General features: G+C 42.6%; 2 protein-coding genes and 1 long non-coding RNA gene across 9 annotated transcripts; 2 read left to right on the top strand and 1 right to left on the bottom strand.

Annotated features, from left to right (window-relative positions):
- Positions 1 to 20,401: 20,401 nt before the first annotated feature.
- On the top strand, positions 20,402 to 72,725 carry CUL3 (cullin 3). 2 transcript variants are annotated; one of them, XM_035132752.3, is made up of 17 exons: positions 20,402 to 20,698; positions 42,888 to 43,085; positions 51,641 to 51,754; positions 53,826 to 53,986; positions 56,035 to 56,149; positions 57,407 to 57,635; positions 59,005 to 59,150; positions 60,439 to 60,615; positions 61,372 to 61,542; positions 62,839 to 62,946; positions 67,394 to 67,518; positions 67,775 to 67,871; positions 68,611 to 68,745; positions 69,516 to 69,584; positions 70,406 to 70,592; positions 71,773 to 71,918; positions 72,246 to 72,725. In XM_035132752.3, the coding sequence occupies exons 1-17, from the start codon at positions 20,633 to 20,635 to the stop codon at positions 72,375 to 72,377; spliced, it is 2,376 nt and encodes a 791-aa protein (XP_034988643.1). In that variant the 5' UTR covers positions 20,402 to 20,632; the 3' UTR covers positions 72,378 to 72,725. The 2 variants fall into 2 exon arrangements, with proteins under 2 accessions (XP_034988643.1, XP_034988644.1); XM_035132753.3 differs by lacking the exon at positions 69,516 to 69,584.
- A 7,910-nt stretch (positions 72,726 to 80,635) lies between these two features.
- Positions 80,636 to 96,797, top strand: FAM124B (family with sequence similarity 124 member B). Of its 5 annotated transcripts, none has more exons than XM_088670833.1 (6): positions 80,653 to 80,802; positions 85,040 to 85,074; positions 88,051 to 88,160; positions 89,010 to 89,326; positions 90,574 to 91,316; positions 94,200 to 96,797. In XM_088670833.1, exons 5-6 carry the CDS (start codon positions 90,585 to 90,587, stop codon positions 94,854 to 94,856), a joined length of 1,389 nt encoding a protein of 462 aa, XP_088526959.1. In that variant the 5' UTR covers positions 80,653 to 80,802; positions 85,040 to 85,074; positions 88,051 to 88,160; positions 89,010 to 89,326; positions 90,574 to 90,584; the 3' UTR covers positions 94,857 to 96,797. The 5 variants fall into 5 exon arrangements, with proteins under 5 accessions (XP_088526957.1, XP_034989389.3, XP_034989390.3 ...); XM_088670834.1 differs by having other exon boundaries at positions 80,701 to 80,802; positions 89,010 to 89,365; XM_035133499.3 differs by lacking the exon at positions 89,010 to 89,326 and having other exon boundaries at positions 80,648 to 80,802.
- On the bottom strand, positions 93,918 to 102,715 carry LOC118093786 (uncharacterized). 2 transcript variants are annotated; one of them, XR_015950284.1, is made up of 4 exons: positions 102,200 to 102,628; positions 100,023 to 100,493; positions 96,896 to 96,995; positions 93,918 to 94,713 (listed from the first exon to the last, which is right to left on the bottom strand). It is a non-coding gene; the product is annotated as an uncharacterized LOC118093786 (long non-coding RNA). The 2 variants fall into 2 exon arrangements; XR_004693690.3 differs by lacking the exon at positions 100,023 to 100,493 and having other exon boundaries at positions 102,200 to 102,715.
- Positions 102,716 to 107,406: the final 4,691 nt, after the last annotated feature.

Below are 107,406 nucleotides of genomic sequence, written 5' to 3'. Positions count from 1 at the left end.
GGGTGGCTCTGCCATGCTGGAGAAATAGTAGCACATTTTCCCACAGGGGCTGAGCCTCCCATGAACCTCAGAAATGCTCTTCAGTGGTCATCTTGAATGCTTTCAATAAGATGGGGGGAAATGGGAGGGCTGCTTATCCTTCTCCCTAATCTAGATGCATTTGCAAAGAGACTTCATGATGAAAATGTGCAAAACCTATTTGCATTTTGTTTTTGTCATGAGATTTCAGTGGTCTCAAAGGAATGTACATGCATGTGGAACTAGACTGTCTCAACAGCAGAAAGTAAACAACGACAACAAAAGCCAAACCTGCTGAGGTATTTCTTGTACTTTTCTGCTGTGATAATAGGACCCAAGTCTTCTCAGATCCAGACACTAACCAGATCTGTATCTGCTTAGCTTCAGGCAAGGTTGCATCATGGTCCTTCAGACTTTGCCAACAAACCCCAGGAAAAAAATATTTGCAGATCAACATCAATGGCTCCTGTTCTACCTCCACTGTCAGAGTTAGTATGCCTCTCCATCCCAGTTGCTGGGAATTGCAGGTGGGCAGAGTGCTGTTGTGCTCATTTCCAGCTAACATGCTTCACCCAGGCATCTGACGGGCCAGTGTGAGAACAGGTTGCTGGACTAGATGGGACATTGGTCTGATCCAGCACCCTTGCCTTATGTTCTTAGGTAAGAATCACAATGATTCTCATGGTTCAAATTTGCTGTAAAATGAATGCTAGCTAACCTTGACCATGAACAGATATGGCTAGGTCCTTCTTAATCCATATTTTGCCAAGCGGCTTATGTTTCTTCCTCATGCTCCTTGTCTTTTGTAGATAATATAAAATGCATCATCCTAAATGAGCAGATCAGTCAGCTGTGAAACTAATACTGAACTTGAAAGATGCATTCCCTTTAAACCCTTAATGAAAAATCTAGTAGAGGAAATTCAGTTGCTACTTTGGAAAATGCACATAATTATTATTCAGATTCTACAATTCTTACAGTGCAAGCCCTGCCATGTCAACTCAGAAGTAAGTCCTACTTAATTCAATAGGGCTTACTTCCAGGCAAGTGGGGCTAGTATTTTAGCCTTGAGCCCATTGAACTCAGTGGGATTTACTTCAAAGTAAACATGTTATTACACTACACATTTTTTTAAAAAGATACTAATGATAATTTGTCCCTAGACACTCTCTTTAGATCCAAAATATGTAATTGCACTACAACTCACCATTTTCAGCCACAGTTAACAATGAAGACAGGGATATTTCACATTCCATTTATTCCTATATTCATATTCTGAAGAATTTATTAGACATCAATGTGTTGTTGTTTTTTAAGTGCTGTTTGCTTTCTGTTGCAGGTACTCCTCATTATTTCAGTAACAAAATACGTAACAGTTTCTTTTTAAAAGAGAGAATATCCAGATTTGGCATGAGCAGCATTTGCAGAAGGGACATTGGCATATCCAAGTAGTGCTGAATTTTGGAGTAATTTCATGCCTGGCATCTGAGGATTTTATTTTTGGAAAAGGCTGCTGTGTTCCCTGAATTGAAGACGGACTGTGTAATTTGTAAGCGTCTGAGCCATGATAAAGTGCAGCTCCACATGGTTCCCCATTATGGTTTGAAGCATAGAAAATAGAGTGATGCATTTGGCTGTTTAAGAAAAGAGGTTCTTAGTTCATTAGCAAGGCAGCAATCAATCTGGCAAGAGTGTGCAATGAAACCTGCATGCCAAGCAAAACACTTTCCCTGTGGACAATGTGGATATGCACACAAGACCTCTCTGCATGTAAGATCTGGAGGTAAGCTAACCCATGCAGTCCATAGTCTGCTCTCAAAACATCCATTCATTTGGTAAGTGTTTCATTCTCGTTATATCACACAATTCCCTCCCACCAATATTTTTCGTGGTTCCACTTATTCATCTCAGGCTATGTTGATGTTAGTACACTGTACAGGTATGGGTACATGTAGCAGTCCCAACTAATGCACACAATATGTGCTGTAGACAGATGCAGTTATGGCTATGGTGGCAGCACGGGAGTCTGCAGAGCTGGATCTTCCCCACATGATGATGCTCCCGACTGAGGAAGACGAGGGGTTAAAACAGGGCTGCCATATGTCCAGATTTTCCCGGACATTACCGGGATTTCGAAGGCAGAATTGAAGTCTAGGTGAAATATCTGAGAGGTGGAGCTTCTTCCTGGAGCTCAGGCAAGTCAATCGAAAAACTGACTTTGGGGTTTGTCAACAACTTTCCTTCAAAAAAAGGCTTTCGGGGTGTCCTGGTTTTTACTTTTTGAAATATAGCAACCCTAGTTAAGGCCTCCTGAATCCCAGGCTGGCAAGGACACTAAAGAGGCAACTGCAAAATGAGGCCCTTTGTGTTCATTTGTTTTTTATCCAGGAGACCTGCATATCTTTCTGAGACATTGAATATAATTGGTAAGAGACAAAACATGTCCAAAAGGATGGATATGGTTACTTCCTTCGGGAAAGTCTTCTGGAAATGTTTCGATTCCTGAATAGCTCTACTTCAAGAAGCTAAAACCAAACACTTAAAACAATCATTTTAGCCTATTCGTGTGTGGGAGGGAGGGAGGGAGGGAGGGAGGGAGGGAGGGAGGGAGAGGGAGAGAGAGAATGGGTCTTTCTGATACAGCAGATCCATATTGATAGTGTAATATCTTCAGTTTTACCACTAGAGGGCATTCCTTCCAAGTGTACATTTAGATGTGTAGCATGAGTAGAAAATAGAATGCCTATTTCTAAATATTTAGGTTCCAAATACAGTGGTACCTCGGTTTACAAACTTAATCCGTTCCAGAAGTCCATTCTTAAACCAAAACCCAAGGTGCGCTTTCCCTAATGAGGCTTCCCACCGCCAGCGCCCTTCCACCGTTTGGATTCCGTTCTTAGATTTCCAGTTTTGCAGAGTTTGTAAACCATATCATTCTTAAACCAGCCTGTTCTTAAAACAAGGTACCACTGTACTAAGAACCAAAGCAAGAAGCAGGGAGAGATACGGTTTTAAATGCAATAATCTAAACTGATTATAGAGTCATAAGATACTTTTGCATATACATACAAACACACACACATTAATTAAGACAGTGAAAGTTTCAGCTCTAAAACCAAGGCAAGAGTGCCAACATCTTTAACTGCCTGCCTCTACTAGGGCCAGGGCCTTTTCAGTATTGGCCCCAACTTGGTGGAACGCTCTTTCACAGGAGACCAGGGCCCTGCGGGATTTGTCATCTTTCCGCAGGGCCTGCAAGACAGAGCTATTCCGCCTGGCCTTTGGGTTGGACTTAGTCTGACCCCTGTGTTTTCCTCACTCATGGCTTGGATTTATGGACTACTTAAAATGAGGCTGCATTTTAAATTTTTATACTGTATTTTAATTAATTGATTTTTATGTTTTATTGTAATTTTATTGGTGTGAGCCGCCCTGAGCCCGGTTTTGACTGGGGAGGGCGGGGTATAAATATAAATTTTTTATTATTATTATTATTATTATTATTATTATTATTATTATTATTATCCAGATTAGGTTTGGATCCTTAATTTCGACTCTCAACACAAAGTCCTCCCATGAGTGCAATTCTCTCATTCCATTCATAGAGTGAAAACATAGGATCCTGGCCAGAATATATCCCTGGTCCATTAAATAAATGCCAGCCCTTAATTTCCACTAGCCCGCTTGAACCATAAGGGCGCACAGAAAGAGTGGTAAAAACCCCTTCTCCCTTCCTTTAACCTTATATAGCCTTTTATTATTATTATTATTATTATTATTATTATTATTATTATTATTATTATTTATACCCCGCCCTCCCTGGCCAAGACCAGGCTCAGGGTGGCTAACACCAAATATATAATACATTAAAAACACAGAATCAAACGATTGATTAAAATACAGTTCAAAATCACATTTAAAATCAAAATAAAATTAGGTGGGAACCCATGAATCACAACTGTAGGGGTAAGGAATATTAAATGTTCACCAGGCCCGGCCACCCGTGCTGGTCCCATGTGGGCCGATAGAAGGAGCCAAGAGGCCAATTACATACAGGGTCCCATAGAAAGAAGGAAGAAGGAAGGGGGGCGGTCTGGGCCCGGACCAAAGGCCTGGCGGAACAGCTCTGTCTTGCAGGCCCTGCGGAAAGATGTCAGATCCCGCAGGTCCCTGGTCTCTTGCAACAGAGCGTTCCACCAGGCCGGGCCCAGGGCTGAGAAGACTCTGGCCCTGGCCGAGGCCAGTCTAACCTCCTTGAGGCCCGGGACCTCCAAAGTGTTATTGTTTGTGGACCATGAGGTCCTCCTCAAGACATACCAGGAGAGGCCCTTTCCCCCATGAATTTGACCAATCACCTTTTAAACCACCAAAGTTGGTGGCCATCACTGCCTCCTGCACATCTTCTGAAACACAAGATGAACCATGCATATCTGCCTAACAGAATTCAACGAAGCAGCTGGGCACAACAGGAGAAGGCTACTCAGGTCTGTCTCAGAATAAGGCAGTTCCTGTGTTCTTATATCCCTCATTTGAATGCAGGCTTTATCTTTCTCTCTCACCCACCCACACCCCCCTTGCATTTATGTTGCAGTGATAGAAACATTTCTGTTAGACAAAGCCATCCGTAAAGCCATAATAGTTACTCCCGATAGTCCAACTATCTCAGCAGTACACCTTCTAAACATTTCAGTCTGCAGGCCTGAACACCAGAGCTGTAAGGAAATATTTCCTCCAAACAATTTCTAGCAAAGCACCTCAATTGGAATTCTGACAGCCACTCTGCCTTTATTTGACACATTTCACTTCCAGGGCAATACAAAGCAATTCTGTGACAATACCTATACTCACCTTCGCATGAAACTGCTATTCACTGCTGACACATAGAGAGAGAAAGTATTCATCTCACTATAGTTTAATCATATAGCAGGTACTGGATGTTGTTGGGTTTGTTTTTTAAAAAATGCTTCATATGGAGGAATCTTCCTGGTTGGCCGTGCTACTCAAATATACATATAAAGTACATCTCAATATGAGAAAATAAGTTCTGAAGGTATACTGCTCTGTATAGTTTAAAGAACTGTACAGTGGTGTGTAATTTAAAGCGGTATGTAATTTTAAAAAGATTAATATTGACACACTATTCTAAAGATAGTAGGGGAAATTGACAGGGGTTCCATATAAGATTTCTGTAGCAGATCTAGAGAAGAGACAGAAGAAAATTCTTAACACATGCTAAAGGCTCTCTTTTGGATACATGAAATTGCTAAAAATGGTGCATTTTAGGAGGCCTTGTATTTAATGTTAAGGACAGATCGTGAAGCTGAGGCTCCAATACTTTGGCCACCTCATGAGAAGAGAAGACTCCCTGGAAAAGACCCTGATGTTGGGAAAGATTGAGGGCACGAGGAGAAGGGGACGACAGAGGACGAGATGGTTGGACAGTGTTCTCGAAGCTACGAACATGAGTTTGACCAAGCTGCGGGAGGCAGTGGAAGACAGGAGTGCCTGGCGTGCTCTGGTCCATGGGGTCACGAAGAGTCGGACACGACTAAACGACTAAACAACTACTACTACTACTACTACTACTACTACTACTACTACTACTACAGAAATATTATAAAACACACATCAAACGGGTATCTTTTTTAAAAGCAAAGGATTCTATTCTTTTGACATGCAAATCTAGTACATAGACCCATTTTATTATTTTATATAGCCACACAGGTGGCCAAGCAGAATTCTGAGGGCTATTATTCCTTGGATTAATTTCATGCAGGTGGCAAGGAGGGGGGAGTGGAAATATGGGGTACCAGAAACACAAAGGGAGGTGAGAAGAAAGGGATAAAGGCATTGGAAAGAGAAAGGTAAAACAATGGGATGGCTTCACCTACCTTTCGCTCTGGTCCCACCTCTCGTCGAGGAGCACCCCAGACGGCGTATCTGCTTCTTCAGTGGGAGTGCAACCCCATCCAGGCCAGGCAATTGACCAATTTCTCAAACAGTGCCTCCATCTTGCCAGGATTCAAGCTCAGCTTATTTTCCCTCATCCATCCCACCACCACATCCAGGGCCCACACAGCCTCTCCTGATTCAGATGTTATCAAGAAACAGAGCTGAGTGTCACCAGCGTGCAGATGGCACCTTGTCCCCAAACTCTTAATAACCTAATGTTTCTACCGAATAAGGCCAAGAAAGGTGAACCTGAAACAGTTCATTGGCATGATTAAATCGTCTGACATATTTTGAGTACCTTCCTTGGGCAAGTAATGGCAAGTTCTTCTATATAAAAAAGAAATGTGCTTCTCAAACATTGACACAGCAATGCACTCCTTTGTCTGAGTTTCCTGGCTTAAAAAGAAGTGGAATCATCATTATTCCCTCTAGTAACTCCCCACTCTCTAGACCCCCGCTCCCTGCTATACCAATAAAGTACTCTGTTCTTGAGGCTGGGTACTCTGGCATTGTTTGGCACGGGGAGGGGAAAGATCCTTTATCCTTTCCCACCTTCTGAAACCTTCCATGCAAACCCTGAACAGCATTCCAAAGCTACTGTTCCAGCCCAGCTGGAGCCCTGCACAAGACAATTCCGGTTTGGGGCTGGGGTTATTTGTCTTGCTGGTTTCCCCTTGTATATTCATGCTCTTAAAAGGTTCGTGAACAGTATAGAAGGAAAGCTGTGTCCCCCTTGCTCATCTTCTACAGAAATAACTAATGGGTGTCTGCACGCATTGATGTGAGCACAGCTATAAAAGCAACCAACAGCTGGAGTTGGTTTGGCGAGTTTGTATTCCACCCCCCACCCCATGTTAGAAAGATTCATGTGTTAGATTCCTTCAGTACCCCCTGGGGTTCCTTCTCTGCTCTGGGTTAAAGACTACAGAAGAATCACTCTCAGTTAAAGCTGACTCAGCAGCCCTCTGATCATTCCTTGGGCAAGACTCCACAAACACAACTCAGAACCATTTCCTTCAGGGTCTCTTTTAGTGTTACTTCACTTAAAGGCTGCCCCACAACAGCGGTTCAGTTTCCCCACAATTCTTTCCGCTAGAATCTTACTCAATGTTGCTCAGGTTTACATTCTGCAATAATATTACCTGTGACAACCAGACTGGGGCTACTATCCCTAAACCTCTTAACTGTGGCGTTGTTAAGTAAATTGGATTACTCCAGAAACAGAATGACTGAGGACTGTAAAATGCAGGCACTATAGCATATCTGTATGTGGTCTTGAAACATCTTGCAGACATGAGTGGAATTAAAAAGAAGACTACTGTCACCACTTAAAAGAGAGATGATTAGTATGCTGTGTTAAGGGATTTGCCTGAAATCGTGTGATCAAGCTGAAGGTCTGAAGAGGGCTTTTAAGTGTGTTTTATTAGGCACACTTAGAAACCTCCCCTCCAGCAGGAACCGTGGCTTATTGGGATTTCCCATTTGGGGGAGAGTTCAGTAGAAAATGGAACACACTTTTTCCTTGAAGAAAAAGTGTGATATAAATGTAACAGATAAGCAAACAAATGAAGAGCACATACAGGGGGGGGCATATGGAGATCAGTAGTATAAATGATAACACTGATAAAAATGTCAACATAGTAAAAAGGGAGAATAAAACAAGGCTTATCCCAGCACTAAAAATGATTACTATAGGTTCCAGATGAGCTTCTTGAATGACAGCATTCCCCCACTGAGAGACCACCACTGAAAAAGGCCTCTCCCTCATAGACCATCGCTGTTGTGTCAAGAGTAAAGGAACACTCATAGAATGGCCTGTGTTGATGATCTTAAGGCCTGAGTAGATAGATATGGGAAGAGTTGATCCTTCAGATACAGGAGATCTGAAGCTGCATAAAGATTTATAGATCAAAACCAGCACTTTGAATAGGCTCTCCCTGAGAAGGTCAGAAAAGGCTAAACAACAAACCCCTAACAAGCCAGTCTAACCTGATGCACTGAGGAACAGCTTGAGTTTCCACTACATATAAATAAAACAGAGCCTTAGCTTATTACATCTAATGGATACCAACACAGAGCTTAAATAAAGGTAAAGGGGCCCCTCACCGTTAGGTCCAGTCGCGGACGACTCTGGGGTTGCGGCGCTCATCTCGCTTTACTGGCCGAGGGAGCCGCCGTACAGCTTCCAGGTCATGTGGCCAATATGACTAAGCCGCTTCTGGCAAACCAGAGCAGCACATGGAAAGGCTGTTTACCTTCCTGCTGTAGTGGTACCTATTTATCTACTTGCACTTTGACGTGCTTTCAAACTGCTAGGTTGGCAGGAGCTGGGACAGAGCAACAGGAGCTCACCCCGTAGCGAGGATTCGAACCGCTGACCTTCTGATCAGCAAGCCCTAGGCTCTGTGGTTTAGACCACAGCGCCACCCGTGCCCTTAACACAGAGCTTAGAGGAGCTTAAAGAGGAACAAGTCTAAAAAGATTTTAAATGGAACGTAAATTGAACCACAGCTTCCTTTCTGTTCAGGCCCGGCTCTAGGGGTAGTCTCGGTGGCGCCAGGACGGTAGGACGGTGCTGCGTGGCGAAGCCACAGTGCCAGGGCGCCCGGCCTGCTTGAGAGGGCCCTGTTTCTGTTTCAGAGTTAGTTCCTGGGAATTCTTAAAGGGATTGGCAAACAACCTCCCTTGATTCCACTGCATTATGGGAAATATTAAGTCCTTAAAGTAGGCTGGCAATTCAAAGAGGGAAATAAAAGGACTGGCAGGAGGTGTATAATATTCCTAATTAACATGGAGAGCTAAATTAAATGATATTTGTGAGTGAGAGATTATTTATGAATAGGGAAGGCACCCGTTCATCCTGTTTCAGCATCTACTGGTAAAGAGATCACATCACCTGACTAACCAGGCTAACCAAACTTTATATACTCAGGTATATTGAGATGTCCAATCTCAATGTTATGTATTGGACTTTTTTTCATTTGTTTATAGGTTTTTATTGAACTTTTAATAGAAACAAGGAACACCATCAAACAAGACATAACAAACCATAATAAAACAAAACAATATTTACTTTATAGGAATTTGGGGAGTGGAAGCAGGCGGTGGAATGTGTGGCTGGCAGGGCAGACCAACCCAGTGTGTTCATTCATTTATGAAAACAGATCTGTACATGGAGTCCCCATGTCTGAAAGTTTTCTATCTTTCTTGTACTTTTGCTTCTCACAGTCATGTTTGTAATTAATGATCACACCTTCTGTGCATTGTACAATCAAAGTTAAATATGCATACCTTAATTCAGGTCAAGGTGTGCATGTACAAATGTAATTGTACAATGGCCAGAAGACGTAACAATTAATTTTAAACATGTATGCCTTGACCTGAATTACTACATACGAGTGATTTTTGGTGGGAGCTGTTAACTTGGACTTCAAGCAACAGTTTTCTCTGTCGTATACTAGTCATACCTCAAGAAACAGCCATGGGGGCTCCCAATCTGGGAGTTCATTGGAGAAAAAGGTGGGATATAAATGGAATAAATCAAATAAAATAAAGTTGAAGAAGTAGACTTCTCTGTAGGAAAACAGAATCTATGTATTAAATTTCCTCCTTTGTTCAGCCTATGTATTTGGAAATAAACACAAACATTAAAATACTTGAGACACTCAGATATACCTTGCCAGGTATGTCTCTTTAAGACACACCTCTCTGCAACCCCTCAACCCAGGCATAGGCAACCTTGGCTCTCCAGATGTTCTGGAACTACAACTCCCATCATCCCTAGCTAACAGGGCCAGTGGTCAGGGATCATGGGAGTTGTAGTTCCAAAACATCTGGAGAGCCAAGATTGCCTATGCCTGGTTAGAGAATTGTGGTGCACTGAGCACTATTGATATCACCAGAAACCATTCATTCATTGTACAAAACGACCCTCTTACGGCACAATCCTACACATGTCTACCTAGAAGTGCCACGATATTCTATGAAGCTTACTCCCAGGTCATAGGTTTGTAGCTTTAGTTATCAGCCAAGCAATCAATAGATTCATAAATCCTTCTATGGCACATTGCCCTCACAGTTGTACTCCATGATAGGCAATGCCTTTGCAAATAGCCTTCCAGTTCATCCAGGTTTCTAATTAACCATGTGCATTGGATCTTTAGAATATATAAATGATGCAGCATTCACTTCATGTAGGCTCTAGCAGCGATGTGTTTTCATGTGTAGGTGTGTCATTAAAAGGCTTCCTTGAAGGACAACTTTGTGATGTAAACATAGGATGGGCGAGTCCTTAAATGAGCAGTGGCACCAATGCATTATGATAAGCTAGTTGTTTGTTTACAGTTCTCTGTCCTGGCAAACTGATGTCTTCAACTGCACTAGATAGAAGCTTGAAATAATTCTGCACAGGCAGAAACAACACTCGGAAGTAGAACACAAGCCAGCAAACGGCACAATAAACCTAGCAACAAAAAGTGGTCCTGGAGACAGCCCCAAGTGGTGTCAAAAATTCCCCGCTCTTGTATCCCAATATTCCTACACTATTTGGGGAGTGAAGTCCTTGATTGGGCTACCCTGCTGAAGTCAAGAAGTATATTTTCTTCCTTCTCTGTGGTTGGGAGATGTCCACCGCTGACGGTTCAGCCACCTGTCCAGCAGAAATATCTGTTGCTTGGCTTTTGCTGCGATATTTGGCATGGGCATAGTAAACCATGTATAAAAGGCTGCTGAGGCTAAGCTAGGAAGTAGGAAGGGAATAGAAACACCTGTGTGAGGAAGTTGTAGAACATGGCATGCTGACACCAAGAGGCAAACTCCACCCATCTGTTTCAGTGCTACAGATTTTTCTCCGGCTAGACTTGTTTTAAAAGTGTGTCATTGTGTAATTATAACATCCTTGTGATCGTAAGCCTTTCCTTTCAAGGTATACTAAATGGCAGCAGGCCACCAGGGATTATTCAGGATGTGGTAGACACCTAGTAGAACAAGATCTGGTAGAACAAGGAGGATGTTGTTTTCCTTCAGCTTGGCTTGTTGAATTAAGGCAATAAAACCAGGGCATGAGGTACCAATAAAGATTATATAGACCATCTAGCACAGATTTGTGCATACATATATATATCCAACTGGATCTAAGAGAGTTGGAGCATCGTCTATATATGCTTTCTTGGATGTAAGTCCCACTGTGTTTGATGCAACATTTTCAATTGCCCAGGGGACTGAAACTAGAAGTGAATTGCACATTTACTGCTATTTTGCGATTTAATATATATTATGCTGAAAAACAGGTAAAGAGATTTTTATAGTGTCTCTTTTCAAAGTGACATTTATGCACAAAAATATCTACAATCTGTAAAGGGGGGAAATCATAGTTACTGTCAAAGTGTCCCCAAGTGTACATGCATAATGGTAACAACATTTCTTGAGAAACTAACAGTGCAATTCTATGCATTTTTGAGAACAATAACTTTTATTGCATGGTCACAGAACTGATGAAAACAAATTGAAACTCAAAAGTCATAAAACTCCAACAATCATACAGAAACAAATTAATATACAATTAACCTAAGAAAACAGGGCTGTCGCAAGCCAGTCGGGCGCCCTGGCGCGGAGATCGCTCCGGCGCCCCTGCCCTAGTGGGTGGGCGCAGTGCCCTCCTGCTGGCTCGGCACCCCGTGCCACCAAGACTACCCCTAGAGCCGGGCCTGTAAGAAAATCCCTTGCAGCAGAAAAAAGAAATCTAGCAACTGTTACTGTTATTATTTTATTTGTGTCAGCCAATAAGTAGGCCAATTTATAATTCGTAAGTCCTTCCTGGGTACAGTATTTTAGTAGAATGGGAGTGAAAAATTTGCTTCACCCATCTCTGGAAAAGTACCATTTCAAAACAACATGGCTTAATGTTTCTATTGTTCTATGCTAGGCATAAGCAAACTCGGCCCGCCAGATGTTTTGGAACTACAACTCCCATCATCCCTAGCTAATAGGACCAGTGGTCAGGGATGATGGGAGCTGTAGTCCCAAAACATCTGGAGGGCTGAGTTTGCCTATGCCTGCATGGGGTCAGAGCCATTCGTTATATGGACGGAAGGAAGCCAATTAAACCATATACATGTTGACTCAAAAGTAAGCTCTACAATGTTCAAGGGATCCTGCTTCCAGGTAGGTATGTACAGGACTGCAGTCTAAATGTATTTGTTAAACAATATATACAGTACAGTACTTATATACCATTTTCTTAAAACAATTGTAAGACAGCAAAAAATGGAGAAAATGAAAATAATTAATGTGATAGGGCAGAACTGCTTAACATACTGCTGGGATCACCAATGCGGCATTCACAGGCACCATTACCTCCTATGGTACCTATGAAAGGTCTTAGTAAATATCCACTCAAAAATATTTTGCTCTTCCTGTTTAGTTCCTGTTTGCACTGAGTCAGTCTCTCCTCCATTGAACATGTCCCTTAAACATGTACACACTTTATTGGAGGCCAGAATTGGACACCCACCCTCCCATCTCTTCTGAACTGAGGAGATGTGCAAAGAGCTTCTCTTTGTGATTGTGTGTGGTGGCGGCTGCCTTTTCCTTCATTGATGGGGCAGCTGGTGGGGGGCATGCCCACACAATTCTGTAGTCCTATCTTTTTGCTTGATTTAGTCATATGCCACTTTTCCACAATGAGCTGTGGGTTACTGCAAATGTTCAAAGCATCAACATACAGAGCACTTGGAAACATGCAAAATACAGAAGATGATGGTTAAATTAAAAGATGACAAAAATCAACAATGTGGCAAAAACAGTATAAATTCCATATTACAAAAAAACCCTTAACAATCTAGTCTTAAGTACATAAATACAAAGCAAAACAAGTCAACCAACAATTAAGTTTCTGGTACTAGTCTTGCAGTACTCCAAGTAGCCTGGCTTAAATACAGTTCAGAGGGTAGATGGCATCTGCTTAAGATAGGGCAGGTATTATGCCATAACTCCATGACCCCCTGGTGCCCACAGGACATTATCAAAAATTCCAGTGTGGAGGCAAGCTGTCTAACAGCTTGTTATGTTGATGCCTTTTTTGATGGCAGTAATAAGAGCATGATATGCAATCTCTGCAAAATAATACTTAGTTCTATTGCATGGCATACAGAGCAGTTTCAGTTGAGGTGTGCCAGCTTGGTGTGACCTGTTGGTTGCAATATACTGTTTGTTTACTTTCTGCAACTGTGATTTTTTTATTTGTGTGTATTTAGGTTATGAGATTTGGATCATTGTTCTTCCACTGGTGGGTCAGGAGTTTGAAACAGATTGTGTAGGATATCCTGGCAATTGGGGGGTTGTGCATCCACACCTGCCCAATGATGCTGTGGGTGGGTGTATACCAAGATCACAATCACCACTTCATTCTTCATTCACCTGGGGCATGTGTAGGGAGGAAGAGGCATGGGCAACCTAATCAAGGGGAGAGTTATAAAATGTGTCCCAAGTAACCACACCTTCGTGGACCACAGAATCTAGAATATATCTAGGTTGAAAGCAGCACGCTGAGGACAAGCATGAACAATTCTGGAATGAAAATAAAATATATTGTTGTGCTAGAAACGGGTCAGTATGTACACAGCCAAAAAGAATGTGCAAGGTCACACAAATTGTAGAGTCATGTTCCCTTAACATAGTTCAGCTAGACCTTTGCATCTATAACCCATCAACCAGAGTAATTGAAGGGTGGTAAAGGGCTGGAATTCCTCCTGCTCTTCCAATGTATGCTTATAAGTTATGAGGAGATTCTGATTCACATTTGTGATAACAAACAGGAAACCAGGCAGAGGTGGTTAGTTATTATGAGTTATTTAAAGCAGACATCGGAGGTGTGATCTTGAATATGCACCCTCAGATTCAAATAACAGGAAGCCAGACTTTGTATATGTGTAATGAACAATGCTGAGTACTGTATACATTTAACTTCAGGCAAAATAATGTTTTCACTGCAATCAATGCTGCACGTGTGAATAATATGATGCATACCTATCCATCTTCACAAGCCTGAAGGCTGCTTATTTACAAAGTTCTTAGTGTCTAAAATAATTGGTACTGGAGCTTGAATCCTGACAAGACAGAAGTACTGTTTGTGGGAGACAGGAGGCAGGCAGGTGTGGGGGACTCCCTGGTCCTGAATGGGGTAACTGTGCCCCTGAAGGACCAGGTGCGCAGCCTGGGAGTCATTTTGGACTCACAGCTGTCCATGGAGGCTCAGGTCAATTCTGTATCCAGGGCAGCTGTCTATCAGCTCCATCTGGTACGCAGGCTGAGACCCTACTTGCCTGCAGACTGTCTTGTCAGAGTGGTGCATGCTCTAGTTATCTCTCGCTTGGACTACTGCAATGCGCTCTATGTGGAGCTACCTTTGAAGGTGACCCAGAAACTGCAACTAATCCAGAATGGGCAGCTAGACTGGTGACTGGGAGCAGCCGCCGAGACCACATAACACCGGTCTTGAAAGACCTGTATTGGCTCCCAATACATTTCCGAGCACAATTCAAAGTGTTGGCGCTGACCTTTAAAGCTCTAAACGGCCTCAGTGCAGTATACCTGAAGGAGCGTCTCCACCCCCATCGCTCTGCCCGGACACTGCGGTTCAGTGCCGAGGGCCTTCTGGCGGTTCCCTCGCTGCGAGAAGCCAAGTTACAGGGGACCAGGCAGAGGGCCTTCTCGGTAGTGGCACCCGCCTTGTGGAACGCCCTCCCACCAGATGTCAAAAACAGGCAGCCCTGTTTAGGGAAGCTTTTAATCTTTAAGAAATTAGTGTATTTTAATATTTCTGTTGGAAGCCGCCCAGAGTGGCTGGGGAAACCCAGCCAGATGGGCGGGGTATAAATAAATAAATAAATAAATAAATAAATAAATAAATAAATAAATCTGCTGGATGTCACTCTCTTTGCCTTGTACAAAAAGCTGGCCTTATCATCTAACTCTAGTTTAGCTTTCCACAACATGGTACCCTCCAGATATTTTGAACTATGGTGGGGGGAGTTGATCACTGGTGTGTTCTTGACAGCCTACTGACTGTCACAGAAGTGATTTCCACATAATAGGTTATATGGCTACAGTGCATTGTATCAAATGTTACTCCTACTCTGAGTAGACACATTGAAAATAATGGATAGGACTCACATACAGTAGTTGGATACAACTGGTATAAACATGTGACTTCAGAGGTTATATCCATTAGTGGACTTTGGGCTCTGAAATTTTTGGTAGCAATGCTAAAATTTGGTGCTCCCCCCCACGTCTCATGCTCCATTCTACAGCATTGTTGTGGTGCCCCCTGCAGCCCAGCACCCAGCATAGCTGCCAAGTTACCCCTTTTTTAGGGGATTTTCCCTTATGCTGAATAGGCTTCCTCGCGAGAAAAGGGAAAACTTGGCAGCTATGGCACCCAGTGCTGCTGCACTGATTGAACTAAAACAGCCTCTGTTGTATCAGTTGCTAAAAACCCTCTTGAAACCTATTTGCTATAATCATGACGAACTGTATTTTTTGAAAAAGGACCTTCATATATCAATTTCATCATTTCAAATTTCATACCACCCCCAAAGTGTCTTAGCACTGATATATATCTAAAACAGGCCTACAATCCTTTCTTATCATTTCATTTCATGAAATTATCCAACTCCCAAAATATGTATTTGTTGTTGCCCTTAGCGACACCATTCAAAACATTTATGAGAGTCTTCTTTCAATACTGCAAAGTATTAATGTGCATATGGAATAATACTGTTGACTTCCAACAATTTTCAGATTCTGAATTTCAATGCAAATTTCAGCCCTCTAAGTTCCCAGTCACTGGGGGGGAAAACATATGCAGCCATGTTGGTCTATTAGGGGGGGGGGAATCCAAAATAGTACAGCTATTTTCTGACATTTTGTTTTAATAAATGTATTACTATATTGTGGATTTCATTTTGCACCTGGCACTCAGTAAACACTTCACTAGTCTTTAGACATAGCTGCCAAGTTTTCCCTTTTCTCGCGAGGAAGCCTATTCAGCATAATGGAAAATCCCTTAAAAAAAGGGATAACTTGGCAGCTATGTCTTTAGACCTGAACTTTTTAGCTCTACACTTTCATGTTGAAATGAATAACAACCTGTTTTTTCAATCTCCGTATAAAGCCTATTGCAAGCATCATAAATGAATGCAAGCTAACCTGTATGTATGCTATATGTGGTTTCTACTTACACTGGATGAAATTTTGGTACTTTATGAACTTGACATCTGTGCAAAGACTAATGTTCTATGGGTGTGATCATTTAAATTTTGTGCAAAAACAGGAGAAGTTTGAAAAATAATTTGGGGAATGTGCATGAACAAATACCGTGTTTCCCCTTTTTTAATACGTAGTCAGAAAGTAAGCCATGGCAGGGTTTTTAACCATTTGAGAGCTATAAGACATACCCCGAAAATAAGCCATACTTCCGCACCAGCTAGCAGGACCCAGTATGCCGGCCGCGACAGGAGGAGGAAGCCTGCCGGGTCGGGTCAGTGCCCGGAAGCGGCGGTGGCTGCTTTAGTGCCAATAAAGCGTGCAGCAGTGCCGCACGGAGCACCAGCCAGCAGGACCCAGCTCCTGCAATGCCGGCCGCGGCAGGAGGAGGAAGCCTGCGGGGTCGGGTGGGTGCCCAGAAGCGGTGGCGGCTGCAGCGCTGACAAAGCGTGAAGCAGCGCCGCACGAAGCACCAAGGGCACGAGCGGCAGGAGGAAAGAGAGAGAGGCTCGTTACTTGCGGCACTTTAAGAGAAGCAGCCAGAACCGATCTCCACATTCCGAGCCTCCCTTTTGCGCGTGCGGGCATGTTAAAGCCCCGATCACTTCACTCCCCACTTCTTCCTCGCCATCCCTCCCTTTCACGCGTTGCCTTGACCCCGCAGCCCCCCTCCCTGGCCATCTTCCCCTAAGTGCAGCGCTGCTTCGTGAGCGCTGCAGCCGCACGCTCTCTGTGTGTGCTGCAGCCGCACGCTCTCTGTGTGTGCGCGCGTCTCTTTCTCTCCCTGTGCGTCCGTCTCTCTCTGTGTGTGCGTGTGCGCGCGCGTCTCTCTCTCTCTCCCCCGTGCGTCTCTCTCTCTGTGTGTGTGTTTGTGCGCGTCTCTTTCTTTCTCTCCCCGTGCATCCGTCTCTGTGTGTGTGTGTGCGCGCGCGCGTCTCTTTCTCTCTCTCCCCCGTGCGTCTCTCTGTGTGTGTGTGCGCGCGCGCGTCTCTTTCTTTCTCTCCCTGTGCGTCCGTCTCTCTCTGTGTGTGTGTTTGTGCGCGTCTCTTTCTTTCTCTCCCTGTGCGTCCGTCTCTCTCTGTGTGTGTGTGTGCGCACGTCTCTTTCTCTCTCTCCCCCGTGCGTCTCTCTCTCTGTGTGCGCGCGTCTCTTTCTTTCTCTTCCTGTGCGTCCGTCTCTGTGTGTGTGTGTGCGCGCGTCTCTCTCTCTCTCCCCCCCGTGCGTCTCTCTGTGTGTGTGTTTGTGCGCGTCTCTTTCTCTCTCTCCCCCGTGCGTCTCTGTGTGTGTGTGTGTGTGTGCGCGCGTCTCTTTCTCTCCCTGTGCGTGTCTCTCTCTCAGTGTGTGTGTGTGTGTGTGTGTGTGTGCGCGCGCGTCTCTCTCTCTCCCCCCCGTCCGTCTCTCTCTGTGTGTGTGTGCGCGCGTCTCTTTCTCTCTCTCCCCCGTGCGTCTCTGTGTGTGTGTGTGTGTGTGCGCGCGTCTCTTTCTCTCCCTGTGCGTGTCTCTCTCTCAGTGTGTGTGTGTGTGTGTGTGTGTGTGTGTGTGTGTGCGCGCGCGTCTCTCTCTCTCCCCCCCGTCCGTCTCTCTCTGTGTGTGTGTGCGCGCGTCTCTTTCTCTCTCTCCCCCGTGCGTCTCTGTGTGTGTGTGTGTGTGTGTGTGTGCGCGCGTCTCTTTCTCTCCCTGTGCGTGTCTCTCTCTCAGTGTGTGTGTGTGTGTTTGCGCGCGCGCGTCTCCCCCCCCCCACAGAGAAAAGGTTCCGCTTCGGCTCGTCATTCAGCCGCGCGCGCGCGCCAGGGGCATGGGCCCAAGCCTCGTCCCCCTCGCGCTTCCCTCACAAGCATCTCAGAGCGGGACGGGTCACGGCCTCCCTCCTCATTCCTCGGCCGGCGTGAGAGAGCCCGGGGAGCAGAAGGATCCCAGGTTTAACCCCCAGGTACCCCCAAGTTTGAAATTCTGGAGAGCTGCTGCCAGCCTGGTTGACAGTAAAACCTGGATAGCACAGTAGGCTAGAGTGTGGTGTTTATAATGTGCGCGGAAGAGAGCACCGAGTGTCCTGAGCCAGTGGGACCCAGTTGTACCAGCACTTAAAAAAAAAGACACCCCCTGAAAATAAGCCACCGTGTGTTTTTTTGAGGAAAAAAAGTTATAAGACGGTGTCTTAAAAAAGGGGAAACACGGTAGCAGTAGGCAGAAGGTTCAAGCAGACACGATGAGAGGGAAGACAAAGTCCTGTTGCATCCATGGAAGCTGCCAATCAGAGTTTACAATTAAGATTTATACCCCTCCCTTCAAGCACGCTATCCGGATGGCTTATCATAAAATACTAAAAACACTGTAAGATAACTCATAAATAAAAATAAGCTAAACATGGAAAATTGGTAAAAAGTAGCATTAAAAATACTACCAAAACAATCAGAATAAAACAAAACGAACACAAGTTCACTTGAAGCTGGAAAAATCAGTATGGGCACCAGGTGTGCCTCTAAAATTAGGGTGGCACAACTGATAAAGTCCCTCTCCCTGGTGGGCTCCCACAACATCTTTAGATGGTGGGAAAACCTGGAGAAGGGCTTTTGATGATGACCTCAAACTATGGAGAAGTGCATTTGAAGCAGATGAGGTCCTCCTCATTGTCCCTGTGCAGGATGAAGTACATGGTGTGGGGCCACGTGGGTCTTTTCAGTGGTAGCCCCCTGCAAATGGAGGTTCCTACTACTGTACGGAGGACCCCTTCTATTTAGTTTCAGGCAGCTGTTTAAGGTACACCTTTTTAGGCAAGCCACGGGTTAAAAGCGGGTTTAACCGAAACATTTACCTGATCTGATAAATCGATTGGTTGCTGCTGCTTTTGGTAGATTCCTATTTAGTAAATTGTTATGCAGCTGTTGTTTATTTTAAATGTTGTGTTAATTTATTGATTTTATGCATATATGTATGTGTACACACACACTGCCCAATAAAACATCTTGCCTTTCCTTTTCTTGGGATTAATTCACCCAATCACCTACATGGGCTCTGTTTGCAGCTCCTACATCTGGTTTGTATTATTCTGTTTTCTGTAATGACCTTATGGTAGACAAGCTATTCTCAAGTATTTTCAACAGCTAAAATAAAATATATTTTCCTAAGTGTTGTGTATTGAATTTGCAGGCACAGCACTGTAGCAGAGCAGCCAGGAACTAGTTAAGGAAGGTAGTGATTGCTTTTAATTAACTTCACCTGGTTAGGTAGGCTAGCCCAAGTGCCTATATATAGCAGCAGGGCTGGGGGTTTTGCGTGTCTTGTTACTTGCTTGCTGCCATGAATAAAGATGCTACTGGCTGGACTCACTATTTAACGCTAAGTATGCCTGGTTGGGGAAAGTTTTGTTTTCTATTTGGTTATGCAACACAGCTGTATCATAACTAATAAAAGTAGTGATGCCTTGTGGGAGACATGGGGTAGGCGGGCAAGGTATGAACCTCCAGGTGTTGAGACATCCCTCAGCATCCCTGACTACCATCGATGCTGACTGGGGCTCCTGAGAATAAGGACTCTGGAGTAGGCTAACCCACGAGCCACAAACACCCATTCCTGGTTCTACGGGGGAAATAGCAGCAGCAGCCACGAATGTGTGTGTGTTGTACATGAGGGCCCAGCAGAAGATGTGCCAGCCAAACGCCCTTGGCCAGGTACTCGAGGCGAATTGGGGGGGGGGCGTCCAAAGAGAGGCCTCCAAGCAAGCAACGGGTTAAAAGCGGGTTTAACCGAAACAAACGACCAACCGCACTACGTGCAAACCCGAATCGCCGCCTCCAGCCGCCTGCGTACCACGTGACAGCTAAATCCACCCACTCGCCTCCGCCGCCTCCTCGCCACCACCCGCCAATCACCAGCACCGCCCGCCTCCTCCAGCTTCCCTAGGGTCAGTGGGAAGAAAGACAACACTCCTTCCCTCTCTCCCCCCCCCCCGCACGCCTCCTATTATCGCGGGAGCCGTTTGGAGCTCTCGCGAGACTTGGCGGCCCCACTCTGCTCCCCCTTCCTCCCTCCTCCCCGCCAGCTGCGCTCCTCCCCTTTCCTCCTCCCTCCTCCTCCTCTCTCTCTCTCTCTCTTGCGCCGCCGCCGCCCCCGCCGGATCTGTCTGTGTCTCTGCGTGAGGGGAGGGGGGGCCTGTTCGGCCCTGCGCACTGAGCGATGTTTGGCCGCCATCGCGGCGGAGAAGGAGGAGGAGGCGCAGGAGGCTGAGGGAGCCGCCGCTGCCGCGTATAGACGGCCACTTGGGCCTGCCTCGCCTCAACCTCGCCTCTCCGTCCGCCCTCGGAGTGAAGGTCGCCGCCGCCTGAGGGGGGCTTCTCCCCGGTCCCGTTTCCCTCTCCCCGCCCCTCAGGAAAGGGGGGCTCCGCTCCCGCCGGGCCCGAAGATGTCGAACCTGAGCAAGGGGACCGGCAGCCGGAAGGACACCAAGATGCGGATCCGAGCCTTCCCGGTGAGTGAGGGAGTGAGAGGGACGTCGCGGCGCCGGGCCGGGACCGGGGCCTGGCGACGAAACGAGCCGCCGGCCGCGGCCTTGCGTGCAAGGGAGCCCCGTCTCTTCGTCGCCCGACCTGGCTTGTCACAGGGGCGTCTGTGGGGCGGCGGAGGGAGCGGGCCGCGGGCACTGAGGGGAGGCCCTCCGGGGAGCCCCTCAGGAGAGGCTGTCAGCGGGCAGGGAGCCCAAGTTCCCGTCCCAGGAAAGGGAGAGGCAGGTTAGAGGTCCCGGCGCCCCCCCTCCCCTCGCCCCAGCAAAGGGGCTCTAGGGAGATCTCGGCTTTTCCCTCGGGCCCTTGACAATGGCCTGCCTAGTACAACGCCTGTTATTTAAATAATAATAATGACAATAAATTGCGTGAAGATCCTAACACACACACACACTCGCCCGAAGAGTCCAGCGTCATATTTGTTCTGTATCAACTTCAAACTTGTGTGTGTGTGTGTTTTTGTCTCGCAGTATCAATAAATGAAGCTGAATATTGTAAGGATTTTGACACCGGAGACGACAGTTTTTATGACATTCCCCCCCCCCCCTCTGTGGGGTTGTCATATGGGGAGGGAGCATTTTCGAGGTGATTTGTACCGTAAATTACCTCATATCTTTCCTGACCGATAGTTGATTCAACTGAAGATTGAAAGCCAATGGACACCCAAGATCAAGGCCTGAGTTTTTTTGTTTTTTTGTAACGTAAAGTTGTTGTTTTTTTAGGATATCTGACTTGCTGATTGCCAAAGTACTGGAGTGTTTATACACATACATACATGCTTAAAAGGAGATGTTTCATTGTATGTTTTTTTAGACTTCAGCAAAAGTTCTTGTTGCGTTTGAGTCAGGAAACTAGTGGCAAATAATTGTTGCCTTACACAAAGAAACTGGCTCTACCTGTTTATGTGAATGAACTAACAACTGTCACTGTCAGCATTTGATCAACCTGCAGTTCCATTCTCAAAATTAAACTTGTATTTATATCTTTTAAGTTATTACTGCCCAATCCTATTTACTCAGAAGGCCAATTGAAACTATTAGTGTTTTCTTCCAAGTCAGCATCATAAGATTAGGAAAATCAACTATGACAAACAGCAACAAAACTTGCTTATTATATATTTACCCTGTTTTTCAGCTAAGATTGACTCCCTGAATGATAATGTAATAGATTCTGAAGATAAAGAGATCTGTGTTTTTAAATAAAGTGCTGTGTTCTTAGGAGCTATTGGAAGTACAACATGTTAGTCAAGTTAATTTTGAAATGTCTTAAAGTTGGTTTTGGCTGCCTGAATAGCAGTGGGAGATGCTATCATGATAATCAACAAGGACAGTTGCTTACAGTGTTTTACAATTATTCTCTAAGTAAAACATATATTACAAGTGTTTCTTAAAGCCTTTTAAATTTGGATAATGAGATTTATGCATCAAACACTTGGTTGTATATGGAAGTTGAACAGATTGAGAGAAACAAAGTTTGCAGTCAGGGTAAACAATGTTCATTTTCCTTTCTTGCAGATGAGCCTATAAATTATTAGTGGGTGAAGAATGTTCACACAGCCTTCTCACACAAAATAGAACATTGTTTTCCCTGTAAAAGTGGTTTTTGTTAGCAGTTGTCATAATTGTGGCTCATTTTAGAAATACATTTTAAAATAGCTGTATTTAATGCCTACTTAGTGGGGAGGGTACATAGACATCATGAGCTGAAGATAATTAAAATAACCATTGTTAAAGCAAGCTAACAATAGTCTTCAACATTTTTGGACCTGGAACTGGCCTTTAACTCAAAGATGTATTTGGGGACCCAGTTTCTTTGTATTTTCCCCCTTACTATATATTTGTGTTTGTGCGTGCATGTATGTATGTATGTATGTATTATGGTAGTGCTGCAGTTGCATCCTACCTTGGATCAGACTGATCTGGAACTGAGTCCAATCCACCAGCTGGAGCTTATTTCTAGACAGGTTTATATACAGTGGTACCTTGGTTTAAGAACAGCTTAGTTTATGAACAACTTGGATTAAGAACGCTGCAAACCTGAAAGTAGCCGAACATGTTCTGCTTCCTGTTGAATGTGTTCCATTTGTAAATTGAGCCCCCCACTTCTATGGGAAAGCACACCTTGGTTTAAGAACACTTTGGTTTAAGAACAGACTTCTGGAATGAATTAAGTTCGTAAACTGAGGTACCACTGTATATATAAACTGCCATTCTTTACCATCCAACTTCCAGCAGCAGCAAAACAAAGCAAAAACAACATTTTTCCCTTGAGGCATACCTTTTCATTTTTGGGGATGGGGATGGGGAGCATATTTTTAACTCAGCTCCTTAGAATATCATGGGGAAGGGTTGTGTCTAAGTAATTTGACTGAAAGCTGTCAGTAGGCAAGAAGTTGTCACTGAGCTACCGATGGAAGCAAAGATCTTAAGTACATGGGTACCAAGCATGGTGCAACTTATTCAGCAAAAAAGCAGCATTAGAAAATCAAGAGGAATGACAAAAAGATAGATGCCCACAATTCAAAGGTGAATTATGGGGATATTTAACCACGATCTACACTAGTTTATACATAAAGTATGTACAATGTAGTATTGATCACATGCTGAGACAGCCTTACTTAGTCCATATATTGACCTTGGATTGGGTTGATGAAAGTTTTGAATTTGTGCTAGTGGGTTGTAAAATTTTGTGGACAGAATTAATTGTTACGTAAGTAGACTTGCATTTGTGCCTTAACCTTCCTTTCCCTCAAATAACACCCCCCAACCTGCTCCCCAAATCCGCTCCAGAAGGCCTTCTAGCCTTCTGTTCTACTTGTGCACGAACAGCATACAACCCTGTGAGAGACCCCTAATAAAATCTGATGGGTTACACTTAATGACCTATAAAGTGCCTTCTAACCGACTTTATCATTCATAGGGGAACACACTGAGAGAAAGCATATTTTTCTTTGGGAGTTAAGGGATCAACTGACCTAAGTTCAGTATAGTAATTGAACAGGTCATTATATTGATCACAATATCTGCTTTTTAATTCAGTGCCTGTTATGTGATCTTAATGTCTGTTAAATGTCAAATGAAGTAAAGCAGGATATAGATGTAATAAATAAAAGTTCTTTTGCTCCAACAGAAATTTGGACAGATTCTGAAAACCTCTCCATCCCCTATAGCAAAGCAATGCAGTCTCAGAAAGTTTAGGAAATGGTTGGGGCAACATCCAACTGTGCTTCTACCAAGAGTGATCTTAGAAGTCCATGGTGTCCTAGCTCAGTTTCCCACCCTTTTTATGACCATGGCCCTCTTCTGACCTTGTTTCCTTCCTGTGGCCCCCCATGGGTGTAGCCAGTGGGGGCAGGGAGCAGTTGCCTCCTCCAGTAAGTAAAAATCAACCTAAATATGATGTTCTGCCCCCCCCCCCCAAAGCCTGCCCCCCAACAAAATCCTGGCTACTCCCATGCCCCCTCATCCTACTGGTAGAAAGGTAGCTATTTAAATGTTTTGTTTGTAAATAGAACATGTTTTATTTATAATCTTTATTATTTATACAAAATACAATTACATAAAATGATAGGATAATGAAATATTGTTGAAGCAGAAAAACCTAGAATCATGGAGCTGGAAGGGGCCGCAAGGGTCATCTTTCTCGTACAACACCATGCAATGTAGGAAACTCAGCTAAAGCATCCATTACAGATGACCATCCAACCTGTGCTTAGAAACCTCCAAGGAAGGAGAGTGCAGAACCTCCTGAGGAAGATCCACTTATTTGACCTCAATTATTTGACACAGAGGAGAAAACCTACAGATAAAGTCCAAAAGGCGTGCAGGAAGTTTTGTATAGGAGAATTTTAAAAGATCTTGTCATCTGGAGTAGTCCTGGCTGCCTAGATAAAACACTATCCCCTCCACACCTTTACCTGGGAATAAGGCCCACTGAATTCAGTGCAACTTTCTTCTGAGTAGACACTTAGTTATTTACTAGATGCAAGTCAGCAGCACCAGATGACTCCACTTGGCTAGGCACTGGAGTGGATTGCACACTGCATCTTGCAGAGTCAGGCCCAGGCTGTCACCAGGCCCAGCACTGGCAGCAGCAACAAGCAGCTCTGGCTCACTCATTGCCACACCACCACCACACTTACCTGACCTGGGGATTTTGGATTGCGGGCTCTACTGGTCAAAATTGGAGCCTCAGTGATCGCCCCCTCTCGCCGGAAACAATCCAGGATTTATCCAAGAACACATACATGGCAAAAAGGAGCTCTAGGTCCTGGTGGGCCGACCCCTTACCCGCTTGTGATTGGCCAAGCAGATAGCCAGCCGATCAGAACTTTTTTCTTTCTCTTTTAAAAAAGATCTCCCCCTTTCACTTCTCACATTCCTTTGTGCCCTAGCCTCTGTTACACGATTTTCACCTGTGGGCCCCTTGGACTACCCTGGCCCCCCCAGGGGGCCATGTGACCCCTGGTTGGGAAACACTGCCCTAGGTGATGATTAAACCTAGCCATACTTGTTTGTTTACCCCTTGCCTGCCTCTGCATAGACTCCTTACATGGTGCTTTTCTACAAGCTTTCCTTCTGCACCCACCTCAGGCAGCGACTTTAGTGACAGTGGTAACTTTTCCCTGTAGGGCAGGGATTGTTAGCCTGGTGCCTGGTGCTAACAAATGCTTTTACCAGTGCTCTAGGGCAGATGCCTCAGACTCTGTGAAATGGGAGTCAGTGTGAGGTGGCCACCTTGTATTTTTTTTCCTGGTGCTGAGGAATGCTTCCTGTTGCTATTGGACAGAGACAGCATCAGTCTGTTTGTAAAAAGTTAATATTGTGTAATCTCCACAGTAAGGACCAGCAGGACATAGATTGCTTCCCATAGTAAACATAAGGATGTCATGGGTGGTGATCTCCTATTGTGCGTTATGCCATGCTCCCCGTGGCAGCCATTTTGTGTTCTACCACAACCTCACCCCAGCAGTTGATTTGTAATGAGAACCCTCATCACTCTTTCAAAATTCAAAAGTTGTCCTCTGGTCCAAAAAGGTTGGTGATTCCTGCTATAGGGAGTGGCCAAGTCAGACAGCAATAGATTTGGTATATTGTTTAAGTTGAAGACTTTGTGTCTTACTTAAATATTTTGTGAACAAGGACACTGCAAAATATTGCAGATTGGTGTAAACACTTTTTATGCAGCAGTCCTACTAGAAGGTGACAATTCTGTTTTTGAGCCCATTGTTCACTGCCTAATCCCTTTCAGCCTCTTTCTTTGTGAGGTACCCAATAGCCTACTTTAGGAGATACATTTGTAGTTGTTTCACATTTTCAGTTTGAATAATGATGCGTTTTCTGTTTGATAGAGGTGGTGGCCAATTCATCTAAGTGAAATTTCAGCAAGTGTTTGTTGAGTTTCCCAGTTTGGTAAGTCATGCAGCCTTGCAATTCTGAACCCCACATCTGGCTGGAGGGAGTTAGAAAGAAATAGCAGTGGCTCTCCGTAGGGAAGCGCTTCACCAGCAGAGACACATACAGTCATACCTTGACATCCGAACGACTCGACTTCCGAAGTTGACAACCCTGGAAGTCTTTTCGCCGTGCGCGGCCCGCGAATGCGCAGAAGCGCAAAATCGCGCTTCGCACATGCGCATAACGGGCGCTTCGACTTCCGAAGACTTCGACTTCTGAAGACGGCTGCAGAATAGATCGTTTTCGTAAGTCGAGGTACCACTGTAATCTGCCATTGAGGGACCCTGCTATGCCTTCATATACTTAGATCTACCACTGGCGGTCTTTCTCCCAGTGGTAGCAGGCATTAGGCCTCAAAATGGGAGTTTCTGGGCCAGGACATAGGCAGCCTTGGATCCAAGGTTCTTTCATTCATTCGAAAGGCCCTAAATTGGATCCTGTATGTCTGGTATTGGTGTAACTATTTAACACACACAGATCAAAAGGAGAGGTAAGTCCACCCCCCCACCCCCTTCTGTTCTGGCTGGTGTGTTTGTTGGCAGGATTTTAGAAGTGCTGATAGATTCTGGAACTTTGCACACATCCCAATCACATTTAAGGTTGAACTAGTTACAAACTAATCACAGGCCTTTTCTTTTACTTGCTTGTTATGGTGGTGGGGGCAAGACTTCAGTGTGCAGTAGGAGGGTATTTTTATTGCAATTATTTTTATGCTGTCTCAGGGTGCATTACAACAATCAAAAAATACAAGATTAAAATCTGTTAAAGCAAATTGCTGTTGAGAGAATAGGAGGGTCTTAAAAATAGAGTTCTGTTTGAAGCATATTGTCACTATAACACTCAATCCTGTGCTCAGTCTGGCATTTTGTCCAATTAGATAATGCATCTGTAATAAGGGTTGACAAAAGGTGCTTTCAGCTGCTTTCAAAAATCTCCATACTAAAAAAATCACTTATTTTATTTCAGAGTTGTCTGTTTTTCAAGAACTTTTCCCATTTGTTATAATTGAGACTATAAAATTGTGCTAAGCTATATGTGGTGAGGCAGCCAAGTATGTTTGTTTGCATACCTGCCCCATTCACAAGAAGGTCTACTTTTTACCCCCGCAAAGTGTGGATGCTAGAAATTGAGCTTCCTCCACACTTGCTGTTTGGAGAAAAGAGCCTGAAGGGATGCAGGGTTCAGGATGTAAGGTATGGGAGGAGGTAGAGTTCAGCTGCTCTCAGCTATAAACTTTTTGCTGGAAAATGTAGATTCTTATCACCATACATTACGGCAATGGATGTAAAGATTTTTTTCTTCCTGCCATGTCTTGTGTGGCCCTTAACAGGAGCCCACAAATCCTAGTTTACCTTAGTAGGTCACATGTGTGGAGGTGTAATCCTTGACATTGCACTGTACCCTGAGGACCAGAAAAAATATCTGCTGCCCTTTCCATTTTCAAACCTGCCACAGTGGAGGAAATAATTGTTCCCACTTCAGGCCCCTTGCACAATCTAATAAGCACAAGTTCTAGCCCTCCTCTTGGGCTTGGAGTTGGAGCCGAATAGGGGATTGTCCTTTCAATTGCATTGTTTTTTGGAGGGCCTCTGGTATAACACAGATGTAGAGATAACTTCTCCCCTCCCCACATCCCCAGCTTTAAACTCAAGAGAGTTTAAACTCAAGGGGTTTGTGTATGTTGCATTGTGCTTACAAGAACTCATCATGGTAATTGGAATTGTGGACCCTTGGCAAGCCTCAAATGTAAATATATAAAATTCATTTTCATTACCATTATTACTCAGTTATCAATAAACCTAAAACATTGATAATGAAATTATGGCTTTGGGGTTGAAGAAGTCTTAACAAGTATAACTTTGCTCATCTGCGTGTCCAGAGATCTATACCCAAACACACACTTCCTGATTCCTGTTATAGAAGTACATGTACTTTATTTGTATCTTAGTGTTTGGTTTATATCCATTTCTGTGGTGGGAAGCAAGAAAATACTTCACATGTATTACTTTTATTTAGAAAAGCCAATAGTAGTCTCTATGCAAAGCCAAAATGCAAACTTTGCTTCCTTGAAATATTTCTTCTTGCTATGAATTTTTGATAACTTAGGGGGCTATATTTGGAAGTATAAAGCTAGAATGTAGGTGCTGAAGTTATCAAACTTATTTTAAAGATTCCTAAATTTAAAGTCCTGAATCCTAAATTTAATGAAGAATAACGGAACAATGAAGAACACAAAAATTGAAGAATGACACCTTGAGAGTCTTATGATCCTCATAATTTGGAATTCTAATAGTGAAGACAAACATAAGTATGATGGAACTCGTTGAAATGTATATTTAATGCCATGAAGAGAAATGTGCTTTTACAGCAGTAAATGTGTGTTCAAACAATTTACAGCACAATCCAAATATTACATCTGTTTTTACTGTAAGAACACGGTGAACAGTAAATACAATGTTGCACTTGATCTTAGCCAAAAGGCCGAGAAGCGATGTTTTTTGACAAATTCAGAGTTTATTAAGCAGTTGGAAAAGAAAGAGAAATTTTAAAATGGAGTTTAGTTTTGAAAAGGTATAAATATATTTATTTAATATGAACATATTAACACAGGAGAGAAACAGATGCACAGCTTCTGGCTTATGTGTTACCTTTATCACACTTGACAGTTTCTCCATGCTCCACCACAACATGTAGCAGTGGCTATCATATGATTTTTTTCACATTTAAAAAAGAGTTTCTACATGAGCTCCACCTGTTCCTAATAATAGCAGGTGTTGGCAGTGGCATGGAAAGACTTCATACCAGAAAACCATATGATTAGTCATACTGCATGTTACAGCAGCAACATGCAAGAGCTGATAATTGGTGATAATTTACAACTTTCCTCTTCATGAAAAATGTAATGTCTGGACTGGCTCCAGAATGTAACTAATAACTAATGAAAAACCACAGTAAGGTTTTATAAGTATATCTGATCTGAAGAAACTCAAAGCATATTGAATTGACAGTTACCTTCAACAGGAAAAATGACAGAATTTATGGAGATTGAGGTACTTGATATTTACAGAGAATGGAGCCTTGCTTAGATATAGAACACCAATGAAGGCAAGGCCAAAAATCATTGTCAGGGTAACAGGAAAGTGTGTTTAAGAATTCTTGGATAATCTACAGTCATTCAAATGATGACAGTCTGATTACATTAGTTAATCAGTATTGGACTCTAGAATTCATGGGACAGTGGTACATTCATAGGAGACTAAAGAGCAAATGGTTAAAAAGGTAAAGGGACCCCTGACCATTAGGTCCAGTCGTGACCGACTCTGGGGTTGCGGCGCTCATCTCGCGTTATTGGCCGAGGGAGCCGGCGTACAGCTTCCAGGTCATGTGGCCAGCATGACAAAGCTGCTTCTGGCGAACCAGAGCAGCACATGGAAACGCCATTTACCTTCCCGCTATTTATCTACTTGCACTTTGTTGTGCTTTTGAACTGTTAGGTTGGCAGGAGCTGGGACCGAGCAACGGGAGCTCACCCCGTTGCGGGGATTTGAACCACCAACCTTCTGATCGACAAGGCTCTGTGGTTTAACCCACAGCGCCACCCACAAAGATAGTACTAATGTCTTAAAAACAAAAAAACTTGGTTTAGTGTCTGTGCTTGAAAAGTGATGAAACACATAAACTTGTAAGTTCTCATGAGAATATGGAATATTACTTGTCAGCGTGGCATTATTGATGAAGAAATTTGCATACTAACCTAAGATATACTACACTAGTTTCCTTCTTGGGTAACCAACTGGTTTAATAGACCAGAGCTGGATTTTCCAAACTTGGTTCTCCAGCTGTTTTTGGACTACAACTACAACTGAGCTAGTAGGATTAGTGGTCAGGGATGATGTAAACAGTAGTCCAAAAATAGCTGGAGACCCAAGTTTGGGAAACCCTGGACTAGAGGAAAACAGCAAAGTTTGGAATGTGGTCTCATGTGATAGTTTGATTCAGGAGCAGTTGTTGAGCAAGGTGCTGCTGAAGAGCATGTCTCCAGAGCCAGTTGGGCACTTTTGATTCAGTGGAGAGAATAGGTGATATTTTTTTCCTGATTCCTGTCTGCAGCCAGCTGAATCAGCTTTAGAGAGCTGAGGAACCCTTTAGAGCAGCATGCAAGGTGTATTGGGGTGAGAGGTGGGAACTGGTGAAAATCATCTCCCCCTCTTCTGTTAGTGGATGTATCTGCGGGTTCAAAACTAGCTCTTTGGGATCTCAGCTAGAGGACTTTCTTGTTAGCCTGCTATAAGATCCCTTTTAACTGAAGGCATCAGGGATTGAATCTGGGTCCTTCTGCATGCAAAGCATGTCCTACTGATATAGGTTCCTCTTCAACATGCTGAATCTGTTCTCTTGGAGTTTTGATTTTTTTAATATCCTTACAATGCCATATAAAGTTTTCACATACACTATAAGCTAAAACATTTGATTGATGGTGACACTTTGATTTTTATAATAGTAGTGTGTCTTCACTTCAAGATTTGTTAGAGATTTCCTCTAAATACAAGCACTGAAATGCTCAGACATTTAAGAAAGTTGCCGATATATGCTAAGTTTCGGATGGAAGCTTGTGTGCTCCCTTCCTCTTTCTTATTTGCCAAGTATTGAAGTCTCTTATTTATAGACTTCTTTTTAAAGTGTCAGAAATGTCTTTGGGGTTCTGAGCTTCTTTGAATACATTGATTAAGATTAAATATTGCTAAACAAATGGTAAAACGATTAGTTTGACTGTAGGCCTTTACTCATCTGGGATTAAGCCCCACTGAACTTACTGGTACTTACTTCTGAGAGGTATGTGTAAAATTGCAGTGTTAAAGCAACATCTAAAATATTGATAAGGATAACATACATAATTCTCATTGAAATAAACATATAGGGTCGTTTCAAACACTGCTGTTCCACTAGTGCAGCAGATTTGTATTTCCACAATGGACCTTTATTGTTCTTTTCCCTGCAGTGCCCCCATGAACCCTCAAAATTTGATCCAGAGGGCTGAAGAAGCCTCCAGAGCTGATTTTTGGGTGTACAGGAAGAGGATGTGCACAGTCCTGGATGCAAGCTTATGTATATGTTCTTTCATTTTACAGTGAAGAAATTTTGAAGAAAGACAATATAAATGGTAGACACTTGCATTTCTAAGCAGTTACACCATTTGCAGTGTTTTGTGGCTCAGTCGGCGTACCTGAATCTTCCATGTACATCACTGAAAATAATATTGTCTGCACTGAACTTGGGTGGTGGTGGTGGAGGATGGAGAAACCTTGTGGCGGAATCTGGTTGCAAGAAATCTTTGAATTTCTTTAAGAGATAGCTCAACATTCTAATGACATCACAGACTATTCTTGTGCCCCTTGGTAACCACATTAGAACATTGAGTTGGTGTTTGTGTGTGTGGTGAATAAATGTTTAATGAAGGCAGTTTTTGTAAAACTATTTAAAATACTTGAAAATAATCCTTTCAAAGGATTCTTAGAAAAGCTTTATAAAGAAAACACTTCAGAGGTAACAGCGTATTACAAATCCTTCACTTGAGAAAGAAACTTGTAGTCAATGTGAGGTATTGCATATTGCCTACAAAGCTAAACAGAATTTTGCAGAAGTGTTCCATGACCTGTCCACTGGTGTGATGTGTTGCCAATTGATTCAGAGGCCTCTGAACTTCGTTTTTGTGGTAGTACAGTTTCTCCAAGTTACTTGCATGTATTTCAGCAGTGGTGGTGTTAGGATGTCCTGTACGTAGCTGCTGGGCTTCTGAAGGTAATGCATGGCTATGGGGAAAATAAAACTTAAAATCCATCTTTTCCAGGGTTTGATACCCCTATTATTTGGCCAGGAATATACTGGCTTTCTATAGTGATGTTGATAAAGCTTAACATAAGTGAATGACCATACCTTATACAGTAGTGCTTTGGCTAATACTTTTTTTATAAATGTGTCTGATATAATTACCTACCATAGGGATTTTTGAAAGTGTTGGTTAGACAACCAGGGTGCATGTTTCCCAACTCATTGAGAGAAAGTGGCATACTTTCAGTTATAATTTTAACTAAGTACCAGCCTCGTTTTATTCAGAAATGCTTTATTGAAGCAGATGATAAAATCAATGTTGAGTACTGATAAAAGGAGAAACTTTAGACTGATTGCCTGTAATGTTACCATTTCTGTTTACATTGGTCAATGCTGGTGATTTTAGAAGAGGTGAGAATGGTGAAATGTGAACTGACTTGACATGTAGCGGGCGGTGAGTGCATGTGCTACAGCGGTAAAAGTTTAGGGAAAGGATATTTTCAGAATCTTTTTTAAAAATGCAATTCTCTCTCTCTCTCTTAAAGCACTCTTCACATTTTGGAGGTTGCTTCTTATTTTAGCAACATAAAATGTGTTATGTGTAACTTGATACACCCTAGAATCATAGAATCATAGAGTTGGAAGAGACCACAAGGGCCATCTAGTCCAACCCCCTGCCAAGCAGGAAACACCATCAAAGCATTCTTGACATATGCCTGTCAAGCCTCTGCTTAAAGACCTCCAAAGAAGGAGACTCCACCACACTCCTTGGTAGCAAATCCCACTGCCGAACAGCTCTTACTATCAGGAAGTTCTTCCTAATGTTCAGGTGGAATCTTCTTTCTTGTAGTTTGAATCCATTGCTTCGTGTCCGCTTCTCTGGAGCAGCAGAAAACAACCTTTCTCCCTCCTCTATATGACATCATTTTATATATTTGAACATGGCTATCATATCACCCCTTAACCTTCTCTTCTCCAGGCTAAACATACCCAGCTCCCTAAGCCGTTCCTCATAAGGCATCGTTTCCAGGCCTTTGACCATTTTGGTTGCCCTCTTCTGGACACGTTCCAGCTTGTCAGTATCCTTCTTGAACTGTAGTGCCCAGAACTGGACACAGTACTCCAGGTGAGATCTGACCAGAGCAGAATACAGTGGTACTATTACTTCCCTTGATCTAGATCAGACATCCCCAGACTTCGGCCCTCCAGATGTTTTGGATTACAATTCCCATCATCCCTGACAACTGGTCCTCTTAGCTAGGAATCATGGGAGTTGTAGGCCAAAACATCTGGAGGGCCGCAGTTTGGGGATGCCTGATCTAGATGCTATACTCCTATTGATGCAGGCCAGAATTGCATTGGCTTTTTTAGCTGCTGCATCACACTGTTGACTCATGTCAAGTTTGTGGTCTACCAAGACTCCTAAATCCTTTTCACATGTACTGCTCTCAAGCCAGGTGTCTCCCATCCTGTATTTGTGCCTTTCATTTTTTTTGCCCAAGTGTAGTACCTTACATTTCTCCTTGTTAAAATTCATCTTGTTTGCTTTGGCCCAGTTGTCTAATCTGTTAAGGTCATTTAGAAGTGTTATCCTGTCCTCTGGGATATTAGCCACCCCTCCCAATTTGGTGTTGTCTGCAAACTTGCTCAGGATGCCCTCAAGCCCATCATCCAAGTCATTGATAAAGATGTTGAATAAGACTGGGCCCAAGACAGAACCCTGTAGCACCCCACTAGTCACCACTCTCCAGGATGAGGAGGAGCCATTGATGAGCACCCTTTGGGATCGGTCAGTCAGCCAGTTTCAAATCCACTGAATGGTAGCATTGTCTAGCCCACATTTTACCAGCTTTACAAGAATATCATGGGGCACCTTGTCAAAGGCCTTGCTGAAATCAAGATATGCTACATCCACAGCATTCCCTTCATCTACCAGGCTTGTAATTCTGTCAAAAAAAAAATGAGATCAGATTAGTCTGACATGACTTATTTTTCAGAAACCCATGCTGACTTTTAGTGATCACAGCGTTTCTTTCTAGCTGCTCACAGACCGTTTGCTTAATGATCTGCTCTAGAATCTTTCCTGGTATTGATGTCAGGCTGACTGGGCGGTAATTGCTTTGGTCCTCTCATTTCCCCTTTTTGAAAATAGGAACAACATTTGCCCTCCTCCAGTCTGCTGGAACTTCACCTGTTCTCCAGGAATTTTCAAAGATTATTCCGCCAGTTCTTTTAATACTCTTGGATGTAGTTCATCTGGCCCTGGAGACTTGAATACAGTACATCTAAACTAGCCAAGTATTCTTGTACTACCTCCTTCCTTATTCTGGGCTGTGTTTCCCCTGCTGAATCATCTGCTCCATATTCTTCAGGTCGGGCATTGTTTTCTTTTTTGGAGAAGACTGAGGCAAAGAAGGCATTGAGGAGTTCTGCCCTTTCTCTGTCCCCTGCTCGTATTTCACCATCTTCTCCTCTAAGTGACCCCACTGTTTCCTTGTTCTTCCTTTTGCTACGGACATACCCATAAAAGCCCTTTTTGTTGCTTTTAACCTCTCTAGCAAGTTATCAGTTTTTGTATATTGAAAGTTCAGTTTATGGGACAATAGTTACAAATTTGTTTTTAAAAGTATTTGATACAAATGGAGCTACAAGCTGTTGAACTCTTAAGAAACCTAGCATCTCTTTGGTTTTTCTGCTTTATGAGAAGCAGGCAAAAAACAATAAAAACAAACTATTTGCATTATAGTAAAATAAACTATTATTTTTGGGAAATTATTATGACTCTCATTATTAAGCAGCCATAAGGCATTTGTTTATATAAACAGGACTGAGAAAAAGAGGAGAAAGGGAACAAAACTCAGTAAATACATCATGATATTTAGTTAGTCTCTGTGCTATTGCTATCACTTTCTGTTCTTCATAGTTGTCTTCCTATTTATCATGGACTTCTAAAGACTGAAGGTTATCTCAGATTGAAACAAGCTTTTATCCTTGCACATGTCAGTTTATTTCTCGATTTAATGTTTATCCAAACATAGACCATTTTCTTCAACATGCTGTGGAAGATGGAGGAATCTGATGTAGGTGAGAAGCAAGAGAAGTCAGAGGCTGTGTTGTGCAAAAGGCCTTGCCACCATGTTACATGTGGGATATGTTTGGCAGAATCCCAGAGTGCATTCCTTGGCCAAATACTTGAAGATGTTCTGTGCTTTGCAACATTTGAAAGTACCTATCCGTAAATCTGCAGCCTGTTTTGTAATCCAGTCAAATGCAGAAGCAGTGCTATATCATTTACATTTCTACCTTTGACTCTTGGATCTGACAGTTTTGCAACAATATGAACTTGATGGCAACAAAATTATGTTGCTCTGTACTTTCTCCCACTCCTTTGAGACATAGTGAAGACGACAGAAACAGATCCACCAGCTATGCCAACAAGAGGAAAGCACAATCAAATAATGCATTGACTCCTTTCTTTCCTTGTGACAATGGCATTGCCCTTCAAGAATTGGAATGCACCTTGCTCTTGCATTTGAAAATTATACTCTCAGTATACTACTCAGGACTTGCTTGTCCTCCAGTGTACAGGAATTGTGATGATCTAATTCTGTACATAAAACTTTTTGTTATACGGTTTTAGAAATAATTTTAGATTAGTGAAGTATGAATGCCTTGTCTTAAACATTTTGTTCATTATTTTAAAGCAAAATATTTTACAAGCCAAAAGAAATTAATTCTTTTGGGAACCTACCCCCAAAGGTTTCAGGGGTTCAGGCTTTCCTCTTTAATTTTTCTGTTTTTTCTTGGGCTTTCACAAATATAGCATGTGCTCATATACATAGCAGAAAATAATGTCTGTTCAACATTTGTTTTATTTATACTCTGTATCGGAAAATGTGCATGCGCACAGCCTGATTCATGCCCATGTCTGGTTAAAAAGCCTATTTTCTTAGTCTGTGTGGTAATGTCAAATTTTTGCCATAATCCAGCTTTCTAGGGTACGGTTACCAGATTTTTTTTTCAATGAATCCTGGGACACATTTCAACTTCCTACTAAATAGATGGATTTTATCAGGGACTGATTTGTAAATCCGGGAACTGTCTCCGGGAAACAGGTACGTCTGGTAACCTTATTCTAGGGTTAACACTTGACTTCACCCCCGGAGGCACACTGCTGTCTCTCAAGACAGATGGATGCCAACAACAACTAAAGAGGCTCTGATCACTTTAATATATGGTAGCTGAACTCATTGATTTATAATAAAATAATAATTTTATGTTACATCCATGTGGTTGCTATCCCTCATTTCTCTTCCTCTGGCATGGTCATGCAGAGGTTATAAGAAGCATTTGTTTCTGTTTCAACTAACCATGGTTTGTTATGTCTGAATAGGGAGCTACAATCCAAGCCAGGATCTATTATTTTAAGTCTTTCTGCACAAATAAACTATGATTTAAATTAGCCACAGTTCATTCCAGTACTGACCTAGACAAATTGTGGTTGGTTAGGTGAAAACAGAAGCAGTTGCTTCCATTCTCCTTTTAGTTTCTCCAGGTGAGGAAACGGGAGAATAATGCATGCACTCATGGCTCACCCAAGCACATGGACTTCTGTTTCAGTGTATCTGAAGAAGTGTGCATGCACACAAAAGCTCATACCAATAACAAACTTAGTTGGTCTCTAAGGTGCCATTGGAAGGAATTTTTTTATTTTGTTTCGACTACGGCAGACCAACACGGCTACCTACCTTTAACCAAGCACATTACTGTAGTATGAAACTTAGCATTGTGTCAGAACCCAAGCTATCGTGTGCAGGGTTTTGATTTTTACAACAAACAGTATGACTCATTTAGCACATTAAGATTAAAAGTATTTGGTTTCTTCACTTAGATAAGATATCTATCTGTCTATCTATCATCTATCTATCTATCATCATCTGTAGCATAGTGTTTGTACCTTGTTTGAGCTAGAGGTGGTATTTTCTTTTTTACATATAAGCAGAAATAATAAAATAATATAATAAAAATACAGAAAGTGTAGACTTAGTCATGATATACAAGTGTTTCTGTCAAATTGATCACTAGCTCCACTTGTAAGTGGAGTAAGCCTCTGCGTCTTTTTTCATCCTCCCCAATTCATCCAACACAGCATTAGTAGCCAGGAAATTTGTAACTGGAAGTTCTATCATACCTGCTTAAATACTACTTCAGGGCAGTCTTGCTGCTTTCTTTGGACTTCAAAACATTTGTTTTGTAAAAGGAATGGTGGTTCCTGGAAAAACAATGTCATGAAAGCTTTTCCTATCTGCATGTTTTAACAGTGAGTAGCTTATTGCTATGCAGTTTTGGTCCCACTTAATACAAGCACCCGTCCTCCCTTTCTGCTATATCATATTGTCTGATTCAAAACAGCTGTATACAAATGGGAATTTGTAAGTTAAACATTTGACCGGTCAAAACGGTCTTTGAGTTGACTAGTTAAATATTGACCCAAGCCATTTCCTTGGCATATATTTTTGGATAAACATGTTTGCCACTGCTGAATTCTGAAGTAGTTTCTATTTGGCTCTGATCATTATACAAAACTAGAATGAAAACGGGTTCAAATTAATTGGTGGAAATGCAACAGGTAATGTGTCCAATATGAGATAGAGCAGGCAGTCTTTCACTAGATGGAATTTCCTTCAAATTGAGGTTGCATCTTTCTGCCTTAAAATGCTTTTAAGAGGATGGGGGGGAAAGTGTAGTATAGAGTTTCTCCCAAATTTCTAAGTTCAAATTTAGTGTACTGTAGGGTAGTGTTTCCCAACCTTGTGCCTCCAGATGTTTTGGGACTACAACTCCCATCATCCCTAGCTAGCAAGACCAGTGGTCAGGAATGATGGGAATTGTAGTCCGAAAACAGCTGGAGGCACAAGGTTGGGAAACACTGCTGTAGGGAATGCTTTTTGATTATAACTTTCCTGTCTGTTAAGATTAGCCAGTAAAATTCTGTTGGGCCCTCATATCTTCCAGAAGTTGAACTGTGGATAGATAGGATAGGGCCTCTTCTGTAGTGGTATTGCAATTCTGGAGCCAATTCCTGACAGAGACCAGCTTCGATCCTTCATTGTGTACTTTTAGCCAATCAGTGAAAATAATTTTATTCTGACACGTTTGGAAGCTAGTATGATGTGCTTCTTTAGCTATTCATAGAATCCTAGAACTGTAGAGTTGGAAGGGACTCCATGGGTCATCTAGTTGAACCCCCTGCTATGCAGGAATCTCAGCTAAAGCATCAATAGCAGATGGCCATCCAACCTCTGCTTAAACACCTCCAATGAGAGAGAGTCCACCACATCCGTTCCGCTGTCAAACTGCTCTTATCATGAGAAAGTTAACAGAATCTAATTTCTTGTAATTAGAGCCATTGGCTCGTGTCCTTCCCTCTGGAGCAGGAGAAAACAAGCTTGCTCCATCTTCTATGTGATAGCCCTTTAGAAATTTGATAGCTACTATATCTCTGCTGTTTGTTTTGTCAAGATACATTGGTTGCATAAAAGTATTTGTATTCATTTCACTGTACAATTTTGATTTTGTTATCATTTTATCTTGACTTCCTTGAATTGGAGATACTGAACAAATAATTTAAAAAGTGAAGGGACTCAAATCTGTTCAGAAGTGATGCAGTGGCCCAGTTCAAATGATGGTGTTACTGATTTATAAGGTGAGATACAAACAAGCCGGTTCAAACAGTCCATTTGTTCCTCCCTTTTCAGCACACCTGAATGCAATGCAGAAGTTTCTATAGTTTTCTGTTTTGCATAAACTGGGCACCATGGTTATCAGTTTTAGGACAAGCCAGAATCCTAAAACATGATCAAATCCTGTCTTAATGCATTGCCTTTTGATTTTTGCCTTTTTGGAAAGCTACTACGTACATAGTTCCCAGTTTGCACATAACTGCTCCGTTCTTTCACCGGTTTTGCACATGGAAGAGCAGCAAGGTTATGAGTAGGTGTATGAATCTCTTACATCTTATGGCTTATTAAAGCCAGGGTTTGATTGTGTGTACTGGGTTCATTGGTTCAAGTTAGACTTTTGGCTGCTTCTGAAACTGAAAATGATAGCTTCCTATTTGTATGAAATTGTGATTTGTGGTTAACTAGGGACTTCTTGGTTCACTTGCTGCTTGGGCAGAAAGCTTGATTATGTATATTGGCTTAGTAAGATGAGAGATGGTTCTCTCTCCCAACGGCTAAACTTAAAAAAAATATTATTATAACCTGCATTGTTCATGTTTTAATTTTTTTTGCCAACTTTGCAGTCCTAACACATAATTGAGAATAGCATCAGTATTGCAAAATGATCAGTGATTTAGAATCATTTTGGAGATTGAACTGTTAGGCTACTTGATAGTATAGTGATGAGACAGCCATTTCAATATAGTTTTGAAGAGTAATGTTATGAGAATTGTGTATTATTGAAATAATTGGAAATATGCCTAAATCAGCAGTGAAGGATTTCCTAAAAACATCAAGCTATACCTGAAAGTCATTGTAGCTGGTTATGCTTATTATTAACATATTTATGTATTACTGGAGTATGAATGATGACTCTGTTAACTGAGGTGGCTGAGGATTTTTGCTTTAATCTATGATTTATCATTAAACAATTGGATTTCATACGTAAATAAAAATCCCTCCTATTAATTTCACTTACTAAAGCATTTGTAAAGGATTACATTAATGATTTGTCCAGATTACAGGTAGGTAGCCGTGTTGGTCTGAGTCGAAGCAAAATAAAAAAATTCCTTCAGTAGCACCTTAAAGACCAACTAAGTTTTTATTTTGGTATGAGCTTTCGTGTGCATGTGTATCTGAAGAAGTGTGCATGCACACGAAAGCTCATACCAAAATAAAAACTTAGTTGGTCTTTAAGATGCTACTGAAGGAATTTTTTTATTTTGATTTGTCCAGAGTTAAACCTTTATCAAGGTATAACAAGGTTTACTACGTTACTAATTTTGCTTGTGTAAATTATCTAATATGTCTTGCTTTTCTTACTTTGTTACCCTACTTTTCAGCCAAGGTTGTTTCCCAGATAAATAGAGTAGTTGATAATGTGAAAGTATAAAAACATTTAGCTTCCCTTTAAGTGTATTTGAGACATTTATATTGCCAGAGGCATGTTTCGGTAAGCAAAAAACAAATGATTCAGCAATGACTCAGATCAGTAGCTTTTGTTACACATTGCACTGGTAATTCACAGTAAGCTAAACACCTGATAGCACCAGCAGTGCAAGGCTCACTGGTACAGTAATATGCATGATAGTGTGGGGGAGGGAAAATTGCAGTGATACTTAAATATATTTCCGGTGAGATCCTATAGTCTAGTGAAACTGAGATGGTTACTTTGGCATCATAATTACTCAGTGATTGGTAGTTTGTAGCTGAATTTGTGAACTGATTCCTCTGGAAAAGGTTGTACAGTCGTACTTCTACTTACGTATCCCTCTGGATATGGAATCCTCGGGTTACAGCCACGACAAACCTGGAACTGTATACTTCCGGGTTTCGCCTCGCGCACATGTGCAGGAGCGCTCAATTGTGCCACACGTGTGCACAGAAGCGCGCCTCTATTCATGTTTTTTTTTGGGGGGGTGAACGGACCCCCGGAACGAATTAAGTTCAAGTTCATATCCGGAGGGTCCACTGTATTTGAAGTGATATAAAAGTTCTGTTTTTGTGCTGGCTTACTTATGTTTGCAAGACAACAGCAGTCATCAAGTGATAATAAAATGTGTGAATCAGTGATGTGTGTTGCAAAGAAGAAATGTCTGATATCTTACAGATGATGATGATAATAATAATAATAATAATAATAATAATAATAATAATAAATTTATTATTTATACCTCGCCCATCTGTCTGGGTTTCCCCAGCCATTCTGGGTGGCTTCCAACAGAAAAATAAAATAAAATAATTGATTAAACATTAAAAACCTCCCTAAACAGGGCTGCCTTCAGATGTCCTCTAGAAGTCTGGTAGTTATTTTTCTTTTTAACATCTGGTGGGAGGGCATTCCACAGGGTGGGTGCCACTACCGAGAAGGCCCTCTGCCTGGTTCCCTGTAACCTCACCTTGCATTAAGGGAACCGCCAAAAGGCCCTCGGCACTGGACCTCCGGGTCCGGGCTGAATGATGGAGGTGAAGACGCTTCTTCAGGTATACTGGGCCAAAGCCATTTAGGGCTTTAAAAGTCAGCACCAACACTTTGATTTGTGCTCAGAAATGTACTGGGAGCCAATGTTGGTGTTTCAGGACCGGTGTAATATTGTCTTGGCCACTCCCAGTCACCAGTCTAGCTGCTGCATTCTGGATTAGTTGTCGTTTCCGGGTCACCTTCAAAGGTAGCCCCACGTAGAGCGCATTGCAGTAGTCCAAGCGAGAGATAACTAGAGCATGCACCACTCTGGCGAGACAGTCTGCCAGGCAGGTAGGGTCTCAGCCTGCATACCAGATGGAGCTGATAAACAGCTGCCCTGGATACAGAATTAACCTGTGCCTCCATGGACAGCTGTGAGTCCAAAATGACTCCCAGGCTGCGCACCTGGTCCTTCAGGGGCACAGTTACCCCATTCAGGACCAGGGAGTCCCCCACACCTGCCTGCCTCCTGTCCCCCCACAAACAGTACTTCTGTCTTGTCAGGATTCAACCTCAATCTGTTAGCCGCCATCCAACCTCCAACTGTCTCCAGACACTCACACAGGACCTTCACTGGTTCTGATTTGAAAGAGAGGTAGAGCTGGGTATCATCCGCATACTGATGAACACCCAGCCCAAACCCCCTGATGATCTCTCCCAACGGCTGCATATAGATGTTAAAAAGCATGGGGGAGAGGACAGAACCCTGAGGCACCCCACAAGTGAGAGCCCAGGGGTCTGAGCACTCATCCCCCACCACCACTTTCTGAACACGGCCCAGGAGGAAGGAGCAGAACCACTGTATGACAGTGCCCCCAGCTCCCAACCCCTCTACACGGTCCAGAAGGATCTTATGGTTGATGGTGTCAAAAGCCGCTGAGAGATCCAGCAGAACTAGGAAACAGCTCTTACCTTTGTCCCTAGCCCACTGGAGATCATCAACCAGTGCGACCAAGGCAGTTTCAGTCCCATGATGAAGCCTGAATCCCGACTGGAAGGGATCCAAATGATCAGCTTCTTCCAGGCGTGCCTGGAGTTGTTCAGCAACCACTCGCTCAATCACCTTGCCCAAGAATGGAAGATTTGAGACTGGGCGATAGTTGGCCATATTGGCTGCATCTAAAGATGTTTTTTTAAGAAGCGGTTTAATAACCGCCTCTTTCAGCGGGTGTGGGAAGATTCCATCACAAAGAGAAGCATTCACCACCCTGCAAAGTCCATCACCCAGCCCTTCCCGGCTAGCTTTTATAAGCCATGATGGGCAAGGATCAAGGAGACAGGTGGTTGGTTTCACTCGTCCAAGCAGCCTGTCTACATCCTCAGAGGTAACAGATTGAAATTGATCCCACGCAATTTGACTAGACAGGACTCTAGCACTCCCTCGCCCCAGCCCTGCTCCCACGGTAGAGTCTACCTCTTCCCGAATCTGAGCGACTTTATCTGCAAAAAACTTTGCAAAATCATTGCAGGAGATTTTTGTGCAGTGTGAAGATACGTTAATACAAAGTGCTGGAAAATTAGTCATGTATCTGGTATCAGGCTTGACTCACCTGTCAGCTTGGAACAGATCTTCTGCTAATCACATATATTGGGGGTTATGAATGTGCAACAGTTTTGAAAGGGAAATAATTTTGAAACTTCCTAATCAGAGTAGTTTCTGAATTACTGTTTTTCTTTGCCTTTACAGATGACTATGGATGAAAAATATGTAAACAGCATTTGGGATCTTCTGAAAAACGCAATTCAAGAGATTCAGCGTAAGAACAACAGTGGTCTCAGCTTTGAGGAACTCTATAGGAATGCATATACTATGGTATTACATAAACACGGCGAGAAACTATACACTGGACTACGAGAAGTGGTTACTGAGCATCTCATAAACAAGGTATCTACATGCAATCAACTCCATATGCAAATTGGAAGCAAATGGCTAAGGTTATAGAAGAAACTCATTTCTACTTAAGGCATATGGTCGTCCTTAGAGAATCATACACAATATTCTGGTTACCTTATTATTGTTTTCCGCATGTTAGCAAATGCTAACGTTCTCTTCACACACAGTGAAACTGTTACTAGTAAAAACTGTTACTAGTAAAAACTATACACCTTTAATTTGTAGAATGTTCTTACAGTCTTTCTTGTTTTTACATTCACAGCTATGTTATTCTTAAAGTAAGCCATACTAATTTAACAGGTGAGACTGAGACTAAAAATTATTATTCGCCAGAAAACAGAAGCTTCTAATTTCTTGTGCATGGAGGAAGAAGTATGGGAATCAGAACAGAGGCCACTTGTTTTTATAATGTCAAATCATTTTGGTGTTTCATCTGAATGAAATCATATTTCATTCAAACCCAGAAAAATGTAGTTTTCCCACAAACAAGTCGGGATTTGCTCCTGGTTTGTGGGCAAACTCTGGTTTTCCAAATTTGTATAAAATGATGAATGATTGTTTATTGCAAACCAGAAATGAAAGCTTCTAATTTTGTTCTTCACATGGAGCAACGGGAAAAGGGAGGATGAATGCTTGAGCCCAAGACTTGCAACACCAAACCTGGTTTGGCATATTGTTTGAATGGAACTATTGCCGTGGCTTGTTGTCATGAAGGTGAGCAGTGTGAGCCAGCGGCTAGGCACTCCCCTTTCACTTCACATGCATATGCATATTTTTTCAACATATTTTTTGTAATTTCTGAATACAAGAAACAGTGATTCATTCAAAACACAATTAGTGCAGCAGCTCAGGCTCTGAAACCTTGTTTAGTTTTACATTTGAATTGGATGATTGACTTGCTCAAGACCACATACTTCTTCATTCCTGGCTAGCAGGTCCAGTGGTCAGAGATGATGGGAGTTGTAGCCCAACAAACAACTGGAGACCCAAGTTTGAGAAACCCTGGTTTAGTGAAACCTTTCATCTTTCACAGATGTTGGCTAACGCTTCATGGTTGGTGATGGAATAAAGCAGAGAACTCTTTCCTTTGGGGACCTAGGGCACATTTGGAATCAAAAAATGACTTCTAAAAGAGCAAAATAGAGACAGAACCACAAAATGCTGTAGGCACCCTCCCCCCCACACACACCACAAAAAAATCTGTGAGGTTCAAGGCACCTACCACAGCAAATGCCATGCTTGTTCACAGATAGAAAACTTTTCACACTGTTCTGAACAGGTAGCAAAGTGGGTGTCTAATTGTGGCATGTAATTAAATGTGGACATGTTTAAGGGGACATGCTGAATGTTGGAGGGGCCAGGCCAGTGCAACCTGTTTCATGCATTATGGATTTTTAAAGGGGATATTTGTTGAGACCTATTATGGGCACCATGTAAGGTATACTGGCTGTCATACTAGTGTCCATGTTGGTGCCCTGACATAAAGACAGTGTCACAGAAGTAGCTGTGGTGAAAAAAAAGTGGTTGTCTGCTATTGGGTCTGGAAAGTGTCATCTACTAAAGTTGATTTTGGTGGTCAATAGCCTAGTGAATTAGAGCTGTCTTTGCCCATGGTGGTGACTGTGCCACCTATTGATATTGACTCGCTTTGGGACTGCTGTAACTAGTGTGAATGTAGCATTTTGGGTAATGGGAGTTTCAGGGCCTATTGCTGCAGAAGTATGGTTGGCTCAGCTCCATGTCTGGATCGCATTCTGCTGTGACAGTACTGGTGATAGGAAGCAATCACAAGGAATGGATTGCTGACACAGCTACTTCCTGTGTTAACATTGCAGCCATCTGGAAGTGACAGGCACACTTGTGATAGTCTTTGGTCATCAGTCTCGACTTGTTTGAATCTGTTTCATTTAGACTAAATGAAAGTCAGCAAACCTTTTTCAGACGTTGTGGGGGGCCGGACTATGTTTTGAAAAATAAATAAATGAATGAATTCCTGTGCCCCACAAATGACCCAGAGATGCATTTTAAAGAAAAGCACACATTCTACTCATGTAAAAACACCAGGCAGGCCCCACAAATAACCCACAGATGCATTTTAAAGAAAATGACACATTCTACTCATGTAAAAATGTGCTGATTCCCGGACTGTCTGCGGGCCGAATTTAGAAGGCAGTTGAGCCAGATCCGGCCCCCGGGCCTTAGTTTGCCTGCCCATGATTTAGTCTTTCCTGAAAATGACAAAATATATTTGAGAATTCAAGGACAGATTTTGCACCTGTATATAAAACACACTCAGCCTCAGATATGAATGATTTATATGTGTTTAGGTTGCTTCCATTGTCAGGAAAAAAAGATAGAAGCAGGAACCAGACAATTCAGAAGCACACCTGGCCAACTTTTAGAAGCATTTCAAAATCTTTATTGTTTAGGCCTACTGTCAGAGATCAGGGCTAAACTGACAGAGAATTGGAGAATTTTTTAAAATAGAGTTTTTTCTAGTTCTTAACTTTTGTATTGTTTCATTAATTTAGATGGGGGAAGGTTGTTGGGGGGGGGAAAATAAACTTCGGGGTCCTCTGTTAGAGAAGGGCACTGCTGCAGCTTTGGGATTTGGGGAGGCCTTGTGTGTTTTCCTAATGCTGTCTTGGGCATTACAATACAAACCACCTTGATGCAGCCTTATGCATTTAATATTTGCTGCTTATATTGGGACAGGTCTGCCATATCCCTTTAGCATATCCCTTTAGCTCCACTCGTGTATACCTGTAAGTAATTGGTATACACATCACCCATGGAAAATCATAACTACATTGGTATAAAACCTTTAGGAACGATACTTTTAAAATGTTCCAAATGTGCTAACAATATCCTGTAAAGCAAGAGTTCAGTTAAGGGTCAGTTCAGGATACAGTAATCGTCTGGGAAGATTAGTAAACTGCTACTTGCTAATCACTGTACTGTATACAATTTTAAATGCATGCATTCATGTTTGGAATACAAAGTTGTTACTGTTTGGAGTGGGATTTTTTTTTTTTAACTGTGGCACATACAGGAAGTATTCCTTTCAATTTGTTCTAATTTGTTTGCTGAATATCTTGACTCAGACACTGGTACTTTAAACGAAAATTATATAACCTAGTAAGAAAGTGAGCAATTATTGTTAAAAATCTATTCATGATTGTACTTGCTGGTTGTCATTATCTGCAAGCAGTGAATGCAAAACTTAAATGAGCAAATGAAAGAAAGCATGCAATTTTTGCATGAAGTATGAAATAAGGGACATGGGTGGCGCTGTGGTCTAAACCACAGAGCCTAGGGCTTGCCGATCAGAAGGTTGGTGGTTCAGATCCCTGCGGCGGGGTGAAATCCCGTTGCTCAGTCCCAGCTCCTGCCAACCTAGCAGTTCAAAAGCACATCAAAGTGCAAGTAGATAAATAGGTACCACTCTGGCGGGAAGGTAAACCGCATTTCTGTGCGCTGCTCTGGTTCGCCAGAAGCGGCTTAGTCATGCTGGCCACATGATCCGGAAGCTGTCTGTAGACAAACGCCAGCTCCCTCAGCCTATAGAGCGAGATGAGCGTCGCAACCCCAGAGTCGTCCGCGACTAGACCTAAGGGTCAGGGGTACCTTTACCTGTTGTTGTTGTTTAGTCGTTTAGTCGTGTCCGACTCTTCGTGACCCCATGGACCAGAGCACGCCAGGCACTCCTGTCTTGCACTGCCTCCCGCAGTTTGGTCAAACTCATGTTCGTAGCTTCGAGAACACTGTCCAACCATCTTGTCCTCTGACGTCCCCTTCTCCTAGTGCCCTCAATCTTTCCCAACATCAGGTTCTTTTCCAAGGATTCTTCTCTTCTCATGAGGTGGCCAAAGTATTGGAGCCTCAGCTTCACGATCTGTCCTTCCAGGGAGCACTCAGGGCTGATTTCCTTAAGAATGGATAGGTTTGATCTTCTTGCAGTCCATAGGACTCTCAAGAGTCTCCTCCAGCACCACAATTCAAAAGCATCAATTCTTCAGCGATCAGCCTTCTTTATGGTCCAGCTCTCACTTCCATACATCACTACTGGGAAAACCATAGCTTTAACTATACGGACCTTTGTCGGCAAGGTGATGTCTCTGCTTTTTAAGATGCTGTCTAGGTTTGTCATTGCTTTTCTCCCAAGAAGCAGGCGTCTTTTAATTTCGTGACTGCTGTCACCATCTGCAGTGATCAAGGAGCCCAAGAAGGTGAAATCTCTCACTGCCTCCATTTCTTCCCCTTCTATTTGCCAGGAGGTGATGGGACCAGTGGCCATGATCTTGGTTTTTTTGATGTTGAGCTTCAGACCATATTTTGCGCTCTCCTCTTTCACCCTCATTAAAAGGTTCTTTAATTCCTCCTCACTTTCTGCCATCAAGGTTGTGTCATCTGCATATCTGAGGTTGTTGATGTTTCTTCCGGCAATCTTAATTCCGGCTAGGGATTCATCTAGTCCAGCCTTTCGCATGATGAATTCTGCATATAAGTTAAATAAGCAGGGAGATAATATACAACCTTGTCGTACTCCTTTCCCAATTTTGAACCACTCAGTTGCTCCATATCCAGTTCTAACTGTAGCTTCTTGTCCCACATAGAGATTTCTCAGGAGACAGATGAGGTGATCAGGCACTCCCATTTCTTTAAGAACTTGCCATAGTTTGCTGTGGTCAAAACCTTTACCTATGAAATATTAAAACACATATTTTTATTCTTGAGCAGTCCAATTATATGTACATAGAAGATCTCTAACATGTCTAGCATCTAGTAAGTACTGTACTAAAAATAGGAGTCTTTTTTCTATTTTGTATAATTTGCTGTATAATCTATAGAGTGTTGTCTTAAGCACTTGACTTTCATGAAGCTTCTTTGCCTTGGAAAGAGGAGCTGTATAGATGATAAATGTGAAGTAACTTTAGTGAACAGACAACCACTACATACTCCATACCTGTTCTTCCTCAAAGAAACAGGTTGCAATTAGTGTTAGAAACTCAGCTATATAAGCTAGGGGCCAAAGGTTATAGTTGGCAAAACAAAATATTGAGTTGCCATTTTGGGGCAAGAGAGCTCTAAAATCTTTTTTTTTCAAATGATGTACTGACTGTGATTGATTATCAGTTAACCATCTGGGTAGTTCAGATTATAATCTTGAGCTAGATTAAAAACTTTGAGAACTTAAGCAAGAAAAGCCACTTTATCCAGGGATAGTCCACATTTACATTGGCCTATTCCTACCGCTTTTTCTTAATGGTGACACAGACCATTCATAACATAAAAATATTCTTCACAACTGTGAGCAGGGCTGTAGGGTGGGATAAGTGAAGACAAGCTACAACATTGCTCACTGCTCCTGCTCAGGCTGCACAGAAAAAGTATTTTGGTTCCTGAAATCCATTGTGATTGTGCAGATAAAATATAACTGATAGAATTCTACAGGATGTGGTATTAGTGTGTGAAAACAATCAAGATCCAATGATCCCCAGATAGTGATGTCAGGCGCTATCCTGGCACCCAGGGATCTTCACTTCGTTGTAAGTGGCTGACAATCAGGTGCAAAATGTGCCAGGTAACAGGCTAATTTCAAACACTGGTTGCAATATATGTATAGGGAGTGATACAGATCAAATGCACTATCAGTAACAACTACATCAAGTCTCTGTGTGCTATCCACGAGAACCTAGACTTTACAGATGAAAAGAGAATGAAACATAAGGCATCTTTCATATGACTGACTGACAGACTTCATATTTTTTTCTCCCAAAGAGTGCTTTTGTGACTTGGGAGCAGAAAGAACTCTTAGCTGGTCCTTCTGAGTAGTACTACAAGATATCCAGAACTGTTTGTTCAAGTGAATGTTACAAGAAAGACTTGAACACCTCCTTCTCAAGGACCCGGTGTTCATCACAGAGACTATAGCTGTTTGTATAGCAGGAAACAGAGCCAAGACTTCCTCTGGGATATTGCTATGTGACTTCACTAAATAATGAACCTTTTTGTGGAAAAGCAATGTCAAAGGCTGCTATTCTTAAAACACATGTAAATAGTCCTGAAATCTATATGTTTATTTTTGTGTGCCTGCTACCACCTGAGAATTTTGAAGTTAAAAGGCTACAGGAGCCAATTTTATCCTCCATTCCCAATATGCCTGTATATTGTATAAACATTGAACTCAACAGCTGGTTGAAGTGTAGTGACTAAGAATTTTAGTTGTGAACTAGCAAGTGCTACTTTTTTTTGTTGAGGCAAGAACTGAAAGGAAAACACAGATTAAAACTTCATACCTTTTACCCCTCAGCTAGAAATGTTTTACTTTGTTCCAAATTTGGCAAAACCCAGAAAGAGTTGATATTTCAGAAGATAGAGTGTGGCCACTAAAGAGTATGAGCTGAGTACCAGTTTTCCAAAATTGGAACCTCCCCAACGTGCTAAATCTTATTTGGCAATCACTCGTAGCTGAGTAAGATTGCCTTCCATGAACATGGTCTTAACAGTGAGTCCATAAGTGACTATGGAGGCCAATTCTGGATCCACACACCCTTCCACAGTGGTAGTTGATCACAGTGAGGGTTTGCCAAGCATGCCGTCCTCTTAACACATTTCTCCCTTTCGTCCTGAGTTCAAGCGTCTTCAAAGTCCATGACACCTTTGGTAAATATGGATGTAGACATCGACATTTAGGAACATAGGAAAAACCTACTGAATCAGGCCATTGGCCCATCTAGTCCAGCATCCTGTTCTCACAGTGGCTGACCAGGTGCTCATGGGAAGCCTGGAACAAATGCTTCAGCCCCCCCCCCCCCCGGCATGGCTTTAGGATAAGAATATATAGCCTCTGACCCTTACTTGCAGCTGCTGCTAAATGACAGTCTCCTCCCCAAATTTATCCCTGAAACTGCAGGACCTTCCACGGACTACTGTAGGAATCAAAACAGTTACATACTTATATCACAAAAAGTAAGCTGCAATGGGGATTTAAAGAACAGCAAACAACTTTCAAATATTTTGAGATGAATACCTGTTAGCCTCAGATGGGATCTTTTCTTTCTATCCAAAAAGGACCATTCTTAACCTTGTAAATAAAGGCACAAAAGTTAGTACTTGCCTGCAGAGTGTTTTTGCTAGTGTGTTGGTGGCTAGCTGAGGAGGGATAAGAGAGCTTGGTCCCACCTCCAGCAGCCTACAGTACTACATTTCTATCATAGTTATCATTTTATTTGTAAGGCTTCCATACTTGTCTTTTATTCCTGGGACATTGTGCAACATTAAGAAGATGAATGAAAGTGTCTTTAATCATATGTATAGTGCATTGCTTTCTGTCCCTCACCCCTAGCTATAATGCTTTTATAAGGGCACCTCACCCTCTTATTCAAAGAAATCCCCCCTCCAATAAAACCCACAAACATTTTAATTAGTTCAAGGAAAGTGTTTGAGCTAGGGCTCAGTGAATGCTTAGTCATAGAAATTTGGCCCAAAAACAACAATTGTAGTTTAGTGATTAGAAAAAGAGTGGTAGTGGTAGATCAGAGCCATCAGAAATTGTGAGGCATTACAGAGGAAGACACTACATTATTTCCTCCCATTACAGTTTTATGATAAAATTTAAGAGTTATATTTTAAACAACATTGAATACTAACAATTCCAGGCAGAGGTTGGGTGCCAGTACATGGGAATGTAGGAAGCTGCCTCATACCATCTCAGACTATCTAGCTCAGTATTGTTTCCTGTGACTGGCCATAGTTCTCTAGTATTCCATACCTGCATCTTTCCCAGCCCTGCCTGGAAATGGCAATGATTGAACTTGGTATCCTATGCATGCAAAACATTTGCTCTACTACTCACCTGCTGAGTTAAAAATGAACAAAGGCAGGCTTCGTCAAATGTATCCAGAAGACAAGGTCAGCAATTGCGACAGAAAGAGGAGGGAGAAATCCAGAAGAGGCAGGCATCAAAAAATAAACAAGCAGGCTCCAAGAACCAACCAAGAAGGTTGCTACTCAAAATCCATTTTCCATATGCCATTGTAGCAAAGAGCTGATGGCATGGTCAGTCAGCTCTTGATAAGTAAGCGTGATTACTCTTCCTTTCGCATTTTGCACACATTACAAGACGAGTCCCAGTAGCACAGCAATGCACATGACTGACTAGGGCTGTTTCCTGTCCTTCCAGTAAGAAAGAATTGTAAATGTTTGTGAGTAATATTTGCTTCTAAGAGCTTCAGGGCTAAATGTATCATTTATCCTATATGGTAAAGCTGCCTACACTGCTAACAAAACATGATAAATTAACAAGTTTCATCTATATATTTCATTTATATGCTCATGAGTCAGACTGTCTGCAGACAATACTTGCTTTTTAAATGCAAAGAGCTTCCTAATAGTGGTGCAGTTTGAAACGGTAGTGTGGTTATTTGGCATGTCTTTTTGTTCATTCCTGTGACAGTAGCATAGCAGTACATATGTAGTAGCTTTCAATAACTTGTATTAAAGAAGTTGCCTTGGTTATTTTGAAACATTCTGTTTGGTTGCAGGTGCGAGAAGATGTGCTAAATTCATTAAATAACAACTTCCTTCAAACATTAAACCAAGCATGGAATGACCATCAAACAGCAATGGTGATGATTAGAGACATTCTGATGTATATGGTAGGTAATGTCTGATTTCTCTCTCTCTCTGGAGCTAGAAGTATTTAGTCATAAGAACAAACTTGTAGAGCTTCATACTGATGGAAGAATTGGACATGATAAGTTGAAATCTTTAACTGATATGAATGTGGAGCATACACACACTGGAGTCCACTTTTCCTCCTCAATAGTTTCATTGTGAATGGTTCTTTTGGGAAGCTGAGATTGGAATAGAGGTTAACAAGATGTACTTACATAATGAAAGAGAAAGGCTCATATATCGGCCTCTATGTGGGGCACCTGCATAATATATTGTTCTAGGTATGTGGTGGAGTATCTACACCCATGCCTCCATGCAAAATCTGTTGCTATCATCTCTCTTGAACTAGGTTAAAGCCTGCTAATGAAATGTCAAAAGATCAGGATCGATTTTTGTTGTTGTCATTTATCTAGTGTGCTCATTCAGATTTCCACTTTATTCAAATACTGTTTTGAACTGAACACAGTTTTAGATGTTTTACCCTTTACATATCATGTCTTATTCTGTATGTGGACCATATTGTCACTGGAAATTTTAATTTTTAAATGGAAAGAGCAGCTACCCTTTACCTTTACAAGGAATCTTGCAAAGCACAATTTAGGATTGGGTTTTTAGATCTGATATTTCCAGTGCCTTATGAAAACACTCTTCTACCGAGAGTGTTTGTATTACATTGTATTACATTTTTATGTCTGCTTTCATCCAAAGAGCTCTGAGGCTTTCCAAATAGTCTCTCTTCCAGGTTTTAACCAGGACCATTCCTGCTTAGGATTAGGTACCCTGAGACCATTTTATGATGCTCTCCTCTTCCTTGCAGTCAGTGTTCTCTATTATACATGTGTACATCTGTCATAACTGACAGGACAGATTTCTTTTTTCTTTGTATGTAGTCTGAGCTGTACTGTATTGGTCAGCTTTATCGTCTTTCAAATGCCAAAGTTTTGATTGCATTGATTTAGGGGTATGTGTATGTTTTTGTTGTTTAGTCGTTTAGTGTGTCCGACTCTTCGTGACCCCATGGACCAGAGCACGCCAGGCACTCCTGTCTTGCACTGCCTCCCGCAGTTTGGTCAAACTCATGTTCGTAGCTTCGAGAACACTGTCCAACCATCTTGTCCTCTGTCGTCCCCTTCTCCTAGTGCCCTCAATCTTTCCCAACATCAGGGTCTTTTCCAAGGATTCTTCTCTTCTCATGAGGTGGCCAAAGTATTGGAGCCTCAGCTTCACGATCTGTCCTTCCAGGGTGCACTCAGGGCTGATTTCCTTAAGAATTGATAGGTTTGATCTTCTTGCAGTCCATGGGACTCTCAAGAGTCTCCTCCAGCACCATAATTCAAAAGCATCAATTCTTCGGCGATCAGCCTTCTTTATGGCCCAGCTCTCACTTCCATACATCACTACTGGGAAAACCATAGCTTTAACTATACGGACCTTTGTCGGCAAGGTGATGTCTCTGCTTTTTAAGATGCTGTCTAGGTTTGTCATTGCTTTTCTCCCAAGAAGCAGGCGTCTTTTAATTTCATGACTGCTGTCACCATCTGCAGTGATCAAGGAGCCCAAGAAGGTGAAATCTCTCACTGCCTCCATTTCTTCCCCTTCTATTTGCCAGGAGGTGATGGGACCAGTGGCCATGATCTTGTTTTTTTTGATGTTGAGCTTCAGACCATATTTTGCGCTCTCCTCTTTCACCCTCATTAAAAGGTTCTTTAATTCCTCCTCGCTTTCTGCCATCAAGGTTGTGTCATCTGCATATCTGAGGTTGTTGATATTTCTTCCGACAATGTGTATGTTACATGGTGATAAACACACACATGAATTGAGAGAACTTAAATGATAGTGTGTTCCAGTTCATTTATTTTGCCCTGAAAATTGTAAGACAGTTGTTTTCTGCAATATAAACAATAATCATTTATCTTGGTATCAGTTTTCAGGACAAAGTGCATTGGAAGTTATTTTGGGGAGGGGGTGACTGAGGTATGCTCATGTAAGCAGTCTCTGGATAAACTGCATAAGAGTTGTATGCAAGCCTTATTATTTATATTTTAATTTTAGGACCGTGTATATGTACAACAAAATAATGTGGAAAATGTCTACAACTTGGGATTAATTATCTTTCGAGATCAAGTTGTACGTTACGGGTGTATTAGGGATCATCTACGACAGACATTGTTGGACATGATTGCAAGGGAACGGAAAGGAGAAGTTGTGGACAGGTACAACTGCAAAAAAACATCTACCTTTGATATCATTCTTGCAAGATCTTTGTTTTGTGTGCATGAGTTAATCTTGCTGCTATTGTGCTTTCGTTTCCATTTTTTAATTTCATTTTTAATTATTAATAATGGGATATATTTTATGAGGCCATCAATAAAAAATTCCCTGGGTGGCTAATAGTACACTATATTATCAGTAAAATAAAAAAATTCCTTCAGTAGCACCTTAAAGACCAACTAAGTTTTTATTTTGGTATGAGCTTTCGTGTGCATGCACACTTCTTCAGATACAGTGAAATGGAAGTTCTATATTATCAGAATCAAGATGATAACAAACATTTTTTAAAAAAATACATGCCATCAATATATTCAGTATCCATTTCTTACCATCTGTGCCACTGCAGTAGCTATTTGCCTTTTTTTCCATTCCTTACCATTTTAAAAAGAATTTGAAACCTGATTCTATTTTGGCTGCAGGTTGCCTATTGGCATTTTATGAATATAAGGCTGTATGCACCAGTTGCACTACATTCTCCTCTTTTGGAGTGTTTAGGGAGCTTCATTCTCAACACATCTTTGCTTGTAAACAGATGGTTATTCTGACACATTTACAGAGCATTACAATGGTGGAGCTCTAGTAGCTATTAACACTTCGTTAGTAATTTAAAATGTGTACACAGTACAAAGGTACCTCAGGTTAAGTACTTAATTGGTTCCAGGAGTCCGTTCTTAACCTGAAGCGTTCTTAACCTGAAGCACACTTTCCCATTGAAAGTAATGGAAAAGTGGATTGATCCGTTCCAGACGATGAAAAACACCCCCTAAAACAGCAATTTGACATGAATTTTACTGTCTAACGAGTCCATTGATCCATAAAATGAAGGCAATAATCAATGTACTATACTATAAAATAAATAAGACCGTATTGTAGATGAAATAATTAACATTTATTTTTTTCTTACATGCACTGATGGTAGTCATTGTTTGGATGGGGTGCTTTTATCCATTTCTGCAGACACACAAACACCCAGTAGCTGAACACGATCCCCAAAACAATGACAGAAGACAGAGTCCCCCAGAAGTCCCCCAAATGAAGGAGCAAAGCAGAGACAAAGGCACAGGGCAGACTCACATAAACAAATCCCAAAATCCCTTGCAGAATCCCGGGAAGGTAAACGGGTGTTTCGGTGTGCTGCTCTGGTTTGTCAGAAGCGGCTTAGTCATGCTGGCCACATGACCTGGAAGCTGTACGCTGGCTCCCTCAGCCAATAAAGCGAGATGAGCGCTGGACCTAATGGTCAGGGGTCCCTTTACCTTGTGTGTGTTTTTGCCACTTGAGAACACTGAATAAGATCAGTGACTTAAAGATTAAGTACCTAATTTTTTTCAGAAGAGCCAGTAAAAGAACTCTTAAAATCTTGTCTAAAATAATTGGTTCTAAACAATCACCTTACTCAGAATAATACATAACATTTGCTTATTGTTCATAGCATTTTGCATACACTCTCAGTGATCCTCTTCTGTAAAACAGGCCATTGCCCGCATATTGCAGATGGCGGTAAGGATAAGGGAAGGTCTCTAATGCCACCTATTGAATTCATGGCAGCTGGAATGATAGAATTTATGACTTCATGGTTCACGGTTCAGTCTCTTCAAAAACTAATTATACCAGATCTAAATGGAGACAACCAGAAATCATTATAGCTAGGAAGTCAAGTTGAGCAGCCTATCAGTTCTGAGTAAACCTGGTGTCACTATAGTCTCCAAAGAGCCCACCAAAGGACGGATTCCTTAAACTGCCTCTTGAAGTTCAGCAGCAATACACATTTTTGTTATCTCTGCATGGGATTAACTACTATAATCTCAGGGTAAGAGTGGAGAAGTCTGTTCTTTGTTCTCTTCTACTTCTTACATCCTTGATGAGAGGGACTTGCATTGATCATGGGGGGGGGGTGGAATTTATATGAGGATGTCTTTTGAATGACTTTGAAAATTCTACTTCTGCTAAAATATATCTAATCTCTACATCTGATTTAATATTTTAACAGAGGAGCAATCAGAAATGCTTGTCAGATGTTAATGATTCTAGGCCTTGAAGGAAGATCTGTCTATGAAGAAGATTTTGAAGCCCCATTTTTAGAGATGTCAGCAGAATTCTTTCAGGTACAAAATATGTTTCAAGTGTATGTGATGATAACTGTTTACTATTGTTAATTTGCTTAATGAATTTGTTTGGAATTACTTGCAAGTAATCTCCCCCCCCCCCATATAAGGTTTTTAATTGTAGATATTGACTGCTATGCTGCTTAAAGATTCACTGTCTCAAACATCCAGCAAAAATAAAATGTTATTTGGAAAATAGGAAAACTCTTGGTTGTATCCAACGCTGGTTATGCATAAGCAGAATGGACTTCCACTTATGCAGTGCAACTTTGTCTTCCTCTCCTCCTCCCTAAAACACTTTTTGTGCCCTCAAAATCTGCTCTGGCAGGTAGGGTGGGGACCCTCCAGAGCATAATTTGGGCTGCAGGAAGAAGAAGGCGATGTCTCACTCTCTCTCTATATCATATAGATGATGATCTTCTCGCACCTGGCATCTTTTCATCTCTGCCGCTTTTCAGTGGGAGCCCCCTTCCATGCATGCACTCAGATTCAGGGGGTCCTTTGGAGTGGAATCCCATAAAGTACAAGATACTCCAATTCCAAAGAAAGATAAATATTGCTTCATCCACAGTCCACATAGACACTGGTGCGCATATGGTGGTGGGAGTGAATCCCAACCAATATCCACGAGGCTGTATTACTGGATTCTAAATTAGCAAGTATTATTATAATTAGGGGGCATATTCAGAGCTGATGTAGCCGAGCTGAGTTAAAAGCTGGGACATTCTTACTTCAAATCCTGCCTGTGTCATGGACATGAGGCCAAGCCCCATCCTTTCATCCTCATCACATACTGTAATATATGATTAATAATACAGGGGGTGGCACTGTGGGTTAAACCACAGAGCCTAGGGCTTGCTGATCAGAAGGTCAGCGGTTCATATCCCTGCGACGGGGTGAGCTCCCGTTGCTTGATCCCTGCTCCTGTCAATCTAGCAGTTCGAAAGCACGTCAAAGTGTAAGTAGATACATAGGTACTGCTCCGGCAGGAAGGTAAATGCCGTTTCCGTGTGCTGCTCTGGTTTGCCAGAAAGCGGCTTAGTCATGCTGGCCACATGACCCGGCCAGTAAAGCGAGATGAGTGCCGCAACCCCAGAGTCGTGCGTGACTGGACCTAATGGTCAGGGGGCCCTTTACCTTAATAGGTATGAAGTCTTATTTCGATTAAGAATGTTTATGGTGGGGGAGTGCATCTGTAGCAATTCTTTCAGAATATTATAGTATCACATGGTGTGCCTCTGCTTTGTTCCAATACAGATGGAGAGCCAGAAGTTTTTAGCAGAAAATAGTGCTTCAGTTTATATCAAGAAAGTAGAAGCTAGAATTAATGAAGAAATAGAACGTGTGATGCACTGCCTTGATAAATCAACTGAAGAGCCAATTGTAAAAGTGGTTGAGAGAGAGCTTATTTCCAAACATATGAAGACTATAGTGGAAATGGAGAATTCTGGTCTAGTTCACATGCTAAAAAATGGGAAAACAGAAGGTAAATCCAGATTATGCTGCTTACAGGGACTGAAGTAGCTTATAAACATGAAGTATACTGAATATTTCTTAATATTTCTTCCTTTTTGTTAGAATATCTATATTGCTTAGAGATTTCTGTTGAAATATGAAGTGATATACAGTGGTACCTCGGGTTACAAACGCTTCAGGTTACAAACTCCGCTAACCCTGAAATAGTACCTCAGGTTAAGAATTTTGCTTCAGGATGAGAACAGAAATTGTGCTCCGGCGGCGCAGCAGCAGGAGGCCCCATTAGCTAAAGTGGTGCTTCAGGTTAAGAACAGTTTCAGGTTAAGAATGGACCTCCGGAACTAATTTAGTTCTTAACCAGAGGTACCACTGTATATACTAAAAAACAACTGTGTTTTCCATTCCCTCAGTAGCGTTATTCTATCTAAAGCTGCCTAAAGAATAATTATTGTTACTAATCTATAGATCAGGCATCCCCAAACTTCGGCCCTCCAGATGTTTTGGACTACAATTCCCATCTTCCCTGACCCACTGGTCCTGCTAGCTAGGGATCATGGGAGTTGTAGGCCAAAACATCTGGAGGGCCGCAGTTTGGGGGTGCCTGCTATAGATACTTCCTTACATGTCCAAAGATTTTGTAAGAAATGTCATTTTATTTTAGAAAACTATAATGTCTGGCCCTTCATCAATGTTTACTAATGTAAACTTTTTGCTTTACATAGTTCCATTAGCAGATTTGTGCTCTGTTTGCTTGTGATAGTAACTAATGAGTGAGATGGTAGCTCACCTGAAATGAGTTTCAGCTCTGTTCATTTCTTGCAACAGCAATAAAATGTTATGTATCTCCAAGAAACTTTTTAATAGTTTATGTGGTATTCATGCTTGCTTATTGTGATCAACCAAATTCTAGTTAAATATAATTACATTTACCAATCCTAGTTTAAAAGCCAATGGTCACTTAGCATAACATAGCATTAGGATTCATTAGGGTTTTTAATTTGTAATCTGGCATCAGTTTTATTATATTTTGTTGTTGAAGTGGACACTGTGCTGATAATTTTTTTTAATTTAAATTTTAAACATTTATATCTCTTATATTAAAAGACACTCAATGTGCCATACTGCTGCAGCAAATCACCATAATGATTTTATTTTTTAAAATAATATAGCATCCAAAAGGTGAAGAACAAAAATCAAGGTAACATTTAGGACAGGTCTGTTGTGTCTGCTATTCCAGGACAGAAGGGAGAGCCTCACAATGAGATTTCATGTTAAAATATGAGTTGACAAAAATTTGAGAACACTTATTCTGTTCATCTGCTGTCTTGTGATGGAAATACCGTGTTGATGGTAGTTAATATACTTTTCCCCCTTTGCAGATCTTGCTTGTATGTACAAGCTGTTTAGCCGTGTGCCGAATGGTCTTAAGACAATGTGTGAGTGCATGAGCTCCTACCTCCGAGAGCAAGGTAAAGCTCTTGTATCTGAAGAAGGAGAAGGAAAGAACCCAGTTGACTATATTCAGGTAGTTAAACCTTACATTTCTCATTTGCCCATCTTAATTGAACTTCAGATCTGGCTGCTCTTCTGCCACTGGTGGACTTGCCACAAGAAAGGGCAACTTTGCTTGACTCCTTTCTCATCCCTGTAGAGCTGACAAGAGTCACAAGACCCAAACCTTCAACATTTCTCAGGACAGACCAAAAAAATCACCTGCAACAGCTAAAGCAGCTAGGATAGAAGCAAAGGAAACCCCACACAGGAGAGTCCATTTGTAAAGATCACACCTCTTAGCAGACAGGTGGTCATCATCCTTTTAAAGCAAGTGGGGCAAGTCCCAAGAGATCGCTTGTTGACAAATGGCTACACCAGCCCACTAAAATGCCACCTTGGCAATTTCAGCACTGATCTTCTTTAAGCCGTCTGAAGTACCTTGGAATCCTGGGGCCCTGCCTACATACTCCTAGGCAGCATCCTCACCCAAGTCACCTTGGTCTTAGGGAAGATATTCAGGATTTCATTGAAATCGCCCAGTGATCATTGAAATGGACTGCACTCCCAGAACCTTCCCCAAATCATTCTTTCCCAAGCGTAGATCCAAAATACAGAGAGATGAAGGGCACTTTGCTATGCCCTAGAAACCATGGCACCAAGACCCAAACTGTTGAATGTTTGAATTCTAGGAAGAGCCAGGACATGCAGCTGCCATTCACTTCACAGTCCAGTATGTGAAGCTGTTGCCTGTGACTTGGACGCCCAGGAGCAAATACAACCATAATGAAAAAGAGTTGGTCGGGGTAGTTGCAAGATGGTGCTTGAGGTTATACAGGATGCATGTGAACCCTGGTAACATCCTCTTGCTAGCTGTCCTCTGCACTTGAGAAAGAAATCTTTACTTAACAATGGATTTTCTTTTCCATTTAAAATACCAGGTTTTTCTAAGCTTAACCTAATATCAAGTAAAATGTTCTAGAAACTTTGAAGCAATGAGATTCTTTTTTAACAAGCAAATAGTTTTCAGCCCTATAACCTCACAATGGATGTGATTTCCATACAACATATAGTAGAAATCTGTAACATAAAAATATTCAAGGTAAATAAAAAAATTGTCCAGTAGCACCTTAGAGACCAACTAAGTTTGTTCTGGGTATAAGCTTTTGTGTGCATGCACACTTCTTCAGATACCTGAAAGCTTATACCCAGAACAAACTTAGTTGGTCTCTAAGGTGCTACTGGACAATTTTTTTATTTCGACTGTGTCGGACCAAAACGGCTACCTACCTGAAAATAAAAATATTCTTTATTTTTCTAAGGGTTTACTGGATTTGAAGAGTAGGTTTGATCGCTTCCTTCAAGAATCTTTCAATAACGACAGGCTCTTCAAACAAACCATTGCGGGTGACTTTGAGTATTTCCTCAACCTTAACTCTAGGTCTCCAGAGTACCTCTCATTATTTATTGATGACAAGTTAAAAAAAGGAGTCAAGGGAGTAAGTATATTTTCAGTTACAACTATGCAAATTTGTGTCAAAACAGCAACATATATTTATGCAAACTTCTGTTCTCTTACAGTCCTGAAAGTGTACTGTTTTAACTTTCAAAATGCAATAAGCAGTGCAGTTGAGTGAACAAATTATATGTGCTTGTCAAAATCTTTTGCAGCTGCATGAACTACATATATGTTTAACTAGAGAGAGAACTGAATAATTCTTGATTGACTTAACCACTGTTAGTCGTAGTTGTTTTTAGAATGATAATGCTGATAATTAGTGACATTTAAAAATGACCTAGTATGTTAAAATGAAAATGTTACTGGTGGCAGTGTCAGAAGTACTAATGTATGTGTTCTGGTGAGTCTTGCACAGCAATACATCTTCAGTTTACAGTATGATGCCTTCAAGTTCTTTGTAGCTTAGCATGCTGACCATGTAATCAGATTGCTGCCCCCCCCCCGCCCCAGCAAAATATGTTCCCATTTAGTACTTGAACTTTTGTCCCCTAACAAGTTACTGTTGCACCAAAAACTTGAAGCCCATGCCTTCACACATTATTTTCGTGAAGTGTGAAGCCTGAGAAGGCTGTGGCTGCCATGCTACACGCCAACTGAGCAGAGCAGGATTTATTTCTGAGTAAAAATGCATTGATTGTGCTATCAGTGTTTCTGAATCATAGGATTTTGTGGGCACGATCTCTAGCGATGGAGATTGGTAGCATTTGGTTGAAAAATAATATTTTTGTCTTTACAGCTAACTGAGCAAGAAGTAGAGACTATATTGGACAAGGCAATGGTTTTGTTTAGGTTTATGCAAGAGAAGGATGTTTTTGAACGATACTATAAACAGCACTTGGCAAGGAGGCTTCTAACAAACAAAAGTGTTTCAGATGACTCTGAGAAAAACATGATATCTAAGCTAAAGGTAAAGTTAGTCCCTGCAATCTTTTACTTAGTGATTGTTTCCCTTTGTTTCTGGTTTCAGTCCAACATTCAGTTGTCATAATTTTAGCTAATGTGGGATCATTGCAGTATGCTATCTAAATACTAAAGGTAGGGCAATAAAAATATTTCATTGCCAGCAAAAGTTGTTTGGTAGGTTTATTCATACTGTTTTTAAAACTTAAAACTGCAGTATTTGGAACTGCAGTCGATTTCCTGCCAGAAAGCTTGAAAAGCAGGGAGGAGTTGAAGAGGGTAGAATAAAGCAGGTAATGTCAATTTTCCCTGTTCACAGATTTTCTGGAATCCCTGCTGCATGGCAAAAGGCTCCTTCCCATTCTCCATCTAAGCTATAGTCCTCTTCCTTATTTACACAACAAAGTGAATACTTACCTGCTATTCCTTCTTGGAGAAGGATTGAAAAACACCCCACCCTAACCTTCCAATCCATCCTTTCCTCTTCTTTACCCTGCTAAAAAAAGCACTTCATATAATGTGCTTCTTTGGATAGTACAGCTGGAACTAAACTGGGATTTTATGAATGCACATGGGAATAAATTACATTTGAAATCATTTATATCCTGCTTTTCCTCTTAAGACTTACACAAATAGAAAAAAACAGGGGTTCAAGCCAGTATACAAAGACATGTGACTTTGTATGCTGACCTGACCCCCTGTTTTTTTCTATTTGTGTATGTTCCTATACAGTGGGTTCCTTATTTTTGTGTTTCCTCTTAAGACAGAGTGGTATTTAATAAAACACAACCCAACAATATAAAACAATAGGAGATAGCATGTCATTCAGAATACCTTGGAAGGCTTTAAAGCCTGATTCAAAAGTTTTAACTTTCCTCCTAAACATAAAAAATAAGGAAGACGTATTTTGTTGTATTTTTAAAAAGATTGGGACAGCAGATTCTTCTGTTCATTTACAGAACAACTTTTGATCTCCCCAAACTGGTGTAGTAGTAGTAGTGGTAATTAATAATAATAATAATAATAATAATAATAATAATTGTACCCTGCCCATCAACCATTAAAATCATGGCATACTTTTGCATTAATAGCACAACATTTTGTGGTAAACATTTTGGGATGTTTTCTACTGTTGGAACTGATGTTTGGAATCAAGCAGAATGTGTTATGCTTTTTCATAGCTTTAACAAGTTCAAACATATTCTCTATATTTTGTAATGTTCTGGTTCCAAGTACCTGGTCTGAAAAAATATATATAATGGCATATATAATTTTAAAAGAATTGTTCTCTTCTTTTTTATAGACTGAATGTGGATGTCAATTCACATCAAAACTGGAAGGAATGTTCAGGGATATGAGCATCTCAAATACAACAATGGATGAATTTAGGCAACATCTACAGGCAACAGGGGTAAGAAACTAACTGCTGGCTTGATCTGAACACTAATTTCAGTTACTCTAACAAAGTTTTTGAGTGCAAGCTAGCAGCCAAAGCAGTTTAACAATTAAAGAAAACCAGTAAAGTATTCAGCACTGTAAAATACAAAGCAGCAGCAAGATAAAACAGCAACATGTGAACTCAAATAAAGAGAGCAGCCAGTAAATAAATTAGTATTTTTTCTGCCAGAAAACTAACTCTGCTACCCAAAAAACCGCTGATTCTTAAATAGGTCAACTACTGAAAGCCCAGAAAAATAGTACAGTCTTTGTTGGGTTCCTAAAATATGCAATAAAGGTTGCAGGTGGGTCTTCTTGGGAAATGTGTTCCAAAATTGGAGTGCAACCAGAAAAAATGTCATCTTCCTGGGATCACCTTGCGCAGGCAGAGGTGACAAGAGAATGGCTTCCAGATTATAGTAGTTGGCTATATTCACAGGGCAGCAAACAATCTTTCTGATAACCAGAGTATTAGGACAGGAGTGGGGAACTATTTTTCTATTAAGGGCTGTTGACCTACAAAAAAAAGTATGGTGGAGCACATACCAGAGTGAATTCTTGTACAATTGCTAAGTGGGTTGTTTTACAGGTTCTTAATTATACAGTATTATACACTAAGATAGATAGATAGATAGATAGATAGATAGATAGATAGATAGATAGATAGATAGTACTGCCTAGGAAGATGGTTCTGGGATATTACCCTCTTGAGAAGCTCTGGCTACTCAGGTTGGGATCCATTGCTTAACAGGAACAGTATAACCATCCCTGCAGAGAGAAGCAGGTAAAAGCTGTTTGACACTGGAACAAATTCCCTCGGGAGATTGTGGACTCTCCTTCCTTGGAGGTTTTTCAGCAGAGGTTGGATGGCCATATGTCCTGGATGCTTTAATTGAGATTCCTGCATTGCAAGGGGTTAAACTAGATGACTCTCGGGGTCCCTTACAACTCTACAATTCTATGAGGACACCTGCTCCTTTCAAGGAATGGATGAATGGAGATAGATATTTCCAACATTTCATAAAGTAGGTGACACCAGTCACTGGGCTCTGTGTGAGCAGCTTTTTCCAGGTAAAAACTGGGTTAGCATGTTTACTCTGAAGTAACTCCTCCCAAATATTGCTAGCGGGTGGGAGTGTCTTCTCTTTCATGCTATTCTCAGCACAGAGCAGCAGTGCTACCCATTACCTTGGTGGTAAAGAGTCCTTAGAAATGTTGGGTGACTGATAAAATCAAGTAGGGGGCTGTAGGTTTCCTGCCTTTAGTTTAGGGCTTGGAAGGTTAAAACCAACACATTGAGCTGTATCTAGAAACAAACTAGGAATCACTGGAGTTAAGAAGTTGTGCAATATTCTCAGAGTGCCAAGCTCCTGTCAGCAGCATTACTGCTGTCTTCCAAACCAGCCGAAGTTTCTAATCACTTTTCATAGGCAACCCCAAATATAACACAGTATTTGATTCAAAAGTCACACACTTCTGTAGGAAAAAATATATCCAAACTTCCAGTCAGGACTCCACTACCACTTCCTGAGGCAATGAATTAATCATTGGTGTCTTTGCACCTTGTTCTGCCTGCAATAAAGTCTCCTTGGGAAATGAGTACATTCTGTAAATAAATTCTTACTCTGTCTAAATCCTCTTTATTCCAATTACAGGCAATTAGAAGAATATTCCTCATTACCTCCCCGGTTTGGGAGTGAGTCATTTTGTGTCCCTGCTGTTTTTCTTGGATATAGTAGCCATTTCTCAGGTTTCCTCTGGGGAATTGTAGATCTCTTTGGGCTCTTTCAACAAGCACAGAAAGTACCATCAAAAATTGGATGCCCATATAAATAATTTCATCATTCTTTTGAGGGCCTGCAATTGGAACACAACTTAAATTCCTTAGCAAATCAGATAGAACAACAATTTTATATTGTTCCTGGGTAATTATCCAGCATTTGTTAAAATCATTGTATACTTTTGCATTTATAAACTGACATTGATTCAGATTTCAGTGTAGACAGAGTTATGAAAGTATATGAACTGGCTTTACCTTGATTGTTTGTTTTATCAGCATATCATTTCGTATTCAGTTTACAGTGGTACCTCCGTTTACGACCACAATTGGTTCCGGGGAGCCAATCGCTCCCCGAGCAGGTCGTAAATAGAGCGTTTCTGCACATGCACGAGCTGCGCAGATCACTTCTGTGCATCTGCCGCTGCACATATCGCTTCTGCATATCCATGCGCTGCGGAACCCGGATGTAAGCACTTCCGGGTCCGTGGCGGTCGTAAACCGATCAATCGCAAACCGCAGCGATCGTAAACCGAGGTATGTCTATACTGACTTTAAATACATATGTGAATAGAATTGAACTGATGTTGTGTTGGTTCTTTGCTTTTTGTATGCAATTTCAGCTATTCCTCTTCCACCCCTCTCTGTTTATAGTTTTGGATCATTGTTTTTTCTTTCTTTCCCATTTGTTCTCTAGTAATTAGACACGACTGATTTCCCTCCTGCCACTTGCTCCCCAAGGGAAGCAGCAGCAGAGAGAAAGCTGTGCTGGGCATTATTATGACAAGCTGCATATATAATTCTTTAGTTCTCTTTTGTACTTGGGCCTAAAAAGTTATTTGTCCATTTGTTCTGAATTCCACAAGAAAAGTCATTATTTGTAGCATTGCACTGTGGAAATTATAATATTTGTGAGGCAGTAAATTGATGGCCAGTTAGAGCCCTTTCTAGAATGTGTGCTACTTTTTGATTGAAGAAACATTTTGAATCTTAAAAACAAAATCTGTTAACTGAACTGCTTCACCAGCAGGTGGCACACACCTGCTTTTTGTTATTAAAAATAATGAAATATAATAAAACTTCTGGCAGTATTTTCATGAGTGCTGTGACCTTTTGTAGTTCGTGCATTAAGAAAATAAAAGCATCTGTGTCATCAGAGTTTAATTTTCAGAACTCTGTAACAGCTTAGCTCATTGGATCAAACTGACATTTTAAGCATCTGTTACCTGATATTAGGGCCCATTGCTAACATCATTTCAAAGGCTGTTTGGTTAAAGGCCAAAATGAATCACCTGTAGAATCGGGCTAATAGCTGAGAAGGCATATTTAAATTGGGGAAGTGGTGCAAGGAAAGGGTTGAATCTCCCCCTCCCTCCAACCTCAGGATCATATTGCAGTTGTCCCCCCCACCTCCACCCCCATATCATTTCTAAACAAATTAGAGATTGCTTACATCTCCCATCTTTCAATGTCTCATCTACATAGGCTTTCAAATTATAATTTTGTAGCATGTCAAAACAAATACTGGAATTATAATTAGATCAGAATATTGACTGTTAAACCTAAGCTTGTTTATATTAACAAAAGTATTATATGAAGGGATGCGGGTGGCGCTGTGGTCTAAACCGCAGAGCCTAGGGCTTGCCGATCAGAAGGTTGGTGGTTCGAATCCCCGCAATGGGGTGAGCTTCCGTTGTTTGCTCCCTGCTCCTGCCAACCTAGCAGTTCGAAAGCACGTCAAAGTGCAAGTAGATAAATAGGTACCACTCTGGCGGGAAGGTAAACGGCATTTCTGTGCACTGCTCTGGTTCACCAGAAGCGGCTTTGTCATGCTGGCCACATGACCCGGAAGCTGTCTGCGGACAAACGCCGGCTCCCTCGGCCTATAGAGCGAGATGAGCGCCACAACCCCAGAGTCGTCCACAACTGGACCTAATGGTCAGGGGTACATTTACCTTTACCTTTTATTAAGAATACAAAGAGCCCTGCTGGAGCAAACCAAGGACGCAACTGCTTCCAATAGAACGCCCCCCCTCCCCCGATGCTCCCAAGGGGCCCTCAGCATGAAGGTATTAGGCTTCCTCTATTTTTTGTCCTCAGCTTTTTGAACTCAAAGCTATGCAGCCTCAATATGGAGGCCTCTGAATATGTTTAACTATCCTGGCATATGAAACAACTAACAATTAATTTCAATAACTATTTAAAGAATATTTAATTTCAGTAACATGCCAAATATTAAGCAATTGTCAGACGATCAAAGCACCTGCAGAATGAGTGCACAGATAGATGTAAACAATAAATAAGTCTTCAAAAGTGGCAGCAGTAATATGAAACAGATAAAGTGCTGACACTCTCCTCCCACCAGAAAACCTCTCTATTATCTCCATGTGTCTGGGTTGCCCTTCTATGCCCTTCTGCATTTCATGGAAAGTGTAAATTCTCCTGCTTCCACCTAAGGCTCACTTTGCACATACAAGTTTTTCTGCTGTACCCCAAACCCTTGAACACCAGCTTCTAATGATTTTGCTTGATGAAATTAAGGCAGCCACGTCTGTCTTGAATAGCAAGCTATGTTATTTCCTGCTATGTGGAAGACAAAAAACAAACAAAAAACAACCAAATATTTGTCTTTGTATTCATGCAGGTCTCATTAGGTGGTGTTGATCTGACAGTGCGGGTTCTCACAACAGGCTACTGGCCTACTCAGTCGGCAACACCAAAGTGCAACATTCCCCCAGCCCCCAGACATGCTTTTGAAATATTTAGGAGGTAAGGAATGGTTAAGATTATTTGTGTGAATGGTTAGTGGAATGTGTGTGTGTGATTTTTTAAGAAAAAATATACAGCTAATGGCCAGATAATCTGCATGCATTAAATCCTTCTTTATATGCATGCAGTTGAAGCTTGCTTGCCATGTTATCAGTCACAAAATAGTAAACTTCTATATTGATATAGAAGAAGCTCTTGCTTCCATAGTTAAAAGTATAGATGATCAAATGGCCATTCAACTTCTTGAATTTTGTAGATTTTATTTAGCCAAACATAGTGGAAGGCAGCTGACACTCCAGCATCACATGGGCTCTGCAGATCTCAATGCCACCTTCTATGGTCCTGTTAAAAAGGTAAGTGCTGTGTCTGTAAACATATTATTGCTTTGAATTGTGCCTCCAGCTATTGTGAACTTAGAAATAAAATTCTGTTCCACATACATTTCAGTCTTTCATATATACTTACCACTTTTAATATATATATATTCAGGGTGTGTGGGTGCGTGTACGCGCGTGCACACACACACACACACACACACACACACACACACACACACCGTCTAGTACTGCAAATTTCCCAGAATAGCACTCTCTGAATATATATATATATATATATATATATATATATATATATATATTCATCTTTCTGGCAGGCTTCCTTTGCTTCTGGCTCTCAGTGGAACTACAGTTCACTTTGAGAAGCTGTGGGGTATCAGAAGCTGTGGTTGTCATAATGTGTAAAGTTTGACATTAAAAAACTTATCCAATTTACGTATGTTGAGAAACTGCAGAATCTTGACTCAGTTTTGTGAAAGCCTATTTGTCAGATGCTATGGTGACTTGGATCTTCCGCTGGCTTATTACAAAGCAAACAGCTCTATAAGCTGTTTTGCTTTTTAATGGCAAAACTAATTATATAAACTCTGGGATAAAATGGAATAAGTATCTCAAAATAAAAATCTTTGTTTTGTATTTACAAGCAGATGAGTCAGATCATGACTTATACCTTATAGTAAGTACATAGAAAGCTGAAAGAAGGAGCATAACATAATGTTCCCAGAATGATTTTTGACTTTTTTGAAAATTAAAACAGGAAGATGGCTCAGAGGTTGGTGTAGGAGGCGCCCAAGTAACTGGCTCTAACACTCGGAAGCACATATTGCAAGTCTCCACTTTCCAGATGACGATACTAATGCTCTTTAACAACAGAGAAAAATACACTTTTGAGGTATGAGCTGTGACTTTCTCTGCTAGCTGTAAAAATTTTAACTTATCTTCCAAACATGCATTCATCTTCCTCTACTGTATGGAGAAGAGGGATTATTCATCCCTTTGAGCCATTTGTAAAGGAAGTTCTTGAACTATTGGTATATGAGGCTGCTAGCACTTTAGAGTATTTTGGAATCTTATTGGTCCTCATCCAGGAATACCTTCACTTGTTAGTGAAAGTCTGAGATTGGATCATTCATTATATACTTATATACTTAAATACTTCTTGGGTTCAGCTCTAAAAATAATTTATATGTTTCAAAGCCCTTTGATTCAAGGAAGATTTTAAAATTCCTTTGAATTGTGTTGGGTGAAATTCAAGTGTTGGAAGCCCAAACAAATATATTTATTTACAGTATTTACTGGTAGTAACCACATCTTTTTCATGGTGTGTATTTTTCCTAATGGATACTCATTTTTTTACATGCCATGTAATGATGTGGAAAACAAATCCTTAGTTGTCATCTTGCCACCATGTGTGTGTGACAGTAATACTTAAGTGAAAGTACTCTTTAAGTGTCACCACAACAAGGTGAATTGATACATTGTGAAATTAAACAATATCAAGCAGCCTGAATGTTAACAGTTTGTGGACAGGAAGTCTAGTTGCTACTTCCCCTTAAAACTATATTTAAATCAAAGGAAATGCAATCCTGTAATCAAGCAATTACCATTATTTTCTAGTTTGATGTTTTAATATATTTTGTAAAAAATCTTGTTCTTATATAGACACTAATTGCTGAGCACCATGTTCAAGTGACAAGAGTATTTCCTGGACGGGAACGCTTAAGTCTGCAGGTGCAGGAATTGCATTTTTGAATGCTCCCCCCACATTTAAAAAGAAAAATCCTTACATGTAGAAAATGAGGGGATCTGGGAAGGGTTTCTAGCAGCCTTCTTTCAGTGCTTCTTTATAATAAGGAAGCCTTTTACAAGGAACTCTCTACTTCCTACCTCCTACCTGGAGTCTGAAGTGGTATAGTTCAGAGGGACTCTTCAGCACACCTGTGCCAAGAGGGAAAGGCCATGGCTCAGTGGTAGAACACATTCCTGTAATGCAAAAGGTCCCAGGTTCAATCCCCAGTATCTCCAGGTAGGGCTGGGAGTGACCTTTGTCCTGAACCATAGAGAGCCACTGTCAGTTAGAATAGACAGTACTAAGCTAGATGGACCACTAGTTTCACTTGGTATATGTAAAACTTCCTATGTTCCTAAATGCTGAACATATAGATCATCCAACTCCTCTACAGATTTGTGAACAAGGTGTCCTGTGCTACAGTAACTTGCACAGTTGAAGTTTATATAGATTACTGTATTAAGTGATAAAATTTAAGTGCTGAAACACACTGCTGTCAACTTATACAGTCTAGAGTAACTTTCACTTTTTCTCTAAATAGCCTTTTCAGCTATGAATTATATATAGATTTACTGCCAGATGTTTTCTGAATTTGTCAAAATAACCATTGATAGTCTTGAACTAGTTTGATTAGAGGGGGGAGACATCTTCAAAACTGTTTTTGAAGAATTTTGTTTTCTTCATAACTACCTTTTGCCACAATAAGAGTAATAATAATTTTATTATTTATACCCCACCCATCTGGCTGTTAAATTTAATGTAGGAAATACAACAGGAGACAGATATCCCCGAAAGAGAGCTTGTACGAGCGCTACAGTCCCTTGCGTGTGGAAAGCCAACACAACGGGTTCTCACAAAAGAGCCGAAATCAAAAGAAATAGAAAATGGACACATATTTACAGTGAATGACCAGTTCACATCCAAACTGCACAGAGTCAAGATTCAAACAGGTATGCTCACTTTCATTTCAGCTACCACGTCTAGACTCTGTCCAACTCCTGTATTTACAATATTGGAATCATACATTCTAGTACAGAAACTAAACTGATCACCCATTCTTAGGGGTGCCTTCAAGGTATATTCTTGAACCAATGCTTGCCTCAGTGCAAGCTGGATAAGATTCTGTTATGTATCTTCTATTTGTGATCATTTCATGTACTGTGGATAATATAAATATTCATAAAGCCATGGCCTTATAATTCCAGGTGGGTGTTTAACTTAATAAACCAGGCATATATTTTGTGAGCCCTGCTGTATCAGGCAAAAGACCCATCTGGTCCCGCATCCTTTTTTTACAATAGCCAACCAGATGCCTATAGGAAGACTGCAAACAGGACCTGAATGCAACAGCACTCTCTCTGCTTGTAATTCCCAGCAACTGGTATTCCAAGGCATACTGCCTCCGACAGTGGAGGGAGAACATAAACCATCATAGCTAATAATCCTTGGTAGCCTTATCCTTTCTTTTTGACTAGTATATTGTTAAATTGATTACCAGTGATACACAGGATACCGATACAAAATGAAAATGGAGATGGATCCAAATTGGAAGGGAAATGGAAGCCTAAAATGAAGAAGTAGGATAAGGTCCACTGACAGCAGCTACAGATGTAGGGATATGCAGATAGAAAAAGCATGTTATGACAGAAAATGCTGCTCTTTTAGACTTTGTGAACTACTTATGCTAGGAAAGCTTCATGATTATAGCAAATGCAAAGACTCAGTTCTCTTACTATCTCAGTAGAAACTGGCACTTCAACAAAGCAAGCTAAACTAGCCCCAAAGGTTGTATTATATAACTTATTTCCATGTGTGACTGAATATATGAAACCCAGTGTTATCCAGAATTGCAGTTTAACAAATGTGAAGGAACCTTTTAAATGCATTCAGTTGTGGTCTAAAAATATCAAATCCCTCAGGAAGCATTTGACCTGTTTTAAAACTTGTTGCTTTAACGGATAATCATTTCTTAATCTTAAATATGTTCCATTTTTGCACTTTGGTTGGTTGTCCTTTTGCATCATATTCTGTTTCAAGTATTTATTGACACTGCTAAGAAAAATACTTAGTATCTTTAGAATTAAATAGCTACAGTATTTCTAAATTGAGATATTTCTTCTGTTCTTCCAGTTGCTGCCAAACAAGGAGAATCGGACCCAGAAAGAAAAGAAACAAGACAGAAAGTAGATGATGACAGAAAACATGAGATAGAGGCTGCAATAGTCCGGATAATGAAATCTAGGAAGAAGATGCAGCATAATGTTCTAGTAGCAGAGGTAATCTCACTCACTGAATGGGGTTAGTCAAGGGTGGATGTGGCCCGCAGACCAAAAGGGTTAGCCACCTCTGCTTTAGAGCAGTGTCAACTGTGTAATAAAAATAAATTGCTGCTGAACTCTTGAGGCTACTAACTACATCTTTTGGTACAAATGATTGGTTGCTTTATAGAATGTTGATTAAAATGCAGTGGCCTTTTGTGAAACACAGCTTACTGAGGTGGCTCAAGTTCCCTCTTGTTTTAAAGTCAGTGTTAAGTCTAGTGTGTGCACTCTTGCTGTGCCAGTATCATTAACAATATTAAAATAATTTTTATTATATTCCAGGTAACTCAACAACTGAAGGCACGATTCCTACCAAGTCCAGTTGTTATTAAAAAGCGTATTGAAGGACTTATTGAGCGTGAATATTTGGCACGAACACCTGAGGACCGCAAAGTATACACTTACGTAGCATAAAATGTGTTCCGCAAATATGATTTATTCTTGGACTATACTCTTCGCATGAACTGGGAAGTTCTTTTAAATCATTAAATATTAAGACGACCATCTCTTCTATTAAATTACAATACATGTTCTAGATCATTCAGATCAAGCCTTTTCTCCTTCGGAGAGTTTTTCAACATCAAAATGATTGAGCTTCAAGCTTCTCAGCGTTTATCCCAGTAGAAATCATCCTTACAGTTCCTCGGGAAAATGTGAATGTGCCGCGTTTTGTTTTCAATACTGTATGAAAACAGGAAAAAATAAAATAAAAACAAATTTAGAAAATACAGCTCATTAAAAAATAAAATTGTTGGAATTTCATTTCCCCGGATCTTCAGTGTTGATGTAAATGTGTTTTCTGTAGTGTTGCTTAGCACTTTGCGCATTGTATACGTTGGGTTACAAGAAAAACACAGGTGGTAAGACTGAATTTCCAAAAATACTGCTCTGCTTTGGACATTTCTTTAAAGAGCCATGTTTAATTTAAATATTTGGTGAATTTATAAAGACCTGATAACACAGTTTTGGCATGCTTTACTTCTCCACCTGCATTCATTCATGTTCCAGCTAATATGATCGGGAACCTTTTTTCTGGGCACAGTTATGGGCTGTAATATTTGGCCTTCCCTTTTGTAGTTTGAGTTCTTCCAAATTAAGTTACATACTGATTAGGTTTGATCTGGTTCCTTTATAGGAGAAATGGGAAGAAATGTAGTGTGTATAAACTGTATGATACTTTTTGCTGTTGTACTCACTGCTCATAGTGGACTGTACAGAGCGATGTTTTTATTTCACTCAATGTAGACAAAACAAATTTAAAATAAATGGATTTAGTGTACAAGGAGCACTAATTCAAGTGTATTTAGAGCACAGGGATGACAATTTATTAAACTAAATATTGCCCCTTGGAGAAGCACATTAGCCTGCACTCTATTCACAAAGTAGAGAGGGGGTTATGGCTTTTGATTTCCCACTTTTCAGAAGGTTCGAGTGAAGCCATTGTGCACTATTAATTTACTGTTTTAAAATGCAATCTAAAAATGCAATAAATATTGTTACTTTGATCTTAATGAAATCTCCAGTTCTTACAGCAAATATTTTCTCCCTCTCCTCAGGGTGGTTCAGCATAACATTTGCTCCAGTACTTTCAAAACCAGGGTATTTCTTAGAGGATGTTCGTAAATGTTAACTTTATGTTGTCCTTGTACCATATAACATACTTGCTTTTGCACCAAATAACTAACTTCTTTAGAGATCACCCTAAAGTTGCCACTGGTGAATTAAATCTAGCTTTATTTTATACATAGTAATAGATAACCTCTCAGATGTAACAGGTCTGATTGTTTTCTCTGTAACATTGTGAACTTAAAAAACAAAACTGGTGCATCATGAAAAAAATGAGGGGTTTTTTTTGGGGGGGGAGATGCAAATTCCCTAATGTCTGTTATGTGTTGGCCCCTTGTAAAGGGGTCTGTATTTGAGCAATATTCACCTAGCAATCCATGTTGGTCTCTGTCACGGTGAACTGTACAGCTAGTGCGAGTGAGAAGGGAAAACTTCAAAGAACTCTGTTGAGCATTTTGCTGCAGTATATTTGTATGCTTAGTTGAATATATAACAAATACCTTTTTTGTAGAATAGCTGCTACTTAGCAGGTGTTTAGCACATTTGTATTGTTTCTCATATATTGTCAGTTATCCTTATGATGTTGTAGTAAGGTAAGTCAAAAGAATGATGGAAAAGAGAAATTGTAAAGTGTAGGGGGGGGCAGAAGCTGAAAGACAAAGGTAAAGGGTAAAGGGACACCTCAGCGTTAGCTGATAAAGAAATAAAAGTGGTTCTGTGACACAAGCTGTTTGAAGCAAACACAGATAAATTGCATAGGCTTCAGTAGCAATGAACTGGATATGTTTATACCTCTCCAAGATTTCCCAGCCATTTTTTAAAAAGTAACTTAAGATTGTAACCTATACTTGAACACGCAGATGATTGCTCTTAATATTTCTCATCGTTTCTTATTGAGGCTACTACTATTTGCTGGTCATGTTCACTACATGAATTAGGCAAGTTTGCTTTAACATTCCTTTTTTGTAGTATTGTTGGCATGCCATATCCTTGCATTCATTTCTTTTCGTAAGCTTGAGGGGCGTGGATTTGCTAGGGAATTTATAACAAAGTCGGCAACAAGCATGCTAATTTAATTAACTGTAAATTTAAGAACTATATCTGGCAGTCTTCTCACTGTGACTGAAGTTTAGCTGCTGCAAGATAAACTTTACCTTGCTCTATAGGGACCCAGGTGGCGCTGTGGGTTAATCCACAGAGTCTAGGGCTTGCTGATCAGAAGGTCGGCGGTTCGAATCCCTGCAACGGGGTGAGCTCCCGTTGCTTGGTCCCAGCTCCTGCCCACCTAGCAGTTTGAAAGCACTTCAAAGTGCAAGTAGATAAATAGGGACCGCTCTGGCAGGAAGGTAAACGGCGTTTCTGTGTGCTGCTCTGGTTCGCCAGAAGCAGCTTTGTCATGCTGGCCACATGACCTGGAAGCTGTCTGCGGACAAACGCTGGCTCCCTCGGCCTATAGAGCGAGATGAGCGCCGCAACCCCAGAGTCGGACACGACTGGACCTGATGGTCAGGGGCCCCTTTACCTTTACCTTTTTATAAAGCCACATCCTGTCTGCCCTATCTTTCAGTAGCCATTTGCTGATAGGAAGGAAGCAGTGTTGTCTTATTGCACTGTTTCAGGCTCTAGGGCTGATAAATAGCCAGTAGGATGCCACTTAAGGGACTGTTATGTCGTGTCCTATTGAATAAGGTATTCACAAGATACATCTGCAGGTGAGGAATGCTGGCATGCAGGACTGGGATAAGGCTGCCTGCTGGTGCAAGTATATAATGGGGACCTATATACTTGATCCTGTGATCTAGTGTCTGAATGCAAATAGGGCCAGAAGCTTATACATTTGGAAAAAATAACTATTTTAAGTAGCATCAACTCTGGAAAGAAAATTTGTTTTTGCTGAGGAGGGTTGCTTAGCCCTTTCTGCCATTTCTCTCACTAAAATTCCACCCACCCCATCAGCTATTTGCCCTGCTGAGGAAAATGTATTGAGTTCAACCTCCCGCCCTAGTACGCTGTTTTAAAAGGTATATGTGGAATGGGGATCTGCTTCTAGATTTCCTGCATATCATCTAGTTTAACCTTTAGATTGTTGCTAATGTATATTAAGGCTGAATAATACTCTTATGATGAACACTGTTTCTAGAGGTTTTGGGAGGTGGGTGAAGGAGTTTTCCTTGTTCAACTCGTTTGCTTTTACTCCTGTTTACAGCCTTTTGGCAGCGTTTGAAAATCCTACTACTTCTTGACTCCATTTCCCCATTATTCTGTGTCAATTACGGCAGAAGGCATTGTGTCCACTCCAGATACACTTCATGATGATGCCACATAGATTCATTGATAGTTGGAAAGGATCTCGCAGGTCATCTAGTCCAACCCCCTGCTGTGCAGGGATCTCAACTAAAGCATTCATGATAGATGGCCATCCAACCTCTGCTTTAAAACCTCCAAGGAAGGAGAATCCACCACCTCCTGAGGGAGTCCGCTCCACTGTCAGACAGCTTTTACTGACAAGAAGTTCTTCCTGGTGTTTAGTCAGAATCTCCCTTCTTGTAACTTGAAGATTCCACCCTCCGAAGCAGGAGAATACAAGCTTGTTTCAACCTCCATGTGACAGCCCTTTAGATATTTGAAGATGCTTATCAAATATCTACCATTTTAGATTTTAGCACTGTGTAGCAGAAGTGATGGAGGGGCGCAGGTGGCTCTGTGGGTTAAACCACCTAGGGCCAACCTAGCAGTTCGAAAGCACATCAAAGTGCAAGTAGATAAATAGGTACCGCTACAGCGGGAAGGTAAACACAATTTCTGTGTGCTGCTCTGGTTCGCCAGAAGCGGCTTTATCATGCTGGCCACATGACCTGGAAGCTGTACACTGGCTCCCTCGGCCAATGACGCGAGATGACTGCGGCAACCCCAGAATCGGTCACGACTGGACCTAATGGTCAGGGGTCCCTTTATCTTTACTTAGAAGTGAGCATTGTTACACCATCACTGCTGCTAACATGAGTAAGCAGTTTGTACCAATTATATGGGTGTGGGGAACATTTGGCCCTCCAGATATTGCTGAACTATGGCTCCCTTAAATCCCAGCAAGCTGTACCAATAAATATGGCCAATGGGAGATGTAGTTCAGCAACATCTGAAGGGCCAAAGTTTTCCCACACCTGCTATTACAGGTGTTAACAGATTTGCCAAAAGGTTGGGGGGGGGTCCTTCTTCCATCAAGTAGACAAGTTGGGACATGTTTTGACTCAGCCTCTGTGAACATGTTTATTTTCTACCATTAGACGATGCTATAGTGCTGTTTGCTGGCACAGAGTCAGCAAAGGGTATCCACTATCTATCAGGAGGCGTAGACAGCCATTCTGGATAGAACTACAGAAAACAGACCCTCAAATCTATAATGTGTTAAGGCAAAGTTTTTCAATCCTGCTAAGATCAAATTACACTTCCTAAAAGCAAACTCTTAACCATATGAAAGAACCTTCCTTGGAAAAGGATCCCTCTTCAGCATGGGAGGAAAATCGTTAAAATCACATTTGTTTGAATCCAGCACAGTAAATATGAAAACTGAATACTGTAAAGATTGTGATTGTGCTAAAGTGCAACTTTAGAGTAAATTAATGCAGTTTCCCCCTGTTTTCTGTACTTAGTATTTTTTTTATGCTTACTGTAAACCTTATTCTGCTTTGTTTCTGAGCTCCATACAGCTTTTCCCTTAAAATGGTTGCTGCACTTTTATATTATTAAAGCAGTGATTGACATGTTCTGCTTAAAAGTGGTATGTTTTAGAACGCAATGATACCATAACTTTCCACAGAATTCCAATTTCTATGAAGCTACTTGACAATAACATTTGAAGCCTCTAAATGACAGAGCAGCCCTCTCCCATCATAGTATTGTGACAAGAACCCACTATCATTTGGTGATGGAGGCTGGTTTATTGGAGAAGTAATCTACTGAGACACCTAAAATTATACTGCCAAGGCAGCTTTGCAATTATGTCACAAAACCTTTTGTAGAGCATTACGGGAGGAAATGCAGGGTTACCTTCAATGTACTGTATATTAAATTGTGGCTTTACCCTTTGTCGTGGAGCTGATACGCAGAGCTACATAGAATATTAACATACATTGGATGAAAGTTACAGATGAGATGGAAGGTAACATGATCCCCAAGACTTTGTTTGAAACTAGGGTTGACTGAAATTTAGTTGATTATTTGCTTTAATGGGTTATCCAGTTTATTGGTTAAATCTGCAAACATTTGCATAATATAGTTCTGAAGGCGGAAAGGTTTACTTTGAGCCAGAATCAATGAAGCAGGTGTGCTAGCGGGAGCCAGAGCAACAGAACTTATTCCACTCCCATGCTGCCAAAATTAGCATTTGTAGAATTTCTACACATTTTATCAGGTGGGGCACATTGTATTCTTTGAAATGGGCACATCTTCATTTTAATTATTGCCATGTCTATGGATGGAATGTAGACATGCATAATGCTCAAGAATTCTGCACCTGATGACAGGTCTGCATATCTTTGACCATATCTCAAAGATGATAGCTTCCATCATTTAAATGGATCAATAGATCATTCACAATACTTGCAACTTGAGCTATATCCAATCAATAACAAGCATCCAGACAAAATTGAACAACTTGTCCTGTATTTTGCGGATTTATTTACAGCCTGCACTTAGTGCTGTCCTGTAAATGCTTTCTTAATTGCTGTTGGAAGATATTTTACTGTCCCTCAGCCCAGTTTTACTACTTTATGTAAACTAAAACACTTTCCTCCAGTGGAGGCTATGTTAGGTCATATTATGAAACTTTAACTTCTAACAGCATCAACGTGTTTGAGAATTTCAGAATCTAGTGAATGCATCATCTGAGCAGGTTTGCACATGCATGGCATCATGAAGTGATTATGGTATCAAGTGATGGCTGGCATAAAAACAAGCAAAGGGTGGATAAGACACTTTTGTAATAACATCTTTGGTGGAGACAATTCACCTATTGAGCTACAAGTAATTCATTGTCAAGACAGAGCTTGGGTGGCACCTTGTTGGATGATAGGTACATAAATAGATGGATAAGTAAGGCATTCGATGTGAGAATGTGTAGCATGAATTGTGCAAATGGTCTCAGAAACTTTGGGGCCAGACTAACCTATAATATGGGGTGGGGAACCTCAGGCCCCACAACCAAATACAGCCCGCCCCCGGCTTCTTTCTCTGGTTCTTAGGGTGCTTCCAAGAATATACTGTACCTCCTCCTCAGATCAAAAATCTCAAACACCTTTCTTGAGTGATTTTGACTGGCCGAGATGTGACAATGTCCCTTTCTTTCTTAGATGGATAACAGTGGAGCAGTAGGGAGCAGGTGATTCTTGTATTGCTGAAACAGAGCCTTCTCTATAAAAGTCATCCACTTTTTTTTTTTTGCCTTTGGCCCCTGCCACTACTGGCATGTGTAGGGGAGCAGGTGGCGCTATGGTCTAAACCACTGAGCCTCTTGGGCTTGCCGATCGGAAGGTCAGTGGTTCAAATTTGCACGACGAGATAAGCTCCCCTTGCTCTGTCCCAGCTTCTGCCAACCTACCGGTAGCAGTTCAAAAGCACACCAGTGCAAGCAGATAAATAGGTACCGCTGCGGCAGGAAGGTAAATGGTGTTTCCGTGCGCTCTGGCACTCATCACGGTGTCCCGTTGCGACAGAAGCGGTTAAGTCATGCTGGCCACATGACCTGGAAATCTGTCTGCAGACAAACACCAGCTCTGTCAGCCTGAAACAAGATAAGCACCGCACCCCATAGACACCTTTGACTGGACTTAAGCAAGCAGCTGCAGGGGTGTTTTGCCTTTACCTTTTACTGGCATGTGGCCCCTGGGAGGCCCTTTGGCTGTAAATGCTTCCTTTCCCCTGCTATGATATGTGTGCCACTGTATCTGTGCCTGGGTATCCTTGTAGAATAGCAATGCCTGCAGAACAGGCGAGTTGCAAGGTTAAAGAGAAGCGTGTAAACATTGCCTTGGTTGCTCTGCCCACCACCGGCGTGTGGCCCTCAGGAGCTTTGGCCCAAAAGGGCCTGACTCAAGTTCCCCACCCTGTGGCAAGGATTTGGCCTAGCACTGCCTGGTGCACCATGCAGGTGCTCCAAGACCCCCAGCGACCTACAGGTGAAACTCGGAAAATTAGAGTATCGTCAAAAAGTGCATTTATTTCCGTAATGCAACTTATTCTTTTTTTCTTTTTCTTTTAATTTTTACAAATGCTTTCTTTTGGAAATTCCACAGTAATAAAACAAATACAGTAGATACAATAATACAAAAATAAACATTGCTATTACATTTCATTAATTACATTCCATTTATAATTGACCCGCCTAATGACAAATAGGGACCCAGGTGGCGCTGTGGGTTAAACCACATAGTCTAGGGCTTGCTGATCAGAAGGTCGGCGGTTCGAATCCCTGCAACGGGGTGAGCTCCCATTGCTCGGTCCCAGCTCCTGCCAACCTAGCAGTTCGAAAGCATGTTAAAGTGCAAGTAGATAAATAGGGACCGTCACCGCTCCGGCGGGAAGGTAAACGGCGTTTCCGTGCGCTGCTCTGGTTCACCAGAAGCAGCTTTGTCATGCTGGCCACATGACCCGGAAGCTGTCTGCGGACAAACGCCGGCTCCCTCGGCCTATAGAGCGAGATGAGCGCCGCAACCCCAGAGTCGGACACGACTGGACCTGATGGTCAGGGGGCCCTTTACCTTTACCTTTTAATGACAAATAATTACAATGACAACAAATAAAGGCTTGACATATCTTGCTTTTTGCATGTCATGCATCTATCTCATATACAGTATTGGTTTCACCTTTTAAGTCGCATTACTGAAATAAATGCACTTTTCGACGATATTCTAATTTTCCAAGTTTCACCTGTATGCCTGGCCCTTTCCCTATCCTGTTTAAGTAAAAGGGGATTTAGGACTGGCTGGGGGGCGCAGCTTCGCTCGTCAGACGACTGCGTTCCCGCCCCCCTCCTGCGAGCAGCTGCTAAAACCCGACGCACGCGCGCGGGTGGAGGGAGCGCGGCGGTCCCGCCTCCGTGTGGCGCGCGGAGAGGGCGGGCCGTGGCGGGAGAGCGCAGCTTAGGCAGAGGCGAAGCCGGCGTCCCGGCTCACTTGTTGCAGGATGGGCTGCAGGCGCGGTTGGCTGAGGAGGCGCAGAAGGCTCCGGTGCGCCTTCCCGGCGCAGGCACCATGGAGCCGGGCGCTGGCTCTGTCAGGTAGGTGCGGGGCTGCCGGGGTAAGCGCTGGAGCCGCTGGCCCGAGCGTTTGTTGTTTGGTATCCAGGCTGCGGCGCGTCTCTTCGGACTCCGGCGTTGCGCCTCCTTCCATTATCTCGAGTCCCTTTCCTGCCTTTTCTCCAGCGAGGATGGCTGGTGGGTGCTTTTCCCAAGGAAACGGGAACGATAGGCGTCGCCTGTTGGGTTTTCCTCCCGGTTGGGGGGTTGCTCTTTTAACCCCCCACCCCCCACCCCAAGGGTCACGTTGCCAACTTTGTTGCCCAGACTTGCCAAAAACTTAAAATGCAGGCTCCTCCAGCCCAGCCCTTCCTAGTCTCTCAGGGAACTGAAGAGCGCTATGGTTATTGTTTTTTTACCGGATGGAAGTTGGGAGCAGGAGAGAAATGCAGCTTTAAATATTTTACCTTGTAAAAGTGGCGTGAGTCTGTTTTTAAAGTTTTTTTCAGGGTCGTTTTTCATAGGATTCCTTGTTTAATTGCCCCCCCCCCCCAATATTTTTGTTTATTGTGTATTTTTTTTAGTCAATCTTGTTTAAATTTAGGCTGCCTTGGGTCCTGCAGTGCAAAAAGGTCGGCTGGGCTAAGCAAAATCAGTCAATCAATTAATCCATTAATAAAATCCAGCTTTTTCAGACCCAGAGCCCACCTTTAACCCATTGGCAGTGCTGCTGTTGTGATCCACCTTCGATCAGGCTGTGTGAGCTGGCAGTGGGTCGCTTCCCACCAGCCAAAGGCAGCTGGTGCAAGTAGTCTCATGGGGCTGAGAAATGGGTAGGGTGGAAGAAGCTGCCTCAAACCAAAGGTCTTATCTAGTCTGGCATCCTTTCCATCCTCAAAACAGCCACCTAGATGCCTTTGGGGAGCCCGAAAACAAGAGCATGAGGTCTGTAATCTTCTTCCTCTTCTGTTTTCCTCCAGCGACTGGTATTCAGAGGCAGGCAGCCTGGGCTCCTAACATGTATTATTCGGATTGTAAATGGTTACTGTATTTATAATTACATGTATTTATAGAAGTATTTCTGTGCTTTCGTATCGTAAAATAGGGTGGTGAGTACAGAACACCATTAAAAGCAATACAAAGAATAATTAAAGTGACTGCAGAGCTTGTCTGCATAGAAAGGTCTTCAAGAGACTCCTGAAACTTTGCAGGACTAACGCAGCATGGGACCAACCACCAACTTCTAGTTGAGGCCAGTAAGGTGTCTTTGACACAGGGATGATGCTGTAAATTTTACATTGTTGTGACCCACTCAGAGACTTTATGGTGAAGAGTGGGTAAGTAGTAGTAGTAGTAATAGTAGTAATAATAATAATAATAATGCTGTCATGACTTGTATCTATAGCCTTATTCCCATAGCGTTTGTCTGTAAGAGTCCTTTGCGGATCAAGTTTTAGCTGCAAATAACAACTTCCCCTTTTCCTTTCACCACTTTAAGGAGAAGCGCAGTGCGATCCTCTGTTATGTTTGTTCAGAAGTTCAGGGAGACTTGCTTATACAAGAATGTGAGGGATTGTAGCATTAGGCTTACTTTGTAATACCTAGGAGCCTCTGAGTAAGTTTCATTGGGGCTAGTTTGAGTAGACATGTGTAGGATTGTGTTGTTAAGCTTGCAACACAATGCACCAGGCATTATTGGTACTGTCCCCAAAACGGTTTTTTTTCAAATGACTGCTAGATATACAGTTTATTCTCTCTTCCCATCACACACACACACACACACACACACACACACACACACACACACCAAAAACCCGTTTGTCTTCCACTTATGTACACATCCTTCACTCTCCCAAAATCTGGATGTGTACTTATTACAAAGAAACCACGACCCTCGCTGCCTGCTTACTGTTTGGTGCAAAGTGGGTTTGCCATGCTGTTCTGTTGTTGAATGAGGAGCAGATAAAAGGCCATATGATGAAACCTTTGCAGTATCAGTTTTTATATACACATATATTTGTATTTGGCTAAATCTGTTGTGTGCTTTTTTAAAAAAGAATATTCACAAAATGATGTACATAAAAGCAAAAGTAAAAATGCAAAGAAGTAATATATCAAGAGGTTACCAGGGTAGCTTCTCCTTATTCATCCTCTTGAATAGGTTATTTGAGAAATGTGACCTTTTGACTTGTGTTAACTTTGGTCTCTGGCTTCCCTGCCTGCAGCTCCCTAAGAACTGCTATGGGAACAGTTGTGCAGCCTCCAAGAAAATGAGGTGGTGAAGGGCAGGGAGGATGGAAAGAGAAGGGAGATTATACGGCTATTAATCAATTGTTTTGGCATTGTGATGGTAAAAAGTGACCTATCTGTGGGAACAGTCATTATTAACGTAGCACAACTTGGGTGTGTGGCACTTTAAAAAGCAACATAAGCAAAATATACGGTAGGTACCTCCTGCCAAGCCTCTTACAATCTCTTAATTTAGATCAAGGAGTTGGAGACAGGCAAGAAAATGTTGTTACTCAAGTAAAGCAGAATCTTATACATACTTAACCTTGAAGTGATTATTAATGGCACTTCTGAGTAGAGGTGTTTAGGATTGCTCCATTAGTCTTCATCCCCAACTAGGGGTGGGGTGGGGTGGGGGAAACTAATGGTGCAATCCCTTATCCCATTTACTTGGGAGTAAGCTCCAGTGAATTCCATTAAATTGACTTCTGAGTAGACATGGGTGGGGTTGCACAGTAAGGGGTTAAACCGGTGGCCTCAAAGAAGTGCATTTTGAGTTGGGATCTGGAGGAAGAGAATGAGGTAGCAACATTGCTGTGATCTTTAGAAGGTGGGTCACAAATCAGAAGTTCTCAGTTTTCGGTGCAAACTATTATCAGCATTGAATTTGCTTCTCTTTATAAGCAAAGGGAAATCTGCCTTTAAAGCTTCTTATTTTGGATATTTGAACGGTTGAGACGCAACTGATCTAACTAAATTGGAGTATCTTCTCTTGCTTAATAACGTAACTATTATGCTAACTTGGACCATGTTTAACACAGACCATCATTCTTTGCAAGAACCCCACAGGCTTTTGGCGTTTGCCTTGGGCTGCCATCTCCTTTGTGTCCATCCCTGATACAAAGAACCAGCTTCTGCTCAGGAATATGAAAAGTGTGAACCCCTCTACCATAACAGCACGAAACTGGGGTACAAGTACTACCCAAAGCTCTCACAGCTTTGTCTTTTTTGTTGTTGTTCACAAAGATTTTGAAGCATAGAATTTTGGCAGGTGGGAAGAGTCAGGGAAGACGTTCATCCTTATGAGATAACTACTGACTCTCTTGCACGTTTTTCTGTGCACAAGAATGTTAAGAGGGTACAGGCCAGGGGCCTTGCATGGATGGGGCAGGCTACACAGTGACAGTATCATAGAATCATATAGTTGGAAGAGACCACAAGGGTCATCCAGTCCAACCCCTTGCCAAGCAGGAAACACCATCAAAGCATTCTGACATATGGCTCTTGGCATATTGGCTGTGTTTGTTTAGTGGTGGATCAAGTTTTAAGTGTTAGAATCATAGAATTTTTGGAAGGGATTTTGAAAGTTGAAGTAAATTTTATCTGTTTTAGTATGTTAACTTTTGTATGTTTCAAAGTACTTTGCCATTTTTTTCTTGATTCCGCTGTTTCATCTTTTGGTAAACTGGGTGAGGTTTTTGTTGCTGTTTTACACAATCAAGTGGTGTATAAATTTTATAAAATATGTAATTTATTCATTGATCCAGATCAATGTGCATAGTAGTCCTGGGCTGAGCTTCATCTAGAGCAGTTTGCCAAACTTGGGTCTCCAGCTGTTTTTGGACTACAACTCCCACCATCCCTAGCTAGCAGGACCGGTGAAAAGGGATGGTGGGAATTGTAGTCCACAAACAGCTGTTTGGGAAACTCTGATCTAGAGTAGCTCAAGGCACCTCCAACAGCTAGGTTAATTCTTCCCTCCCCAGCAGCACTCTGCAGGAAGATTTCCCCACCTCCCTGGGAACAGTGATTGAAGTATGCTCCCCGCCAAGCCTTATTGTAGTGTGAGGGGCACTTTGGGGTAGGGCATCATGTACCTGGCCCATATGACTTGCTTAAAGCAGTCCTAGCACCAGTTGGCAACCTCACCACAAAGGAACTGTGCCATTTGAAAGCACCCGTGTTAAGTAAAATCAATATGGTATGGCTGGACTAGATTATCCAATGTACCCCATATGTACCAATGTACCAATAACTTCTGTTTTTTCAGGTTCCAATGCAGTGGATTGACAGCATTTGCTACAAGTAAGTAATCCTTTCCTTGCAGTATATATGCTTTGATTAAGGAAGGGATGCTAGAGATTAGATGCTGAAGTCCTGAAAACTAGTCCAGAAACTTTAGTTGGTTGGGTTATTTCCATTCTCCTTGCAGTCTGCAAAGTATAAAAGCCTTAAAGGTAAAGGTAAGGGACCCCTGACCATTAGGTCCAGTCGTGACTGACTCTGGGGTTGCGGCGCTCATCTCACATTATTGGCCAAGGGAGCCGGCGTACAGCTTCCAGGTCATGTGGCCAGCATGACAAAGCTGCTTCTGGCAAACCAGAGCAGCACACGGAAACGCCGTTTACCTTCCCACTGTAGGTATCTACCTATTTATCTACTTGCACTTTGACGTGCTTTTGAACTGCTAGGTAGCAGGAGCTGGGACCGAGGAACGGGAGCTTACCCCATCGCAGGGATTCGAACCGCCGACCTTCTGATTGGCAATTCTAGCAGCTGTCTGAATACCGATAAGGTGTTCTGCTTTATGGGATCTGGTACCACACATCATCCCCAAGTGCAGTTCTTATTGAAAATGCTAAGAACTCCAAATGACTCAGACTGGCATGAATTAGCGTTGGACTTCCTTCCCGATGGACATATATTAGTATATACACATCAGCAAATCAAACTGGTGCCAAGAGGACAGATGCCTCCACTCATTCCAAGCTCCCCACAGTCCAATGTAAGGCAGTTTGGTGTGCTCCGCCCATTTCAAATATACTTTTTATTATGTCCATACAATAGGAATATATTTTTCTATTGACGTTAGGGAGACACCCCAGGAATTCCAAATGGCCTTCGTTTGACATAGCATTGGGAAGTTTCATCCTTTGGGAACGCTACTCCCAGCTATTGTGTTTACCATCCCAGTGAAATTTACTTGATTTTCTCTTTCATTCTGATTTTCTTTATTTTTTTGCCAGGGTTATAATTTGAAAAGGGACCAGCTTTTTGAGGCTCCACGAACAGCTCAAAAAGCCGCCCAGAGAGGCGGAAGGAACAATGTCATGCCAGCTGCAGTATAAATTACCAATTAGAAAAGCTGTCATGGGTGTGTTTCATGTGAGGACAAAGCATGGGCTGTTTACGACCAGAAGGCCAGAGGGATGTGCGTATGCACGCCTGCTGCTCCCATAAAGATACCCTTTATCTTTCTACTCTAAAGTGGAGAAAGCTACAAACTTTTATTAAGAATTTAAACTTTTTATTTTCGAATAGAAAGGATGACACTATTAACACAAGCCAAATGGTGTTTTCTCAAAGGGACTTTGTAAAAAATACAAAAAATACAGTTTATAGTTATTTGGGGTCTGTTGAATTGCACCTCCTAAAAAGTATTGCATTACCTGTTTGGTGTGCTCAATATTGTGATCTATCTTAATTGTACAAGGGAGCAATCCTTGCTCCTGTCCAGGAGAGGGGACATCACAGCTGCATTCAAAGCCCTGCTGTGAAAGCCAATCAGGCTGCAAGGTAGAGGTGGGTGGTTTCTTCCCCATTTTGCAGAAAGAATCAGTAGATGATAGATGTACTTGCTGAACTTGGGCCACATTGGGTCTCAGCTCCACCCCTCCCTTCCACAGAAATACCTCTATTGTGTGGATCTTCTGTGGTAGGGACACGGGTGGCGCCGTGGTCTAAACCACTGAGCCTCTTGGGCTTGCCGATCAGAAGATCGGTGGTTTGAATCCCCACGATGGAGTGAGCTCCCGTTGCTCTGTCCCAGCTCCTGCCAACCTTGCAGTTCAAAAGCATGCCAGTGCAAGTAGATAGATAGGTACCACTGCGGCGGGAAGGTAAACAGCGTTTCCGTGCGCTCTGGTTTCCATCACCGTGTTCCAATGCGCCAGAAGCAGTTTAGTCATGCTGGCCACATGACCCGGAAATCTGTCTTTGGACAAACGCCAGCTCCCTCAGCCTGAAAGTGAGATGAGCGCCACAACTCCATAGTTGCCTTTGACTGGACTTAACCATCCAGAGGTCATTTACCATTTTACCATTCTGTGGATTTACACTAGCTGTTGTCAGTGGAGATCTCATTGAGGGCAGTTTCTACCCACCTCCAATTTTGATAGGTGTAGATAGAATATATACAGCAGTGAAGGACCCATATTGATGGATCCCAGAAAATGGACACAATCGCTGCTTCCTAACCCCTTCCAAGATGGTGGATTGTGGGTTAGGATTGCTTTATGAGGCTGCAGCCGTGTGCATACCGGTACTCATCCGGGAGTAAGCCCTGTTGAATATAGTGAGCTCTGTTGAACAGGATGGGACTTACCATCTGAGTAAATAGGCATAGCGTCACATTGTAAAGCAAGCAGGGATGAACGGCAGTTTATTTCCAGTGCATATCAATTGTGTGTGCTAATTCATAAGTCAGTTCTGTCCCATTTTTGCATTCTGCACCTTTTTGTCATCTGCAAATTTCTTATTTAAATACCGTATGTGTTTTATACTGGTTATCCTAAAGTATTTGTTTATCCAAGTATTTATATATGTCTCTCTTGCAGAACATCAGGGCAGCATATAGCAATACAAAGACCTTTGAAAGCAACACAGAGCAATCATTAAAATTTGCTTAGGTTGCTAGTAATTTTAAACCACTGCATAGGACTATTAGCAACCCCCTCCCCTCTCCCCTGCACAGAGAACATTGGACTGTTTGGAACCTAATTATTTTCATGGTAGACCTATTGAGATTAATAGACCCAAGTTAGTCATGTCAGTTATTGTGAATGGGTGTCTTCTGAGTAGGACTAACATTAGATGAAATGACATTTGGAGAAATACGAAATCTAAATGAAAACCTCATTCCAATCACACAGTATTTTGGAAGGTTGGGATCAGGTATGTTCGCATTCCTTAAAGCAAGTACCTGGGAAATTAGATGAGCGAAACAAATGTAGTGATATGGAATTGGTGAAAGTTTTAATAGGTACTGTTTCTTCTCTCCAGCTCCTCTCCTCTCAATGGAAGTAGTCAGTGACTACATTGATTGGGATATTGATCATCTGGGCTTTGTCCACAAAAATTACTTTGGACTCGCAGACTCAAAGAGCAATATGGTAATTTTTTTAAAAAAAATGCATCAAGATAGAGAATAGTGAGCTATGTCATGACTCAAGCTCATTAGCCTTACATTTCTTATCCCGATGCTGCAATATTTTAAACAAGAGATGCCTGGAATTGAATCTCTTGTGTGCAAAACCATGCGATTTAAACCTTGGGCTATGGCCCTTCTTACCTCGAAAACATCTTTTAAAATATACACTCCCCCTTTTCCCCCTAGCTCAGTGTGGGTGTCACAAAAACCTTCACACAAAGAAGCAAAAAAAAAAAAAAAGAGGGCGGGGGGGGGGGGTGGCGAGAGAAGAATACAGCTGCGTCCGCCAAAGGATGAGGTATTGTTGGTGAAACCCATCTGAGTAATAGCTAGGGAAACAGGGCAAGTTGCTTTGCTGCATTCACACTTAGGGAAATTAGGGTTTTCAGTAAGATAGAATATTAGCATCCCCCCCCTCCCACAGGAAGGTTGTACAGGAAAACAGGAAGCAGGTGGTAATTACTGATAATGGGATAATTGTTGTATTGTGTGATCTCTACCCCCCTCCTGCCATTTTGCTTTAGGAGCTCCCCAGAAAGATAGTTTTAAGCATGTTGTATCTAAGCAACACTACAAGCAGGGCCATCTTTTGTTTGCCTTTTGCAATGACATGGGAATGGGATTCTTGCTATCATTTGGCGTTTGCTTTACGTGCATCTAGGACATCCCCAGAATGGGAAACAATGATCCTATCACTTTTATTCTTGCCTTCTTTAAACAAAACATAGTTTGCAATATAGCTGTTCTAGTTTGCATCTGACACTTCTAATTTGCATAGAATTTGCATGACACTACTGTACCTATTTTACAGATGGGGATCAGAATCATTTCAGAAAGCAGCCACAGATTTCCAGCCTGGGGAAATCGCATGAATCTTTCCCCTGGGATTGGAGCTTCCCAGGGCTGCTCATTCTGTGGTTAGACATCACTCAACTGGCCCTGACCGTCCTACTGAATCATTTAAATGTTAACATAGCTACGTGGAAGCTATTCCTGCATGGCTAGGGCTGTAGCTGGCAGAAATCGAGGCTTACGACTGGGGAGAGCCTGGTTCAAATCTCCGCTCAGCTATGAAGCTCGCTGGGTGACCTTGAGCCAGTTACATTCTTTCTCTCCCTACCTCACAGGGTAGTTGTGAAAATAAAGTGTGTGTGTGTGTAAGAATTTGTAAGTCACCCTGGGGTCCTTGGAGATGTGGGATAAAACAATAAAACTTGCTTAAATACTCTAAAGCAGGCATCCCCAAACTCAGCCCTCCAGATGTTTTGGGACTACAACTCCCATCATCCCTAGCTAAGGGGACCAGGGGTCAGAGATGATGGGAATTGTAGTCCCAAAACATCTGGAGGGCCGAGTTTGGGGATGCCTGTTCTAAAGCAACCACGTCCAACCTGGTGCCTTCCAGATATTTTGAACTACAACAACTACCCAGCTGAGGCTGATGGGAGTTGTAGTCCAAAACTGTTGGAAGGCACCAGGTGGGGGGGGGGGAGGCTGCTCTAAAGGATTGAACCAAAAGTGTTTTACACTTTCAGGATTGATCTCAAATCCATGACATTGGTAGCTAGGCAACAAATAAACAGCTTACATTTCTAGGAAACTCCCTCTGACACACGCGTATACACTCACACTTTGCTTTGAGATTGCTGTGAGGAAATGAGGCCTCTGGAATAATTGGTGCAGTGCCATATGGCAGGATGTGCAATAGCCTTGCATAAAGGCAGCATTTAGAAACAGTTTCCCTGAAGTCTTGCCTCTCTTGAAATTGCTTCTTGGGAGATAGACATCTGTTATCTGCAGCACCCACATTGGATTCCCTTTAGTTGTCCTATGTCTTTTTAGCCTTTTTTTAAAAAAAAGGTTTATCAGCACAGGACAGAAGGGTGTTGTCTCAGGAAGAGTGCTACCGTAGCTTTGTAAACACAGACCCCAACACTTGGCATAGAGATTTGAAGGAGAAAACAACACTGAGTCTTTGAAAACATTAGCATCACCTTGCATTTGCACAGAGATGGTGGTTTACGAGGGTTGTGTTAAGATCTTGAAAGAAAATCTGGTCTGGATTTTAGGGATTTGCAAATGTAAGGTAGTCGTCCTAAGTATAGAGCTCTGGCTTGGGAGCTAGGAGATGCGAGATTTCCCCCACCCTTGTCTTATCATCACATTTCTAACACCCAATATGCAGGTAATAAAAAGATTAATCTCTTGTGTTAGTGCCATTCTGAGGTCTGCAGAGCATATAGAGGAGCTTAAGTGGGAATCGGTTCGGAAGTGCAGAGTTGATTGTTTTACTTTGGTGTTTGTTGCTGTGTGTGATATCCCTTAATCCGTAAGCACTGAGGCAGCTCTTGTATTATTCCTTGTGTACTTTCAAGGTCACTATACAATGGATGGAAGGGCAGACTCGTTGGTGATGACTGTGCACTTGCTTGCCAAATGTGGACATGCGTTGCCCTTGCAGCAAGCCCTCAATCAGCTTCAAGAATGGATCTGCCTGGACGTTCGCCTCTTCCTTGTGTCGGAACGCACTTCTCCCATAAAGTATTATGAGACGTACCGCCAGAGGAGCTCCAGGTTCCCTGGGACATCTGTGTTACTTTTCCTGCATGAGGACTTGGGGGAAGAGCGGATTTTCCAAGTCCACGACTTTTTCCAGCACCCGCCGTGGCAGCGAGTCCACCTGGAGATTGCCAGCAGGAAGCTGTCGCCCCATACCCTTGAGGACCAGGACTTCTACGGGCTGGACGAGCACATGCCCGTGTGGGGACTGAGGCAAGTTCATTACGGCACGGAAATCTTGCGCGTTACGCTCTACTGTAGCTTTGATAACTACGCCGATGCAGTGAGGCTCTACGAGACAATCCTGCAGAAGGAAGCGACTGTGCAGAAAAGCAGCTTCTGTGCCTTCATGCTGCACGTGACGGAGAGCATTGTGGTCCAGCTCTGCTTGAAGCAGCTGCCTCTGGGAATATGCGTGGACTCGAAGGAGTCTTCGGTGTTGCAGTTCAAGGTGCATGAAATCGGACAGCTGGTACCGCTTCTGCCTAATCCCTGCATTCCTATTAGCAGCACTAGGTGGCAAACCGAAGACTACGAAGGGAACAAGATCCTGTTTCAGGTATTGCTCGGTTTATAAATGGTGGGCAGAATCTGCAAGGGAAGGGGGAATGGCCATGGCTCAGGGGGCAGAGCATTCACTTTGCATGCAGAAGGTCCCCGGTTCAATTCCCAGCATCTCCATGTAGGGCTGGGAAATACTTCTGTCTGAAACCCTAGAGACCCAGTGCCAGTTGATATAGACCATACTGAGCTAAATGGACCCAAAGGTCTTGACTCAGCATAAGGCAGATCCCTATGTCCACCCGGTGAACCTCTCTTTACTGCATTGGATATTGCATTAACACAGCAGTAGACACTGTGTAAGACTGCTTGGTGTTGATGGTTTATTGAATTATGATCGTAATAATCATAATCATAATTAATAATAATAATTTTATTTATGCCCCGCCCATCTGGCCGGGTTCCCCCAGCCACTCTGGGCGGCTTCCAACAAAACATTAAAATACAGAAATCCATCAAACATTAAAAGCTTCCCTAAACAGGGCTGCCTTGAGATGCCTTCTAAAGGTCTGGTAGTTGCTGTTCTCTTTGACCTCTGGTGGTAGGGCATTCCACAGGGTAGGTGCCACTACCGAGAAGGCCCTCTGCTTGGTTCCCTGTAACTTGGCTTCTCATAGCGAGGGAACCGCCAGAAGGCCCTTGGCGCTGGACCTCAGTGTCCGGGCAGAACGTAATGCTCTCTAAATCTATTCATAACCCTTTCCCCCCTTTTGCGTTTATTTCTTTTAAGAAGGGGGGTGCCCATGCTCCTGTACCCCAGTTGAAGCTGAATATTTATGTTGGGATTTCTCTCCTGCCTTCACCCTGAGTCACAACGTTAAAATGATGGTTTTTACTCCAACAAAACTGGGAAGCGCACCACGGAAGTCTAATAGGAATTAAAATTCCTCATACTTGCTTTGCCTTTAGCCATTAAAAGACAAACAACATGCTAAAATGCTTCTGGGAAGTGTCTGGACTTCAGCATGCTTGTAGGCAAGTCAGTTACTGTTTTGCAAAAATAAGTCTCCCAGGGAGGGGGTGTATTACAAAACATGCTTTAAGAAAACGCCACAAATCACTGTTATAGCTATATGTGAAAAATGTATGTGAACTTAACTGCATGGACCAACTCCAATGTGTTAGGGAGTTTTGTAGTTTCAGGGCAGTAGCAGGAACACCCTCTCTCCCTCTCCCCCTCTCTCTCTCTCTCTCTCTCTCTCACACTCTCTCTCTCTCTCTCGTTTTGCTTGGTCTTTGTACATGGTTGGTATATCTTACTGGTGTCGTGTGTTTCATCTCTTACCAATCTATATTCATAAAAAGACTTTTAAAGTCAGGTGCTGGGAGCCTGTGGCCGTCTGTATGTTGGACTACAACTCCCATAATCCCTGACCATTGGCCATGCTTGATGGGGGGTTGGGAGACTGATGGAAGTCCAACATCATCTGGAGGACCACCCTGTTCCAACTGCTTTCATAACACAAAACACTTTGGTTTACAACTACATCCAGTGTTAAGGTAATGCACCAGGGCTATAAGTATCGCTCATGGGCTGCCGCCTCCTGGCTATGGTTTGTTGTGTTCTGTAGCTCAACAAAAGCATCTCACTGTGAGTGGGGCATATCTGGCGCAGCCTGCTTCCATGAAATGCCTCAACTTGTCTTACAGGACAAGGAGATGTCTCAACTGGATGTGAAGGTGCATGAGGGCAGCACTCTTAGGACGCCACAACCTCTGCACAACAGCTGGGTACAATGCTGCATCTGGGGACTTTAGAGGCCAGTCCCAGTGGGGAGGATACCCAGGAATGGGATAGCAGACACCGGTGCAAAGGAAATACTTTACTAAGGAGGAGGAAAGAGTTATAGACTGCAGAAGAAGGAAATAAAGGAAAGCGGTTGTCTTGAACCTCAACAAGGGCTGAGGAACTAGAGGAAAGAAGAGGGAAGAGACTGGGGCAGTTAATTTTATTGGTGAGCTAAGAGAAGTGAAAGGAAGGAAGAGGGAACATAGAGAAAGTGTATATTCACATAGAAAGCAATCTGGTGATGAAATGGAGTAAGCAGATTCTGAGCAAGGGCCTCAGCACAAAGTCTGAGGATCTTTGGGACCTGTTAGGCAGGGCAACCTTGAGAATCAGATTCTGAAGTATGAAATACTTCAGCTTTACACAAATAGCTGCCATTTGAAATCCAGAGATGACCAAGTTGGTGAATCAACTAGGTGCCCTAGGCTCAAGAGAATTTTCTGTGATTCTAGTTAAGGTGCTAAGTTACTACATGAATCTGCCATGTAGGTGTGCCAATAGTAACACTGATTATGAACCTGGGTCAATCACTCAGCTCTGGTGTGCAATTGTTCAAATCTGTGTGTCTCCATCATTTTCTCCTCTGTCCATTCAGAGAATAATATTGGTTTGGAGGTTGTTTTTTTTAGGGGAGTGAAGTCAAAATATATTCCTGATGGATTAATAAAGATTGCCATAAGGGCAAGAAATGCTTTCACCAAAAGGATTTAAAGCATTCCCTCACTGAATACTGTTTTCAAGCGGTGTCCTAATGATAGTTCGTGTTTGTATGTTCTCACATGTATTTGTTCGGATTAATAAACCTTAAAGTTCATTGTAAAAACCAAATATAATGCTGTTTCATAACATCACATTTTGTAACAGCAGCATTGTATTGATTCTAAAGACTATCTATGCCAGTTTCGTAAGAAAAATACAAACATACATAATACATCACTTTTCGCTATCTTCTTCCATGAGTTTTTGATTTAAAAGTTCTTAGTAGAAGCCTCTTTAACTATTGATATGTGGATTCTGGTTCCACAGGGGCAGGTGGAGACTTGATCACATGACAGATGATGCCTAACCTCATTTGTTTGTTTTGTTTTATAGGTTCAAGGCAACTCGAAGCACACTGGGAATCAAGACTCCTCTTCTAGTTGGCACAGCCATGAACACAAGGAAGGGCCCCTTCACTACCCCTGCAGTCCATCTCCATTGGCCATAAGAAAAATTGCAGTACAGCCCAAAAACCGGACAGTTCGAGCCATGAAGAATAAAAGCAAATCCTCACGAGAAGGTGCATATGCTCCAGGAAGTATTTGCAGTCACTCACCAAGCAACTTTTGCTCTTCATCCCAGTCATATAGTCCAGCAGGTTCTTCTCGCCAGGGCTTAGGCCCTTCTCAAACGAACTTGGCCACTAAATTGCGACATTCCAGTCATGAACTCTGGCCTTGTCAAAGGGTGGAGGAGACCGATGTTGACACAGGCAACAAAGTGATCCTTTCCGACTGCAGTGATTCGCCACTAAGTAGATTTTCACAAGACATACAGAAAGCGCTTCTTCAGTCTCAGGCATCCTGCTGTCTGTTAACGGGATCAGGCTCCACGATCAGCTTGCACTCTGAGGGCAGAAGCAATCTGTTGTCATCACACATCGCCAAGAGGAATAAAGGATCAGAACAGGTGCCATCAGGTTTCCCCTTGGGAGCATCCGAAACAAGCCATGGATATGGAAAGGATGAGGAAGAAGAATTCTTTATATGACTTTTCAAGTATAAATCTTGTTCTAGATTTTAAGTGCCTTATTTCTGAAATAACACTAAAGAACAATATGTATGCTGCACAACGACCCTGTCCTTGTGTAGATACCCCAGCTGCCTATACTACCTTTTATGTTAGTGTTTAAAAAGAAAGGCTAAACGTAGTTTGCAAGAGAGCAAAGAAGGTTATGGACTAGGGACTAATGCTAGGAGTTTTAAAAAGAAGAGGAGGACTGTGAGAGAAGTTTCACACACTGGAGGATTACTGTGCAATAGATTGAAACAAGCCATTCATTTCAGTGCTCCACAAGCTCACTAGAATTCATTAGCAACCTGGGAGAGATGAACCTGTTCTGCTTCTACGAGCTTTCAGCATCCCTGTGCTGCTACCAGTTGGTGGCACAATATTTCCACATTCTAGAGAGATGCGCTTAGCTGTGCAGAAGAACTTCGCACTCATGTGACCAGAGATCTGAATTCATGCAACAGCATCTCATTTAAGAGTCTCCGGGGAGCTGAACGGCTCTATTCCCATAGTTTGCATTTGGCTCCTCTCTGTGAGGGAGCAGCACACTTTGGGATTATGACTTTGCGCTAGGTAGGAGACTCCCAGTCATCATGATGCTGCAGTTTGCTAACATACGAATTTTACGTGTTTGGTAGGTTGCGAAGTATATAAACTTCATGTCACACAATGTGAACTGAACGCTTTGGCTTTAGAGCTAGGATTGCTGGGTAACAGATTGAAGTGGCCTAGCTTGTGAAATCCCGTTTCCCTTGTGTGTGCTTAGTCCCTGTTGAAATCTGAATGTATGGGGATTCTTTCTAGGAGATCTGTTTTTATTATACTTGGTAGTGCCCTATAGCTGATTCTTGCATCGCATGGTGACTAGAGATAGAATAGACTCACCGGTCTGAGTTTGGGGCTGCCCCTGTTTCCTCTCCCCCCTCCCCATTGCCCCTTACTGGGAGCCAGTGTGGTGCAGTGGTTAAGAGTGGTAGACTCGTAATCTGGGGAACCGGGTTCGCGTCTCCGCTCCTCCACATGCAGCTGCTGGGTGACCTTGGGCTAGTCACACTTCTCTGAAGTCTCTCAGCCCCACTCACCTCAGAGTGTTTGTTGTGGGGGAGGAAGGGAAAAGGAGATTGTTAGCCACTTTGAGACTGCTTCAGGTAGTGATAAAGCGGGATATCAAATCCAAACTCTTCTTCTTCTTACTTACACAAGCTGTTCAAAACTGTTCTGCTGCTTATCTCTTGGAGTCTATATCCCGTGTCATCTTTTTGGTTTCCCCCATGAACACTAGGAAGCACAATGTCACTCTATGATATTACTCCAGCTACTGAATGAATCTTGGCTGAGCCCAAAGGTTTGCTTCTACTTTTGCTGGCTTCACTAATGATACTTTATAGCCAGACCTAGAGCGCAGGGAAATGGATACCAATCTCCTTGAATGTGCTTTGACCCTATCACATTTCCAGCATGTGTGCCAGAGGAGGAGTTGAATGGGATATGCTCTGTGGAAGTTAAGCCTTGCCTCAGGAACATTAAGGTATGCCAGCATATGAGTGTGTAGAATATCATGACACATATGGGTAAGGTGGTGTTGGATCTGCCTGGCTGGGGTAGGGATTTGCACACCCAACCCTTTGGGAATGTACCAGCATTGGCTGTTTATAAACAGCTGGTGGCTTTGGAGACCTCCACAGCATGACTGGGGAAGGATGTCTGTCTGAAATGTTAACAAGCTGCTGCCAGCTGGGTAGGTGATACTGAGCCTGGACTGAGCCACGATTCGGCCTTAGTGCCAGGCAGCTTGCTTACAGCAGCGACCTGAGCAAATGTGTTTTTCTCTGTCTAATGATGCAATAATTCTTGGCATTGTTTTCATAGCATTCCCCAGCTGTGCCACATTAAAAAATAATAATGCATTGTTGTCATGTACTGCTGTCTCCTCCTATGAAATGTACGGTTCATCTTGCAGCATTCTTATGGGTGAGGAAAGGGCCTATTCCAGAAATAAGAGCATCATTTATACTTACAAAACAGGAGCTATATTTTCAAACACGTCATCTTCTGCTCTTTTCACTTCTATGCTCTTGCCCACAACCTCCAATTAGAACATTCTTCAAACCAGAGTCTCTAACAAGACATAAGTTAAACCAGCAAGTGGTTATCTTCAAGGCCTTACTCTGTATGCAGGAGGGAAACTGCAGAATTCTGAGGTGGAAAGTTACCGTAGGAAGGGGAAGAGCTGAAGAGATTATGAAGGCAGTGACGAGAGTTTTAAATGTGAGAGGGGTCCTTTGCTCTACTTGTGAAGGTGCCCATGGAATCTGCCAACCCAAGGGTTGCCAGTTTCAGGGAAGCTTGCACACAGTAAACTATGTGTATGAAGTGGCCCTGAAGGTCACACACCTTCCCAGCTATTTCAGAGTTTGTTCACACTTCAGCAAAGGGGAAATCTGCCAAGTGTCTTCAGGCGGAGCACTTAAGGAGAAACACAGAGAAGGATCCATGCATGCAGGCTCATCCCTGGATAGTGGCAATGTAATGGTAACACCAAGTAATGCACTGGATATATGAAAGATGCAATATAGATCATGCACCATCAACACAGATTTCATATCACCTCTCATGAGTTGAGCCCATTTTTTTTTAAAAAAAAATATTGAGACCATTCCGCTCAATTCAGCTGAGAGTCACCAAGTGATGGGATATCAGATGTGCTCAGTTCAATTCTCTCTTCCTTTATAAGGTAAAGGTAAGGGACCCCTGACCATTAGGTCCAGTCATGACCGACTTTGGGGTTGTGGCGCTCATCTCGCATTATTGGCGAGGTCATGTGGCCAGCATGACAAAGCCACTTCTGGTGAACCAGAGCAGCACACGGAAACGCTGTTTATCTTCCTGCTGTAGCGGTACCTATTTATCTACTTGCACTTTGACGTGCTTTCGAACTGCTAGGTTGGTAGGTACTTTATAAGGTAGTGTAGGGCATTAAGCAAAATGCACTCCCATTTCTCAATGTGTGCTCTATGAACAATGCACTTGTGATTTCCTGCTTCAATTCGCACTTGGGAAATAAGGTCCCCAAATAGCAGGCAATATTGTGCCAATATTGTCACAAGGAACACCTGTTGCATACCAAGTCAGGCCATTGGTCCATATAGCTCGGTGTTAGTCACTCTATGGGCAAATAACCCATGGACCTCCATGTGTTGCCAGATTACCACTCCCATCACCTCTGGCCAGTGGCTTTGCTGCCTGACGTTGGTATCCAACAACATCTGGAAAACCACAGATTTCCTATCCTTTGGACCATGGCTCTCCAGGGTTTGAGACAGGATTCTTTACCAGTCCTACCTGGAGATATCGGGTTGAACTAAGGACCTTGTGCAAAACTGGGCTATGCCCCTTCCCTGAGAAGGGTAGTTGAAAAGCATGTTTTTTAAAACCTTGAACTAAGAAGATGCCTGCTGGATCAGCCAAAAGTCCATGTAGTCCAGCATCCTGTTCTCACAAGGGCCGATGAGAAGCCTGCACATTGACCAGCAGTCTTCCTACTTGTGCTTCCCACCAACTGGTGGCCTTGCGTGTAACCTTTTGCATGTGGTCTCAAGACACTGCAAACTGGCATTAAATGTTGTTTGCAGAATTCTGACATCCAGCTAAATAGCTATGTTAGTAATTAAAGTATGTTGTAAAGACCTCTGAGTACTCCATTAATGCATGTACTTTTCCATGTAGGGTTTGTCATTTACAGATTCATTACCTCCAGGGGGGGGAAAGCACAATATGAATGTTTAAATATGTTTAAGATAATGTCAGAAATGAATTGATGCAGTCTGTGCTTTGCTTTCCACTGCAGCCAATTAGTATGCAGAACATCATTCTCCTCTGCCTATTAAGAAAACAATTCAGCAAACATCTTCATTTGCTATTGCGATTTTCAACATGAAGGTGTTTTTGTTGCACACACACACCCTCCCAGCCAAAGAGCACTGCAAAGAATAAATCATGGCAATTGTCAGCCATCGGGCATGCCCAAGTGCTGCAGTGATTTAAATTATCAGTTGCCTTGCATTGCAGATTGGCAACATGGATGCCATTGGGTTGGGTCAGGAGGACCAGGGAGGCAGAAGTGACGTTGGGGAGGGGGGGGGGGAGTGCAAGGAAGTGCCAAAGTTTGCAGGCACTGCTGGATGCAACATTAGGCCTCAGGCTACAATAGCATCTTTTGTCTAGCCTGAAAATAACAGCAGAGTACTCTTTGCTTTGCTTTTCTGAGCTTCAGCTAACTAGTTACCAAGGAGCTGGAACAGCATTCTGTGGCATCTTGAAGACAAAACCTGAAAAGCTTTGGGATTTCTGCCCAGTGTGCCCTGACCCTAGGCCTGAGAATATGACTATGGACAAACTGAATCTCTGCTGCAGCAAATGTCTCAGACAGACAGACAGACACAGACACACACACACACAGAGTGGTGGGATAGATTTGATTTGATTCTTTTAACAAAAGAACACGTTCCTAACCTATGAGATGCTTTGTGCCTGGGGTGATATATATTATGAAAGTTTATATGTAACTGTCCTGAATGAATAAATGAAATAATTGCATAGGTCAGCTTTCGCCAACCTGGTACCCTTCAGAAGTTTTGGGCTGCAACTTCTATCAGTCCCAAGCAGTACATTGGCAGACGGTGGCAGCATAGACCCAGAAGAAGAAGAAGAAGAAGAAGAAGAAGAAGAAGAAGAAGAAGAAGAAGGAAGAAGAAGAAGGAAGAAGAAGAAGGAAGAAGAAGAAGGAAGAAGAAGAAGGAAGAAGAAGAAGGAAGAAGAAGAAGGAAGAAGAAGAAGAAGAAGCAGCTATACCACAGGTGTGGCTAGCCCCAAGCCTGGCAGTCTGAGCTGGCTTTCCGGACAATTTTTTTCTGTTCTCCCAAGACCCCAGCAATTTTGGCAGTGGTGGCAAAAAGGAAAAAATAATAAGGTAATAAAATAGGCATGACACGTGGTGGGGTGGGGAGAGAGGTTTAAACCCACCAGCCAGATGGGATGCAGATTGACACCCTCCCCAGTAATAAGACTGATCTATTGATGAGCATTGAGAGGGAAATAACCTGCACATAACAGCTGAAGAGTTGTGTCTTGGGCAGACGTACGTACCATGCTGGGGGCTCCAGAGACAAATAAATCCAAGCATTAAGACTCTGTAAATGTTCACAAAACGCCATGGTGAAAACACTGCATTAGAATAAGTTGTTCAGAACAGGAGAAGGTGCCGGCTGTTCCTGTTGAAATGCTTGCTTCAACTCAGCTGTGTGTGGTATGATCCCCACGCAGCATCGCCACCTTACGGTCAGAAGTGGCAACTTTCCCTAAAGGCTTTTTTCCTTTACTTCTTGCAGGATCTTGTGTTTAGCTCTTAATGCTATTTTCTCCAGTTCAGCTGCTTGCTGCCACTGCCCAGCATTCATGTAGCAGCACCAGAATGTTTACATGATGGATGCAGGAGCCCTCTGCATGCATGGAACCTGCCTGTGAGGCTGCTTGTCATGGCGCCTCCTTCCAGGGCTGGCCCAAGACATTTCAGCACCGCACCTGAAGGAGACGTCAAAATGGCATCTCCCTTTCTGTCTGGGAAGAAGGGGCAAAGGAAGGTGTACATCAGGAACATGGGTCAAAGAAAAGTTGACACTGGGATCTGCCGCCCTAGTGAATCCTGCCACCCGAGGCAATCGCCTCACCTTGCCTCATGGGTGGGCCACCCCTGCCTTCCATGTTTCCACCTGCTGGGTCTCCCCGAACCAGTGCTGAGGATTCCCTTAAAAGGGATCTGCCTGGTGTGTGGCCTGCTAAAGAACCCTTGGGAGTTGTCATAGGAGGAGGTGGGACCTCTCCTCAGTCGTCGGAAATACCAGCACCAAGAGGGCCAGCAACAACTACAGGACCAGAGTCACTGAGCGGCTTCGGAGGAAGGGCTCTACTTGTGAGTAAGCAATCCCTGAGGCGCCTTTTCTGCCGGCAGCTGTGATTAGGGTGTGGTCTGGGAGGCCAGGCGTCTCCCTCTTGAAACTTGCCGTTGATCGTCACCTTCGTGTTCCCTATGCTCCCATTAGGTGTGAGCAATATGGATGACCCTGTAAGACTCAAAGGCTTGGGTTGCTGTCGCTGAACATTATTTGCAAATGTAAGGCATTCCAGAATTCAGACACTATGTGAAGCGGCTTCTTCAAATATTTCAGTACAGCTGGTGTGCTGAATATAAGAGGTGTGCTGCTCCTTATATCAGATGTGAACAGGGCAATTTGGGAGGTCTCCAAGTAAAATTAAAAATAATTTCTCTCCTGCCATCCAATTTAACCTGCAGCTATGAGGGTATGGTTCTGACCAGCAGAGGGTGGTGTGCCCTTAACTTGCACCTCCCAGCGGACGAAACCATTTGAGACACCAGTTGTATAACAAATCAACACTCCTGATGTTCCATTAAAATGTGTGTGCTCCTAGTGTGGAGTCCTGACAACTCTGTCCTCTGATGCCTTTTCTGTGAGCATTGTTGGCAGGCTGTCACATCAGTTTGCATCTCTCTCTCTCTCTCTCTCTCTCTCTCTCTCTCTCTCTCTCTCTCTCACACACACACACACATATGCAGTAGGCCCCAAGTTATTTTTGGTTGAGTTCAGGGCAGGGCCGTCTTAAGTATATTTGGCGCCCTGGCGCCGTGGTGCGACGGATCCCTCCGGCGCCCCCGCCCTGCCTCGTTTCCCAGCGCAGCGGATGGGTGGGCAGGCGCCCTGGCGCCCTGCGCCACCCAGCCTGGCCGTAGGGCTGACCCTGGTTCAGGGCAGACTCATGACACCAGCCCTCATCTCATTCCAGAGAGGCACATAGTTAATAACAGAATAAAAATTGACATTGTATTTCTGAAATGGTAATATTTCAGAGAAATAATCCAGAATACTAATTTTAAAAAATCATACTGTGGGACAAAGTGTTCAGAAATGCTGAGAGAATGAATGTTTTCACTGAGAAGTTGTTTGGTGTGGATGTATCTCTGGACCAAGGACAGCCTTAGGAATCCTGTCTAGCTCTTTAATAACTTGATCTCAGGCACTGTCGAGATAGAACCGCAACTAGTGAATCTCAGCCCAATCACTGAGATAATCTGACAAGATCCTTCTACATCCCTCCCAAAAGAACTGACTGGAAGGAAAAAGGAGAGCCTTGGCAAAGCTATTCTCTGGTTGGCAGCTAGACCTGTCAGTCACAGAACTAAGCCCCACTTCCCCTCATTTCCTTTATACGGAGAGCTTGGGGTAAAATATCTGTTTTTACATACTCACTGTCTAAGTGCCTTTGTCCATCCGTATTGGTACCAAATCTCCGAGAAACAGCCCAGTTTGGCTTAGGTTGATTCAGAAGGTACCTGCTTCAGTTGAGATTTGTCAAAAATCCTTCTGAAATGTGATACTTTTTTGGCTCTGGATTTGGGATTTGTCTGAAGTCAATGCACATCTGTAATGTCTGAATAGCTCCTTGCACAGGAGCAAAAAAACAAGCTTTCCCCAGCTGTCACTCTCCCTTCTGTAAATCTCCTGGAGTGTGGCTGCTCATCTCCAGTCAGAATTACAAACTGCCTCCCTTTCCACTGTTCCGGGGTCTTGTTTCTTCTGCTTTGTGGAGCCAGGCAGGAAAGGGCAAAGTTTTCTGGCTGTGGTTACATGCAGCTCTGAATCAGAGTCTTGCATCACGCAGTTTCGCAATGTGAAGCTGTGCAGAGACTGTCTTGCTTGAGCTACGGGCCAATCCGGTGCCCAGGCAGCTGACACCATTGTCTATGTGAACTTCATCACAAAGAAGGAGTAGGCAGGGTGGCTTACAGCCCAGTAGGAGCGCTGAGAACATTTTATCATCTTTACAACGTGTCACAGAAATGGAAACAACTTGTTTCCTGTTCCAGCCTTCATTCCCTCTTCTCCCACCTCTCATCCCTTTGGCACTCTTTCGCCCTTTTCTCCATTTCCAAGAACTCTGCTCTTTTGGGGGCGGGATTTTTGTTTTGCATCCTCTTCTGTATGTGCAAGAAAGCAGCTTTGTTTGGGCTGCAACCGCAGGTCCCTGGGAGGGCATCCCAGGCCTCATCGGATGTTTTGGATCTCCTCCTCAGAGGGTGGGAGAGATCAGAGCCCAGGGGACGGGTGGTGGGACAATGATGAGGGGAAAGAGGGAGCAGACAGAGAGGAGGATGTGTCAGAAGCTGAAGAGGTAACAGGATTTAGTGAGCAAGAAGAGGCTGGGGCAGAGCGCAATCCAGAAGTGGAGGCTGGGGGGGGGTTCAAGAGGCTGAAATGAGGCAGGATGCTGAAGAAGCCCAGGGGTCTCCTCCTCCTGCTGCGACCAGCTCCCCCCCCCTCCCTGGGTCTCCCAGAACCCAAAGAGGCTGAGCAAAGACAGGCAAGACAATGGAACCTTGGGAAGGAACCAGGACAGGAGACTTAGGGAGCTGTGGGAAGGTTTTACTAGGAAGGGCTGCTGTGTTTACTAAGCCTGGCCTCCTGAGCAGGGCCGGCCCTACGGCAAGGCTGGGGGGTGCAGGGTGCCAGGGTGCTGGGCCACCAGGGGGCGCCCCTCCTGCCTGAGGGGATTCTGGCGCGAGGGCCGAGGGTGGTCAAGCAGGCAGGCAAGTCTGTCCGCCGTGTGTGCCTCCGCAGCTCTCGCAGGTTCCTTCCCCGCTGCCTCGAGTGGGGCAGGCGAAGCCCTGGGCTGAGTTTTGTCTTCGGCGTGCGTGCAGAAGTCCCAGCGCTGGGTAATCAGCAGACAATCACGCCGCCTTCTCTCCTTTGAGCTGAGCCGGCTGCGCGTGAGAAAGTCGAGGGGTGGCGGAGGAGGAATTACACCACCCAAAAGGAACACGCACGCACACACACGCCTGTGGCTGCCAAGTCGAGCGCTCCCCTGCATGGTGTCCCTTGCCGCAGGCGGCAGCAGCAGGAGACATGAATCGGAGGGGTGGGGAGGAAGAGGAGAGGAGGAGTGGGGGAAGGGGCGGCTTCTCTCTTCTCGACCCAGGGGGGCACCAGGGGGGGCGGGGCGCCGGAGGGATCTTCGCACCATGGCGCCAGGGCACCAGATATGCTTAAGACGGCCCTGCTCCTGAGCTGTCTTGTTTCCTTGAATAAAGAGTTAACTTCACTGAAGTTGTGTGAGTTATTGGCGGGCCTGCTCCTGGCACCCGTCCCCTCACACATGCCAGCTGTATTTCAAGCCACATTTGCACACAGTTTGGATCAGAGGGGGGCTGGAGTTGCCTTCACCCCAATGCACATGGCCATTTTGGTTCCCCTGCCCCTGCAGCACACACACAGAAGTCTTGCTCACAAACCTATGCATGTGTGCTCATTTGCGCATGTGCGATGACAGTCTCAAAAGTTCACACCATTCTGAAGTATAGAGTGAATGCAGCTTAAGTTTTCTAACTGGATTGAAGCTGGTTTTGGGGAGAAATGCATCAATTACTATTAAGGATTAATAATAATTCTTGGGACGAAAACTGTTGTAGTCAGCCACAGCGAATTAACTACCATGTGCTTCCCCTTGTAATACAGAGCTTCATTTTTGTGATCAGTTTTTTTGGGGGGGGGGATCCTGAATTTTGGGGTCACGCATTAATGAAGCTGTAGTGCAGGCTAGATATAACTTTGCTGCAGAGATGTGTTGGGAGCCTTGCCAAGGAGCTTGTAAATTACCTACAATTAAAGTTCAACACCAAAGCCTCATATAGAAACACAAACCAGATCTGGGGCTAGTTCGCTCCTGCCATCTGCGGCAGTGCCAGTAACCTCTCTCTCTCTTTTTCACTTTTCCTGTCAGTGAACCTGGTGAGCACAGCCTGTCTGAAGAGACTCCAGACATAGGACTAAACGGTAAACAAATTTAGTCAAAGTCAACTTTTGCACCACAAAGCACGCAACATATGGTAGCTGTGAACAATTAACAGCTCAATGAGATCACATTTCAGGGTGGGAACAGTTTAGCTCACTGCCTGGATCTCTCTCTGAGTCAGATAAGGAGTGAGAAAATTCCAGTGGGAAAAAACCCACAACTTTTGGTTGTCTAGATGAGACTAATGCTGGGATATCTCCTGCCCTCTTTTGGGTCAACTAGGCTCTCTCTTACACATTATTTCAGGATGAGTAGGATGCTGAATACTTCTGATGTAATTTTGGTCATGTAAACACCCAAGCATATTGTTATTATAAAGGCATGACAAACCAGGAAGGCTTTTTGCTGCTATAGTAACCATTCCCCCCCCCCCCAAGTCTATCCCTGTTCCTGAATGTATTCTTTTCCAGCCTGCAAATGCACCAAGCCACTTTTAGCTCTAAACATTATCCGTGTATCTTAAGCAAAGTCATTTCGTAGGTCTCCTGCTATCAGGTGATCCTTCTAAATAATTTCACTGCAGCAAGAAGAAGAAATAAGGAAGAACATAAGAAGAGGAGCCTTGCTGGATCTGGCCAAACTCTCAGATCATGGACTTTTGCTTCCCGGAAGGTAGAAGTTCATTATCATGGCAAATGAGAAGCAATTCCTATCTCCCCGAGGGAGCGGTATCTGCCACCTACATGAAAAGCATCTCCTCAAAAAAAAGCAGTACTTGTTTGTGGGATAGTCATCTTGCTCCCTCAACATTGTGGCCAAGACAAGTTGCTGCTGTTGGTCCACATGGCAGACAGCTGCCCAAACTGGAAGTAGAAGATCATACCAAAGGACATGGGCGTACCCAGCGAGGGACAGGGCGATGGCGAATAATCAGTTGTTTACCACACTGAAATGGTGTAAAAACTGAGAAGTATCTAGAGCAGGCATCCCCAAACTGCGGCCCTCCAGATGTTTTGGCCTACAACTCCCATGATCCCCAGCTAACAGAACCAATGGTCAGGGATGATGGGGATTGTAGTCCAAAACATCTGGAGGGACGAAGTTTGGGGATGCCTGATCTAGAGCCACCTAGTGACTGGTAGAGGAATCTATGTCAGCCAGCCATTGGGATTCAAGGGAGGGAGAGGTCCCTAGCGGGCTCTAGCAGAGAGAAGAGGGAATCTTCTAGAGGGGTCTGGTGAGTTCCGCGTCACTAAACTGAGCCTCCCGCCACTAAACTGAGCCGCTCACTATTAGTTTACCTTCTTATTTACATTAAGAAGACATCAAGGCTGCCTAAATGGATATAAGAAACTGGTTCCAAAAAGGTAAGTAATTTCTGTAGAAAATTAAATTTTAAACGGTAAAGACCTGGCTCAGAAGTACAATGGGAGAGGACAGACTGGGTTGTGTTTGATGAGCGTCCATCGGAAATTCTTCAAGGAAAATCAGGACTGGATTGAAATGAACGTTTTGAACAAGTTTTCTTCAAACCCAAGAAAAATGATATTAGTATAAGCCATGTAACTAGAATAATTTTTTTAAAAAAATTCAAGCAAATAATTGTAATAACTACTGTAAGAAAGCACTGCTAAATATATAATTTTCTTAAAATTTTGGTTTCATTCACCTTTTCCGTGCTGAAATGTCACAACCTGAACGACCATGGCTTGCCCCCCCCCCTAGTTTTGATCCTGGGTACGCCCCTGCCAAAGGACTTTGCAATGACATCTCTGGGGCAATTCCTCTGTCCTCCCCAGCTAATTTGATCACTGCCCATACAAGCTGCTTGGGAGGTGGAGAAGGTGCCATTATTTGGTGTGCGGGGCTCCTCCGACTTCCGAGCAGCTCTGGATCTGAAGGTCTCAGAAGTGAATCATTGTTGGTTCACTTAGAGTCATCAGTGCTAACGAGACTTCAGAAAAACATTGATTTCAACAGATTTCCTCATTACAGGAAGCCCTTCTTTAGGTGTTTGTTTACACTTGCTATTCCCATTTGTCACCAGCGGCTGCTGGTCAGGAATAAGTCATATTCACACTGATTTGGCAGTGGGAGTTTTAAACAACTCTGTCAGCATATGCCAAGTGGCACGTAAGGGCCAAACTCCACATTACTACAGTACAAAGCATGTTATTTAAAATGTACTTAGAGCCACTCTCTTTTAGCAACAAGAAAGAAAGAAAAAGAAAACAGCCATGCAGGGAGGGGCGTGCAAATACATTTGAACTCTAAGGGATGGGAAGGAGTTAGTCCTTTCTTCCCACAACATCTTCATGCCAAAAATCCCCACCTAACCTCACAGATTTGGGGACAAATTGCAGCAAATTTGGAGAGAAGTGTATTTTTGGTGAAGAAAGGCACAGAGAAAAATAATGTTAACTGCCAGTACACCCCGGCTCTGTATTCACCATCATTTTAAAGTACATTTAAAATGCATTCCCCCAAAGAATCCTGGGAAGTGTAGTTTGTTAAAGGCATTAGGAAATGTAGCTCTGAACTACAGTCCCCAAGATTCTTTCAGGGAAACCATAGGCTTTAAATGTGTGGCAGTGGTGATGAGGGCGATTAGGGCATCCCACAAGTGAGGAACTACCACTAAAAAGGCCCTGAAATATGGAGCCTTGTA

This window comes from Zootoca vivipara, chromosome 5 (genome assembly GCF_965207765.1).
Source record: "Zootoca vivipara chromosome 5, rZooViv2.hap1.1, whole genome shotgun sequence".
Lineage (NCBI taxonomy): Eukaryota > Metazoa > Chordata > Lepidosauria > Squamata > Lacertidae > Zootoca > Zootoca vivipara.
This window is presented reverse-complemented; position numbering and strand designations above follow the sequence as displayed.

Excerpts from the sequence above, each read along its gene's own strand:
- CUL3 (XM_035132752.3), top strand. The coding sequence starts at position 20,633 with ATGTCGAACCTGAGCAAGGGGACCGGCAGCCGGAAGGACACCAAGATG. Across the intron at positions 60,616-61,371 it reads TAAAAAAAGGAGTCAAGGGA|CTAACTGAGCAAGAAGTAGA; the intron begins GTAAGTATATTT and ends TTGTCTTTACAG. Across the intron at positions 70,593-71,772 it reads CAGAGTCAAGATTCAAACAG|TTGCTGCCAAACAAGGAGAA; the intron begins GTATGCTCACTT and ends CTGTTCTTCCAG.
- FAM124B (XM_088670831.1), top strand. The coding sequence starts at position 80,709 with ATGGGCTGCAGGCGCGGTTGGCTGAGGAGGCGCAGAAGGCTCCGGTGC. Across the intron at positions 80,803-90,573 it reads CCGGGCGCTGGCTCTGTCAG|GTCACTATACAATGGATGGA; the intron begins GTAGGTGCGGGG and ends TGTACTTTCAAG. Across the intron at positions 91,317-94,199 it reads GGAACAAGATCCTGTTTCAG|GTTCAAGGCAACTCGAAGCA; the intron begins GTATTGCTCGGT and ends TTTGTTTTATAG.